The following is a 144179-nucleotide window of genomic DNA, read 5'->3' as shown; positions in this document are numbered from 1 at the left end:
ATTTCTTAGCACATGAGATTATTGTCTTAACCAATAGCACTCTCGGACGGGTATTGCTCAACCCAGAAGCATCAGGATGGCTAGTCAAATGGACGACCGAGCTTGGGGAATATGACATCCAATATCAACCCCGCTCGGCCATCAAGGCACAAGCTCTAGCAAATTTCATCATAGAGGTTCAAGGCCCAGAAGAAGAAGATACCTGGAAAATTTATGTGGATGGCTCTGCAACTAGACAAGGCAGTGGGATTGGTATTCTTCTTATATCCCCAAAAGAAGACTTCAACTCTCCATTAGATTAAATTACAGAGCCACCAACAATGAGGTTGAATATGAATCTCTCATAGCTGGCTTACAAGCTGCTCGGCATGTAGGAGCAGTTCGAGTCCTTATATATTCTGATTCTCAGCTAGCAGCTCAACAATTATCAGGTAATTTTGAAATCAATAATGACAGGCTTAAGTTATATGCAGAGGCATTCGATAAGTTGAAGTCTCAATTTCAAGATGTGAGCATACAAAAAATTCCTCGATCAGATAATCAAGTGGCAGATGAATTAGCTAAGCTAGCCTCTGCTGTAGTACCATGGAGTCTTGATCGACCAGTGGAACAGACCCTGTTAATTTCCTGTATTGAAAGACAGACTGATATAGAAATTCAAGGTGATTGGCGAGCTCAAATTATATTATATTTACAGCAAGGTCTTCTTCCGAGAGATACAGAACAAGCCAGGGTATTTAAGAAACGAGCTGCTCAATATACTATGGTGGGGGAGCAATTATATAAAAGGGCTTTTTCCAGACCTTTGCTCAAGTGTGTAGGCACAGAAGACACACAATTTATTTTATAGGAGGTGCATCAGGGCTCTTGTGGTAGTCATATAGGAGGAAGATCTTTGGCTCGTAAAATCCTCCTAGCGAGATATTTCTAGCCTACTCTACATGAAGATGCCGCTAATTTGGTAAGAACTTGTATTTCTTGTCAAAAGCATCAGAATATATTACATCACCCTACCCAGTTATTAAGAACCTCTATAGTCTCGTGTCCCTTCGATCAATGGGGTATGGACATAGTGGGTCCATTTCCTATGGCCGCTGCACAGAGGAGGTTCTTGCTGGTGGCTGTGGATTATTTCTCTAAATGGGTGGAAGCAGAACCACTTGCTAGAATTACAGAAGACGCGGTCATTAAATTCTTATGGAAAAATATAATCTGTAGGTTTGGCATTCCTCATAAGTTGGTCTCTGATAATGGAAGGCAGTTTCAAGGTGATAGAATCCTAGACTGGTGTCAAAGTTATGGGATTACCCAGACCTTCACCTCTGTAGCTTACCCGCAGAGCAATGGTCAAGCAGAAGTAACTAATAGGGAGATTATTAGAGGACTAAAAACTAAGCTAGATCATGTTGGAGGTAGCTGGGTAGACGAGTTACCCAGTGTTCTCTGGGCATATCGTACTACACCTCGTGAAGCTACAGGAATCACTCCTTTCCAACTAGTCTATGGAGGAGAAGCAGTAATCCCCATTGAGGTAGGAGTAGAGTCTGACAGAAGACAATTGTATGATGAAGATAATAGAGACCGACGACTTATGGAGCTGGACTTAATTGAGGAAATAAGGGATAAAGCTGCTACTCGTCTTATATCATATCGACAAAGGATGAGACAGAATTATAACAAAAGGGTCATCCCCCAGATTCTTCCAAGTAGGGGATTTGGTTTGGAAGCGAGTTAAGCCTGTGGGAGATGTCAGCAAGTTGGCACCGCAATGGGGAGGGCCTTATAAAGTGATAGAAAAGCTCGCGTCAGGCTCATACTATCTCCAAGATGCCGAAGGAAGAATGTTGGAACGCCCTTGGAGCGCTAATCATTTGCAACCCTATCGAGCCTGATTTGATCATATTACTTTAAATATGTTCACAGTTATTGGAATTCCCAGGCAAGTTGAGATACTTACAGTCTATGTACTTTGTTTCTTTGATGAAAGTCAAGCAAGATAAATATTGACACAGGAAATAAATATGGTTCATACAAATTGATAAATATCAGGAGAAGCCTCCTTTCTATTTTCCAAGTAGTAAAATAAGGGGAAATCATAAAGGTCTATTCAGCTCCCCTCAAGGAATTACAGGCCAACACGAGGTTAGCCCAAGTATTATACTTTCGTACAAAGCAAAGTCGATCGAGAAAATCCTATGAAGTAACCCGGTCGGGCATTCATAGGACGACTCGGAGACTATAAACCAAAGTCGATCGGGAAGATTCTATGAAGTAACACGGCAGGCCTTCATAGGAAAAACCGGAGACTATAAACTGAGACAAAGCAAAGTCGATCGAGAAAATCCTATGAAGTAACCCAGTCGGGCATTCATAGGATGACTCGGAGACTATAAACCAAAGTCGATCGGGAAGATTCTATGAAGTAACCCGGCAGGCCTTCATAGGAAAAACCGGAGACTATAAACTGAGACAAAGCAAAGTCGATCGAGAAAATCCTATGAAGTAACCCGGTCAGGTTTTCATAGGAAGACTCGGAGACTATAAACCAAAGTCGATCGAGAAAATCCTATGAAGTAACCCGGTCAGGTTTTCATAGGAAGACTCGGAGACTATAAACCAAAGTCAATTGGGAAGATTCTATGAAGTAATCCGGTCGGGCTTTCATAGGAAGACTCGGAGACTATAAACCAAAGTCGATTGGGAAGATTCTATGAAGTAATCCGGTCGGGCTTTCATAGGAAGACTCGGAGACTATAAACGAAAGTCGATCGGGAAGATTCTATGAAATACATCAGGCAAGATTTCATGGATGAAATCAGAGATTTCAAACTAACGCAAGGTATAATTAATCAGGGAATCTCCAGGCTTCGAAGCCTAATTAAGCAGGAATTGAGAAGGGATTCCATATGGGAGCTCAGATATATGAAAGTCTTTATTCAAAATCCGGTTGGGATATTATACTTAATCTGAAGATCAATAATACAATTCCGGATCCAGTCTCAACTAAGATCATTCATCCTCGGGGAGATACAAAGCATACCGGATATTACTTAAGGAAGAATCCATCAAGATAAGGTTTAATCCTGAAAGATGAACAAGGGATTTTTCCAGTAAATTTTATACTTAGCAATCAAAAGCATGTCAGGAAGGGGTATTCTTGAACTAGCATAAAGGAAAAGCAAGTAAGTGTTAAAGTTTTTCTTACACCTTGCAAGTACTTAATTACTTAGTATCAAATGCACTTTTTCCACTGTCAGTTCTTACTTTACAAGTTTTTATGAATAATTTCCTTAGACATTAGGAAAAGAGCCTTTCAAATCTGAAGGTAGTTCTTCATTAAGCCTGCGGCGATTTATGAAAGATAGGGGAGGTTCTTTGGGTAGATATCCACCCTCTTTTAACTGTCGTAGAACTCCCGATACGGAATGATTTAGCGCACCCACTATCCTGCGAACAAATTCCCGGGCAAATGCCGGGGACTGTAAGTAAACTTGCCGCCATTCTTCCCACCGACCCTTTTCCTGCTCCTTATAATTCTGGAAATCAGCTTGCAGCTTTGTGTTTTGTTCTTTTAAAGCATCTTTCTCTGATCTTAGTTGTTCCAATTCCTTCTGGAGCAGTGATAATTCGTTATCTTGAGCTTTCCTCAGCTCTTGTTCCTGTAGAATAGTGAAATCATGAGAAGCCAGGTCCTGAGCTTGGTCAGAAAGACAGGCATTATGAAGCTTCTCTACTTTCTTTAAGATAAGACTTTTCTGAGAAGCATCTAAGAGAGATTTCTCTTTTAGAGCGATCTCCAAACGAAGACCGGAATGCAGTCGATCCACCTGTAATTCTAAGGTTTTTCTAGCCAGCTCTTTGTCTTTTAATAGTTGTTGGCATTCTTCCAACTCTTGTTTTAGGATCCCCAACTGTTGATCCTGCAAGGCCACCTTCTCCTGCAATTGAGTCGGGTCGCTAGCGGAAGAAAGAGACGCGGCCCTCAATGTTTCCAATTGAGCTTTCAATTTAGTGTTCTCATGATCTTTAGCTGTGAGTAACTGATCGATATGCAGACTTGTGGCTAGAAACTAAATGAAAGGATAATGTCAGTTAGGGATAAAGTTACAAAGCTAATAAACACATAACTGGGAATACTTACAGCCACTGCCTGACGACTATGGCGATCCGATCTATGTGGGAGACTAAGGCCTCGTAATTGTTCATAACCTTGCGACCAAGATTCAGCCAATAAACCTTGCAATTGCAGAGTGCCATAGCCAGGAGGACTAGAAGGTTGTCCCAATTGAGAAGGTAAGCCCGCAGCCACTCTAAATAAAGGAGGGGGTTGAGAGGAGGCCGGATATGGAGAAGAAGAGGAGGCAATCTGAGGAAAAGGGATAGTCAAAGCAGGAGGAACAAAGTGGGAGCTAGAGGGAACAGAAGGTAGTAGCGTAGGAGGGGTTGTTACAATTGTGGAAACACGAGCGGTTGAAGGGCTGACAATGGGAGAAGTTCTCCGGCAAGGTGTTCGTTTCGCTCGAGGCCTATAAGCCAGGGAGGCAAGGCCAATGCCAAGGAGGTAGAAGGCACGGGAGGGATAGTGGCCATCTTAGAAGCAGGAGCAGGAGAAGCTGAAACAGTAGAAGAAGAAGAGATAAGCAGACTAGGCCTCATCATTCGAAGAGCAGGATTGGAGATGATATTGGTGGGAGTCATCGGTGTTTTACCTCTTTCAAAAGAAATAGGCGCCGGAACAAGAGGAGTTTGTACAAAGGTACCAAAGAAATCACCAAAGGGAGAATCCTTGGTAAGATTTGGCTTTTTAACTAAAGTGACAAAAGGCTCTTCTTCTTCCTCTTCCATAAGTGCGACACCCTCTGCTTGTTGTTCTTCTCCGGATAGCAAGCCCAAGGTAGAGGGATTGGGATCAGATTGGCGAGCCAGTAACCATTGTTCTCCAAGATTATTGATAAAGGATTTGGTCATAGCAGAATTCCTGTACATAAGAGCCGGAAGAATAGCGTCGGCTGAAAAACAGAGTATAAACATCATGGTTATAGAGATATACTAATCAGCAAAGGTGAAGTAAAATAATTATACTCACCAAAGGAACTATCCAAAGGAGTATTAATGTTGCCTATCCCAAAGGGAAACATCAAGCCCTCTTCAATTAGATGCGGTAAACTGAATTTCGCTCCCCGCAGTTTAGGCAAGGCAGAGGCCACAGAAGGATCATTGAGAAGACCTTGAGTGTCAGGAAGCGAGGGCAGATCATGTATCCATTGAATAGGAAAAGGAGGGGGAGAAGGTAGATGCATATAGAAAAAAATTTTATACCATTCACCTTGAGGGGGAATACGATTAAATAGAATAGCTTTGGGACGAGATTGAAACTTAAAAATACCAACATCTACCCGACGAGGGATAAAGAAATGATGGAAAAGACGAGGAGACAGTGGGAAATCTAACAGCTTGGATACTCCAATGAAGCCCACTATAATGGAAAAGGATTGGGGAACGAACTGGTTTAACGGGATAGCAAAATAACGGCTAACCTCACAAAAAAAGGAGTGAAGAGGAAATCTGAAACCTTGCAGAACTTGGTCCCTGAAGATGGAGATACAGTCTAAGGGAGGAAGGTGAGGACCCTCATGGGGAGCAGGGCGGACAATGTAAGAGGGAAAACCATAGGTAGCCTGTAAGTCCACTTCTTCTGTATCTGTGAGATCGGAAGAGCAAGAGAGGAACCATGCCGGAGAAGAAACAGCCATGAGGAGAGAAGGTCGAAAGAAGAGGAATTGAGAAGCAAAAAGATGGACGGAGGGAAGCAGAATAAAATTCCGTAAACCCTTGTCCCTTTTCTAGTCCTATGCTAAAACCTCTAAACATAATATACGAAAGGGAAATAAAAGGTGCTCAGAATGTCAAGCATCATAAAAGGTAATAATATCATAGAGTAAAGGGAAAGAGATGAAGTCAAATAAACTACCTCGGAAAAAATGCAAAATTTCCCTAGGAATAATTTTTGAAGAAATTTGATGAGACAAAAACAAAAAATAATAGGTTTAAAGCACGGGTCAAGCCTCGAATATTGATTAATGAAAACAACCTGACTAAATCGAACCGTCTTAATAAATCGACCGATAATTGGGGGTATCTTCGAAATATCGAACGATACCTACCAATGCTTGTACCTAGATCGACCGGGTCAGTAAGGAATGAGGATAATTGGGGGTATCTCTGAAATATCGGACAGTACTTACCAATGTTTATACATATATCGACCGGGTCATTGAAGAATTGGTCATAGGGAAAAATTGGACACTCACAAGCTAAGTAGCATTTAGTACACGTACATGAAACCAACAAATTTTCCAAAAATTTGAATAAGATCAGCAATCAAAAGAGACTATTCAGATTCACAAAAGTTTGTAAAACCTTAATTCCCCTTCTCTACAACCACTGGAGAATGAGTTAGAACTAGTTTGGGGTACAAATCGGGAGGTCTTTCTTCAATGAGTCTGTGACGGTTCAGGAAATTGAGAGGAGGAACACGCGCTAAGTAGCCCTCCTCTTCCAATTGTCGAATCGCTCCTTTGGCCCCTGTCGTAAAAGCAGACAAGATGGATCTCACAATCGGCCGGTTGAACTCAGTAGACTCGATCATGGCGGTGGCTCGTTCCTTATAACGAACGTCCTCGCCCCCTTTGTAGACTACGAGCGCCATCTGAGAGGTTTTTAATGCATCTGTTCTGACAGAAGCCTCGGCTTTAGCCGAATCAAGGGAGGTGGTCAAAGAAGCTACCTCCTCCTCTTTCAGCTGTAAGGCTTTAAGTTTCTCAGCCAATTCTGCTTCATAATTCTCTTTTAGTTCGCCAAGTTTTGAAGTTAGCTCTTGATTGAGGTCTGCAACCAATTTGAATCGGGCTTCAAGGTTCTCAATTTGAATTTCAAATTGCTTCTTGGCGGTAGCAGAAAACTCGGCAAAAGACAATTCAATAACCTGCTGTCGCAACCCCTTGTTCTCTGATTTCAATTACTCGTTCTCAGTGTACAGATTATGCAATAGTCGGGAGAAACCCATGTTTTCTAGCCACCGCTGGGAGCATATTCAAAACCGTAAGACGATACTCCATAAACAGAAAGCAGAAGTATGTAAACATACCTTATTCTCTTTATTAGAAAAACGGTCAATCGCTTCAGGAATGGAAAGCCCCTCAAAGAGGGAACGCACCTCATCCCAAGAACTAGCGAAAGAACCCCCCAGTAATATGGGGAGAACAGGAATGGTAGAAGAGCCAGTTGAGAAGGAAGAAGTAGGGACAGATGGTGGAGCAAAAACCAAGTAAGAAGAAGGCGAAGAGGGTAGAGATCCTGAAGTCGGAATAGACAAAGGAAAAGTAAAAGAAACGTCACCAGAAGTACTAGTTTTATGAAAAGGAAAGGTAGGAAAATTCAAGGAAGGATAAAGTTCTGCTAATGTGGGCTCATCGGAAAGAAGATCAGTTGAGGCAAAATCTTCTGAACCAAGCTCATTAGCAGAAAGGATTAGCCTCCTTTTTGGAGGAGGAGCCCTGGTCAATTTGCGTCCTGGACGCTTGCCCGCAGAAATCTCAGTTAGGGGTTTATCAGAGCTACCAGGGGATGCAAGCTCGATAATAGGAACCGAGGCAGAGGGGGAGACAGTAACAGCTGCAGGAGACGTGATAGCGGGAGCAGGATCAGGGAGGATCTGCGCAGCAGGATCCCTAGAAGAACCTCCTGGAGTCTCATGAAGCCCAGAAGAGCTAGGTATTTCGGCTGAGATAGTCGGCTCTTCAGTTGACAGTGGAGGGGCGATAGCGGCCAGAAATTCGGCCTCCTTGGCACGAAGCAATTCTTCTTCCACGCGTATTTCTTCGTCAATCAAAGCATCATAAAAACTCTCCACTGTATAGGATAAAGAAATAATTTAGGCAGGTATAAACAAAAAGAAAGGAACCAGACGTTACCTAAGGAAATGTGAGTATTGGGTCTGACTGGGCTTAAACCAAACAGGTATAGCAGCTCGACCTTCAACCATTTCGGGATCGAGAGCCGGTGACCTAATAACTTCTCACAATAAATAGGAAAAGTAGGAAGGAGATGAAACTCTCTAACATCGGGTAAGGGAGGCAAGAAAGACTTCCAAGCATGAGACCAAGGGATAGGTCCCGGAAACTTTAAAAAGAAAAAACGAGATTTCCAGGCTTTGAGAGATGATGGCATATCTCCAAAAAGGACCATTTTAGTTCTCGATTGGAATAAGAAGACACCAGGTTCCGAAAGCTTAGGATATGAAAACATGAAGAAATTTTGAGGAGTAGGGGGAATATCTCGTAGACGAAACAACATATAAGCGCCGCATAGATAACGAAAGGCATTTGGAGCAAATTGTTGCAAAGGAATATCAAAATATCGGCTTACTTCAATTAAGAAAGGAGGAATGGGGAACCTTAAGCCCCCTATCAACTGATCCCTGAAAAAAGTCACGCAGTTATCAGGGGGATGATGAGGTCGATCAGTCGGTGCTGGGAGTATGATTTTATATTCCTTAGGAATTTCATATTGACGACGGATGGATAATCTAGCATTCTTGTCAAAGATAGAAGACATATGGACATACCAAGGAGCAATTGCTTCTTCAGCCATGGACAAAGGTATGGGCTAGAGCAATAATGGATTACTTACTGAAGACAAGAAAGGGGATCGTCGTGGAACGGCGAGCACGAGGACTGGTCGAAGACAGCAACATGAAGAGAGCTCTAGAGAAGAAAAAAGGAAGGACGAGGTTTAAAGAGGAGACGAAAGGTTTAGGGTTGGAAAAATGCAAGACGGTCGTCAGATTAGGACGTTGGTAGCTCAGCAGACGTTGAGGATCAAAATAGAAGGATAAAAGGCCTATGTGACGTGGTGATCAGAAAAGGCATGTGTCAGGTCATCATAAAAAAAGGAGGGGCATTTATATCAGATGTGACGAATCGGACCGCGATGGGGGTTGGTAGTGCCTCGAACATCCTCTCACCCGAAGGAGAGCCAATCACCAGTTCAGAAACCTCGAAAGAAAATGCGATCGACTGGGCATAATAAAATAAAAAGGACTAAACTTTTTGACCCTACCCAGGCTAAAGACAAGAATATTTTAAGAGTAAAAGTTTAGAAGAGTGATAAATATTAATCTGTTAGTGCAGAATATGACTTAGTATTTATTGAAAATATTTTTATTAATGAAGGCAAGTATGGTTATGTTGGATAAATATAATATTGACTTCAGTCAATGAGACAACATTAGTTGATATAACATGGGTCATAATATCAAACCATACAAATAGTTAAAATGACCTTAGCTATGATAACTGATATATAGGATACATGAAGAAATGATGAACACAACACCACATTGTAAATGATAGAAGAATTCCATAAAAGCCTTTGATTAGATACAAAATTTGTCTTTACACTTAGAATCTGATCAAATACATAGTGTCACATTTCCTGAGGAACAGCAGACCTCAAATAGATAACAAATATTACAAGCATAAGCTCTTAGGGTACTCAGAAAATTTTAGTCCCACTGGATTCAAACTTACCATGGAGCAGAGAGGGAAATAGCCCACTTCGTCCGAGCTTGTCAAGGCGAATAAGAGGCAATATTTTGCCCGGGACGAAGAAAGCAACAAAAGCCAAAGAGCTCAAGGGCAATGAAAGAGGGGGCATTGATTCATTCCATAATGGAAAAGTAGATAAAGAAACCACTTCCCCTCTCAAGCCATATGAGCTCAGCAAGTGGAGCAACCAATTTTAGCCCAAGGGTAACATGTGTTGTGCCCTTCACACAACACCCCTGGGTCATTTGGCTGCCCCTCTATAAGTAGGAAAAATTTCTCTGAAGTTTCTTGGGTCCTTCAGAGCACCTACATCTTTGGATACAAGATATGAACCGCGAAACTTCATCTCTTAAGACGATCCCTTGAACCCCTGAAGTAGCCAGAGCAAAAATCTCAATAAACTCATATATAGATCTCACCTTGTCCAACAAAAGTTGCTTCCAAAAAGGAGGATCCACGACCATGGCCTTAGCCACAAAAACTGGCAGGGAGGAAAAAGAACTGAGAGGGATTATGGGTGAGGAGAAGGTTGTAGCCCTATTTAAAGGAGAAAAAGGCTTACATTATGTCCACACTTAATCTATTAAGATAGTGGTACACAAAATCTGTGAGGTCATTTCAAAATCTGGAGCAGAGTCACGGGTAGGAAAAAACAAGATCATACTTATGTCTAGTCAGTCGTCTACACCTCCTTCGACTAGACTTGAAGGGAAGGCTAGTGATATGGGTTAGGTTTTGTGGGTCTTCAGATGAGGAAAGAAAAGGAAAAAAGAGTCAAAGGAGGAAAGCCAATAACGACCGATGCACACTCCAGAGCAGAGATAACCTAATATCGGCCAATACATGCCTGCCGAATGAAGGTAGGTCAATATTGGTCGATACACGCCTGTCGAACGAAGGTAGGACAACATCGGTCGATACATGCCTATCTAACGAAGGTAGGCCAACATCGGTCGATACATGCCTATCGAACGAAGGTAGGCCAATATCGGTCGCTACATGCCTGCCGAACGAAGGTAGGCCAATATCGGTCGATACATGCCTATCGAACGAAGGTAGGCCAATATCGGTCGATACATGCCTATCGAACGAAGGAAGGCCAATATCGGTCGCTACATGCTTGCCGAACGAAGGTAGGCCAATATCGGTCAATACATGTCTGCCGAACGAAGGGGGCCCATATCGGTCAATACATGCTTGTCGTATCAGGGTAAGTTAATAACGACTGATACATACTCCAAAGCAAAAGTAGACTAATATCGGCCAAAAGGATTAACGAATGCCTTAGAAACATGTTGAAAAAAATATTATTACAAATAGAAGTCACATGAAGAAGAATCATACATGAATATATCGAATAATTTATGATGGAGAGTATATATTTTTTGGCGGGAAATATGCTTTCAGATTGTCTTACAGGCGCTAAATGACAAAGAAGGTACATCTAGGGTACAGAAAAGATTCCTTAAAAATCATCTTCCTCAAGTACCAGCTGATGTCATAACGAACTCTAACAAACCGGGGTCCACTTCATGACTACGGAGGTTATATGAAGTGGTATAAAAGGGGGAATCCTCTCCGTTGGCTAGGTAAGTTCACATCTCTAATTCTGGGGCTACCGTTCATCTTCTTTCTTCTTCTTTCCTCGGCATCAAGAGAGAGATCCCTAACTTGAGCATCGGAGGGCCTAGCCAGGGATTCCCACCCCGGTCTTAGGTCACTGACGATAGTGTTGATTGGTCTCTTGTGCGCAGGGAGCCTCGGGAGCTTGAAGGTTTTCTTCCGATCCGCTCTGGGTTTCTCGGATCGAGGTTTCACCGTCATTATTCTTCGTCATTACAGTGGGTCTCCTGCTCCCGGATCTCCTTCACGGTCAGCTTCTCAGACAGGATCAGCTATCTTTTGATAGTAATCACCATTAAATAGTTAGACACAAACTTGAAGAAAACACTAAAGTTTATGCAAGTTTTCAAGTTTGTGTCAATATTTGAAAATATGATGTATTTTCATAGAAAATTATTTTTCCATGATAATATACGCTCTAAATAATGTCTACACAAATTTTCACGATTTTTGGAATTTTGTAGAATTTTCTAGGGGTTTCTGAAATTGGCTGAAATTGAATTTCAGCAATTTCAGGCCTTCAATCGATCAGTGGATCGATAGGAGTGCCTCAATCGATCAGCCGATCGATTGAGAAGGCATTTCTCACGAGCAGAAGCTCGCTAGATCGATCAGCCTATCGATCCAAGAAGACTGAATCGATCAGTGGATCGATTCAGCAGGGTTCAATCGATTGGAACCCAACTCCAATCGATCGAAGATGCTGATTTTGGCTGGGAAAGCTTATTTTTAGCATTTTGAACCTATTCTAGTCTAGGTAACCATTCCTAACCTTTCAAAATATATTTGTATACATAAAAAGGGTGTTTTCATGTGGAAAACAAGGATGGATTGGTTAAGGAAGGCCTAGTTGAAGTTTAGGTTGAGGTTTGTTTCAAATTTTGAATATTTGAACCTCAAAACTTCTAAAATTGGGTTTCCTAAAGTTTTAGGGATTCCAAGTCATTGTTGGTGCAATGACAGAAGTTACCACCATGTCTTTAGGGGGAGGGACACTTTAAAGACATGAAAATTATTTTTCATGAACCTTGGAAGGTGGTTAACCTTCCGTTAAGAACATGCTCAAGGTTGAGCGTTTGAACTTTAATGGGGAGTGGATATCCTCATTGTTCAAGTGGTTTCAAGTGGATAATGCTCAAGGATGGGCATTTGCCTACATTGGGGGAGAATGTAGGGTTAAGGATAATGAAGGGTATGAGACCTTCATTATCGTGTTGATCACAACGAGTGAAGTTGTGAACAACGATGAGCAACTCTTCAGGAGGAGAGTTTTCAACAAGTGAATTTGTTGATGTGTGCCCAAAAATGGGGCATGGTTTGATGTGTGCCAATAGGGGGAGAATGAAAGGGAGTAAGTTAGGCTTTCATTACCTAGAGAGAGTTTACCCTCTTAGGGGGAGAATGAAGGGCTTAACTTATGTATTCATTACCTAGTGGCATGAAGAAGGTTTAGGCTATGGGATTAGCCTAACTTACATGGGGTATTGTAAGTGAAAGTATTTTTATGGTATTGTCAAACATCAAAAAGGGGGAGATTGTTAGTGCAACATCTCTCAGGTCAAGGTTGACCAAGCTTGAGTCTTGGTTTGGGTTTCGATTTTGACAATACAAGGTTGATTGAACAAGAGTCAAGTAGGTCAAGGATTGACAAGATACTTGACTGGGAAGTCCTAACTAGGATGTTAGGCAAAATGAAAGTCCTGGTGAGTGAAGCCAGGTAGCGGAGAAATCCTAGTGAGTGAAGCTAGGTGAAAGTCCTGGTGAGTGAAGCCAGGCAGAAGAGAAGTCCTGGTGAGTGAAGCCAGGCAGAAGAGAAGTCCTGGTGAGTGAAGCCAGGCAGAAGGGAAATCCTAGTGAGTGAAGCTAGGTGAAAGTCCTGGTGAGTGAAGCCAGGCAGAAGAGAAGTCCTGGTGAGTGAAGCCAGGCAGAGGAAAGACCTAGTGAGTGAAGCTAGGCAGGTTGAAAGTCCTGGTGAGTGAAGCCAGGTGAAAGTCCTGGTGAGTGAAGCCAAGCAGAGGAAAGTCCTAGTGAGTGAAGCTAGGCAAAATGGAAGTCCTGGTAAGTGAAGCCAGGCACGGGGAAAATCCAGATGGGTCAAGGTTGATCAGACTTCAGGTGAAAGTCCAAGTAGGTCAAGAGAGTGACCGGATACTTGGCATGATGAAGGAAAGTCCAAGTAAGTCAAAGGAATTGACAGGATACTTGGCAAGAGGAGAAAAGTTCAAGTGGGTCAAAGGGATTGACCGGACACTTGGTGAGGGAGTCCTAGCAGGTCAAGGAAGTGACTAGATGCTAGGCATGACGTACCAATAGGTTAAGGTTGACCGAATGTTGGTTTGGGAGGTTTGGGACTTGGTTTTGGGTAAAAACCAAGAGCTGGATCAATCAGTGGATTGATCAGTGGATCGATCAGTGGATCGATCAGTGGATCGATCAGTGGATCGATCCAGGCAGTTTCCCAGCGCACAGAAAGCCTCTGGATCGATCCACTGATCGATCCAGAGGTCACAATCGATCAGTGGATCGATTGGGACGCTGCTGCTTCGCGCGATAAGCGCTGGATCGATCCGTGGATCGATCCAGGTGTTTTTTCCATAGCACAGAGGCGCTCTGGATCGATCCGTGGATCGATCCAAAGCCTCCCCGATCGATTGGGAGCATTCCAATCGATCGAGATTCGACCGTTAGCGTCGATTTAAGCCGCAGGCGTTCATTTCCTTCGGCATTGCTTCCACGACAGAGCTCAGATCTTCACCAGCGACTCCACAGAGCTCTCCACGCCAGTTCTTGAAGTTCTTGGAGGTTCTTCCAAGTCAAGAGGCGGATCTATTGCAAGAGGAAGAAAGCTAGGGTTAGGGTTTTCTTGTACTCATTGTAAGCTTTGTGCTTGTATTTTGTATCCTTTCCCCTTCCTCTTGTAGTGTGAACTTGTAGGGCTTCTCCGCCTTCGGTAGTTACCGAAAAGGAGGGTTTTATTAGTGGAGGGTGCGTGAGTAGGTGTGGATCCTTGGACTAGTCACCTCTTGTGAGGTGGATACCAAGTAAACCAACCTTGTTAGCGTTGTGTGGTTTGTTTCTTGTATTTCCGCTGCACATCTTTGAAGAAACAAGCAACGACGAGCACCTAGCGAGCAACGAGCTATTCTCCCCCCCCCCCCCCTCTAGCTACTTTTCAGTCCTAACAGCTTCTATATCCGGGTCAAGTGAAGAAAATGGTGCAACCTCTATAAGTCAAGAAAAATCAATTGGAGGATCGAGTGTCATCTCTACATGTGAAGGTATAATTAGTTCATTTAAAAATAAAAATCATATTATATGTTTTGAGTGTACGAAACATGAGCATTACAAAAGTAAGTGTCACAAATTGTCCAAGAAGAAGGGCCAAGTAGCATCCAAGGGCAAGGAGAAGCCCAAGAGAGTCAGTCCCATGGAACGCAAGAGCAAAGAACACATTGTGTGTTTCTTGTGCAATCAAAGAGGACATTATCAGAGCCAATGTCCTAAGGGGAAGAAACCGGCCAAAGCCTAAGGAGGAAGCACAAGTCAAGGGAGAGCTTCCAAGGTAAAACCCAAGATATCATTTATTGAGCCTATCCCTTTAAATCATGGTAAAAAGCATGATAGAAATAATTTATATCATTTTTAATGCTATTTATCATAAAAATATGAAGTATGATAGAATTAAGAAAAATCATGTAGCTTATCATGCTAAAACCACTCAACCTAAGGCTAGAAAAATAGATAACAATCTAGGCAAAAATTCTAAGGACTTTAGATATAGGCCTAAGATAAAAAATGTTCATAGGAATCAAGAAAAATCAAAATCTATGGACTTATGGAAAGAAAATCAAGTCTTGAGGTCAAGGCTTGATAAAATGGAAATGACCCTAAAAAGAATAGAAAATATTCTAAAAGGACAAAATGAGCATAACCTAGATTTAGGAACACAAAAGCCATCAAATGACCATAGAGGTTTGGGATACAAACCTAAGACCAAGAAAAATATGGCTTCTTATCATAGGGTTCCATATAGTTATGGAGTCAACCCTAGGTCTAGGGGTTAAGTCAAAGATATAAGGGAAACTATCCTTAGAAGTATTTTTTCCAAGACCAATGTGACTAAGACTTCTAAGAAGTCAATGAAAGTCACCAAAAAGGTCACAAGGGAAGCAATCCCGAGAGTTGACGTAAAGGAAGTGACAAAGGCTTCTAAGAAGCCTAAAAAGATCATTAGGAAGGTATCTAGGGAAGTTATCCCTAGTAAATACCTAGAGCATCCAAGGAACACCAATAGATGGGTTAGAGAGTGTCAACTCTAAATAGGTAAGGGTGGTTAACCCAACCTTGACAAAGTTGACACTTGGAGGTATTTTCAAGGTTTTTGTTAACCTTTGAAAATGAAAAGGATAAATCGATTACTCTTTGAAAGAGTAAAATATATCAAACTTTGAGAAAGTAGACTTAATTCTAATTGGCACAAGTAGGAAAGAGCAAAAGAAATGCCAAGTTGGGTTTTACCATTTTCTTGAAAAAGATAAGGGGCAATCTAGGTTTAATTTTAAGTTTAGCTAAAAATTAAGGATACTTAGATACATTATCTAGGTATATTTTATTTGTGTTAAATTGTCATGCCTTGTTTGCTTATTATATGTCATGACATCATGTTTAGCATTCATGATTATTATGAAAAACACAAAAATATCATGTCATGTTATACATACATCATGTAGCAATAGTATATTTTTTTTTGAAAAAATATTTCTATTTTGATATATGCCATAAAATCATTATGCATTATTTTAATTTCTATTGTAATTAAGGACAATGGTATTTACTAACAAGTGATATCCTAGGTGGATGTTCATAATTCTTAAAATGCCTAGATAGATATGCATGATCCCTAGTTTAGGACAAAACTAAAATCTACATCTCACAAAGACTATAAGTTGACTTGTATATGTTTTAGTACACATTAGATACAAGTGAGATATTAGGATGATAAACAAGACTCAAGATGTTGATTTAGTGCATCTAGTTGAGTTTTGACTTCATCAAAACACATAGTTATATGTACTCCAATCATTGGGAAAGCTAATGTACAAGTCATGTGCATTGAGCCCAAAGAACATGGTTGAAAATTAGTTTTGAAAATAATTTTAAATGTACTTTGGAAAACCTTGGTGAAGGCTATCTTTTGATAGTAATCATCATTGAAAAGTTAGACACAAACTTGGAAGAAACATTGAAGTTTTTGCTAGTTTCCAAGTTTGTGTCAATCTTTGAAATATGAAGTATTTTTTTAGAAAACTATTTTTCCTTGATAGTATATACCCTAAATAATGTCTACAACAAGTTTCATGATTTTTAGAATTTTGTGGAATTTTTAGGGCATTTATGAATTTCACTGAAGTTGAATTTTAGGAAATCAGAGCTCCAATCGATCAGTCGATCAATTGAGATGTGTTTCCCGTGAGCAGTAGCTCACAGAATCGATTAACCGATTGATTCATTCACACTTGGATCGATCGAGCAATCGATTCAGAGGTAGTTTTTTAGAACAGAACGTTGCTGAATCGATCAGTGGATCGATTGAGCGAGTGTCAATTGATTGAACCCCAACCCAATCGATTGAAAAGGTTGATTTCAGCTGGGAAAGTCTGATTTCAGCACTTTAAGCCATTTTTAGCCCCTTTAACCATTCCTAACCCCTTGAAACACATTTTTATACATTTAGGGGGAGTTTTCATGATAAAAATAAGGATGGATTGGTTAAGGAAGACTAGGTTGAGGTTTAGTTTCAATATTGGATATTTGAACCTCAAAACTTCAAATTTTGGGTTTCTTATAGGTTTAGGGATTCCAAGTCATTGTTGGTGCAATGACAGAAGTTTGAAACATGTTTTTAGGGGAAGTTACTCCTTAAAAATATGGAAATATTTTTTTTCAATACTATTGAAGGTGGTATATCCTTCGTTTGGAAAAATATTCAAGGTTGAGCATTGAGGAACAATGGAAGATTGGATATCTTCAATGTAGAAAAGGAGTATGCTCAAGGATGAGAGTTGAATATAATGAAGGGTATGAGACCTTCATTGTAAGTGTGAAGTTGGTTAATGCTCAAGGGTGAGCATTAACGATAATGAAAGGTATGAGACCTTCATTGTGGTGTTGTGAACAACGAGTGAGGTTGTGAACAACGTTGAATAACTCTTCAGGGAGAGAGTTTTTTATGTGTGCCGATAGGGGGAGAATGAAGTTTAAGTTAGGCCTTCATCATCCAACGGGGGAGTTTGCCCTCTTGGAAATGGAGAGAATGAAGGGACCTTCATTGGCATGGAGAAAGAGTTGAGGTTATGGGATTAGCCTAACTTAAGGTATTGTCAAACATAAAAAAGGGGGACATTGTTGGTGCAATATCCCTAAGTCAAGGTTGACTTGGTTGACTAAGCTTGAGTTGACTCAAGTTTGAGTCTTGATGTTTGGGTTTCGATATTTGACAATATATGGAGATTGCAAATGCAATCATCCGATTGGGGAGATTGTTGATACAATTCCCCTCTGGTTAAGGACTAAACAGTTAGATATGAAAAAGAGTCAAGTAGGTCAAAGGGTTGACCGGATACTTGACTGAGAAAGTCTTAACTAGAGGTTAGGCAGGTGAAAGTCATGATGAGTGAAGCTAGGCAGTTGGGAAATCTTGGTGAGTGAAGCCAGGTGAAAAACCTAGTGAGTGAAACTAGGCAGTTAGAAAATCCTGGTGAGTGAAGCTAGGTGAAAGACCTAATGAGTGAAGCTAGGCAGGTGAAAGTCCTGGTGAGTGAATCCGGGCAGTGAAAAAATCCTGGTGAGTGAAGCCAGGTAAAACCCTAGTGAGTGAAGCCAGGTGAAAGTCCTTATGAGTGAAGTTAGGCAGATGGAAAGTCCTGGTGAGTGAAGACAGGCAGATGGAAAGACCTGGTGAGTGAAGCCAGGCACATGGATATCCAGGTGAGTGAAGGTTGACCGGGCACCTGATGTTGGGAAGTCCAAGTAGGTTAAAGGAGTTACGAGATACTTGGCGCAAGGAAATCCAAATGGGTCAAGGGTGGCCGAACATCTGGTGGAAGTCCAAGTGAGTCATGAAGGACCAGACATTTGGCATGAGTCAGTAAGTCTAAGTGGATCATGGAGGGTTGGACACTTGGCATGAGATGGTAAGTCCAAGTGGGCTAAGGTTGACCGAATATTTGGCACGAGGAGAAAAGTCCAAGTGGACCAAAGGGTTGACCAGGCACTTGGTGAAGAAGTCCCAACAGGTCAACATTGACCGGATGCTAGGCATGAGAAGTTCCAACAGGTCACGGTTGACCAGATGTTGGATTTGAGGACCCTAGACTTAGTTTAAGAAAGTCAAAGGAAGGTCAATCGATCAACCAATTGATTGAATTGTACTTCAATCGATCAGTCGATCGATTGAAAGTGTGTTGCGAGTGAAGACTGGCCCAATCGACCAGCCGATAGATTGGGAAGTAAAATCGTAAACATAGAATGCTCCCCAATCGATCGGTCGATCGATTGGGGGTTAGAAATCGCGTGTGACGTGAGAGAGAGCTGAATCGATCGATCTATCGGTTCATGCCATTTTTCAGAGAGCACAGAAGAAAGCTGAATTGATCAGCCGACCGATTCAGCCTCACCAATCGATCAGCCGATCGATTGGGAAACGACCGTTGTGTAGGATAAAGCCGTTGGCGAGCATCTTCCTCCGCAATTCTTCATCTCCACTTCTTGCGATCTCTCTCACAGATTCACGCCAGTTCTTGAAGCTTTCTTGGAGCAAAGTGTTGCTGCACTTCCAAGGTCAAGAGGCGTTCCACAAGAAGAAGAAGCAAATTAGGGTTCATATTGTAAATCTTGTAAGATTTCACTTGTATTTTGCTTTCCTTTCTTCTTATTGTATTGAGAGTTTGTATAAGGCTTCTCCGCCTTCGGTAGTTATTGAGAAGGAGTTTTTTTTACAGTAGAGAGTGTGGCGTGTGTATATCCTTAGATTAGTCACCTCTTCTTGAAGTGGATACCAAGTAAATCCCTTGTGTTAGAGTTGTGAGAGTTGCTTGAGTATTTTTTGCTGCAACAACATCATCAAAGAAAGTAATCGGAGCACGACAAGCTATTCACCCCCCCCCCCCTCTAGCTACAAATCGACCTTAACAGAAGACCGTTATATAGGCCTATTTCGGGTGCCTAGAGTCCCTCCGGGCACGTAAACCACGCCAGTCGGCGTGGCTCGATCAGTCGACGCACTCCAACACAACTCTTGGATGAGTTTTTGGGTCCAAGCACCTGGACTAACTCCGAGCGCCTGGACTACCCAAGTGCCTGCTGCACCTGCTCGGGCGAGCTGGTCCGAGCGCCCGGATTCCTTTCATCACTCAGACTCCTCTTTTTCCAGCCTTCTTCCCTATAAAAAAGAGTTAGTCTTGGGCAGTAAAAATAAGTATATCCTACAAAATAAGTTAACCTAGTTTAGTAAAAAAGTAGTAATTAGATCCTGTCTCTTCGAGACCAGAATCTAATTAAGGTCTCAACTTAGGTTTCCCAAATAGACCTAAGTTGGATCGACGCTTACAGTTCCCTCAATCGGGAACGCGTCTTCACTGGATCTCTCCTCCAGTTGCTTACCTCTACTTACCAACTGCAGTTTCTTGATTTTCCTTTGACCCACCAGGTCTTCCTGCCAGTTATCAGGTCTGTAGACCCAACTGGACTTCGGCCAGTTGTCAGGTCCCACAAATTCAACCAGACTTCCCGCCAGATATCGAGCCCCGCAGACCTATCTGGACTTCGCACCAGCTATCGAGTTCCGCGGACCCAATTGAGTTTCAGCCTGGTGTCAGGTCCTTCAGGCCTATCAACTCTGTACACTCGGTAAAGTTGTTAGATTACAAAACACTCTAACTTTAATTTTCTTGTCATTCATCAAAACGTGAGCTAGATCATTAGTACAAATTGTACCAACACTATGCACACCACAGACAGAGCCAACAAGAATGTTAGAGTGAGAACCAGGGAGGAGGTCGCTGATGTAATCACTCCAACGCTCATGTTAAAACAGTAGCTGGGGGAAAATTGAGAAAAAGATGAATAGTAGAACAATAATATAGATACGTGTGCACACGTACCTGGCCAACGGAGAGGATCCATTTTTATACTATCTCTCATAACCTCCGCAATAATGAGGCGTCATAGAATATCAAATGTCGGTATATGTCCAGTGGTGGAGGATGTGCGACGACCCTCCCATAGGCAGAGGAAGGTTATCGTACAAATATTCTCTGGTGAGTAACCATTATTTCATAATACGTTGTTGCGATTCTCTGACAATGTTATCTCCTAGAGGAGCTTTGATCGGCTCTGGGACCAATAAGGTTTATACTAGGAGTCATGCTCATAATGTAGGACCCTTTGGTAGTAGACTAGAAGGGGCTGAATAGCCTTGCAAAACAAAACGAATCTTCCTCGAACTTTTATAACTTTATCAAAATTAACACTTGCATAAAATATAAAATACTAATTAAAGAAAGGAAGAGGCATAACGGAATTTGCTTGATTACAACCGGGGAGGTTGTTAATCCAAGGAAGTTGAAAGTGCACTGAACTCTCCTTCAGACAGAGAAGTCTTTTTATAGCAGTTAAAGTACTTAAAATGTAAAGCTAGACACAGGAAATTGTTTACAAGTGTTCTATCTAAGCTAGATAAAAACCTGCTCTGGGCGCCTGAACTTCGGGCGCTCGGAATCAGAAAGTCAACATTCTATTGACTTTCTGTCCCGACCTTCCACTCCGATTCCGCTTGGTTTGATTCAGGTCTTCTGCTCCAGCTCTGCTCGCTTGGGTGATCTCGGCCATCCGGAATAGGGCTCACCCGAACCCAACTTTTGGCCTTCGAGCAATCTTTTGCTCCGGCTTCTCGTCCCTTGAAAACATTGCATGCCTCCTTCTCGTCCGCCCGTGTACTCTTTCGTAGCACCTCATCCCTCAGACGCACCGAGCCCGTCGGCTATCTCCCATGTCGTCCTTCTCGCTAGCTGCGTCATTCGCTCGACTTCATGTGCTCCTAAGTTCCTGAACACTTAGACACAGGGTTAAAAACCAACATGACCTAACCTGACTTGGTTGATCACATCAAAACTACTTTGAGGTATTAACAATCTCCCCCTTTTTGATGTGATCAAACCTAAGTTAAGTTAGGGTAAACCATAAAAAAATAACAGTTATAATTTTTACAAAAAATCACAAGTACAAAAATTATGTACAAAAATTAAAATATTAAAATTGTACTACCCTCCCCCTAGACTTAATCTTTACTACTCTCCCTTTTAATCACATTTAAAAGTGGGGTACGTGTAAACATATTTACTTGGAAGGTTTAAAAAGTCTAAGGGAAAATAAAAAAAATATAAAAGTTAAGTTTTAAAAACTTTGAAAAAGAACTCCTTTAACAATAAAAACTTTAACAAGGGTGAACAAAAAACAAATTTCATAGAAAGTTGAATTTTTGGCAAAATAAAAAAAAATTACATTTTGATAACTAGTTCATAAAAAAAATTTTAATGTAAAAAAAAATTAAAAGATTGTTTAGATTAACGTTTCACAAAAAAAATAACTTAAACAAATTTTGATGATTAGACATTTAAATAAATTTTTCTAACAAAAATTTAAAGCATTAATTAAATACTTCACAGTAAATCGATTAAATATTCAATTCAGTAATTGACTTCCAGGTTGTGGCGAGGCACTAGGCTTTCTTGGTTTTTGGAGCATCAACCACTTCTAGACAAAGCCTCCTAAACAATTTAAACATTTAATTTTCTTTCTGAAAGTCCTAAGTCCAGAAATATAGTTAACCTAAATATGATTTTAGAACCCAGTATAGGTTTCTACCTACTTGATTAATCAAGAAATTCTTAGCAATGTATTTTGTGAATTTTTCTAATTTATCCCTTATAATATTTAAAATACCAATTTAATCCATTGTATTTTCTAATATTTGATTATTTGAGCATGTACGATGTTTCAAATTTTTTATTTCTTTATTTATTTTTTTATTTTCTAATTTTAGTTTATCGAGATCTTCTAACCGACAAGAAATAGCTAAAGTTGATTTTAACTTTTTATTTTCTTTTCCAACATGCAGTAATTTTTTTATAATAATTTAACAAGCTAAATAACTTATCAGGAGGAAGAAACTATACCTAACTTACCTTATCGATCCCACAATCTAAAGCTCCCCCTGAAGTGCTACTTTCTTCCGATGTCGCTCCCCCTTCATCGATGCTCTCGATGCTTATTTCGGACGAGTTTGCTTCGTCTTCGTCTTCTTGGTGACTTGCCACTAGCACAAGTCAGACGAGGGCTTCTATCTCTGATTCAGACGACGTTTCGTCCCATGTTGCTTTGAAATTTCTATGCTTATCAGTTTGAGCTGGCTTCTTGTTATTTTCCTTATCTTTACTCCTCAATTTTGGGCAGTTATTGTAGGTGCAGCGGGGACCGGCAAGAGGGGGGTGAATTGCCTGCAAATAAAACTTACCCTCCTCAAAGCTTTTCAACTCTAAAATAAAGCAACACTAAATAGAAAGAGAACTGAAGACAGAATTTAACCTGGTTACAACCAAGAGGGTTGTTAATCCAGGGCGATGGAAAGTGCAGTAAGAAATTCCTTCTTTGAAGGCGAAGAAACCTTTTACACTTTGACAGTACAGTAGTTGCTAAGAGAATGAGATTACAAGAGTTGAGTTTCGCTCGTGATCGTTGTTCTCAATAGCTACTCGAGACCCCCTTTATATAGGGGTTCTAGAGCTTATCAGATAACCTGAACCTTCGAGATCATGTTTGACTCGAGAGGGATCGGTCGATCGATCCCCAGGTTCGGTCGACTGAACCTGTTGTACTTGCCCAGCTTTCCGTCCAGGTGCAGTCTCTGTGGATCGAGCTCAGGTTCGGTCGACCGATCCTTGTGTTTGGTCGACCGATCGGCCAACGGTCTTCCTCTGCGCTGGCTCGATGAAAATGCTCGACTCAGTCTCTGGATAAACTTGGGTTCGGTCGACCGATCATAGGTTCGGTCGACCGATCACTTCACCGCTGGCAGATGTGTTGCTGACGTGTCACCAACGGCTGGCTTAGGTTAATGAAGGGTTCGGTCAACCGATCAATAGGTTCGGTCGACCGAACCGTTGACAAGTCAACTCCCAGTTGACTTGCTCCGGTTCGGCTCCTTGGGTGATTGCGGCCTACCGGAATAGGGCTCACCCGAACCCAATTCCCGGCCTTCTCCTCGAGCAGTCTTCCGTCCGGCTTCTCGTCCCTCGAACGCCGCGCACGTTCTTCTCGCTCCACCGGAGTACTCTTCCGCAGATCTCTCATCCTTCGGACACACCGAGCCCGTCGGCTCCCTTCCCGTGTCGTCCTTCTCGCTAGCTACGTCTTCCGCTCGACTTCCTGCGCTCCTAAGTTCCTGCACACTCAGACACAAGGTTCAGACAAAACGCAGGACCTAACTAACTTGGTTGATCACATCAAAACTACCACGGGGTCCAACAATCTCCCCCTTTTTGATGTGCATCAACCCAAGTTCAAGTTAGGGTAAAACAGACACAAAAAGTAATTTTGAAGAAAAATTACTAAACTAGCATTTTAAGCATAAGATTTGCAATAAATAAAATTGCAACAGTATTTAGAAAAATATTAAAAATTTAAACTTTTAATTTTCTTACTTTTAATTTTCCTAACTCCCCCTAAAAATGTAGTTTTCTCTCCCCCTTTGATCACAGCAAAAACGGGGAAGCAAGTTCTTAAGATAAAAAAAAATTCTAAGTAAAAAACTATTTTCTAAGTTAAAAAAAAATGTTTGTACACTTTCAAAGCATTTTAATTCTACTTTTAATGCTTTTTCGGAAAGTTAATTAAACATTGTGTTTCAATATTTCAGCTTCCAGGTCGTGGCGAGGCACTAGGCCTTCTTGGTTATTGGAGCAACAACCACTTCCTTAGACAAAGCCTTCATAAGGAAAATATTTAATTTTCTCTCTATAAAGCTTTTAATTTAAAGAGCTTAATTTAGCACAGATTTTGAAACCCAATAAAGATTCCTTCCTACAGGATTAGTCAAAAACTTAGGGGGTATATAATTCTTAGAAATTTTCCTAAGTTGACCCTGATGCTTCCTTATATACCAATTTAATTTTCCATAAATTTTAAGTTTTGATTTTGGAAAATTATTTTTAAAACATGCATCAGTTTTCAATTTTTTAATTTCTAATTTTAAAACCTCATTTTCTGATTTCACATATTTATTTTCCTTTTCTACTTTATCTAATTCTTTATAAAGAGCTTTAATAAAACGAAAGGACTGTTTAGGGTTTAGGGCGCGTACCTTACTTACCTCATCTTGCGATGCTCCCCCTTCATCACAGCTTTCTTCTTCTTCTGTTGTTCCTCCCCCTTCATCTATGCTCATTTCTGAGCTAGACGTTTCTTCTAGCTGATGGTTGGCCATCAGTGCTAGTCCCGAGAATTCTTCGACTTCGGATTCGGAGGATGATGAATCATCCCACGTGGCTTTTAGGTTGTATTTGGGTCGAGCTAGCTTCTTACTCTTTTCTTTACTTTTGCTTTTCAGTTTTGGGCAGTCATCTTTGATATGTCCTTCGTTGCAATTGTAGCAACGAACCACCCTTTTCTTTTGCTGATGCCTCTTTGTTTGCGATCTAAATTTATTAAATTTAAAAAATTTATTGAAGCGTCTTACCAATAGTGCCGCTTCTGATCCGTCGATCGAGGCTTCGGAGTCAGAATCGTTTGTTCTTGCATTCAAAGTGATGTTCTGACTAGTCTTTTCTACTCCATTGGGCTCTGCAACTCGAGATTCGTGAAGTTCAAAAGTAGAAAACAAATGTTCTAGAGTACTTACCTCGAAATCCTTAGAGATGTAGTACGCATCTACTAAGGAGGCCCACTCGAGAGTTCTCAGGAAGGCGTTGAGCGCGTACCAGATCGAGTCCCGGTTCGTTACTCTTCTCCAAGATTGGTTAGTTGCGTGATCAGCTCTTTGATTCTTGCTTGGAGTTGCGCTACCTTTTGGCCTTGGTTCATCCGGAGGTTCGTCAATTGGGTCCGAAGGATGTCGCGCCTTGCTAGCTTCGCTTCGGAAGTACCTTCGTGAAGCTCCAGGAATTTTTCCCAGAGATCTTTCGCGGAGTCGTAGCTTCCGATCCGATTTACCTCCTCAGGTGGCAGAACGCTGAGCAAGTGGAACTCAGCCTTTCCGTTGGCCATAAAGTAGGCTTGTTCCTTCTTGCTCCACGTGTTTTCTTCTTTATCTTTCGGCGCTGCATATCCATATTTCATTATTAAAAGTATATCAAATTCAGTTTTAAAGAATACCTCCATTTTTCACTTCCATGTAGCGAAATCTCCGTCGAACTTTGGGGGATGAATGTTCGCGCCGGCCATCGTTCTGATCTTTGTGCTTCAGATGATGGTTAGTCCTTCTGAGACTGTTGGACTCTGATACCACTTGTAGGTTCAGCGGGGACCGGCAAGAGGGGGGTGAATTGCCTGCAAATAAAACTTACCCTCCTCAAAGCTTTTCAACTCTAAACTAAAGCAACACTAAATAGAAAGAGAACTGAAGACAGAATTTTAACCTGGTTACAACCAAGAGGGTTGTTAATCCAGGGCGATGGAAAGCGCAGTAAGAAACTCCTTCTTTGAAGGCGGAGAAGCCTTTTACACTTTGACAGCACAGTAGTTGCTAAGAGAATGAGATTACAAGAGTTGAGTTTCGCTCGTGATCGTTGTTCTCTAAAGCTGCCCGAGACCCTCCTTTATATAGGGGTTCTAGAGCTTATCGGATGACCTGATCTTCGGGATCAGGTTTTGACTCGAGAGGGATCGGTCGACCGATCCCCAGGTTCGGTCGACCGAACCTGCTGTACCTGCCCAGCTTTCCGTCCAGGTGCAGTCTCTGTGGATCGAGCTCAGGTTCGGTTGACCGATCGGCCAACGGTCTTCCTCTGCGCTGGCCCGATGAAAATGCTCGACTCAGTCTCTGGATAAACTTGGGTTCGGTCGACCGATCACTTCACCGCTGGCAGATGTGTTGCTGACGTGTCACCAACGGCTAGCTTCGGTTAATGAAGGGTTCGGTCGACCGAACCGTTGACAAGTCAACTCCCAGTTGACTTGCTCCAGTTCGGCTCCTTGGGTGATTGCGGCCTACCAAATAGGGCTCACCCGAACCCAATTCCCGGCCTTCTCCTCGAGCAGTCTTTCATCCGGCTTCTCATCCCTCGAACGCCGCGCACGTTCTTCTCGCTCCACCGGAATACTCTTCTGCAGCTCTCTCGTCCTTCGGACCCGCCGAGCCCGTCGGTTCCCTTCCCGTGCCGTCCTTCTCGCTAGCTGCGTCTTCCGCTCGACTTCCTGCGCTCCTAAGTTCCTGCACACTCAGACACAGGGTTCAAACAAAACGCAGGACCTAACTAACTTGGTTGATCACATCAAAACTACCACGAGATCCAACAGTTATGTTTTACATGCCTTTCTTCATTGCAGTTGTAGCATCATACCTTCCTTTTGTTCCCATAGTGCTTTCTCGTCTGCGATTTAAATTTATTAGTTTTAATAAATTTATTAAATTTTCTTACTAATAGCGCTGCTTCATTTCATCGATCGATGCTTCTAAGTTCGGATTGTTCGTTCTTGCCTTCAGGGCAATGTTCTGACTAGGCTCCCTTTTCATCTATGCACATCTAGATTTGTGAAGTTCAAAAGTGGAAAAAAGATTTTCTAATGAACTAACTTCTAAGTCTTTAGATATATAAAATGAGTCGACTATAGAGGCCCACTCAGGTGTCCTAGGGAATGCATTTAAAGTATACCTTAATGAATCTCGGTTTGTTACCTTTTCTTCTAGATTTGTGAGTCCCGTGATAAGTTCTTTGATCCTCGAGTGCAGAAGTGCGACTATTTCGCTTTCTTCCATCCAGAGGTTCGTTAGTTGGTTCTGGAGTCGATCCCGTCTCGCGAGCTTTGCTTCGGAAGTTCCTTCGTGTAGTTCTACAAACTTCTCGTAGAGTTCCTTTGTTGATTCATAATTTTTTATCTGATTTACTTCCTGTGGTGGAAGACGCTGAGTAAGTGAAACTCGGCTCGTCTGTTCACTATGAAGTCTGCTTGCTCCTTCTTGCTCCATTGGTACTCTTCCTTGTCATTTCCTTGTTAGTCTTTGGGAGCTACAAAATCATATTTAATTATCAAAAGAATTTCAAAATTAGTTTTAAAAAATACCTCCATGCATTTCTTCTATAATGCGAATTCTCCCTCAAACTTCAGCAGACAGATGTTTGATCCGACCATCGTCTCGATACTTCAGTAGGCGGTTAGTCCTTCTGAGATAAACTTGGCTCTGATACCACTTGTAGGATCCCTTGGCGGCCGGCTAGATGGAGGTGAATAGCCCTGCAAAACAAAGCAAACCTTCCTCAAACTTTTACAGCTTTATCAAAATTAACACTTGTGTAAAATATAAAAGACTAATTAAAGAAAGAAAGAGGTACAATGGAATTTACTTGGTTACAACTGGGAGGTTGTTAATCCAAAGAAGTTGAAACGCACTAAACTCTCCTTCAGGCGAAAAAGCCTCTTTACAGCAGTTAAAGTACTCAAAATGTAAAGCTAGACACAGAAATTTGTTTATAAGTGTTCTGTCTAAGCTTCTGGGACTAGGACTATATTTATAGCTCTGGTTGGGGCACCTGGAGGGGTTTCAAGCGCCTGGGAGGGGATAAACTTTTATTCTCATTGCAATGGAATGCACCACGTTGTGTTCCAAATAAAAACCTACTCTGAGCGCCCGGAAGGGTTCCGAGCGCCCGGAATCAAAAAGTCAACATTTTGTTGACTTTCCGTCCTGACCTTCCACTCTGGTTCCGCTCGGTCTGATTCGAGTCTTCCGCTCTGACTCCGCTCACTTGGATGATCTCGTCCATCCAGAATAGGGCTCACCCGAACCCAGCTTCTGACCTTCGAGCAATTTTTCACTTCGGCTTCTCGTCCCTCGAAAACGTTGCATGCCTCCTTCTCGTCCACCCGTGTACTCTTCCATAGCACCTCGTCCATCGGACGCACTTAGCTTGTCGGCTCTCTCCCATGTTGTCTTTCTCGCTAACTGCGTCTTTTGCTCGACTTCCTGTGCTCCTAAGTTCCTGCACATTTAGACACAGGGTTAAAAATCAAAAGGATCTAACCTGTCTTGGTTGATCATATCAAAACTACCTTGGGGTACTAACACATAAGAAGTGGAAAGTTGAGCCCCCGGAAGTATGTGTTAGGAGCCTTGCCCATGAGAAGTGGGGAGTTGAGTCCGGAGATATGTGTTTGGAGTCTTGCCCATGATAAGTGGGGAGTTGAGCCCCATAGCTTTGGTTGACTATAGAGCCGCCAGAGTTTATATTAGGAGCCTTTCCCATGAGACTACCATCTTATCTTGACTTTGACCATCACATCATCTTCCCTTTGTTTGCCACATCATCTTGATTGTCGACCCCATATTACCTTTGGGACCACTCATAACGCGTCTTATCACAAGCTTCTTCTTCAAGTCTAGTCGAAGGAGGTTCATGACTGATTGACTAGACTCATGTTCTACTATCGTCTGATCATCTGATTGGCTGACGACTCTAGACATCAACCCCCAACATCACTGTTAATGATATCTTTCTCGAAAAGATGCATGTCAAATGTTTGAAATATAAGGTAAGACACCAATGATATGTGTGAAAGTGTATCAACAAAATGATTTGATTGTCTTGTCCATCATAAATGTTGTTTTATGGGCAATTGTCATATGTCCCACCAACTCCCCTTTCTATGATGCGACAACCGACACACGCCTTTTCATACGAATAGTCGATGATTCCCCTCCTCTGATTCGACGGTTGCGACTAATCAGGCTATTTTAATCGTACAGCTAGGCTTTAAAGATATCTTAGGGCCCTTAGTAAAATCCCTCAACGTCGCAAGCAACATTCCATTCGTGCCTTATCCTATTTAGCTTTCTTCTCTAGCGACTCCTATAGACCATGCTCCTTTTCTTGTGATTATAATAGTAAGTGCTCTTTCCAATCTTTCTGCCTCTATTCTTCGTTTACCCATGACCCAAGAAACCTTCACCCCTTGGTACACGTCCACTCGTTCTAATTTTGATAACTACAATCTTGAGATGGTCCATACGCTAGAGATCCCTAAACACCTCTGATTCTCCTTCCCGACCCTTAAGACCATCCTCATCATCCTTCCTCCTGGCTACGTCGCCTTTTTCAAAGATCAGCTTCAGCCTAGTCTATGCTTCTCTATCCCCCACTTTATATCTAAAATAAGCTAATACTTCCATATTCACCTCACTTAACTTGCTCCCAACGCCTTACGATCGATGCATGGAATGATGATCTTATCTACCAGTGTGATATTTCCTTAACCGCTCATACTTTTCACTACTTTTATTACTCAAAAAAATCAAAGCCTGGGATTTTCTTATTCCAATCCCACCCAAGGCAGTTTTCTTCAAGAAACTACTCTCTTCCAATAAGGGATGAAAATCCCATTTCTTTTTTATTCGATTGTCCGACTTTGTGTCATGGTCAATAGGTTGGCAAGCAGATCTTTCTCCCATTCCTGAGTTAGGAGACTACCGTATGAACCTTCCTTTGTTTCTACTTCGGGGAAACTGATCGACCTGTAATTCAATATCCCCCAGCTACTATAGGAGGGCCTCCTCTATATATTCAAACCAAGTCTCGTCTGAGCAATGCTCCCTTCTTTGGGTAAGAATTGGTAATTTAGCTTTTATGTTATCACTAACTAAGGTCCTTTCTATTTTCTGCAGCGAAGACCATGTTTAAAGTTTTGGCTTTCGAATCTCTACGATCAGAAGAGGCCAAATTAGACCGGCTAGGCCAAGCCCTTTTGGTTGAACTAGAAGATCAATCAGTCGACTCCCCTAGAGAGGCTTCTAGTAGCCGAGCGAGTGGCGCTGGCACGATAAGCAGTGCGGAAGGAAGGTTATCTCTCGACCCTCGCATAGCACCGAAGGAAATTCCTTCCCTTGAATCTGAAAAACAATTGATGGTTCAACACAAGAGACACCGCTCTAGCACTACCAAATGATCATCTTTCGAGCGGACGTCTTTGGCTCTGCCCTCCCACAACTCAATCCAAGGGGAGATGGTTTTCCAACCGAGTGGGTCTCCTATGGCCCCGACTCCTCGAGCGCCATCCCCTCTTCTGCCCGTCCTACTTGTGGGGGCTTCCTCCCAACTTAGTTCCTCCCGCTAGTGTTATGAACCGCAAGTGCACGGATTCGTCATCAGTAATAAAGATTATGAATCCCATGAGGACTGGTTATAAACACTAGCAATGGTTCACTTAGGATTAGCTAAACTACCGATGGTTGTAAGTTATCTAAAGAAAAGATATTGGGAAATGGAAATGAGAACTAGTGAAGAGAGAGTAATTAACTTGGTTTATGAAGAGTTCTAGGAGTTCAGTTTCATTGTGGTGGTATTGATGTATCATGTTCTATCCTTTACTCATTATCCATCAACATGCATTCGCTGGAAGCTAAAGTAACTATCCTTAAGTACTAAATAGATAAGATCCCTATGAAATCTTGTTACGGTTAACCCTTGTTACTAGAGCGCCTCGGTAGATCACAAGAATGTAACTCTAATTGGTGTCATTAAGGATAGAAATAAGGGCTTGGTTTGGTCTCTTACTTCCTTGCGGAGAAGTTGTCTCTCCTTTCGAGGAAATACCCTAGATGTCCGTGAACGAGTTACCCCTGTCACTAGGGCCCCTCGGGTATACGATCTAAGATACTCTCTCTACGAGGTTAGCAATTCCTACACAATCAATTAATACGATATGGAAATCTAGCAACAAGTCTCATGCATAGTAGTTGAAACAAAGCAAGTGAAATCATCCAATGAATAAAGGCATAAATATGAGTCTTACATCAAAATCAATCCACAACTACTCCCTAATCCTAGAACAAAGAATCTACTCCATAGACGCCGGAGAAAAACCTGAAGACATAATGTAATCAAGCATACAATCCTCAAACAAGAAGAGAGAAAGAGAAAGGATGCTTATCCAACGACGACGAGTGATCTTCGGATCCAATCCTTTGCTTCTGGAGTTGATGTGGTGATAAAGGATCACTGGACGGAGGTCCTGGACGGCGTGGAACGGTACCAAGGTAATTCTCCCTTTAACGGCTCGCTCCCCCCTGAGGAGAAGGGTAAGAACCCTTTTTATAGGCTAGGGCACGGTGCTGCGGCACGGCCGTGCAGATATGGCATGGTTGTGCCCTCTTTTATCTCTGGTCGCGCTGCACGGCCATGCCAATTGGCACGGCCGTGTGGATCTGGGGCACTGCTCCTGGGACACGGATGTGTAGGATCACAAGACCGTGTATGGCTTGGTTGCTGTCATGGGGGGCACGACCGTACAGGTTTGCACGGCCATACACGGATCCATCTCTGTTTGGTCGCACGACCGTGCAAGAGTTGCACGGTCGTGCACTGTTCTTCCTCTGTTTGGCCACACGGTCGTGCGAGGTTGCACGGTCGTGTTCTCTGCCTCATTCCGGTGAGTCGACAATCACTGTTTTTGCTCCAAAAGTTATCCCTATCAACACAAAACCAAACAAAGAGCATATCTCCGAACAAAAGAGTATTTATGATGAGTATATGATAAAAGAGACGATCATGCAAAGAATATATACGCGTAAAGCAAGTGAATGTGCGTTAAAACATGCATAAACGATCATAATATTTACGCACATCACACCCCCAGACTTGAACCTTTGCTTGTCCTCAAGCAAAACGCTGCAAACTATGTTCATGAGTTCCTGTAGTATTTCATAATCCCTAGTGCATTCGCCTAACTCTATCAACTAATTTCATTGATAAGCAAGATTGTGGAGTAACCTAAGTATGGCCTAAGCATAAGTTCTTTGTGCTCAGTGCAATAAGTAACTCAAACTCTTCAAGTTTCAATTCTCTGTCTTAGTTAAGTCGTCATACAATTGAGTTCCTAATGTTCCCAGTAATAGACACTTACCTGCCACACGCTTGGTTTGTTTTCCTTAAATTACACAAGGTCTCAAAAGATACTACTCGGAATCAAGAGAAACGTAACATTTATTTCCCCAATAATCTAACTCGGTCTCAAAGGGGTAAATTGTTAGTTTCCACTCACGACAATTATTTTTTATCCCTTATTCATTTTTTTTTCTTTTTTTTGGTGCTATAGAGGTGTAGCACTAATCACAAATGCGAGATGCATATGTTGGGATTTAGATTTTTCCAAATGAGCTTCCATGATCCGAGGTCATCTAGTAACCAAAATGTAAATAAGAAATCACCATGGGAACAAAAGTACTAAACAATTTGGATGAATCATAACTATTTTAAGAATATTTCTACTATTCAAGTTTAAGTACTTAAGTGTAGTGAAAATAAGATCCTTTAAGGTTAGGCCAAGACTTATACCAAACTCCATATAATACTTAGCTTATTTCATACTACTAAAAATAGAGAAAGAAGATACACCAAACATACTAACACTATCTTGGCAATACATGAACTAAGAAAATGCTAGTCATTTTGCTATCGAACAAGTTAGCAGAAAAAGTAGAAGGTTTGATGTTCTCAAATATGCCTCAAAACTATTTTTTTATTTTTTTCAAAAAAAACGATGAAGAATTACAAGTAGGAAAGTGCAAATGAGATGCAAATAGAAATATGAAACTAATAAAATGCGAATAAACAAAGTAGACTAACAAAATATGCTGAAAGAAAAGAAAAACTTGACTCGACTCAGGTTGTGCAGACACAACACCCCCCCCCCCCAGACTTAAACTTTTCATCGTCCCGATAAAATCAATACGGTGGCGAGGGTGGGGGATAAGGGGTCCCCGATGTATGCCGGAGGGATATCTAGGCATACCAGGAAGATGATCAATGTGTTGATGATATTGATAAAGGGCATCTACTTGTTGTCTAGTAATATCTATATCATCCATAAAATTCCTCATTCTTTCCTGGTCAACCTCATAGTCCTGAACGAATCCCGACACTTGACTATGGAAATCCCTAATAAACTGAAAATGATCCTGTACCTCCCTAAACTGGTCGTCAGATAACTTGAAACGACCCTCCAACAATTGTTGTTGGGTATTTTACTACTCATGAAGGGAGTCTAAGGAGGTACAGAAGTCAGAAAAATCAAATCTAAAAGATCCTGTACCATAGGCAAAAGAGTGCCTAGGAGGTTCTGGATATCCGAAAGGTTGTGGGAATCCTAATGACGGGGGCTCTTGGTGGTACTCGGTTTCTTCTATAATGGAGGGAATAGTTTCGGGGATTAAGTCAATAATCACCCAGTTTGCGGGGTTGCGCACTGAAGTGCGCTCGGGGCAAGGAAGGGGTAATGGAAAATCATTGTTCCTAGGGAAGGCAAACTCATTCTCATCCCGACAAATCATCTTCATTGCAAGACAAGAATCGATGTCGATCTTGTCATTACCATGAATGACCTCTAACCCATCAAGCTCATAACCCAGATTGAATGCTATTTGGGTGATCAATCCATCAAACACTATCATCCTTGAAGATGTCTTAGCTGCCCTCAACAAATTTTGTAAGAAATGAAATTCGGAATCAAAATCCACTTTATTCAACATCGCCCAAAGAGAATAAAGCTCTACCTTTCTAACCACATCATCACTCTCTCCTCGACCAAAAATCATTTTGCTCATCACTCGGTGAAGGTATCTAAAGGTCGGGTTTTGCATGTGGGATGCCTTAGCTCTAGAGAGTTCGTAAGGGTCCTTTGATCCGGTTATTGATGTCCAAAATTCATTCCATTAATCTCATCATCAAATCTATGGGCACCGCCAATAGGTAAACCAAAACAATTATTAAAATCACTAAATGTCCACCGAACTTCTTTATTCATCAACCTAAAAGTTATGACCCCTACGTAGTCATCCTCAGACGAAAATTTAACATCAATTGAGCTCAAAAATTCAAGGACTAGGCAGGGGTAAGTTGGTGAATGAGCGTACATAATATCATTCCAGTCTAAGGAACTAATCATCCAATCTACGTCATCTCTAATTCCTAGCATATCCAAAGTAGTGAGATCCATATATCTAGTGCATATAATTCTTCTGGCGACAAGGATATCATATCTAGCTTTATGTTCATGATTTCTAAAAGTAATATTAAACTCGTTTTCATTACCTTCATCGCGTGTCACCCTTTTTCCTTTGCCTTCTGAAGAAGAAGTCTTCCCTTTGCCTTTGTCGCCTCCCGGCGCATCTCCTTCACCAGATCCATCGCTTCCTCGACGAAGTCTCTTCAAGATTTGCGACATGATGGGCAAGGTGAACTTTGAGGAATCTCTTGTAGGTGGAGATGGATCTTGAGGATGGAAAAGGAGGAGAAGGAAGAAAAATAGGGGAGTTGCTTCTCTCTTTCCAGATTTGTGGCCCGAAGAAGTGTTAGATCTAGATGTAGATCTAAGTAAAGATGAACTTTAGAGGTAGGGATTGGAACTTGATGAGGTGTAGTGGGGAGGAGAAAACTTTTGGGAGAGAAGAAGATGGGAATTAGGGCTTTTTAGAGGGGTGGGTGGCGCACACGGGTAGGGGCACGGTCGTGTCTTATAGGCACGGCCAGGTAGGTAGGGTTTATGCACGGTCGTGCCAATTGGCATGGCCCCATCTCTTCTCCCCTCGGTCAAAATTGCACGGCCGTGCCAGTTGGCACGGCCCGTACCCTTTTCCTCTCTGCCTTGATCGCACGATCGTGCTAATTGGCACGGCCCGTGTCCTTCTTTTCTCTACACAGGTCACACGGTCGTGCAAGGTTGCACGACCAATGACCTTTGTCCCCCTGTTGGCTTCACACGGCCGTGTGGGGTCACACGGTCGACTCCCTTAAGCGCACGGTGACTAGCCTTTTGCCATTTTGGCTCCTCTGACACCTCCATGCCCATGAAACGCTCACGGCCAGCTCGTGGAGGCTATGCACATCCTGAAAATGAATACCCAAAAAATTAATAGCAATACTCGACTACACTTACTAGAGAAATAAAACGATAAATGGAATAATGAATTAAAATGAAAAACCCTTGGGTTGCCTCCCAAGAAGCGCTTGTTTTAGATTTTTAGCTCAATCCCGTTTCAGTTAGTGTGGACTAAACCCATGGAAGCACGGCTCTCCTCCTAGGGTTAATGCTCCAGTCTGCACCTTTAGTTTCGCTCGTGCAGGACAAATGTACTTCTTATTGCTCGTTGGAGGGGACCTCTCTTGGAAACTGCATTCCTCAACTTTGTATATGTTCATCTTGCTAGAATTTCCCTGAGAAGAGGGGTCACAGTTAGAAGAATCAGATAAATCAAATTCTAACATTTTCTTTGTCGATCTCCAAGGATAACTTGTGACTTTTCACATCAAAGAGGGCTCCAGCGGTGGTAAGGAATGGTCTCCCAAGGATGATTGGTATCTTGGGATCCTCCTCCATATCCAGGACAATAAAATCTGTGGCAATGATGCATCCGCCTACTTCTACTGGCACGTCTTCCACTATTCCCAATGGGTATCTACATGAATGGTCAGCTAATTGCAATGCTATAGTATTCAGTTTAATGTTCTGGAGTCCTAGCTTCTTACATAACGAGTACGGAAGTAGGCTAGCGTTGGCTCCCAAGTCGCAAAAAGCTTTCTGTATGAGTTCAGAACCAATTTTATAAGGTATGAAAAAACTCTCTGGATCCTGAAGTTTCGATGGAATATTTGCCATAAGTAGAGCGCTGCAATTTTCTGTTAATGCTACGGTCTCGAAGTCGCCCTTCTGCCTCCTGTTAGATAAAATACCCTTTAAAAATTTTGTGAACTTCAGCATTTGGTGTAGTGCATCTATCAGTGGTACTTCTACACAAATTTCCTTAATCTTCTTTAGGAATCGATTGAACTCTTCATCCTTTTGGGATGTTATCAGCTTCTGAGAGAAATGAATTGTCTGACTTTGTGGGGGAATTTGAAGAGTTCCTTCAACTTTCTTGGTAATCTCCTCTCTATTCCTGTTCTAGATCTGATTGGGCATTAGGGGAGAGGGCTCTTCCTCTGAGTCAAGTCCTTTTTGAGTAGTGATTTGGGGGTCTCCCAAAGTTCGTCCTCTCCTCAAGTCGATGCGGTTGTAGTGTTTCGCCGGGTTTATAACGGGCTTTCCTGGAAATGTTCCCTGTGCTCTTGAAAAAGACTAGGCTATCTGAGCTATCTGGGATATCTGGCTGTCTTGCATCTTCTGATATTTTTCGGAATTTTCCAGTCTTTGAGTCAATTGCTTGATCTCATTCTTCATCTCTTTTTGCTCTGAGAGAGTTTCTTCGAGCATCTTTTCGATTCTAGACAGTTATGAAGGTTGCTGTTGTTGATAACTCTGTTGCCCAAGTTGATAGCTTTGTTTTGCTGGTCCTTGGTCCTGATTATTCCGGTACAAAAAATTTGGGTGGTTCCTCCATCCAGGGTTGTATGTGTTGGAGTACAGATTGATTTGCTTTTGGTTGTAACTGACTATCACATCGCATTGCTCAAGTTGGTTTATCTGTGCTTGTATTGGCCCTAGGGGGCAAGTATCTTGAGCGTGATCTATACTTCCGTAAGTTTCGCAAACACATACTATTGCATTGGTCGTGTTGTTTCCCATGGCCTCAAGCTTCTTGGTCAGAGCGTCCAGCTTTGCAGACATGAGTGTGACTGCATCTACGTCGAATTTTCCTGACAACTTTATTGGATTCCCTAGGAAAGAACCACCAGATCTTTCGGTTGCCCACTGATGATGGTTCTGCGCCACATTCTCTATGATCTCTTCAGCTTCATCAAGGCTCTTGTTCATTAATGCTCCTCCTGCTGCAGAATCGAGGGATACCTTCGTGTGATAGTTGATTCCATTGTAGAATATGTGTAGAACCAACCATTTCTCAAAGCCATGATGGGGACACTGTCTCAGCATACTTTTGAATCTGTTCCAAGCTTCAAATAATGATTCTGATTCTATCTGTTTTAAGCTTGCGATCAAATTCCTCATGTGGGCAATTTTGCTTGGCGGGTAGAATATGTCCAGAAATTTCTGCTCACACCGCTCCCAAGACGTTATGTTGTTTGCTGGAAGAGAATTTAGTCACTGCTTGGCTCTGTCTTTTAGGGAAAATCCAAAAAAAAATAACCTTACTGATTCTGGAGGGACTCCGTTCACTTTCATAGTACCGCAAATCTCGTAGAAAAGCTCTAAGTGATGGTTTGGATCATCGTGCGGTCCTCCTCCAAATTGATTCTGCTGAACCATGTGGATTACTACAGGCTTGATTTCAAAATTGTTAGCTTCGATTGGCGGTCGAGTGATGCTAGACCGAACCCCTCGTGCATAAGGTGCTGCGTAATCCTTCAATAGTTTGTCAGCCATTTTTGAAGATTCTTGTTCGGCTTAAAATACTTTTTGTAAGTTTCTTCTTCTCAGGAAAGTCTTATCGATCTCTGGATCGAACGGTAGAAGTTGTCTTGAAAGATTAACTCTTCGCATGCAAGAGCAAGATATGGAATATTTCGAGTGTAAAATTAAGCAAAATAAAATAAAATGAAATAAAGTAAAGAAAAGAGTTAAAATATTATTACTATTATATTATATTATTTTTTAAAACATTTTAATAAAAATGCAGAAAATAAAGAAAAAAAATAAAATTATTTATCTCTGAAATGCAGAATATTAGAAAAGGAGAGATAAAGAAAAAAAATAAAGTCTAGTCTAATCTAATATGATTTTCACTAATGTTATAGACGTAGTCCCCGGCAATGACGCCAAAAACTTGTTACCGCAAGTGCACGGATTCATCGTCAGTAATAAAGATTATCGATCCCACGAGAACTGGTTATAAGCACTAGCAATGGTTCACTTAGGATTAGCTAAAATACCGATGGTTGTAAGTTATCTAAAGAAAAGATATTGGAAAGCGGAAACGAGAACTAGTGAAGAGAGAGTAATTAACTTGGTTTATAAAGAGTTCTAGGAGTTCGGTTTCATTATGGTGGTATTAATGTATCACGTTCTATCCTTTACTCATTGTCAATCAAGATGCATTCGCCGGAAGCTAAAGTAACTATCCTTAAGTACTAAATAGAGAAGATCCCTATGAAATCATGTTACGGTTAACCCTTGTCACTAGAGCGCCTCGGTAGATCATAAGAGCGCAACTCTAATTAGTGTCATTAAGGATAGAAATGTTGGATCGTAAAGAATCGATAGAGGGGGGTGAATATCGAAAAAAAAATCTTCGTAAAGAGTTAAGCAGCGGAAAAAGAGTAAGGAAAGGAAGAGCAAGGCTAACACAAGTTCTTTTACTTGGTTCGAAGCCTTTGGCGACTCCTACTCCAAGGCCCGCACACAAGGGTGCTTTCGGTGGGCAATTACTAATAATTCAAAATCAGAGTTACAATGAAATTACAGGAATTATTAGTAAAGAAAATACCGACAATTATGAAAACTAAGACAGGAAGAAATAAAACTTGTCGGTGAGCTTTTGGCAGCGTCGCAGGAGCACTGAAGATCTGATCGTGAGTTGTGTTTTGAGCTCCACCTTTGACCCTCCTTTTATAGGATGCTCGGGGCGCCTGGATCCCTTCCGGGAGCCCTGGTGTGACGTAGCAGTCCCAACCAGCGAGCTTCACGTGTCGACGTCGCGTCTTGGATAAAACTTGCCCCCGGGCGCCCGGACCCCCTTTCTCCAGAAGATCCTTTTCCTGCAAGACAAGGTTAGTCTGAGGCAATGTATATCCTGCAAAACAAAGTGTTAGCACAGTTTATAATTTGGCATAAAGAGTATGACTTAGATTCCGTCTTTCCGAGACCGGAATCTAGTCAAGATCTCGACTTAGAGTTCCGAAATGGTTCTAAGTCGGATTGACGCCTAAGTTCCCTTCCCGGGAATGTGTCCTCACAGTCACTCCCTTCCAATAACTTACCTTTACTCACCTGCCAGACGTCCGGTCAGCCCTTCGACCCATCTGGACTTCTCACCAGCTATCCGGTCAGCCCGTCGACCTAGCTGGACTTCGTGCCAAGCGTTTGGTCAGCCCGTCAACCCGCTTGGACTTCGTGCCAACTATCCGGTCGACCTGTTGACCTAGCTGGGCTTCGTGTCAGACATCCGGTCAGCCCGTCGACCTGTCTGGACTTCGCCTACACACTCAATCAGAGTGTTAAACAACGACAAACCTAACTTAACCTAATTTTTCATTCATCAAAACCTGAGTTAGACCGTTAGTGCTAACCGCACCAACAATCTCCCCATTTTTGATGGAATGACAGCCTAGTTAAGTTAGTGAAAAAAATATGCAAGTAAAAACCAAGAATGATATTTAAGGTTTAAGTTAGTTTTTAAGTTTGACTTTTTGTTGCTCTAACTTAACCACTTATCCCTCCCCCTTTGGCATTCATCAAATAGGAACATAGGTCAAGTACAGAATACAGAAAAAAAATAAAAATTGAGAAATGAAGTCAAGTTAACTCGGGGGAGTTTGAATGACTAAAGGTTTTTGCTTTAAGAAAACCTTTTCAAAATAGCTAAGTTATGAAAGAAGTAGCTAATTTTGTAAAATAATCAAGTTTGAAACAGACTTGTCAAACATAAGTTTTATAAAGATAATTTTATAAAAGTAAGCTTTTCAAAAACTAAGTTAATAAAAATTCATTTTGCAAAATTCATATTTTCAAAACTAAGTACAGTCTAATTTATAACATCACAAGTGAAGTCAACTTGTAAGCTAGATTCAATTCTCAAAATTAAGGAAAACGATTTTGAAAAACTTAGATTGTGAACCTAAACTTAAGTTTTGAAAAATCTAATTTTCAAAGTAATTTTCAAAACTAATTTTTGTAAAATTTAACATTCAACTCAAATTTGTCAAAATTAAGTAAAATCAAATTTTCAAAACTAGATTTTCAAATTTCATTTTCAAAACTAAGTTTTTATTTGCTTAACTTAATTTTCAAACACAAATTTTAAAATATTTTTCATAAAGGGAAAATAAATATTTAACAAATTCCTCCCCCTGAACCTGATATTATTTTAAAGTAAAGCTTTTAAAAATAAGTGCTAAGTAAAAAAAATGATTTAATCCTCCCCCTAAATCTGACATTCAAAATAGCTGTCTAACTAATTAGTGTTGGGACTGAAAAGTAGCTAGAAGGGGGGGGAGGGGGGGTGAATAGCTCTTCGCGTGCTAGGTGCTCGTCGTTGCTTGTTTCTTCGAGAATGCACAGCGGAAATACAAAGAAACAACATACAACGCTAACAGTTGGGATTTTACTTGGTATCCACCTCACAAGAGGTGACTAGTCCAAGGATCCACGCACACACACACACCTCCACTATGAAACACTCCTTTATGGTAACTACCAAAGGCGGAGAAGCCCTACAAGACTCTCAGTACAAGAAGAAAGGAAAGAGAAACAAAATACAAGCACAAAGCTTACAATGAGTACAGAAAACCCTAACCCTAACTTCTCTTCTTGGCTTTGATCCGCCTCTTGACTTGGAAAACCTCCAAGATCCTTCAAGAACTGGCGATCTGAGCTTTGAGAGCGCTGTGGAGGAGCTAGCGAGAGATCTGAAATGAATCGGTGAAGAGATGCTGAAGGAGACGCCCTCCTGCAGCTCAAATACGACGCAACGGTCGGATCGCGATCGATTCGAAAACTCCCAATCGATCGGGGAGGCTTTGGATCGATTCACGGATCGATCCAGAGCGCCTCTGTGCTCTGGAAAAATGCCTGGATCGATCCACGGATGAATCCAGCGCTTATCGCGCGAAGCAGCAGCGTCCCAATCGATCGGCTGATCGATTGGGACCTCTGGATCGATCCACGGATAGATTCAGAGGCTCTCTGTTCGCTAGGAAAGGCCTGGATAGATCCACTGATCGATCCAGCTCTTGGTTTTTGCCCAAAACCAAGTCCCAAGCCTCTCAAACCCATATCCGGTCAACCTTGACCTGTTGGTACATCATACCTAGCATCTGGTCACTCCCTTGACCTGCCAGAACTCCCCACCAAGTGTCCGGTCAATCCCTTTGACCCACTTGGACTTTTCTCTTCGTGCCAAGTATCCGGTCACTCCCTTGACCTACTTAGACTTCTACCAGATGTCTGGTCAACCTTGACCCATCTGGATTTCCTCGTGCCAAGTATCCAATCAATCCTTTGACCTACTTGGACTTCCCAATACCAGATGTCCGATCATCCTTGATCCATCTGGATTTTCCCTTGCCTGGCTTCACTCACCAGGGCTTTCACCTAGCTTCACTCACTAGGGTTTTCCATCTGCCTAGCTTCACTCACTAGGACTTCCTTCTTCCTAGCTTCACTTACTAGGACTTCCTTCTGCCTAGCTTCACTCACTAGGACTTTCACCTGGCTTCACTCACCAGGATTTTCTTCTGCCTAGCTTCACTCACTAGGACTTTCACCTGGCTTCACTCACCAGGATTTCCTTCTGCCTAGCTTCACTCATTAGGACTTTCACTCTGCCTAACCTTCCAGTTAAGACTTCCAAGTCAGGTATCCGGTCACTTTTGACCTACTTGACTCTTCTTCATTCACACTGATCAGTCCCTGATCAGAATCTCCCCATATGAACAAATGCACCTGCATTATCCATATGTCTACATGTATTGTCAAACATCGAAACTATGACCAAGACTCAAGCTTGGTCAAACCAGTCAACCTTGACCTAAAGGATATTGCACCAACAATTAGGTACTTACTAACTATCAGAAGATAGCAGCTTTCACTTGGTTAGTCAAGTTAAGTGTATTTGTCATCAGTTAGTGTTTGACTAAACTGACTAACTTAACTTGATCAATATATGTTTAGTATTTAACGCCCAGACTTATATCGATGCACTGACATAAGCATCTTAAGTCCAGGCAACTGGCCTATGCATCTCACCCCTTTCTATGTTTTTCAATCACAAGCAAGGTAAACCTAGGGTGTTGGTGAGATGCTCAAGTACTAGTCCTAGGGGAACATGAATTCTAGGGGAACTTTTCTAGTCTAAGGCTAAAATTATTTTGAAATTCTAAAAGTAGGAAAGTTTTGAAAAAAATGAAACAATTTTAACCTAGAATTTAAAACACTCATTTTGAAAGCAGTTTCAATTTTAATGATCCTAATCTACTAAATTAGAGCAGAACCAATCAAATCTGAAATGATAATCAATAGATCAAGATATACTACAAGAGTTGTAATAGAGTCATAACAGAACTATATAACAATCACAACTACTGAGATGATGAAGGAGGTGGTCCGGAACCCAAAGAACGAAGTAGTGTCAACAGCTCAGTGTGACGGGTCTGGTCATCCTCTCGTAGGTCTCGTCGCAGGTCGGAGATCTCCTGCTGCACATCTCGTCGTAGATCGGAGACCTCCTATCGTACCTCTTGTCGTAGGTCGGAGACCTCTCGCCGTATGTCTCGGTGAAACTCGGAGGACTCCTGATGGAGGCTCGACATAGCTCTCTCTAGTCCGGATACTCGATCGGTTAGAGTGCGAGGAGCGGGACGTGGTGCTCGAGCTGGTGGTGGGGCAGGAGCGACCTCATCAGGAAACAGTGCGAGAAAGAACTCATCCTACTCTGCCTCCTCCTGCTGGGCATCTGGGTCGGGCTGGTGCTATGGCCTCCTCTGCCAAGACATGATACCCTCATCATCTATATGGACACCAGCTAGTGAAAAGTTCCTAGCTCCTATAACGTCAAACTCGGTCATAGGGCGAATATCACCTCTGGTGACATCAATGCCCAAGTAGGCAATATATGCTGTCAAAATATGATAGTATGACATATGAACTCGTCCACTAGTCACAAATCCGGCCGAGTAGATAATGGTAGAAAAAAAATGTAAACTGATGTCAATATCAAACCTATGACATAAGGCATAAAGAAGAAAAGAGTGGAAAGGACGCATCACCGCGATATCGCGAGTGGTCAATGGTAGAATGCAAAAAACTAAGACCCTATAAAGGGCGTAGTCCTGGAATCGAAGAGCAACTGACCTAAACTGGGTCACAGTGGGTACTCGCTCGCCCCCAAAAAAATACGAATAAATCGTATCAAGAGTAATATGCGAGTAAGGATCTCCAAATGGTAGAACCCTGGGAGGATAGCACTGAAAGAGACAAGTAGACGGTCGTAACTCTAAAAAGTCCTGGATGACACTAGGGGATAGCGTGATATCAGTACCAGCTACCCTAGTAGTATAGGTGAGGTCGTCTACTTTCACTAGGTTGTTATAAAACTCAGCACACAGTCCTATGTTTACTGAACTAGTACAGTAAACTAGTTTCTGCAAGTTATAGTGGCTAATAACCTCTATAACTGGAACGCTAGACTGTAAAAAGAACTCTCTATCTAGACATTTAGTCCTAATAGCCATATAAATGGTCGACTCAAACTTAACCCTAAGTTCGTCAGTAGGAAACCTAGGGTCAATGAAGGCCCAGCACCAGATTTAGAACGTTTCCTAAATTATAAAACAAAATTATACTAATTAAAGAGAACAAACAAAAAAAATTTACACAGAAGACAAGAATTTTATCGAGGAGTCATCACAAAATATATTTAGAAATGACGACCTCGGTTGATTCGCACAGCGTATTAACCGCAGAACGAAGTAAAATTTAGTTTTAATCACTCTTGAAATAAAGCTCGGAAGGAGCCTTAATGAAAGTGAGAATTTTGTGGTGCAAATGGAGGGGACGCCCCTGCCCCCCTATATATAGGGGGCTCCGGGCGCCCGGACCCATTCCGGGCGCCCGGGGTCAAGTAGGGCGGGGCACCCGCCACTGGTTTTTTACTCCGGTTTTTTTTATTATTATTAAAGTTATTTAAGTTAAAAGGAAAAAAAAATTAAGAAAGTTTTTAAGTTTAATAACAATTTTTAAATTAAAAAAACTAATTTTAATTTTAATTTTAATTTGATTTAATTTAATTTAAATTAATTAATTTAATTTATTTTATTTTATTTTTTATTTAATTTTAATTAATTTAATTTAATTTAATTTTAATTTAATTAGTTTTATTTAATTTTTATTTAATTTTAATTAATTTAATTTTAATTAATTTAATTTTAATTAATTTAATTTTAATTAATTTAATTTTAATTAATTTAATTTTAATTAATTTAATTTAATTTTAATTAATTTAATTTAATTTTAATTAATTTAATTTAATTTAATTTAAATTTAATTTAATTTAATTAATTTAAATTAAATTAATTAATTTAATTTAAATTAATTAATTTAAATTAATTTTAATTTAATTAATTAATTTAATTTAATTTAATTATTTAAATTTAATTAAATTAATTTAATTAAATTAATTTAAATTAATTTAATTAATTATTTTAATTTTAATTTAATTAATTTAATTTAAATTTAATTAATTTAATTAATTTAATTTAAATTTAATTAATTTAATTTAAATTTAATTAATTTAATTTAAATTAATTCTATTTCATTTTAGGTTCTTAGTCATCTCACCCGATCTATGTTTTCAATCAAGGAATCCTACAATTTTGTGAGATGAATTAGGTTCAATTTTAGGGTTTGTTTTTAACTTGTGTTAGATTCAGGTTTAGCTTTGGGTTCAACAAATAGGCGTTCTCTGGATAAACTTCTGGGTTATAGTGAGTCACTCGGACATCATTAAAGTAACCATACCTTCGAGGTTTTCCAAATAGTCCTATTCACTGGACTTAGTATAAAACCTTGGTCTAACTGGTTAGGATCCATAAAGGGTAGCTTCGGTCAGTTCCACTTAGCCAAATGCACCAGGTCGAAGTCATATCTTCCTAGACATGCATAGACTAAGCTTCCCTAACGTATTATCATCCAAAACTTCACCAGTACCATTTTTCAAGTTAAACTTGAACCCTTTTTAACTAGTTCTAGTTACCCTGTCGGGTAGGTTGGTTAAGGTTACCCTGTCGGGTAGGTTAGTTTTAAAGGTGCCAGCTATTCTGGAGCCTCCCCCTGAATTATTGGCCGTTAATTTAATTTTTAGTTCTAGGTTTATGTCTATTTCTTTTATAGTTATAATTTACTTGGTGATAGTCTAAGTTTTGGTGAGTTTTAAAATATTTAGATTTTGAATTTTTTGTTTAGGTTTGTATTTTGGTTTTTGATTTTGTTTATACAAATTTATATAATATATTTTTTCTTTAGGTATGTAGTATTGGTTGAGTCCTACTTACGTGGTCAAACACACTTTTGGAACTCAGACTTTACTCGTTGGTTTGTGTTGGGTTATTAATGATTTAAAAGTTTTATTTGAGTTCGACTTATATCCGAGTCCGATTTTATTATAACATGCTTTTTGATTATTTAAAATTAGATCTAAGTTTTTAGATCTTGTTGTAAATTTTTCTAATATTTCTTTTAAATTATTAATTTATGATTTTAGTGATAGATTCTCTTTCTCAAGTGTTAGATCTTGAATTAGATTATTACATACAATTTGTTCCTTGAGGTTTTGATTCTCCTGAAGGAGTACTTTGTTTTCATTTTCTAATTTAATTAAGTTACTATTCAAGCAAGAAATAATTTTTAAAAAAAATCCTATTTAAGGTTAGGTATACCTCTTCGGAACCTTTGGAAACGAGTACGGACTCGTGACTCGATTCGGGTTCGGACCCATCTTCCTATTCATCTTCCGAGTCTGCTTTGCGGGCCATCAGCGCGAGGTGGCTCTAGTGTTTCTGATCTTCGGCCTCCGATTCGTCCGAGGAGGAGTCGTCCCACGTCTCTTTGAGGGCCTTCTTTTTGGTCGGCTTCGTTTTGTCGATCTTCAGTCTTGGAGACTCGTTCTAGTAGTGCCCCTTTTTGTTGCATCCGAAGCATGTTACATTCCTCCAATCGGCTGAAGAACTGACCTTTTATAGATCCTTCTTGCTGAAGCTTCTCTTCCTCCTGGTAAACATCTTCCTTACCAGGTTCACCAGGTGCTCTTCATCTTCAGAGCTCTGGTCAGAGTCTTCTTCGAGTTCAAGCTTTTTCTTCTTAGAGGAACCTGCATATAAAGCAACACCTTTCTCGGCTCCGGCGTTAGTCTACTCATGTAACTCCAATTCACAAAACAATTCATCTAATTTAAGTTTAGTTAAATTCTTAGAAATTTTGTAGGCATCCACGATGGATGCCCACAAACTATTGTGTGGAAACGCGTTTAATGCATACCTGATTAAGTCTCTGTTGTCCATCTGGTGGCCTATCGTGTGGAGCCCGTTGAGGATATCCTTGATCCTCGCGTGCAGCTAACTCATTGTTTCTCCTTCCTATATTTTTATATTAAATATTTTATTTAATAATAAATCCCTTTTGTTACTTAGCGTCGCTAGTTCCTTCGTGCAGCTCGATCAACTTATCCCATAGCTCTTTCGCGTTCTGATGTGGTCCGACCCAGTTCAGCTCTTCCCTTGTCAGTCCGCATTGCAACGTGTTGATAACCCTATTTTCCGTTGACGCTTTCTTCTTTATGTCTGTCGTCCATTGTTTTGGATCAAGCAAATTTTCGGAGTTGTCAACTGGCGGTTTGTAAGCTTTTGTGACGCTAAGCCACTGGCCGAAATCTATCTTGAGATACACCTCCATCCGCTTCTTCCAATACGAGAAATCATCCCCGTTGAACAGGGGAGGTCGCACTGTGTTGAAGCCCTCAAGCTGCGACATTTTAATCTGCACACAGAAGTACACAAAAGAAAGGTTCCAAGACTTGGTCTTGAATTAGTAGTGCGGGAAGAATTAAAAAAGAATAGCTAAATTGGTGTTGCACCAATTTAGATTTAATTACAATGGAAAGAGATTTCCAAAAAGGTAATAATACCAGTTTGGAATTATACAAAAAACTGAAATCCGAAAAAAAACAAAATTTAAAGCAGATCACCCCCTTGTCTGATTGGTGGTTGCACAAAATCAGAGTGGTACCTGCTCTGATACCACTTGATGGATCGTAAAGAATCGATAGAGGGGGGGTGAATATCGAAAAAAAAATTTCGTAAAGAGTTAAGTAGTGGAAAAAGAGTAAGGAAAGGAAGAGCAAGGCTAACACAAGTTCTTTTACTTTGTTCGGAGCCTTTGGCGACTCCTACTCCAAGACCCGCACACAAGGGTGCTTTCGGTGGGCAATTACTAATAATTCAAAATCAGAGTTACAATGAAATTAGAGGAATTATTAGTAAAGAAAATACTGACAATTATGAAAACTAAGACAGGAAGAAATAAAACTTGTCGGTGAGCTTTTGGCAGCGTCGCAGGAGCACTGAAGATCTGATCGTGAGTTGTGCTTTGAGCTCCGCCTTTGACCCTCCTTTTATAAGATGCTCGGGGCGCCTGGATCCCTTCCGGGCGCCCCGGTGTGACGTAGCAGTCCCAACCAGCGAGCTTCACGTGTCGACGCCGCGTCTTGGATAAAATTTACCTCCGGGCGCCCAGACCCCCTTTCTCCAGAAGCTCCTTTTCCTGCAAGACAAGGTTAGTCCGAGACAATGTATATCCTGCAAAACAAAGTGTTAGCACAGTTTATAATTTGACATAAAGAGTATGACTTAGATTCCGTCTTTCCGAGACCGGAATCTAGTCAAGATCTCGACTTAGAGTTCCGAAATGGTTCTAAGTCGGATCGGCGCCTAAGTTCCCTTCTCGGGAATGTGTCCTCACAGTCACTCCCTTCCAGTGATTTACCTTTACTCACCTGCCAGATGTCCGGTCGCCCTTCGACCCGTCTGGACTTCTCGCCAGCTATCCGGTCAGCCCATCAACCTAGCTGGACTTCGTGCCAAGCGTTTGGTCAGCCCGTTGACCCACTTGGACTTCGTGCCAGCTATCCGGTCGGCTCGTTGACCTAGCTGGGCTTCGTGCCAGACATCCGGTCAGTCCGTCGACCTGTCTGGACTTCGCCTGCACACTCGATCAGAGTGTTAGACAATGACAAACCTAACTTAACCTAATTTGTCATTCATCAAAACTTGAGTTAAACCGTTACTGCTAACCGCACCAACAAGAAATAAGGGATTGGTTTGGTCTCTTACATCCTTGCGGAGAAGTTGCCTCTCCTTTCGAGGAAATACCTTAGATGGCCGTGAACGGGTTGCCCCTGTCACTAGGGCCCCTCGGGTATACGTTCTAAAATACTCTCTCTATGATGTTAACAATTCCTACATAATTAATTAATACGATATGGAAATCTAGCAACAAGTTTCACGCATAGTAGTTGAAACAAAGCAAGCGAAATCATCCAATGAATAAAGGCATAAATATGAGTCTTACATCAAAATCAATCCACAACTACTCTCTAATCCTAGAACAAGGAATCTACTCCATAGACGTCGGAGAAAAACCCGAAGACATAATGTAATCAAGCATACAACCCTCAAACAAGAAGAGAGAAAGAGAAAGGATGCTTATCCAACGACGACGAGTGATCTTCGAATCCAATCCTTTGCTTCTGGAGTTGATGTGGTGATGAAGGATCACTGGACGGAGGTCTTGGACAGTGTGGAACGGCACCAAGATAATTCTCCATTTAACGGCCCCCCCCCCCCCCCCCCCCCCCCCGAGGAGAAGGGTTAGAACCCTTTTTATAAGCTAGGGCATGGTGCCGCGGCACGACCGTGCAGATATGGCACGACTGTGCCTTCTTTTGTCTCTGGTCGTGCTGCACGGCCGCCCGTGTGGATCTGGGGCACTGCTCCTGGGACACGGCCGTGCAGGATCGCACGACCGTGTATGGCTTGGCTTCTGTCGTGGGGGGCACGACCGTGCAGGTTTGCACGGCCATGCACGGATCCATCTCTATTTGGTCGCATGGTCAAGCAAGAGTTGCACGGTCGTGCACTGTTCTTCCTCTGTTTGGCCACACGACCGTGAGAGGTTGCACGGTCGTGTTCTTTACCTCATTCTGGTGCGTCGACAATCGCTGTTTTTGCTCCAAAAGTTGTCCCTGTCAACACAAGACCAAACAAAGAGCAGATCTCCGAACAAAAGTTTATTTATGATGAGTATATGATAAAAGAGACGATCACGCAAATAATATATACGCGTAAAGCAAGTGAATGTGCATTAAAATATGCATAAACGATCATAATATTTACGCACATCAGCTAGACGGAGAGCCACTTCAAATTTTCTGCTGCCTTCAATGTGTCATTCGTTCAGGGAGTAGCCTTGTCTTCGGATCTCTCTCCTGCCCGTAGGCAGGTACAACTGAAGGACTTACTCGAATAGGCTTGGGTGAACTCAATGACTCGGACAGACGACCACACTACAATAAGGCTAACAGATGGGTTTGCTTAGGACTTAATCGTGGTATGTTTCAGCTAGCTTATCCTTTTAATTGGAATATCGCTAATACTGCTTTGCTTTAGTTTTGAGGGATTGAGATGAAAGTATCCCAAACCTTGGTGGATTTGGCATGTAAGAACGAGGCATTGAGGGAGCAGATAGCACAATTGGGATCTTCTACGGCTCTCGTCCGGTCCCAAATGAGGATACACACCAGGGAGCTCTAACACAAGCTGATATATTAAGCAAACTAGAAAGGAAAGCGCAAGAAGCTCAGGAGCTGGCCAGCGACGAGGTAATAAAAGCATAGAAACTAGAGGGCGCCTTGAGGACCAATGAAGATAAGCTCCGGTTGGAAAAGACGAGGAGGACCTGAATGATGGCTAACTTAGATGAAAAATCGCTGAAGTTCAAGGTCTCTCCAATAAATTAGAGGAACTGGAAATTGCCTATGCCTCGGAGCTAGCAGCAAAAGATGTTGAGTTGGAGGCCAGGTCTCTACGGGTGTCTGATCAATAGAGGAACATGGACACCCAGGAAGTAGAACTAGGGTCCTTGTGAGCCAAGTTGGAGGTTGTGAGATCCGAACTGATGACCTCTCAAGTTGAGCTAGCGAAGACCACATCCGAACTGACTGCCTCTCGAGCCGAGCTAATCAATTCTCCGTATTCGTGTTGGTAATATTTTCTTAAGTCATTTAAATTACTATATAAAGGAAGTATAGGTTATTATACTTCCTACTTGTTCATTCATGTATTGATTATGATTGATTAGTGGATTACGTATCGAAAATGTCCAAAGGACTTGAGTCTTAAAGTAGGAGTCGTCGAAGGCTCCGAACTAAATAAAATCGCTTGTATTTTATTTTTATTCTTTCTTATATAATTGTATTCTGCTCTGCACTCAGTTTTAAAAAGCTGAAAAAAGAACTAGTTTTAAAATTCACCACCCTCCCCCAACGTACTACGATCCTACACTTACAACCAAGATAAGGCATCCCAAGCTTTTGCCAAATCTAACTCAGAGAGGATAACCAAGTGGCAATGAAATCAGGAGTGGCATCGTTGGAACTGAGATGGAGATGAAGTGTTGATCTGAACGGTGGATGCAAAACTAAAAAGTGATGGAAAATCTTTATCTCCCTTGTAGTTTTGACGATGGCTCCAGCTCAAACCTAGGTAATGACAAACGCCAAAAACGGATGAAGAAGATGGGCAGAGCTCAATGACGGTGCTCAGAGGAAGTAGGGAATCACCTTGCTTCTCTGAGCATTGATGGATGAAGGTGGATGAGATCTGGTGGCCGACTCCGAAGAGGATCGGAGATCTCCTTCTCTCTCACGCGCCTCTACTCTCCAAACTCTCGATCCCATTGCTATTGCTTCTCTTCGGCTTTTGAATCAATCCCAGATCTGAACAGACGACTAACAATTCTTCATATCTGATCCAACAATGGATATCCCTTTAAATCTGATCCAAATGTACTGATCTTCAACATGAGTCCTCATCTACTGTCTCTTAAGTTGGATAGACCGAATCATGATGAATAACTCATATCTTCTCAAATCTTGTATGGACGGTCTGAATTACTCCAGAGCTTAATCTTTTCATTTAAACATAGATTTGAGCTCGATTTGGTCCGATCTGACTTGGACGCATGATCCTTTCGATCACCTACAAGACCAAATTCAAATATTAACATCAAATATCACAAATTAAAGATAAATTATAATTAAGTCCAAAAATAAATATAATTTATAAAATGTGATATAAATATAAAATTAATATATGAAAAGATCAAAAATTATGTATATATATGAGCTAAAATATCGTGATAAAATAATAAATATGCCATTGATCTTTAGGCCTAGTAAAATCAACATGTCCGTAGTTCTGACCTTGTGGGTCATATTTTGGCCTAGTAAGATCGAATCAAGCCGACATTCAGACCCATTAAGTTCGAAGTCAGCTATTTGACTCATTTAGCAAACCTGGGCCAATATTTCCAAATCATATGTAAACCTGGGTCAGTATTTCCAGCCATATAGTAAACCTGGGCCAGTATTTCGACCCATATAGTGAACTTGTGTCAATATGTTGGTAACCGGCAATATTTGCCCTATTAGAATATTGGGTCTGTATAAACTGGCCGACAATCGACCCATTAAGATCAATATGCGAGACAATAGATTGTGCTGTTGATATTCGGCCTATAATTAGGCCTGTTAATATCGAATTGGACCAATATTTTGGCCTATATAACAAACTTGAACTAATATTTTCGGCCCGCTACAAGACTGGAACGGTATAAATGCCCGACAGTTGACCCGTTAACATCAATCTGCGTCAATTCCAGCCATTTTAGAGGATGTTAGAGTGGGCCATACTTACGGCCTTATATTCAGGCCGTTACGGCCTTATATTCAGGCCGTTACGGCCCATTAATATCGAATAGGGCTTTAACCTACACAGCGAAATTGGGCTAGAATTTCAGCCCATTAGATTACTGGAACTGAACTAATGTAGAGGTGTTTCAGCCTAAAAAGCACTTCAACGGGTGATTATGATGCGACTAGGACCCTAAATGAATCAAGCATTCATAAATAAGTTTGATATTCAATTTAATAATAGTTTGTTTATATTCATTCAATATAAATAAGATCAATTAAAGAAATAAGCTTTAACACATATATATTCAGTTCGTTAACGTTTATGAACAATGTTCGTGAAAAATGTTCGTAAACAACGTTCATGAATCATATTCATTAATAAAACTCTTATTAATATGCTAAATAAATAATAAAATAAATAAATAAATAAATAAGTTTAAATTATTAAACTCAATAACCAATCAAACAATAAAAAGCTTCAAACAACTAAAAGTTTCAAACAATCAAACAAATTTGAATTGAGAGCTCGGTAACATCTAAATAAATCAAACTCAAACCAAGCTCAAGCTAAGCTTGAATTGAGAATTTGATAATATCTAAACGAATCAAACTTAAGTCAAGCTTCAAATAAGCTCAAACTCATAAAAAATAAACTAAGTCAATCTTGAACAATTATTTCAAAATTTTGATTCATTTTAAGTTCGAATCGACTCGATTATCTTCCTAAAAAAATTGAATACCCCAAAACTCTACTCATTTACAACCCTAGGTGCGACAAGTTAAAGATTCACCCTATAAAATGCAGCTGGGCTTGAGATAGATCGATAGATCTATTTAATATGCCGGATTGGTCCATTTAAAATGCCTAACTATCTCCCACGATTTTCTTGACCGTTTGACATAACTGATTGAATCTATAAATACTATTAAATGAGTTTCAATTAATTTTACAAAAGTTAACGTAAAAGGAAAACTAACAAAACCCTATTGTTTGAAATTAAGTTGTCTCTTAACTGTCTTTCAAGGTGGGTCTAGTTAAAGTTACCGCAGTCGCCACCTGGTCACTAAATTCAACTTTTATTTATTCGATTGTAAGCCCTTCCACTTGATCAATCCAAACTACGAAGCAATTACCACGCCTAACTAACAATTTTTCTCACAAAAAAAAAGATGTACCTCAAAGAAATGATGGAAGAGGAAAAGCAACCGACATCGTTATTGTCCTTGTGATTACCACAGTTGGCATAGCCAATGCCCAAAATGTCACTTGCTCCTCTTCTTCCTCGATGAATTAACGCCTTCAACACGAGCAACTTCCAGTTCTGAAAAGGTGATGCATAGAACATAGTTATTTTGCATAGCAGAAACCAGAAGCCAAGTTTAGGTTGCCAGAACCAGAGGCGATGCTAGAAAAAACAATAAACAAAAAAACATTTTGACAACCTAAAAAAATCCCAGAGATGCAAGTTGTGTATTATCTACAGTCTGGTGCTCGATCCATATAGTGTCATTTCCATTCTGGTAGAACCAAAAAAAATATATGGTTTTGATGAAGAACTTGGTAGACATGAAGAACATCCTCTGGGATCATCTTCACACAGTCATCACTCATCAACAATGTGAAATAACGCATGTTGCCAATTTATGTGGTTCACTCGAAATGAGATTTAAACAATCTAGGTCAATTTCCAGTAAATTCATGGTAGGCAAACGTACTTCGTGGGCGGTTAACATTGATGAACTTCTAAATTTAATAAATTAGGTCACAATTATCAATGTGCTGAGGAACCAATGTATTAAGATCATCTCCAATCACAAAATCTATTTTGGTGCACTTTCAACACCAATTTGAGCATCAAAAATTTTTTCAACTCCTGCACACCATTTCCTATACTAAAAGGAATATTATGTAGAATATTCTATTTTTCCATCTTATAATTTATTATTCAACATACATATTAATTTGCTAAATATTTTTATTCCAATAATAATTACTATTAAAATTAAAAAATTTATTGTACATGATAACTAATTTTTATGATATTATGTTTTTAGTTACAAGAAAATTAAAATTAGTGTTTTGTAATTTTGTTAGAAATAATTTAATAAACATATTAATATTTAATATTTAAAGATAATATAAAATCATAAACAATTTAGATAATTTTTGTTTAAATATTTTCACAAAACAAATAACACTTCATCAATAATACATCATTATAACCTTAATTATCAGAATTACCAAATTATTCCCACAAATGCTCAATTAATGCATTTCTAAGGGCAAAGTGAAATTTTTTATTTTTGATTCCTTCATATCTAGCAAGAAACTTTTGAAATCGGGTATTGTCATCTACTGCTGTATCAACATCTGCAGCCGACAAGACTTCACCTTAATCAACAATTGAGGTATTCATATCGCGCTCGTCTTCAATTATCATATTATGCATAATAATACATGAAATCATTATATCATGTAAAATATTTTTATGCCAAAAACGTGAAGGTCCTGCAACAATTGCAAAGCGTGATTGGAGCATTCCAAATGCTCGCTCAACATCTTTTCTACATGCCTTTTGTTTCATTGCAAACAACTTATTCTTTGTACCGCGTGGATCTTGAATTGTTTGAACAAGTGTAGACCATTTTGGGTATATACCATCAGCTAAATAGTAACCCATGTTGTACTCTTTTCCTTGAATGACATAACGAGCGGGGGGAGCAATACCTTGAGCAAGGTTAGAAAAAAAAATAAGAAGACTCCAATACATTAATGTCATTGTTAGATCCACGTAAACCGAAATATGCATGTCATATCCAAAGATCATAATCAGCTACAACTTCTAGAATAATTGTTGGTTTTCCACTACGACCAGAATATTGCCCAGCCCATGCTGTTGGACAATTTTCCCATCTCCAATGCATGCAATCTAGACTACCCAACATACCAGGAAAACCACGCTGCTCACCAATATGAAGAAGCCTGGCAACATCATTAGCATTGGGTGATCGTAGGTACTGTCCTCCAAATACTTCAACAACAGCACGACAAAATCTTTTCACACTTTCTATGGCAGTTGATTCTCCTATTTTGATGTACTCATTAGTAGCGTCTGCCGGTACACCATATGCCAATATTCGAAATGCACCTGTCATTTTTTGTAAACCTGACAAACCAAGTTTTCCAACTCCGTCTATTTTCTGCACAAAATAATTATCATGATTATTAACCTCGTTAAAAATACGCATAAATAAATTTCTTCCCATTCGGAATCTTCTTCGAAACATTGCAACATTATATGTAGGATTTTCTGCAAAGTAATCATTGAATAGATTACGATCAGCAGCTTCTCTATTACGATTGATCACTATGTGACCAGGAATAGATCCTTGATGTTTGCCTTTGTTGTTTTCTTCACTCGGATGTTTCAAAATGACCTGATTGTTTCGGTAGATCGCTTGAGTGATAAGCCTTCTGTGTGCTTCAAATATATCATCATCTTCAGAGCTTGAGGATGATAAATTTGATGTGCCTTCATATCTAGCACTCATTTTTTGAGATGAATAATGTGATTGAATTGTTTTCAGTTATGGTATGTATTTATAATGTATACACAACACTATTATTTTTGTAGGTGATGGGACATCACAATGCACACACTATTATAATTATTTCAGAAGATGGGATATTACAATGAACACGCAACACTATTATTTTTTTAGGAGATGGGGCATCACAATACACACACATTATTATTTTTGCAGATGAAGGGACATCACAATGCACGCACCATTATTATTATTTCAAGAGATAGGGCATCACAATGCACACACAATATTATTATTTTTGCAGGCGAGGGGGCATCATAATGCATACACCATGATAATTATTTCAGGAGATGAGACATTACAATGAACACACAACACTATTATTTTTGCAGGTGATGGGACATCACAATGCACACACTATTATAATTATTTCAGAAAGATGGGGCATTACAATGAACACACAACACTATTATTTTTTTAGGAGATGGCACCTCACAATGCACACACAACAATATTATTTTTGCAGATGAAGGGACATCACAATGTACACACAACATTATTATTTTTGCAGGCGACAGGACATCACAATGCACACACCATGATAATTATTTCAGGAGATGGGGCATTACAATGAACACACAACACTATTATTCTTGTAGATGACGGGATATCACAATGCACACTCTATTATAATTATTTCAGAAGATGGGGCATCACAATGCACACACAACACTATTATTTTTACAGGTGACGGGACATCACAATGCACACACAAATTTTATACAATGCATATAATTTTTTCCTATATAATGGCATACTAGACATGGTCATCACAATGCACCTTTACTCTTGGAAAAAATGAGTTCGAATTCTAGTTCATCATCCTACTCAGTTGAAGAAGATAAACATTTATGTCATGTTTATCTTCATATTTCTCAAAATCCAATCATAGGAATCAACCAAAAAAAGGATCAATTTTGGGCAAGAGTTGAGATAGAGTATAATCAAGATCTAAATTTTAAAAATTCAGAGCAACCGAAAAGATCATTACAAAAAAGAATGAATACTATCATTGTTGCTGTTTCCAAATTGAAGGGTTGCATACGACAAATCGAAGAATTGAATCCAAGTGGAACATCAGAGGAAGATATTGTAAGTTGTTTTCATTATTTCTTTTGTAGACTAGCCAAGTTGTTTTCAATATCTAATTTAGTTATTAATTTTGTTTCATAATTGTATTATTTTCTTACAGATGAATCGTGCTCAAATGTTATTAGTACAAGACCCTAATTACTCAAAGGGTCTCAAATTTGGACATGTGTGCAGCATTCTTCAAGGTATTGAGAAATTCAACAGTGACAACGTCAAAGTTGCATCTACAAGAGTGCAACGATAAACTGCTCAAGCTAATTATTCTCAATCATATAATCTCGAGAAAGATGTTTATTCACCTTCATCTCCACATGTCTCTTCGTTTAATCTTAACATCACTGATTCAGACAGTGGTGGTACTTCAACTAAACGACCTATTGGGGTGAAGAAAGCAAAACTGAAGAGAAAGAATGAACAACAATTCAGTAAAATGGTTTCACAGAATGACGAACTTGTTGTTGCGTTGGATTGAAATACCAATGTTGCTATGTTCAAGGAAGAGAATAAAATTTTATTCAAAGATTTGAATACCATTGTTGATCCGATAATGCATGAATTTATTCGCGGTGAACAAGTAAGAATTATGCAAAAGAGGACTGAAAACCAAAAATCTCAATCAATTCCACATCAAGGAAAAGGATCTAGGATTCGTCTCAAGAAGAAGGACAAGGATCTCAAGATCCTTTGAATGGTTCCGGTAAATTTTATGATTATTTCGGTGGTTTATTAGGAGGTGATTTTCTAGAATATTAAACATTGATTTGTTTAGTATTGCAATGTTATTGTAGTTATTTAAATGTATGTTTACTTTAGTGTTTGTGGCATCTTTAAATTGTATGATGGACTATATGTTATGTATTTTGAAATTTTAAATGTTTAATTGTGTGTTTGTTATGAAATTACCAATATTATAAATTTTAATGTATTTATAATCTTAATAATATAACAAATACTTTAAATATTAATTATTTAAGGTAATAACTAATATAAATTTATAATATATAAAATTTACATAATAAATTCAATTAAATTAAATAATATTAATTTATAATATTTAAGAATATTTTAAATATAAATTAAATATTATAATACATTATATTTAAAAAATCCGTACTTGCATCATTTTGGTGCAAGTTTTGGGGTCTTCAGTGGAAGAGATTTGATGTCCCTTTTACATCAAAATGATGTAAAATAGCACCAATTGGAGATGATATAATTAGTAGTTCACTGAGAGAGAGAGAATTATGTCTAGAAACCTTCAAAAGAGAAGGTAGCTCACAAACTGATAATTGTTGGTGCAATATCCCCTAGGTCAAGGTTAACCTAGTTGACCAAGCTTGAGTCTTGGTTTGGGTTTCGATGTTTGACAATGTAGTTGTTCATTTGGGGAGATTGTTTGGTGCAATTCCCCTCTGATCAGGTTTGTTGAAGAAGAGTCAAGTAGGTCAAGGTTGACCAGATACTTGACTGGGAAGTCCTAACTGGTATGTTAGGCAAAAGAAAAGTCCTGGTGAGTGAAGCCAAGCAGAAGGAAATCCTAGTGAGTGAAGCTAGGTGAAAGTCCTGGTGAGTGAAGCCAGGCAGAAGAGAAGTCATAGTGCGTGAAGCTAGGCAGAAGGGAAGTCCTGGTGAGTGAAGCCAGGCACAGAGAAATCCAGATGGGTCAAGGTTGACCAGACATCTGGTGAAAGTCCAAGTAGGTCAAAGGGATTGATCGGATGCTTGGCAAGAGAAGAAAAGTCCAAGTGGGTCAAAGGGATTGACCAGACACTTGGTGAGGGAGTTCTAGCAGGTCAAGGGTGATCAGATGCTAGGCATGATATACCAACAGGTCAAGGTTGACCGGATGTTGGTTTGAGGGGCTTGGGACTTGGTTTTGGGTAAAAACCAGTAGCTGAATCGATCAGTCGATCGATTGGCTGGAGCCCAATCGATCGGTCAATCGATTGGGGAGTCCCCGCGAGAAGCCTTCGTCCCAATCGATCAGTGGATCGATTGGGAGGCAATCGAGAGCTCACAGAAGCCTGCTGGATCGATCAGTGGATCGATCCAGAGGCCCCAATCGATCAGTGGATCAATTGGGAAGTTGCGATTTGTCGCGATAAGCCCTGGATCGATCCGTTGATTGATCCAGGCAAATTCCCATAACACAGAAGTGCTCTGGATCGATCAGTGGATCGATCCAAAGCCTCCTCGATCGATTGGGAGCAATCCAATCGATCGGGATCCGACCGTTGGCGCAAATAAAGGCTGCAGGCGTGCGATTCCTTCGGTAGAACTCTCGGCTATTTCATCCGATCTTCACCAGCGATCACAGAGCTTCTCCACAGAGTTCTCACCGCCAGTTCTTGAAGGTTCTTGGAGGTCTTCCAAGTCAAGAGGCGGATCTACAGCTGAAAAAGAAAGCTAGGGTTAGGGTTTTCAGTTGTAAAACCTGTTAGCTATTGCTTGTATTTGTTTTCCTTTCGTTCTTCTTGTATTGTGAGCTTGTAAGGCTTCTCCGCTTTCGGTAGTTACCGAAAAGGAGTGATTTCTTAGTGGAGGGTGTGTGAGTAGGTGTGGATCCTTGGACTAGTCACCTCTTGTAAGGTGGATACCAAGTAAACCCTCCTTGTTAGCATTGTGTAGTTTGTTTCTTTGTATTTCCGCTGCGTATTTCTGAAGAAACAAGTTGCAACGAGCACCTAGCACGTGACGAGCTATTCACCCCCTCCTCTAGCTACATTTTGGTCCCAACAAGTGGTATCAGAGCGAGGTCGCTCTTCACCGGAATCATCGCCGGAAGGGGCAAACAAAACAAGCAAAGCTAGAGGGTGAAGAAATTGGAGCAAATTCATCAAAGTCAAAGAATTCATGAAGCTCAACTTCAAGATGCAATTCCAAGATGGACTTGGATTTGACACAAGGGTGGCTCCACCGTACACATCTACAAGCTTCGATCTTTGGAAATCAAGGATCGAAAACTTCTTAATGGTGGAGATAGAGCAATGGTTTGCTCTTATGCAAGGCTTCGAAGCTCCAACGAATTCAAAGGGCAAAGTTCTCAAGAAAAGCAAATGGAGCCCGGAGCAAGTCCAAAGGTGCGAAGCAAATGACAATGTAACCAAATTATTGGTTAATTTATTGCTTAGCACAATTCTGTACAAAATTGGAGAATTCAAGGATGCCAAGGACCTTTGGAGCAAGTTGGCAACTATTCATGAGATCCCCTCCACTGTACCAAATCAAGAGGAATCCAAATAGGGTGACTCATTGGTGCAAGACCAAGAGGAGGACTCCGAAGTTGAGAGATGCTCAACTTCCGAAGAAGAAGTCCAAGAAGAAGCTTCATCTTCGAGGGAATGCAATAAAGGGAACAAGGAGGGAGCATACTCCTTGTTCCATGTACAAGAAGATGAAGCCTCCACCTCTAGGATTGAGGGGGAGCAAATTTCGGTGACACCGGATGAAGATCAAGAAGAAGCCTCCACATCCGGGTCAAAAGAAGAAGAGGATGAAGAAGCTTCCACCTCCACAAGTCAAGTCAAATCTAATGGAGAAGCATCACTATCGGATCAAGAGGAAGCCTCTATATCCACATCACATGGAGGACCAAGTGTCATCCCTACATGTGAAGGTATAAACATTTCAATTAAAAATAAAAATCATATTATATGTTTTGAGTGTAGGGAGAATGGGCACTACAAGAGCAAGTGTCCCAAATTGGCCAAAAAGAAGGGCCAAGTGGCACCCAAGGGCAAGGAGAAGGCCAAGGAGACCATCCTCACAACAAAGAAGAGCAAGGAGCACATTGTGTGCTTCTTGTGCCAACAAAGAGGGCATTACCGAAGTCAATGCCCTAAGGGGAAGAAGGTGGTCAAGGCTCAAGGAGGAAGCTCAATTCAAGGGGGAGCTTGCAAGGTAAAAAGAAAGGTAACCTTTATTGAGCCTACCCCTTTAAATTATGGTAAAAAGCATGCTAGTTCTAACTTATATCATTTTAATGCTATTTACCATGAAAATAGGAGGCATGATAAAGTTAAGGAAAATCATGTAGCTTTTCATACTAAAACCTCTCAACCTAGGGCTAGGAATGTAGATAAAAATCTAGGCAAGAACACTAAGATCAATAACTATACACCTAGAAATAAAAACGCTCAAGGATTAAATAGAAAACCAAAATCTAGGGATTTATGGGAAGAAAATCAAGTCTTGAGGTCAAGACTTGATAAAATGGAAAAGACCCTAAAAAGGATGGAAATCCTAATAGGGCAAAATGAGCAAAACCTAGGGCTAGGAGTATCAAAGTCATCCAATGGCCATAAAGGTTTGGGATACAAGCCAAAGACCAAGAAGGATATAACTTCTTACCATAGGGTTCCATATAGCTACGGAATCAACCCTAGGCCTAGTGGGCAAGCCAAAAATACTAGGGAGGTTATCTTTAGGAGTATTTTTGCAACTAAAGTGACTAAGACTTCTAAGAAGTCTAACAAAGTCACTAAAAAGGTCACAAGAGAAGAAATCCCTAGGATTGACCTAGAAAATGTGACCAAGGCTTCTAAGAAGCCAAACAAGGTCACTAGGAAGGTATCTAGGGAAGTTATCCCTAGTGAATACCTAGAGCATCCAAGGAGCACCAATAGGTTTTGAGTTCCTAGGAGTATTTTCTCTACCCCATAGATGGGTTAGAGAGTGTCAACTCTAATAAGAAGGGTAGTTAACCCAACTTTGAAGAAATTGACACTCAAGGAGCATTTTCAAGGTTATTGTTAACCTTTGAAAATGAAATGGATTTATGATTTACTCTTTGAAAAAGTAAAATGTGCCAAATCAGAGAAGTATTGATTTTATTTTAAAATGGCGTAATTTGGGAAAACATAAGAAATACCAAGTTGGGATCTTGGTATTTTCTTAGTGGTACTCTTGTGGAAGAAAAATATGCCAACATTTGAGGAATAAGTTTAATTTCAATTGGCATAAATTAATCAAGAGATTAGAGAAATGTCAAGTTGGGTTTTGGCATTTTCTTGAGGAAATTGGGCAATCTAGGTCTTAAATTTTATTTTAGCTAAGGCTTAAGGATACTTAGGTAGACAACCTAGGTATGTTATTTATTCGATTTTGCCATGCTTTGTTTGCTCATTATATGCCATGATATCATGATTATTTTTGCATTCATACCTTACGATGAAAAACATAAAAATACCATGTCATGACATACATACATACATACATCATACAGTTATAGGAATCCTTCTTTTGAAAGCTATCTCATTTTGATGTATGACATAACATATCATGCATTATTTTTAATTCCTTAAAATTAAGGACAAATGGCATTTATCAACAAGTGACATCCAAGGTGGACGTTCAATATCCATAAAATGCCTAGATAGATATGCATGATCCCTAGATTAGGCAAAACCAAATTTTACATCTCACAAAGACCCATAAGGTGACTTGTATGTGTTTTAGTGCACATAAGATACAAGTGAGATGTTAGGATGATGAACAAAAACTCAAGATGTTGATTTAGTGCATTCTTTTGAGTTTTAAGTTCATCAAAACACATAGTTATGTGATTTCCAATCATTGGGAAAGCTAATGTACAAGTCATGTGCATTGAGCCCAAGGAACATGATTGGATATTGGTTTTGGAAATGTTTTTAAAATGATTTTGGAAAACTTTGGTGAAGGCTATCTTTTGATAGTAATCACCATTGAATAGTAAAATACAAACTTGAAGACAACACTAAAGTTTTTTCAAGTTTTCAAGTTTATGTCGATCTTTGAAAATATGATGTATTTTCATAGAAAACTATTTTTCCATGATAAAGTATACCCTAAATAATGTCTACACAAATTTTCACGATTTTTGAAATTTTATAGAATTTTCTAGGGGTTTCTGAAATTGGCTGAAATTGACTTTCAGGAATTTCAGGTCTCCAATCGATCATCCGATCGATTGGAGTGCCTCAATTGATCAGTCGATCGATTGAGAAGGTCATTCTCGCGAGCAGAAGCTCGCTGGATCGATCAGTCGATCGATCCAGACTGGCTGAATCGATCAGTGGATCGATTCAAGTTGGTTCAATCGATTGGGACCCAACTCCAATCGATTGAGGAAGCTGATTTTGGCTGGGAAAGCTTGATTTTAGAATTCCGAACCTATGTTAGTCTAGGTAATCATTCCTACCCCCTCAAAATACATTTGTATACATAAAAAGGGTGTTTTCATGTTGAAAACAAGGATGGATTGGTTAAAGGAGACTAAATTGAAGTTTGGGTTGAGGTTTGGTTTCATTATTGAATTTATGGACCTCAAACTTCTAAATTTGGGTTTCCTAAAGGTTTAGGGATTCCAAGTCATTGTTGGTGCAATGACAGAAAGTACGACCATGTCTTTAGGGGGAGATACTCTTTAAATACATGAAAACCATTTTTCATGAACCTTGGAAGGTGGTTAACCTTCTTTTAAGAAAATGCTCAAGGTTGGGCATTTGTCTACATTGGGGGAGAATGTAGGGTTAAGGATAAATGAAGGGTATGAGACCTTCATTATCGTGTTGATCACAACGAGTGAAGTTGTGAACAACGATGAGCAACTCTTCAGGAGGAGAGTCTCAAAGGGGAGAGTTTTCGACTAGAAGTGTTTTTCAACATGTGAATTTGTTGATGTGTGCCAATAGGGGGAGAAATGTAGGATTTAAGTTAGGCCTCCATTATCTAAGAGGGAGTCTGCCTTCTTAGAGGGAGAATGAAGGTTGTAACTTACGCCCTCATTACCTAGTGGCATGAGAAAGAAGTTGAGGCTATGAGATTAGCCTAACTTAAATGAGGTATTGTCAAACATCAAAAAGGGGGAGATTGTTGGTGCAATATCCCTCGGGTCAAGGTTGACCTGGTTGACCAAGCTTGAGTCTTGGTTTGGGTTTCGATGTTTGACAATGCAGTTGTTCATTTTGGGAGATTGTTTGGTGCAATTCCCCTTTGATCAGGTTGGTTGAAGAAGAGTCAAGTATGTCAAGGTTGACCAGATACTTGACTGGGAAGTCCTAACTGGGATGTTAGGCAGAAGGAAAGTCCTGGTGAGTGAAGCCAGTCAGAAGGAAATCCTAGTGAGTGAAGCTAGGTGAAAGTCCTGGTGAGTGAAGCTAGGCAGAAGGAAATCCTGGTGAATGAAGCCAGGTGAACATCCTAGTGAGTGAAGCTAGGTGAAAGACCTGGTGAATGAAGCCAGGCAGAAGAGAAGTCCTAGTGAGTGAAGCTAGGCAGAAGGGAAGTCCTGGTGAGTGAAGCCAGGCACAGGGAAATCTAGAAGGGTCAAGGTTGACCAGACATCTGGTGAAAGTCCAAGTAGGTCAAAGGAATTGACCGGATGCTTGGCAAGAGGAGAAAAGTCCAAGTGGTCAAAGGGATTGACCAGACACTTGGTGAGGGAGTCCTAGTAGGTCAAGGGTGACCAGATGCTAGGCATGATGTACCAACAGGTCAAGGTTGACCGGATGTTGGTTTGAGGGGCTTGGGACTTGGTTTTGGGCAAAAACCAACAGCTGGATCGATCAGCCGATCGATTGGCTGGAGCCCAATCGATCGGCCGATCGATTGGGGAGTCCCCGCGAGAAGCCTTCGTCCCAATCGATCAGTGGATCGATTGGGAGGTAATCGCGAGCGCACAAAAGTCCGCTGGATTGATCAGTGGATCGGTCCAGAGGCCCCAATCAATCAGTGGATCGATTGGGAAGCTGCGATTTGTCGCGATAAGCCCTGGATCGATTCGTTGATCGATCCAGGCAAATTACCAGAGCACAGAAGTGCTCTAGATCGATCAGTGGATCGATCCAAAGCCTCCCCGATCGATTGGGAGCAATCCGATCGATTTGGAGCAATCAAATCGATCGGGATCCGACCGTTGGCGCAGATAAAGGCTGCAGGCGTGCGATTCCTTCGGTAGAACTCTCGGCCATTTCTTCCGATCTTCACTAGCGATCACAGAGCTTCTCCACAGAGTTCTCACCGCCAGTTCTTGAAGGTTCTTGGAGGTCTTCCAAGTCAAGAGGCGGATCTACAGCTGAAGAAGAAAGCTAGGGTTAGGGTTTTCAGTTGTAAAACCTATAAGCTATTGCTTGTATTTGTTTTCCTTTCGTTCTTCTTGTACTGTGAGCTTGTAGGGCTTCTCCGCCTTCGGTAGTTACCGAAAAGGAGTGATTTCTTAGTGGAGGGTGCGTGAGTAAGTGTGGATCCTTGGACTAGTCACCTCTTGTGAGGTGGATACCAAATAAATCATCCTTGTTAGCATTGTGTAGTTTGTTTCTTTATATTTCCGCTGCATATTTATGAAGAAACAAGCTTCAACGAGCACCTAGCACGCGGCGAACTATTCACCCCCCCTCTAACTACATTTCGATCCCAACAATAATCACATTAACTTTCTTAAGATTTGCTTTCTAATCCATGCATATTAATATTCCACGGACGAACAGCTTAAGGAACATTAAAACCATAAAAAATAGGAACATGAAAACCTAGTGTCCATGACAATGTAGCTTGGATGTAGCATTTTTTTAAAAAATATATTAGGTAACCAGACCGCTCTGCTGAATTAGTTCTTTGGGAAGCTCAACGTAAAGGCAAGTATAGGAGGGGAGATGTGCTTTTCCCGCTCCTGACATTCTCCCCTTTGGTCCCACTTATTTTTTTACTCTTATATTCCTTCATATTCTCCTCCATGTTTTATTTTATTTTATTTTGTTTTATTGATTTTTGGTTTTTAATCAATTTTTTATCAATTTTATTCTTTTCAATAATTTTTTATTATATATTTATAACCTTTTTTTTTTTTTTAATGATAAATTTTTACATCCTCTGACACACTCCGTTCCCAATCCCTCTATTATTTACGTTTATATCATTTTTCTTATTTCATTTTTTATTTTTTTATTAAATATTTTCTTGGCAAGAATGTTATACTATTTTTTATATTTTTAATATGAGATTGGATCCTCTGTCCTTAATTTTCTATCCTCATGTCTTACTCGTCATCTCTATTGGTGCGGGAAGCATCCGACGATCGAATTCAAGTTTTGATAATGGCAAAGAGATTCAAAGTTAAGTTTAATTATTATCTAATATGTATGATTGAGTGTTTCAGGAAAGTCCTAGCTGCGGTTAGACAAGGGGAAAACCCTAGGGGATGGTAACCCTAGGTCATAGGGGGTAGTAACCCTATGTAGAAAAGTCTTGGCGGGTAGAAGCTTCGAGCAAAAGTCCTAGGGGGCGGTAACCCTAGGTTGAAATCTTGGTGTCGCGAACCGGGTGGAAGACTGGACGGGTCAAGGACCGGATGTCTAGCATGAAGACCGGAAGCATCTAACCGGACGCTGAGCAAAGGTAAACTCTCCTGAGTGGAGTAGGTGAGGACGCGTTCCCCGGAAGAGGGAACAATAGGCGTCGGTTCGACCTAAGGTTTCCGGTTGGAAATCCGAAGTCAAAATCGGATAGTCTGGAGACTGTCAAATTTATTTCTAGATATTATCGTTTGTGTTCTAACTCTATTTTGCAAGAAACTAATATTTTTATGCAGGGTTAGGACTGACCGGGATCGGTCAACCGAACCCCCAAGCCAACAGAACAGATTTCCAGAAGTTGGACCGGGCTCGACCAGGGGATCGGTCGACCGAACCAAGGTTGGGCGTCGACTGGATAAGGCCGGCTGGACTGAGTCAGAGCAGCTGATCGGTTGATCGAACCTCGGATAAAAGTTGATCGGATCGAGGCGGAGCGAGCGGATCAGATGAGATGGAGGTCATCTGATTGGTCGACCGAACTGGTGATCGGTCGACCGATCCTCCTCGGGTCAAACTTGATCCCGAGCCTTGGGGATCTGAATCAGTTTTTCAGAGCTATAAAAGGGAGCCTCGGGGTGTAGTTTTGAAACAGAACTCGAACAGAAGAACTTGTGATCTTGTACGCTGCTCCGAAAGCTTCAACTAGACTCTGCTACTCCGACAATCGACGACCACTTTGTTCATCTTTTGTATTTGTCGGTATAATCTTTTAAAGTCTAATACCTGTACTTATTTACTTGTAAAAGATTTGCGATATTATGGTTGTTGTCCACCGAAAGCGATCAACGATCGCGGGCCTTGGAGTAGGAGTCGCTCTAGGCTTCGAACCAAGTAAATCTTGGAGTCTTCTGTGTGCTTGTTATTTTATCTATTTCCGCTGCTACTTCTTGAGTGTTTTATGAATCCGAAACGAGTGAAAGTCACGAGCGCTATTCACCCCCCTCCTCTAGCGCGTCTCGATCCAACAATTGGTATCAGAGCGGGGTCGCTTCGATTTGGTGTAACCATCAGTCAAACAAATTTTTCGTGGTGTTTTCAAATTTTTCGGAGTCGATTGGAATTAGTATAATTACTATATTCCGATCTAGTTTTTTCGAATTGATTTTTGCTCGAAGTCGGTGCAATACCACTCGAGCTCGCTTTTCTTTTTTAATTCCATACCGCAATGCTAATCCAGGATCAAGTCCTGGGATATTCTGTTTTCGTATTCTCTGTGTGCAAGGTTTAAAATGGCCCTCCAAGAAGGCTTTAGCACAGTCCGTCCGCCACTCTTCTCCGGCAAGGATTTTGCTTATTGGAAGAACCGGATGGGAAACCACCTCAAGACGCAAGTCGAGATGTGGATTATCATCCAGACCGATCTCGAACTTCCACGTGACGACGCGGGAGAACTAGTCTCATGCATCAACTGGGACGCTAGTATAAAGAAGAAGGTTGAAGCCGATGTCAAAGCAACCTGCATGCTACAATGCGGGCTGACAAAGGAGGAACTCAACAGAGTATGACCCTTCTCAAGCGCCAAAGAGCTATGGGAGAAGCTGATCGAATTACACGAGGGCACCTCCAACACTAAGGTAAGTAAGAGGGACTTAATTTTCTATAAATTATATAATATTAAAATGCAGGAAGGTGAGTCGGCCAGCCAGCTTCATGCCCGGATACAAGACCTACTCAACGGTCTACATGCAATCAGACAAAAAGTTGAGAACTGGGACATCGTGAGGTATGCTTTAAACGTCTTCCCTAGGAATACCTTGTGGGGATCCATGGTAGATGCGTACAAGGCATCCAAGGACTTATCTTCAATTAAGTTAGATGAATTATTTGCAAAGTTTGAGTTACACGAACAGGTTAACTCACGTCCGACCGAGAAAGGTGTTGCTCTGATTGCAAGTACCAACAGAACGCGCGAACCGACGTCGAGGCGCAAAACCAAACTCAAGTCCAAAGATGAATCAGACGCAGAAGACGACGAGGAGGTTATTTCCGAACTGGTAAAGCTTGTGCGGAAGATATGCAAATTGAAAAAGGCGACTCAAACAACCAAGGAGGACAAGACTGGAGTCACCTGCTATGGCTATAACCAGAAGGGGCACTACAAGTCAGATTGTCCAAACAAGAAGAAAAGAAGAAAGGTATTGAAGGTAACTTGGTCTGAGTCATCAGATGAATCTGAGACTGACGAAGAAGAATCGATGAGCTTCCTCGCGTTACCAATGCAAGTGAACATTGTCAACACAGAGTCCGAGTTCGAATCCAAAATGGAGAGCGATTCAGAAACCGAGTCCGAGCGAAGCCATGAATCCGTATTCATTTCCGAAGGACCAAACCCCACTGTAAGTACCTTACTTGCCGAAACTCAATTAGATGATTTGCAAAAGTTAATTCCTTACTTGCTTAAGAAATTAGCTAAATCCAATGTTCGGGTCAAGTCACTCCAAAAGGAGGTAATAGCCCTTAAGGAAGCGACTGACTCGAGTTCTTTAATTGAGCCAGTTCAAATTGGAAGTTCAACTCAAGTCCAACAACTTGAGGAAGAAAATTCCAATTTGAAAACTCAAATTAAAGAACTCAAGAACACGTTGGAACGGTTCACCTTGGGTTCCAAGAATCTGGATCTGATTCTTGGAAAACAGCGAGTCATTTACAACAAATCCAGACTTGGATTTAAGACCAAAACAAAGTACAAATCATATCTGTCGTTAGTAAATAGAAATAATAGAAACATAATTCAAGCATGGGTCCCCAAGTCAAACTTGGTTAATCAAGTTAGACTTGGACAATATTGGGTCCCTAAGGATCAGATCCATTACCTTGATAGACCATATCGAGGCTATGATCCAGGGGGAGCCAATAGAAAGACCATCTTTACCAATAGATAAAATTGATTGATACTTATTTATTTATTTTCCTTGCAATATACATGCTTAGACTAGGATAGCTTAAGGATCAAGGCGTAATTTACACTTGCTAGTTAAATCTAGGAGTTTCAAAAAGAAAATTAAATATATATTTCTTAGAGCGATTCTGTCTAAGAAGGGGTGGATAATTCCATACCCAAGAAGGCATAGAGCCTCGCCCTGATCTAGGAATCAATCATAGAAAGACATATTTAATTGACTAATTGAAAAATCTAAGTTTAACTCAAATGTAAATTAATCCTTAGAAATAACCTAAATTAAATATAACCATACCACATAATTACTTAAAATTACCGGATTGATAATTTAGAATCGGGTGAGATGGATTGAGGTTCAAATAAGTTCAAATTGTTCAAAATTTAATCAAAATCAACTATACCCAATCAACCTAAATTCTTTTAAAAAAAATTAATGGAAAAATCATTTTAAAAATTCTTTAAAAATCATTTGAATTTTTTTTAAAAAATAATTTGAAAAATTCCTGAAAAATCATTTTCAAAATCAATAGAAAAATCACTTTTTTAAAAATCATTAGAAAAATTTCTGAAAAATTATTTTAAAAATTCTTTAAAAAATCATTTTAATTTTTTTTTAAAAATCATTTGAAATTTTTTAAAAAAATCATTTGAAAAATCATTTTAAAAATTCTTTAAAAAATTATTTTAAAAATCATTTTAAAAACTCTTTAAAATTTTTTTTTAAAACCATTTGAAAAATTCATGAAAAATCAATTTAAAAATTCTTTAAAAATCATTTGAAATTTTTTTTCAAAATCATTTGAAAAATTCTTGACAAATAATTTTAAAAATCATTTGAAAAATTCTTGAAAAATCATTTTAAAAATTCTTTAAAAAATCATATTAAAACTTCTTTAAAAATCATTTGAAAATTTTTTAAAAAGCATTTAAAAAATTCCTGAAAAATTATTTTAAAATCATTTGAAAAATTCCTGAAAAATCATTTGAAAATTTTTGAAAAATCATTTTAAAAATATTTAAAAATTATTTTTAAAATTCTTTAAAAATCATTTTGAAAATTCTTAAAAAATTCTTGAAAAATCATTTTAAAATTTCTTTAAAAATCATTTGAAAATATTTTAAAAATCATTTGAAAAATTCTGAAAAAACATTTTAAAAATTCTTTAAAAATCATTTTGAAAATACTTAAAATATTCGTGAAAAATTATTTTAAAAATTCTTTAAACATCATTTGAAATATTTTAAAAAAAACATTTGAAAAATTCATTAAAAACATTTTAAAAATCATTTGAAAAATTATTTGAAAAATTCCTTAAAAATCATTTTAAAAATTCTTAAAAAAATTCTCTAAAAATAATTTTGAAAATTCTTTAAAAATTCCAGAAAAATCATTTTAAAAATTCTTTAAAAAATCATTCGAAAAATCATTTTAAAAATCATTTGAAAATTCCTGAAAAACATTTGAAAAATCATTTTAAATTTTTTTTAAAATCATTTGAAAATGTTTTAAAAAATCATTTGAAAACTTCTTAAAAAATTCATTTGAAAAACCATTTTAAAAATTATTTGAAAAATTTCTTAAAAATCATTTAAAAAATTCTTTAAAAAAATTCTTTAAAATTCATTTAAAAAATTCCTGAGAAAATCATTTTAAAAATCATTTTAAAAATTCTTTAAAAAGAATCTTTAAAAATCATTTGAAAAATTCATGAAAAAATCATTTTAAAAATTCTTTAAAAATCATTTGAAAAATTCCTAAAAAATCATTTTAAAAATTCTTTAAAAGTCATTTGAATTTTTTTTTAAAAATAATTTGAAAAATCACTGAAAAATTATTTTAAAAATCCTTTTTAAAAATTCTTTAAAAATCATTTTGAAAATTCTGAAAAAATTCCTGAAAAATCATTTTAAAAATTCTTTAAAAATCATTTTAAAATTTTTTAAGAATCATTTGAAAAATTCCTGAAAAATCCTTTTAAAAATCATTTGAAAAATTCCTGAAAAATTATTTTTTAAAAATCATTTGAAAAATTATTGAAAAATCATTTGAAATTTTTTTAAAAAATTATTTCAAAAATACTTGATTTTTTTTTTAAAAAATCATTTAAAAATTTATTTTAAAAATCATTTGAAAAATTCTTTAAAAAATCATTTGAAAAATTATTTGTAAAATTCCTGAAAAATCATTTAAAAAATTCTTTTAAAAAAAATCATTTGTAAAATCATTAAAAAAATCATTTTAAAAATTATTTTAAAAAATTATTGGAAAAATCATTTTAAAAATTATTTAAAAAATTATTGAAAAATCATTTTAAAAAATTCTTTAAAAAAAATGATTTTAAAAATCATTTAAAAAAATTATTGGAAAAATTATTTTAAAAAATCATTTTAAAAAATGCTTTATAAAATCATTTGAAAAATCATTTAAAAAAATTCTTTAAAAAACCACTTGAAAATTCATTTGAAAAAATATTTTAAAATTATTTTAAAATCCTTTTAAAATCTTTTAAAATCCTTTGAAAATTATTTTAAAATCGTTTGAAAATTATTTCAGAAACTTATTTTAAAAATAAATTATTTCAAAAACTTATTTAAAATTACGTTTAAATCTTTTAAGATGCCTTGAAAAATCTTTTAAAAGCATACTTTGAAAATTATTTGAAATTTTTTTTTAAAAAAAATGATGGTTCCTAACTTATGACAAATTTTCTAACTTTGCTAAACATTTATAAGAAAATTTGTGGAAAAGAGCTAAGTGTTTATATCTATACTAATTTTACTTTTTTATTTATTTTGATATATGGTAAAGGGGGAGAGTATTAAGAAATGCAAAAGAAATTAAAGAAAATTTAAAATAAAAAATTATTTTAAGGGGGAGCTTCTATTAAGGGGGAGCTTTAAAGTACTTATGGTTTATTTATGCTTGTGCTAATTTATGCTGATCTTTATTGTATTTTTGTCTTAATTTTGAATTTCGGTTGTCGTAATCAAAAAGGGGAAGATTGTTGGTGCGGGAAGCATCTGACGATCGAACTCAAGTTTTGATAATGGCAAAGGGATTCAAAGTTAAGTTTAATTGTTATCTAATGTGTATGATTGAGTGTTTCAGGAAAGTCATAGCTGCGGTTAGGCAAGGGGAAAACCCTAGGAGGTGGTAACCCTAGGTCATAGGGGGTAGTTGTTAGGACCAAAAGTAGCTAGAGGGGGGGGGGGGGGGGGGGAATAGCTCGTCGCGTTCGCTCGGTGCTCGGCGTTGCTTGTTTCTTCAAAGATATGGCAGCGGAAAATACACAAACAATCACACAACGCTAACACGGTTTGTTTACTTGGTATCCACCTCACAAGAGGTGACTAATCCAAGGATCCACACCAGCACACACACCCTCCACTAATAAAACTCTCCTTTATGGTAACTACCAAGGGCGGAGAAGCCCTACAAGACTCAATACAAGAAGAGAGGGAAAGGATACAAGAAATACAAGCTTACAAGCTTACAATGAGTATAAACCCTAACCCTAGCTTCTCTTCTTGGCTTTGATCCGCCTCTTGACTTGGAGAACTTCCAAGATCCTTCAAGAACTGGCGATCTGAGCTTTGTAAGTGCTGTGGAGGAGCTGGCGAGAGATCTGGAGTGAATCGGTGAAGAGATACCGAAGGAATCGTGCGCCTGCGGCCTTTATCGACGCCAACGGTCGGATCCCGATCGATCCGAATGTTCCAATCGATCGGAGGCTTTGGATCGATCCACGGATCGATCCGGAGTGCTTTCGAGGACCCTGGATCGATCCATGGATCGATCCGGCCATTCCAGAAGCCCCCCAATCGATTCACCGATCGATTGGGACATCTGATCGATCCACGGATCGATCCAAGCTGTTCCTAGAAAAGGCTGGATCGATCCACCGATCGATTCACTCTGAATCGATCCATCGATCGATCCAACACTTGATTTTTGCCCAAAACCAAGTTCCAAGCCTCTCAAACCAACATCCGGTCAACCTTGACCTGTTGGTACATCATGCCTAGCATCTGGTCACTCCTTTGACCTGCTAGAACTTCCCACCAAGTGTCTGGTCAATCCCTTTGACCCACTTGTATTTCCTCGTGCCAAGTATCCAGTCAATCCTTTGACCTACTTGGACTTCCCAACACCAGATGTCCGATCGTCCTTGATCCATCTGGATTTTCCCTTGCCTGGCTTCACTCACCAGGACTTTCACCTAGCTTCACTCACTAGGGCTTTCACCTGGCTTCACTCACCAGGACTTTCACCTAGCTTCACTCACTAGGGTTTTCAATTTGCCTAGCTTCACTCACTAGGACTTCCCTTCTGCCTGGCTTCACTCACCAGGACTTCCATTCTACCTAATATCCCAGTTAGGACTTCCCAGTCAAGTATCCGGTCAACCTTGACCTATTTGACTCTTCTTCAATCAATTTCTTATTGTCAAACATCTAAACTCAAACCAAGACTCAGCTTGGTCAACCAGGTCAACCTTGACCTGAGGGATGTTGCACCAACAGTAGTAACCCTATGCGGAAAGTCTTGGCGGGTCGAAGCTTCGGGCAAAAGTCCTAGGGGGCGGTAACCCTAGGTTGAAATCCTGGTGTCGCGAACCGGGTGGAAGACTGGACGGGTCAAGGACTTGACATCCAGCATGAAGACCGGAAACATCTGACCGGACGCTGAGAAAAGGTAAACTCTCCTGAGTTGAGTAGGTGAGGACGCATACCCCGGACGAGAGAACAGTAGGCGTCGGTTCGACCTAAGGTTTCCGGTTGAAAATCCGAAGTCAGAACCGGACAGTCTAGAGACTGTCAAATTTATTTCTAGATATTATCGTTTGTGTTCTAACTCTGTTTTGCAGGAAACTAATATTTTTATGCAGGGTTAGGACTGACCGGGATCGGTCGACCGAACCTTGGGATCGGTCGATCGAACCCCCAAGCCAGCAGAACGGATTTCTAGAAGTTGGACCGGGCTCGAACAGGGGATCAGTCGACCGGACCTAGGGATCGGTCGACCGAACCAAGGTTGGGCGTCGACTGGATAAGGTCGGCTGGACTGAGTCAGAGCAGCTAATCGGTTGATCGAACTTGTTTATCGGTCGACCGAACCTCGGATAAAAGTTGACCGGATCGAGGCGGAGCGAGCGGATCAGATGAGGTGGAGGTCATCTGATCGGTCGACCGAACCGGTGATCGGTCAACTGATCCTCCTTGGGTCAAACTTGATCCCAAGCCTTGGGGATCTGGATCAATTTTTTCAGAGCTATAAAAGGGAGCCTTGGGGTGCAGCTTCGAAACAGAACTCAAACAGAAGAACTTGTGATCTTGTACACTGCTCCGAAAGCTTCAACCAAACTCTGCTACTCCAACAATCGACGACCACTTCGTTCATCTTTTGTATTTGTTGGTATAATCTTTTAAAGTCTAATACCTGTACTTATTTGCTTGTAAAATATTTGCGATATTATAGTTGTTGCCCACCGAAAGCGATCAACAATCGCGGACCTTGGAGTAGGAGTCGCCCTAAGCTCTGAACCAAGTAAATCTTGGAGTCTTCTGTGTGCATGTTATTTTATCTATTTCCGCTGCTACTTCTCGAGTGTTTTACGAATCCGAAACGAGTGAAAGCCACGAGCACTATTCACCCCCCCTCTAGCGCGTCTCGATCCAACAATCTCCAGCTCACTATCGGCGCCTTCGATCGTCGTCTCGACCAGAACTATACCCTAGGGGAAAGGTGAACCCAAGGGGTCGCCATCGGCGTGATCGACGTCGAAATTCGACCGAATCTAAGAAGGGACTCAGATCGTCGATGAAGAAAAGTCTGCTCAGATCCGGTCAAATTTCGACGTCGATTGTGTTGATATAGTTTTAATCAGGACGACGACTGAAGGTCACCGGTGGTGGGCGAATGGGACACGGAGACAGATGATATTGGGACAGAGGATTCGATCTCTTGTAATTTTTTTATTTTTTTAATAATAGATTTTAGAGGTTATTATTTGTAAAAAAAATTAAAAGTAAAATATGGATAAAAATAAAAAAATTGATGAAAAACAATAAATAAAATTTATTAGAAAAATAAAATTAAATAAGTGAATAAAATAAAAAAAAATAAAACTAAAGAAGTAAATAAAATTGAAAAAATAAAATAAAATAACTTATTTATTTTTTAACAAAGGGTAAAAAGGTCATTGGGGGGGGGGGGGGTTGGGGGGGGGGGAGTGTCGAAGCTGCAAAATCCTATGGAACCCTAGCAACAATTTATAATTAGGTAAGCGGACCTTTCTGTCTTCGATAGGAAATAGGAGAAGAAAGTGAGGAGCTGAATATTTCTTCAGGTAGCTCAAATTAAAGGCAAGAACAGGAAGCTTTGGTGCTCTATTTCATACGCATGCTTTTATGTGCGGAAGGTATACAACAATCTCTCAGGGCTGATCATCGGATCGGCTAGATTCGTTTAACATAGGAAAACTAATCGATCAATCCTGATGATATTCTCACAAGACAATTTCAAAAATCAGGGGAATCCCGCCGATCAATAGAGATCCTTACCAGAGCGATCAAGAGTGAAAGATCGGTTACCAAAAACAAAAGGGAATTATAGAATCACCAACCTGCAGATGGAGGGAAATCTGCACAACGCGCCTTCTCGCTCTCTCATTGAGATTCAAGACGGCTTCAAAACCTGGGAAATCCCGAAGATCAAGCCAGATCTGTACCAGAACGATGAATGAATGAAGGAATCGGTTACCAAAAACAAAAGGGAACGAGAGAATCACCATCCAGCAGATGGGCAGTCAGCTTCCGTAGCGATGGCGAAGGAAATCCTCAAAAGGCACCGTCGTTACAACCTTCTCTTCGTCTCGTCGAAGAAGCTGAAGAACACTAGGCGCCGGTTCCAGATCGAGCTGAAATTCCAGCTTTTACTAAACCATGTAACTAAGTTTACAAAATACTCATTTCACATAGTGAAATTTTAAAATGATAAAATCACATATCTATTTTTTATTTTATCCTTATCAATGACAGATATTCTGAAGCAATCGAATCAATATGGTTCTGAATCAAAACGTTCTATTTTTAATTAAATCAGTCGAATTAATTTACTTTTTCTTAATAAAAATTGATTTTAATCAAATTAATTGATAGATGAGAAATTAATTCCTATATATTCGTCTATCTCTCTGGATTATATTCATGTCCTCAAATATCAATTTGACGTTTGGTACATTAATTGATTTTACTTAACATCAGTTGATGTACCAAATGATATCATATTGACATCTAGTTCCTATGTGTTCTTTTACCTCTCTTGATTATATCCATGCCCTTAAACGTCAATTTGACTCAGTATATTGAGAACAATGATTTTTTAACATAAATATATTTAAAAAATTTAATTAGTGTTTAAAAAATCATTGTTTTTAATATATTAGGTCAAATTGATATTTGAGATCAACTAGTTTCATTTCAACCCGAGGTCGTTTGATCCATCAACAAATTTTGGGCAAAAATAGCTGATAGACTGAATGACCTCAGATTTACATGAAAAAAGTTCTTATATGTTCGTGTACCTCTTATGATTATATCTACGCCCTTAAACTTCAATTTGATCTCATATATTGAGAGCAATGGTTTTTTTAACACAAATATATTTGAAAATTTAATTCGTGTTCAAAAATAATTGTTCTCAATATATTATGTCAAATTGATCTTTGAGGGCATGGATATAATCAAAAGATCTAGATGAACATATAAGAATTTGTTTCATGTCAATCCAAGGTCATTTGGTCCATCAGCCGATTTTGAATACGAATTGAGTTTTTTAAATATTTTTAAATTTAAAAAATTATTGCTCTCAATATATTGAGTTAAATTGATATTTGAGAATATAGATATAATTAAGGGTGTGTTTGGTTCAAGTTATCAAGGTTATGGGGAATAAAATATAACCAAATATTGTTTGGTTCAACTTAGGTAATGCAACAAAAACTTATTTGTTTGAAGGTTTTAATGAATACCATAGTTTAATATTTTACCGTATTACCCTCAGTTACAAAACCAACTATACATAATAATAATAATAATAATATTATTATTATTATTATTATTATTATTATTTATTTTTTAATGTTTTTTTTACTTTTCTTTTTCCTATATATTTTTTTTTACCTTTTTATGTGTTTTTTTTATTTTTTTAATGTTTTTATATTTTTATATTATTTATATTTATATTTTTTTTACATTTTTTTAATTTTAATTTTTATTTATTTATTTTATTTTTATTTATTTTATTGTAAAATTTTTTAAAATTTTTTTAAAATTTTTTGTTTTTTATTTTAAAAAAAAATTTTAATTTTTGTAAAAAAAATTAATTTAAAAAGAAAATTAATTTTTTATTTTTTTTTTATTTTTAAAATTTATATTTTTAATTTTTTTAGTGTTTTAAAATTATTTATTTTAAAAAAAATAAATTTTAAAAATTTTTAAATATATTTTTTTTTACATTTTTTCTCTTTTTTCATGTTTTTTCTTATCGGAGGGTATTTTTGGTAAAAAAAATTCGTTAACCATGGAATCAAGAAAAACCTTAGCTTTCTGAGATTTTCCGATTCCGGGCTGCATGACCCTTTTGCTGACGTGTCGGGCATGGAACATTACTCGGGAATCATCGAATACCTAAACCAAATAAGGTTTTTGTTGATAACCTTGGATGGATAACCAAGGTTATCAAAAATAACCCCGAACCAAACGCACCCTAAGAGAATTAGTCGAACACATAAAATCTAGTTTCATCTCAATCCAAAGTTATTTAGTCCATCAACCAGTTTTGGGCTAAAACGGCTGATGGATCAAACAATCTAAGATTGACATGAAACTAGTTCCTATGTATTCATCTACCTCTCTTAATTATATCTATGCTCTCAAACTTCAATTTCACCTAATATATTGAGAGTAATAATTTGTTAAACATGAAAATATTTGAAACTAGATGAACACATAGGAATTAGTTTAATGTCAAATCGAGGTCGTTTGATCCATTAGTCATTTTTGCCCAAAATCAGCAGATAGATCAAAATGACCTCGGATTGACATGAAACTAGATTCAATGTGTTCAACTAGTTCTCCTGATTATATTTACGCCCTCAAATACCAATTTAACCCAATATATTGAGAACAATAATTTTTTAAACTTAAAAATATTTTAAAATTTTAATTCGTGTTTAAAACTGGCTGATGAACTAAATGATCTCGAATTGACATAAAACAAGTTCTTATATGTTCGTCTACCTTTCCTGATTATATTCATGCCCTCAAACTTCAACTTGACACAATATATTGAGAGCAATGATTTGTTAAATATGAATTAAATTTTTTAAAATATATTCGTGTTCAAAAAATTATTGCTCTCAATATATTTGGTCAAATTGAAATTTGAGGGCATGGATATAATCAGGATAGATAAACGAACATATAAGAACTTTTTTCATATCAATCCGAGATCATTTAGTTCATCAACCGTTTTTACCCAAAATCAACTGATAGATCAAACGACCTCAGTTGACATAAAACAAGTTCTTATATATTTGTCTACCTCTCCTGATTATATTCATGTTCTCAAATATAATTTGACATAATATATTGAGAGCAATGATTTTTTTAATATGAATTAAATTTTTCAAATATATTCAATATTTGAGGACATAAATATAATAGAACTAATTTCATATCAATCCAAATTCATTTAATTTATCAACCAATTTAATTTAAAGCTGATTTTTGTTAAAAAAAAAACAGTTTGACTGATTTAAAAATCAACATTTAAATAAGTCGACTGATTTATTAAAAATTAAATGTTTTGATATAGAATAAATCAATTTAATTGTTTCAAAATATCAATCTATTGATAAGGATAAAATTAGAAATAAGTATATGATTTTACTACGAGTATTTTATAAACTTATACATGGTTTAGTAAAAAGACGTTGAAATTTAAATCCTCGACCGTGAAGCAGATGAGAATGGATCCGGATCGCAACTAGTTCAGACTTTGGATCCAATAACCCATAATAATAGACTTTGGATCCAATAACCCATAATAATAATTGATAATTCCATGGTTGTCCGATGCCTATTCGACTCATTTTCAACACTATTTGAGCGGCCCGGCTAATGTCGCTGGAATGATTTCACGCGATCAGAGCCGTTGAAGCTGATTCGGTCTGCCTGATCGACGCGAGGAGGGAAACGAAACGGCGGAACCAACAATCTGATTATACAACATAGAGGGGGTCGAATGAAATGTACAAACCGATAAGCGAGTCAAACGGCGGCTGGATGACGTTAACTTGTCGGGCGTTGTCGGTTGGTCTCCCGTTACGGACGTTTCTTTTTTGGTTTTTCTTTGTCACTTCTCTCCGACCTTTATTCTCCGTACGAACGCGCGACCCACTCTTACACCCACCCTTCTCTCTCTCTCACAGACATGAGTTTCGATGGGCTTCAGCCTTCAGAGGCCACGCCACTACCTGCAAAGCTTTTTGCCTACCCCACCAATCTTGCTTTGACCCTCCATTCTCTCTCTATACACACAGAAAATTTCAATTCGAACCCCTTTTTGTAAGTAGAAACTTACTTGCAGGAGAATTTTACTAATTTTGCAATCTTAAAAATATTATAGCTAAACTCATTGTTCATCAAAGCTTATCACTAACTTAATGGACATGTGTCAAGTCCTAGCTGCACCCATTAACTCATTGTTAATGGACATGTGTATATATATATATACACACGCATAAATATATATATAAGCCAATCAGTTATAGCTGCACAGAAACAGGGAGGAGTTGTTAAAGCATGAGGATGGTGGAGGTGAAGAATGCGGCGACGGCGAGCAGCCCGTTCGAACGGGTGGCGAGGATGGCGAGCGGGAATGCGGTGGTGGTGTTCAGTGTTAGCAGCTGCTGCATGTGCCACGTGGTGAAGCGGCTGCTGCTGGGTCTGGGCGTCGGCCCCACCGTGTACGAGCTCGACCAACTCGACAAGGCCGGTAGCTGCGAGATCCAGGCCGTGCTGGAGCACCTTCTCGCCGCCGGGGTCGCCACTGGAGGTGCCGGGTGTTCCAGTACGCCAACGGCCCCCAGCGCCACAGCCGTCGCCGTGCCTGCCGTGTTCGTGGGTGGGAAGCTGCTCGGCGGTGTGGAGAAGGTGATGTCCTGCCATATTAATGGCTCGCTCGTGCCCCTTCTCAAGCAAGCCGGTGCTCTATGGCTTTAAGCTTATACATACCTATATGCAAATAATATGATCTACTGTACACATATCGTGCTAGAATCATAGAAATTTCAAGGCTCATGAAACTAATTAGACGACTGATTCTACTACTGAATAGGTGAATCTGTTAGTGCAATTTTCTGCTCTGATGAAATATTTCATTTCCTACTCGAATGCAAACATAGCATCCAAAAATCAGAATAAGAAGATGCATTTTATTTGCCTGGACACATAATCACATATAATGGATTGAGGGGAAATTCAAAATGAAAATCTTAGAACTATTATCATTTTGGATCTTCAATTTCGAAAACTTTCATTAACTTGACTCTTCAATTTTGCATTCAACTCTCATTAGGGAACAAAACAAACATTATTCTGATTAACGAGCTGCATGGAGATGGTTAACAATGTTGTACCTGGAAAGTGTTGGAGCAGTCCATGACGTTTCATTTCAACCAACAGTAAAACCGACGTTGCAGTGAGCTCTGACGAATACGGCCACTGCCATCACGACCATCTTCCTTTTTTCCCTCTGCCTATAAAATATGGTTAACAAGGACAACAAGCTGTTAAATAATGGAAAAAGTAGTAGACTGATGCCGGGAAAAATTTAAAACCTTTATAAGCTGAAAAAGAAGTTCTCAGTAAAATATGCACCGTATTATATATTATTCACCACAAGGCTGAGGAACGTGACTCGTAAGTAGTCGTAACCAGTTCCCTAGCTTCTAATTTCCATTAGCAAGGTGGGAATAAAGAAACATTCCGCAAAGTCACTTTTGAGAAACAACAATAAATAGCTAGCTTAGGTTGGGTGTGAAAAAAAATACTTAGCCTCTTACAACAACTACTATAACAACAACAACAACAACAATTATTCCGAGGAAGAAATATTTTAACTTATAAACACTCATGACATTTGATCTCATCCGAAAGTGAGGAAGGTGGTACGTTGGTTAGGTGACTCCGATATTGATCGCAAGAAGATGAGGACCCTGATGCCACAAACGAGTGTGCGTGGCAAAAACAAGAACAGGGAGAAGAGAACGTTAATGACAGGGACGGGGAGAGGTATCTGGTGTAGGTACTCCGACGCACAAGTCAGGTAATGAGCTAAAGGAGTCAAGAATAATGATGATGAACAGTGAACTTTGATAGCCTAGCATATCTGCGCCCGTAGATGGAAACTCCTTTATATAGTGTTACTTTTCCTCTCTGCACAAATATCAATGCGTTGCTAAAATAAGACTGACTATTCTGACATTCTGACAATTTTCCTAAAATAGGTCTACAATTTCTGTGTTTTGCAGAGTAGAAGCTTCCACCGTACAACTATCACATAGTATATCCCCTTAATTCCTTGCAACAGTTACACAAGATGTCAAAAAGAAATATTAGGCTATTGAGCTAAATGGCTCACCAAATCCCCTCCAACGGTCGGTCAGACTTTGTACTCAAATGGGGTCGGGTCAACTCAGAAGTATTGACCATTATGAGGACTCGGCCTCCCCAAGCACTCGACGTCCGCTCGGGTAAGTCAACCAAGCCGAGCGGACTTGGCTCGGAATTCCATTGTACTAGAGTTGATCGGACAAGAGGTTCGATTGGTTAGACTGTTCAGCCAAACCGTACGCCCGTGCCGGCCCCGAATGTTGACCCCTACTTAACTTTGACCGTCACATCAACAAGTTTCCTTGTCTTCGGCCTTCAATTCGGGGCCCTACCTTATTCGCCATATCAACATTCTAGACCGATTGTGCAATAAGCCCATGCAGAAGAACCAAAGGCAAGCTCATAGCTTGCATCTTTCAAATAGAAACAGTCCTGCAAGAAATGAAGGCTATGTGTTCAGACATTTTGCCTCTTTATTAAACAATAGCAAAGTCTAAAATTATCTGAAACTGAATTTGCTTCATAGAGAAGACAGCTACATAAACTTTGGGTTTAAGACATAGCAACAATAAGAAGATAGAAAAACAGACCTGAACCTAACAAAGACTTCTCTGCTGTATACATGAAAACACCTATGCAAAGACTTTAAGGGTTCAGGAGCTAAAACAGTGAAGGAGGAAGGAATGAACTTGTAAGAGAATTGTGGCACACTAGCACCCCATGGTTCAGTGTTATGAAGTTGAATACACTTGTTGATGTATCCGGGCATTGTATTTCATGCCAGTCAAGTTAAACATAGTTGCTTCTCTTATAAATTGCTGTTGAAATATCTCAAACATTTCTTGTATGAACAATTAGTTTTCTACACACTGCAGATTATTACAAAGAGCACTGTGATATATAATGCAAGTAAATATTCAGCATCTTCATTTTAATCCCTAAAATTTTTACCTACTTTTTCAAAATGCCTTGCAGAAATTTAAGATGATCAAAAGGCCCTTAAGAGTTTGAAAATTCTTGAGTCTCTGATCATTTTACACTTCAACCACAAACTACCAAGTCACCATTTTGTTTTTATTTAATAGTTTCATTGGTGAAAGAGTAAAATAACAAGACTTTTCATATCCTAGGGTATTTTGAAAATCCTAGAATTATAGCAGGCATTTTTAAAAAGCAATCAAACCTCGATGGTAAAATGAAATTTCCCTTAACATATATAGGGACTTACTGAATCTTTGAACAACCAGATCATTAGCAATGAACCTATAGGTTGAGTAACCTTGCACAAATATTTCAGAAAGGATTGAATAATGATGTCACAGCAGTAATGTTTAATGGCAAGAAGATAACAAAAGCATATATATATATAAAAAGCAGAAAGCTCCTATAACTCACATTTCTTAAATGAACCAGCAAGACAAGTTAGTCTAGATTTCGTATCAGCCTCAGCCAAATGATTTGGTTTATCTTTAGCAATCATCCTAGCATCCCACACGTGTATCATACCATCCGAGGATGCAAAAGCAATCAGATTTGATTCATCAGAAGTCTCGGACATGCTTCTATTTTTCAAAACAACAAGTCCTTTCACCCGAGTTGAATGTGCATTTTCAAAGCTATATGCGATTTCCCCACTTCTCATATCCCCAGAGCACTGAGACAGCGGTCCTCTCCACTAGTAAACAGCACTCCATTCTGATATCATGTGGCATAAGAAAAAACTCATGGGTTATACTAATATGGAACATATCAAAACTTAATCTTAACATGTAAAAGACATTACACCAGTTTCCTCAAATTGAAGAACTATGCGTACTAGAAAATATATTGCAGTGAAAGAACTAATGAATCAGCTTTTATATGGGTGTTATACTTATTAGCATCCTATTATCGAAGACCACATAATATGCTAATCTAGAGAACATTCACCAGAGCAATAATACATCAACCAGAAGTTCAACAAGCCTTCTAAGATTCGTCTTGCAACTTAGTAATTCATCAAAATTTCAAATCGCTAGTACTGTCTTGCAATCAGCAAGCTGCAAAATTTGGTTAACCACATCGAAGTACAAGCACATATTTTAAACAAGCCCACTTCCTGTTCAAGTGAAAATTCACTGGTGTGTTCAAACTTCAAAAATAGCTAATAGGGAAATTGAACCAAATTGCAGTAATTCTGAACTATCAGTAGGGAAACTGAAAAGAGAAGATTGATATCTGATGTACTAACACTTGCTCTTGTTCGATAAATTTCAAAGGAGATATGCCTAAATATAACTCTAGCAAAGGACATGGAAAAGATTCCCTGACAAATATCCTAAAAAGAGGTGAAAATCTTGATCATTAGTATATCTAACTAAATAGTAGCAAAAGGGCGCCATTAAAGAAACAGTAAGGGTACCTCGGCAGGAGCGATGCAAAGTACCCTCTTCTGCCCGTTCAATTCACGGATCATCTTCGCGTCCTCTGAATCATGCACTGTAATCCTTTCCTCTGACACCGTGAAGAACCTTCCCCCGTATCCGCATCCATATCTCACGATCGAGGCCGCACGGTCGAGCCGGCACGAGAAGCTCTTTCGGCCTCTCACCAGATTGATCAACGCGAGGAAAGATTCCCTGCCGACCGTGATCGCAGCGCAGCCAGATGGGTGGACGGAGAGATCCATTACGTCATTTCGGTAGACAGGAATGATCTTTAGGTGAAGGAAAGGATCAGTGTTGAAGATGCACACGGCGCCATCGTCGGAGGCGGAGAGGAGGTTGCGGGGTAGGCCGGCAGTGGAGGAGGGCGGGAAGTAGAAGGCAAGCGAGGTGACGGAGCCATTGTGGTCGAGGAGGAGAGGCCGTAGAGCTTGATGGAGTCGTCGGCGCCGCCAGAAGCAGCGACGGGGCCGGCCGTGGTTACCGACTTGATGGGGGCCGTGTGGGGGAGGTAGGAGAATAGGGACTTTACGGCAAGCATCTCAGGTTGGAAGGCGAAGCCCCAGATGAACTTCTCGTATGAGCCCGCCACCAGCGTCGCCACGGTCGCTTCGCTTCCTTTCTTCCACCTCCCGCCGTAAACCTAACCATTTAAACCGTTCGCTAAACCACGGCCCATTTAAAATTAGTAGACTCAACTCAGGTTTGGTTCAAAATTAAAATGGCGGACCGGGTCGAATTTAAGGTCCAACTCTTAATTTCTTTGTTTTATTTTTTATTGGACCCATTTTGGCTAATTGAAAAAAGACAAATAATTTTTTTTTTTAACAAAAACACAATTCGAATAGATTTATTTATTTGTCGTTTTCATTATCTATTTTTCTATATTTTGATTAGATATATTTTTTTAAGTAAGCATGGATGATGATGACCACATTATGGAAGTGGATAAATTGTCAACTCATGATTTAATAGGATTGACTTCAAGAAGCTTTCTATTTTGATATCCATAAAAAGTATTATTTAGGTCGGCAACTTGCTTACCTTAAAATCGATCTAAATTTGTAGATCTTAACAATAAACTAAAATAATAAATATGAATGAGCATAATTAATTGGAATTATCTTAATCCACATTGGTTTCATAGTATCATTTCAATAATAATATTAATTTTATAAATTTTCTTGAGCCTACTCTAACCAGGGGAGGTCTTTACTAATAATGCAATTAAAAATACCTCAATTATTACAAATTAAAAAATCACCCTAGATAGTCCACTCATTGTAATAATCGACTGAATTATTAGATTGGATATTATTTCTTTATACTTTTCCGTACTCTAATACTATTAAAATTAAAATTAAATAATTAATCATACTAATTCTAATAGAGCTCGTGTCTCTATATTTATTTTCTTACTAATTAAAGTCGCTCTTGCCATTTAACCCTCAATCAATAATGCTATTAAATGACTTGACCAAAGAACAACGTTTGCGTTTTTTTAATTTCGTTTCGAGGGCCATTTGGAAAATAAAATAAATTTCAAAGGTTAAAAATGGATAACTTTCTAATAAAATATAAGCAATTATGGAATAAATGGGCGCTTCATTGAGAGCAGCCGCCGTTACCTTCCTCCTCCGCTCTTCCACTTCCACCAGCGGCTCTTCTCCGAGCTCAGCAACCAAGTCCGCGCGTGCGGAGAGGCGACGAACGCGGCGGAGTCGCAGGTGTGTCGGCGCTTCGGAAACCGGGGAGCTTCACTGGAGCGTGCGAGTGGAGGAGGCGATTCGCGCCGCAGGGAAATCGCAGTCTGTTTGGTGTAGTTGCGGTAGGGCGGACGGAGCCACGGTGAAGCGATGGGCTCGGTGGGACGGACGAGGGTGGGGAAATATGAGCTCGGGCGGACGCTGGGCGAGGGCACCTTCGCAAAGGTCAAGTTCGCCAAGGACGTGGAGACCGGTGAGAGCGTGGCCATCAAGATTTTCGAAAAAGATAAGATCTTGCGGCATAAGATGGTCGGCCAGGTGAACAACAACAATGAGAAATTGAAAGTGTTTGTTTCTCTTATTTGTTCATATATCTCTCGCCTATTTTTTTCTTTCCACGAGCCTATTATAAGCAAGAAGAAAGCAAGCTTACCAACTTGATTTCTCATTTTTTATTTACAGAACCATGCCTTACAATTTAATGCATTTGTACGAATCTCATAATTTAGTAGATGATAAGCTTCCTTCAATGAAACTCTTAAGTTTCTTTGTGATGACGATGGATAATTCTCTGCAGATAAAACGAGAAATCTCGACTATGAAACTGATTAGACATCCGAATGTTATACGGATGTACGAGGTGAGGCACAAGTCTCCATTATTATCTGAACTCAAGGCATTAATATCTATAGTGATGTTCATTATGCCATTTCTTGTATACTGACAGTGATGTACAGTCCATTGGCAATGTGATTCATTAAAAAGATGATCGATATCTTACAGATCGAATTTCTTTTTGTAGGTCATAGCCAGCAAGACGAAGATATACTTGGTTTTAGAATTTATAGATGGTGGCGAACTCTTTGACAAAATTGTAAGATAGATAGTATTAACACTCTGGTCATACCTTTCACATACATATGATACTTTGAAGACTTGTTACTTAGGCTCGGAACGGAAAATTAAAGGAAGATGAAGCTAGAAAGTACTTTCAACAATTGATCAATGCCGTGGATTACTGTCATAGTAGAGGCGTCTTCCACCGCGATCTCAAGGTGGATGATAGTTTTGTGCCATGTTCTGTTAGCAATACATAAATGCTGAATTTGCAATTTTTTTGGTTTTACTTAATTGTTTCTGCTCCGTGGCTTGGAGCTCATAACAGCCTGAGAATCTGTTGCTGGATGCTACTGGTGTTCTTAAGATTTCAGATTTCGGACTTAGTGCACTACCTCAGCAAGTTCGTGTAAGTTCTCGATATGGCATGGATTGTTGATCATGAGGAGTCTCTTGAAATTTGTCTAACTTTATGTTGCAGGAAGATGGAATGCTTTACACTACATGTGGTACTCCGAACTATGTTGCTCCTGAGGTGAAATTTATAGCTTTGAATTTGTAGTCAATTTTCATTCACTTCCTCTAGTGAAGTTTCTTCGAATTTACTAGGTGATCAAGGACAAAGGTTATGATGGGGCTAAAGCAGATCTATGGTCATGTGGCGTGATTCTTTTCGTCCTCATGGCAGGTTATTTGCCGTTCGAAGAAACCAATCTAGTTTCGTTATACAAAAAGGTGACTTATCACAATGCTCACTCAGATATTAGTGATCGAAACAGGGTAACCATGTGAATCTGCCAGTACTGATGCTTATGAATGCATCACAGATCTTCAAAGCAGCCTTCTCCTGTCCAAATTGGTTCTCTACGAGTGCAAAGAAACTTATCAAGCGAATTTTAGATCCAAACCCCCAAACTGTAAGTAGTTTTTGTTCGAAAGCTCAGTCGACTACCAAGAACATTTCGATTGAACAACGAGTCAGAGATTGCTTGTACTCCTTATATAATGCAGCTCCTTTGCAGCGCATCGCGATTCCACAAATCATTGAGAATGAATGGTTTAAGAAGGGATATCAACCACCTCAGTTTGAGACGGCAGATGTCAATCCAGTTGATGTGGATGCGATCTTCGACGAGTCAGAGGTAGAATTTACTCATCCTCAATATTCTACTACCAGCACATGGTTTATCTCTACTACTCTTCAATCTGCAGGAAGCAACAAATCTTGTGGTTGAGCGACGCAAGGAAAAGCCAGACGCAATGAATGCTTTTGATCTCATCTCGACATCTCAGGGCCTCAATCTTGGTACCCTTTTCGAGAAGCAAATGGTGATTATTCAGTAAATCCCAGTAATTGCTCAACTACATCCTTCCAATATTGCTCAAACAAAACTAGTTTCTCTAATCTTTCTTATGTGTATGCATTTGACATCATGTTTTCCAGGGTCTGGTCAAGAGGGAAACAAGGTTTACCTCAAAACTTCCTGCGAATGAGATACTTTCGAAAATCGAAGAAGCCTGTAAACCTATGGGTTTCGATGTGAAAAAACAGAATTATAAGGTACATACATAACTTCCTCTCTTTCTCTGTACAACTGCAAGTTCTTGTAACTTCACTGCTGATTTCTACCTCAGCTGAAGTTGCAAGGAGAAAAATCAGGAAGGAAAGGCCATCTAGCCATTGCAACTGAGGTAAAGACCATGTTAAGTTATTCCACACTCGTATCGAACTCATGGAGGATGAAAATATCTGCCTCTTCTGAAGGTTTTCGAAGTGGCACCATCGTTGCACGTCGTCGAACTCCGCAAGGCCAAAGGCGATACGCTTGAATTTTACAAGGTGAAGCGAATAAACTGCACTTGTAGATATCTTCGTTATACTGTTCAGGAAGGGGAGGTTGATGTATTCTGTTGTTCTTGATGCCAATTTTTTCTCTAGTTCTTCAAGAGTCTCTCGACGGGGCTGAAGGATATCATGTGGAAGCCACTGGAGGGAACCAGTGAATCTGATAAGTCCGGAAGAGAAGATTAGAGATCGCAAGATTTGGTCTGCAATTACAGTATCAACGGCAAAATGAAGCGTGAATCCTTTTTCTTTCCTTTGATCTGTTGGTTAATAAGAGTCTGAACTTCTGGCAACGTGAATAAGACTATCATAAATTTAATTGTGTTAATACGAGAATGAAACAGAAGTAGGACAGCCAGACGGAACACGGATGATGAAGACTGCAATAAATGTTGGGATTGTAGCGGATGGAGACAGCCAATCACAAGTCGACACATCGGCGACCACGAATCGACACAGACCACGTTCAGATTTGACTAAAATCTATCAATTTATTACTTCTCATTTTATCCAAACTTGAATATTAATGTGCAGCCCTGGCCCCTGACATATATCTGAGTCATATTTCTTTGACTACTGACACCCGAACCCATATCCAACCATGGTCGGCCATAAAACGGGGACCCACTCGACCCTACCCAAAAGCAATGTGACGGGTAATATCAGGAGTTTTACTGACTAATTATGAAATAGATTTATATAAACACAAGACAAATAGTGAAAACATTGTTCTTTCCATCCATTCATAACCATGATCTTTCTCATTATTTTTTGAACATTTTTTTATTTCGATATATATAAACGCAAAAAAAATAATAGTGAAAACATTTCTCTTTCCATCCATTTATAACCATGGTCTTTCTCTAATTTTTAAATATTTTTTTTCATTTGAGACTATGTTGCACCGAAAAATATTAAATTATCATTCAAATATTTATGATTCGACATCTAAATATAATATATTTATAGAGATTTTTTCTTTAAATTAGAATGCTGATTTCTGGACTGCTCCATCGCAAATAATTCTCGATTTACCTCTGCGATAGATGAAAAATTTCTATAGAACCAGATAAATCATCAATGGTTCGGTATTAACTAATTCATTATTTTTTCTATAATTTTTTTTCTTTACATAATCTAAATGAATTGTGAAAAATGTATGAAATAAGTATAATCAATTTTTCTTATAAAAGAGAAGATATTTATTTTTATTAAATTACGTATTCAATTTTTCGAATGGATTCATTCTGAAATTGATTAATTATGACTCATATAAAATTTTTGTTGGTGATTAAGATAAAGTAAAAAACGTAATGATGGACGATATAACATTCAAGGTCTCATATGTTTCATCCAATTGAAAAAACATATATTCTACAATACATAATAGTTATGTATTCAACCGACTATTACAATGTAGTCCTTCGATTATAGGATTGATTGCGTTTTGCTATGCAAGAAGAATAAACTATGGCTCTTACTAAAACTGGTTCTCCCTTAAAAAAACTCCTTAAGGGTATTTTAGTAAAGAAGATGGTAAATAGAAAAACAAAGTTCTTATGTAAAGAAAGCAAATAGTGACTTTAGGGAGGGTGAAGTGAAAGTTTTACTGAATAGTTAAATGAGCAACTAAATAAATAAAATAAAATGGCTTCGCGTGTTTCGATCGCAGCACACGCGCTCTGCGGCACGCCGTACGACCCGAGAGCGACATCTCTTGGAGTCGTCACATGCGTCCCCACGCAATCGGACGGCGTAGAATGGCCGGGCTTTCTGATCCGACAGCCCACGTCGGCCCTCCGCTTCCCTCCCCTGAATTCGGTGCCCATACCGGCGTACTTTTCCTGCGCGAAATTGTAATATAAAGTACTCTGGCTTCCTTGATTTTCTACTCGCCCTTTAATTGGACGGACACGCAGGGTCCCTCCCCGCTTCGCCGAGGACATCATCAGGGTAGGTCGTCGCAGTCATCGAATAGGCCGTAGTACGAACAGCGAGGCGTGACGTTGGGATAAAACTTCCACGCGACGCTGTAAATTTTTAAAGCGGTGTGCGAGGACGGCGAGAAGACGCACCAGCTCTAGACAATATGAACCGTTGGATCAGGGGCGGAGCTTGGATGGAAGGACGAGATGAAGAGATGTGTCTGGGTAAATTACGTTGGTTTGCAGTAAGGGTGCGTTATTAATTAATTCATAGTTGTTGGTGGCTCTTTTGGAAAGAGGCGATTCCTCGTACGACGAAAGAGATAAAAGATAGAAAAAATGGATCATGATTTGACGTAATTGCCCCCGAGCCATTTGCGAAATGTATTTTTTTTAATAATTTTTGTTATATATGGAAAGTGAATGATAGATAAGTGCTACAATTTATCTATCGACAAATATTTACAATTAATTTTTTAATTTAAAAAGTGGGATGAAAGGTTATTACGGTCCACATGTGAAAGATAGGATCTCAACTTTTGGAAAAGAAGGGTCGTTTACGTCAATTGTCCGAAATGAAAGGAGTTTTGAATGAAAACGAAGGAAGGAGAATAAAATAATTTCCCCAAGTTTCCGAGAGTATCACCATCGCATATAAAAACTCGGAAAAAGATATAAAAAAGCTTCGAAAAAAGGAGAAAAAAAATAATGGCGGTCTTCTACTGAGTGATTAGATGGAAGAAGAGACGGACAGTGAGCCACTGAGAAGAGCTCTCTGCATCTCCTCCCCATCTCGCCAATTTTTTCCCTCCGTGCGGTCAGGTTTTTGGGCAGTTTAAGAGTGATCGGCGACGCCTTTTGCGGGATTGCCTTGGAAAATGCTCGTGTTTGGGGTTTTGGGAAGGGGATCTGGAGCTTACGACACCCGAAACGGGGTTTTTTGGACAAGAGAGCTCGTTGATTAGGTTTTGCAAGTTCCAGAATCTGATATTTGAGATAGCGGCTGCTTTATGGAGTTCGGAATGGGGATTTGGAGCGACGGGAGGAGGAAAGGTGGGATCTTTTGAAGGTTGGAACTCGCTTTTAGTACTCACCGAAGGATCTTTTGCGGTTTCCAGTGGCAGCAGAAGTTCCCGAGGAGAGATCTGTAGTGCTTTATTTTCTCCTTGCTAGTTTTGTTCGAGTGAGTCGGTTTTCGTGCAACCTTTAGCTAATTTGTGTGAGGTTCAAGTTCTAAAGATTGATTCCTACTGTGGAGCTTTGTAGCTTGATTTGTTTTGCCGAATTGCATAATTGAAAGCTTGGACATTGGGAATAGACACTTGCCTCAGTGGGAGCAATATCTCACAGTATTACTTAGTTGGTTCTAAGTTGAAACTTTGTGGATTTTTGAGGTGTGAGGACGCTTTTGAAGTTTGCAAGCTACAGAACCTGATGAGTGTTGAAGCGAGTATCTCGTGGTTTGCAGTGAAACTGGCTTTGCTGTATACCAGTGGAGTTTAGTGTAACCTAGTGGATCTTCAGTACTATTTCCTTTTTGAGCCCCCGGCTTTTTTCCCCGTTGGTAGAGGATTTGATGCCACTCTTTCTACTGAACAAACTTGCCGCACGGAAGCAAAGTTAATCATATATGCAGCGTTGCAGTTGTTTGTGCAACATAGGGTGCGATTGAACTTCCAGGATTGTTTCATCTTGAATTCAGTCTGTCCAAAAATTCAGGATGAGGCTTACACCCGATGGGCTTCCTCAGCCAACGCAAGAAGGTAAACTTTATGCATGATTTAATCAATTAACTCCTCTATGTAAACATAATGCTCCATATCTTTTCAATGTGGAACTTTAATTGTATCTTCAACAGTATGGTCCGGGCTTTTTTACGAGCATCCGATCACTCTTTATCTGCTCCAAGTCTCCCGCAATTTCGTTCAAGGTCACCCCATATGACATGATATTGTCCACTTTGGGCTAAACCCTCATGACTTTATTTTTGGGCTCTACCCAAAAAGCTTCATGGAAATGAAGATATCTTACATCCTTTTAAATTCACGATCTTTTTCATGTCTTGCTAACGTGGGACTTTGATTGTATCCCAAACATTAAAAATGTCTTATATATTTTGCATGACTGATTCTAGTGAGCCTGTAATGATATCGTACTCTGCAGTGTTTGTTCAGGGTATTTCTCTAATCCATAACGTAAAAAAATTAATTTCTCTTGCATATAGTTTTGCCAATGGCCTGAATTTTCTCTTGCATATGAATTGTTTTATGTTGCAAAATAATAATTTAATTTCGGAACATGTTTTGTTGCTTGGACGTTGAAGAATAACTAATGCATATCCTTGATAAAATGTCTTTGTTTGCTCGGTATGTCTAATTGTATTGACTATTTTGTGAAATATGCTAACTAACATATTTACATTGAATTGTTGCTGCATATGCTAAGGTTAAGAGCGATCAAATCCTTTTGAGAGGATTCATTTTTTAATATTACTTATTAATATATATGTTTTTAAAATTTATGTTACTCTTGTGTGTATACATCTATTTTCTAGTGCACTTGATATTTAATACAACATCACAGGCGAGCACAAGAATCTGAATTCAGAGTTGTGGCATGCTTGTGCTGGACCCCTGGTTTGCTTACCTGCTATTGGAAGTCGTGTGGTGTATTTTCCCCAGGGACATAGCGAGCAGGTAAGTTTATTACATTCATACCTTGATGATATAGTCTTGTTAGAATTCAGTATCTTCTACACTTCCCAATTCTGCCACAAGTATTTGGTGCAGGGGAGAGAAATAATCAATCAAACAAGTTCTGTAGGTGAGCTTGGTCATGCTGGAGCAATATTACCGCTTGGCATGACCTCTTAGACCCAGTATTGATCTTGGTGAAGTAATTTGTTATGATAATTCTAGCTAATGCCATGTGAGCTTCATTCTTTAGCATATTATATTTCGTGAAGACGAATGCAATACTTATCTTTTTAATCAATATTTATCAAGCAAGTCCTAGTCACAAATGATTCCCTTTAGTCGTCTTCGTCCTTTGCTAAAATTGAGCGGGGGACTCCAATAAGGGAGAGTTTGATGTAGTAGAAGGGGTTGCACAGTTGTCATGGGGATAGATGTGATTTGCAAGCAGGAAATGGGGACTTGGACATGGGTGGAAGTGAATGTAACATCGTTTGTATTTATATTTTGTGTGTCTGTGCTGGGGAGGGGGTGGGTATGGTTTATTTAAGAATTACTAGATCAACATATATGTCAAAATTATTTATACATTCATTCTAAAGAGAGAAATGTTTAAGATTTGCTCCATGGACATATATGTCAACTATACATTATATATATTTTCCTCCTAATGATTTTGGTCCAACTTCCACAAGCTTAATTTGCATTACTGTTGGACTGTTCTAGTAAAAGTGAATCCAGTATAAAACAAATCAACTCCAATACCTTGATCAATGGTGGATCACTTTAATTGTCATCATCATCAAGCCTTATTTGACCTAAGTTTTGAGTTGGGCACATCATCGGGGTGTCATTATCTGGGGTTAGCGTCCCGGCCATGCGCTTTTAGCTGTGTACCTGTATTTACCTCTCTTCATATCCGTAGGACCGGCTCTAGGGGGTCGTTGATGTGGCAGTTCCACATTTTTTTCCATAAACTCTAAGAAAGATTATATTATTACTTGTTTTCAAATTAATTAAATTATTTTTATAATATTGTTAATATTTTTTTTGGTTTTCTTATATCCTTTACACCTTCCACTTTGAACAATTCAATTATCTTTATTATTAAATTGATTGATTGCCTTTAACTATGTTCATATCATCTTAATCTATTAATTTGTTTTTTTTTTTATCATTTTAGGAGTTTTTGGAGCTATGGATAATATATTTTTTTTTATCCTTTTTGTTAACTCCATGCATGCTTGTTCCCATCCTCATCTCGTCGTAAGTTTTTGGAGCTAGCTTAACTATACACATTCATATTAATATTAATTACAATCGTAATAGCATCATAAGTAATATCATGACTTGGTAGAATTATTGCCCCCAGAGTTATGGTGCATCGGTTTGGCCCTCTAAGCAGTTAATCAGACATCTAAAGTTCGAATCATAGTCGCGGCACATTGTAGGGATTTTCCTCCCACAACGACAAACCTAAGAATGTTGGTTTCTTGGATGGATCACTATGAGCTCTTTCCGATTTACTTTGTGGCCGGTAGGAAATTTTCATGGGGACTGCCGGTCAACTCTAGGATTAGTCGGTTCGAAGAGTTGGATACCTGGATTTCTATAAAAAAAGACTTAGTAGAATTATTTGTCAATGTAGGATCCCATACATCAACTTATCTGGTCTATGAATTCTCATTCTTTATGATGATATTACAGTTGTGTCCCCAACTTAATTTGGTTATCCATTTAGCTAGTTTATAAGATTTGACAGCTCATAGGCCTTGCAGGTTTCTGCTTCTACTAATAAGGAAATTGATGCTCATATCCCAAATTACCCAAACTTACCTCCTCAACTGATCTGTCAGCTTCATAATGTGACAATGCATGTAAGTTCGCCATGGGAAATAAATATTTTGAGATAAACAGCTAATATGATTAATTTCTATTTTACAATACACCCTCCAATTAACATTTCAGGCAGATGCTGAGACTGATGAAGTATATGCCCAGATGACACTACAACCATTAGGCGCTGTAATTGCAATCTCTATACTACATTTGACACAAAGGCATTCATGTTTCTTTCCTTTCCTTTTACTATATAAGCTGACATGCCCCTTGCTGTAGGAAGAACAAAAGTATCCTTATCTTCCTGCTGAACTGGGTACTCCAAGCAAACAGCCAACCAACTACTTCTGCAAAACATTAACTGCAAGTGACACCAGCACTCATGGTGGTTTCTCTGTACCTCGGCGGGCAGCCGAAAAAGTCTTTCCACCATTGGTGGGTTTTATCCTCAAGTCTCATCCCAACCTGATTAATCTGCTTATTCTCTACAAATTTTCTAAGCAATTGAGTTTTCTTTACATTGTTTCTACAGGATTATTCCCTGCAGCCTCCTGTGCAAGAGTTGATTGCAAAGGACCTTCATGACAATGAATGGAAGTTCCGTCACATATTTCGTGGTAAGTTTCTTATTTTTCAGTGAAGTTTGTGGTGTGTTTTCTGTTTCAATGACTGTGCATGCCATGTGGGTGAAACTCAAATCAATTTGCAACTCCTCCAATTGGTAGCTTTAAGATAACAAGTAAGAAGGTAGGTGTGCTCGTTAATTTGTTAACATAAACAAGAGAATATGCTAATTAATACTCCAAAAAAGTTTAATGGTGTGGATAAAAGGGGATTGTGCTATTCTTATGGTATGTGAAGGAACATATGGAATCAGCAATGAACATCAACGATAGATGAAATTTGTGCAACAATTGATATTGATATTAATAATCAATAGTTATTGGTTTTTCATTCATTGAATTTGGCTGGCGATGGATTGATTATGTTGGAATTGGTTTAGTACCAATTGGTTTTCCTGTTCAATATTCCTTGTAATGAGATTGTAATCTAAGATTGCTTGTTTGAGGCTGTAAGTAAATATTGTTTCATCCTAACCTATAAACTCAATCATATTCTAAGTCATGTAAATCATTTTCATTTTTTTTCTCCTAATTTAAAGTGCCTTGTTTCTCTTTATATTTCACATTTCTTGATACTGTCTTTGTAAAAGGGGTCTTTATTTCCATGCAGTCCATGGAGCAGAAATGTCACACAATCATGTATTATTAGTTCTTCACAAAATCTACACAGCCAGCTAGAAAATAATATTGTTTAATTTTTGCCACTGTTCTTCATAGTCTGTTCAGGATAAACAGGATCATGGTCAGATTCTTTGCAGACCAAAAGATCATATTTTACCTGATGATCTTTCTTAAGAGCACTGTTGTGCAGGTCAACCCAAGAGGCACCTTCTAACAACTGGATGGAGTGTGTTTGTAAGTGCCAAAAGACTAGTTGCTGGAGATTCAGTACTCTTTATCTGGTATGATGGTACTATGTGTTGCTTCTTTCCAGCTTAATACACAAATCAAAATCCTCACTCTTTTCTATTGCATATATTTTACCAGGAATGAGAACAACCAGTTGCTCATTGGTATTCGGCGTGCTAATCGACCACAAACAGTCATGCCATCGTCTGTATTATCAAGTGACAGCATGCATATTGGTCTTCTTGCTGCAGCAGCTCATGCTGCTGCAACAAACAGTCGCTTTACCATATTCTACAACCCTAGGTAGGATTTATAATATTTTACCTCTCTTTAACTATTTTATTGTTGTGGGAGCTATAACTCTGAGCATAATCTTTGCTATCAGGGCAAGCCCTTCAGAGTTTGTCATCCCTCTAGATAAGTATGTCAAAGCAGTATATCACACCCGTGTTTCCATCGGCATGCGTTTTAGAATGCTATTTGAAACTGAGGAGTCTAGTGTGCGCAGGTTAGTACTGTAGCCTTTCTCATTCCTGAGTTGCATTTTTCTTTTTGCTGTTGGAACATCCATTAGCTATCTGATGTGCAATTGAGTATTGTTTTCCCCTATTTATATTAAAAGCATCTATATTAGTTTGTCACAGGCTTTTTAATGCACAGTAGCTTCTAATTGCCTTGTCCTTTTATTATTAGATATATGGGCACTGTCACAGGGATAAGTGATCTAGATCCTGTCCGATGGCCAAATTCATATTGGCGCTCTGTGAAGGTATATATACTGAAGTTTTCTGACTTTCCTCTTCTGAAAACCTGCCATGTGATAACCGTTTTCTGACTTTTATAGTAACATGTAAAAGTGTTGCAATCCATTAATGTTTCTTGAATGCCACCGCTAAGTTCTTAATTTGCCACTTCCTCTTTAAACTGAATCTGGCTTTTCTTGTAGGTTGGCTGGGATGAGTCAACTTCTGGAGAGAGGCAGCCAAGAGTCTCTCTTTGGGAGATCGAGCCTTTAACAACGTTTCCAATGTATCCATCTTCCTTTCCACTTAGGCTCAAGCGCCCTTGGCCTTCTGACTTGCCCTCACTACATGGTACTTATCATGTTTGCTTGCTGAATCTTAACTAAACAGGTATGAACTCCTTGTTACTGCCATCTCACTTCTGTCACCTATATGTTTAGGTGGGAGAGATGATCTTATGTGGCTTCGAGATGGAGACAGAGGAATCCAGTCTTTGAATTTCCAGGGATTCTGTAATGGGATGGCCGCTTGGATGCATCCAAGATTTAATCCATCCATGCTCGGTGTACAGCCTGATATGTACCAGGCTATGGCTTCAGCAGCACTACAGGAGATGAGGGCAGCTGATTATTCCAAACAGGCAACGTCAGCAGTTTTGCCATTTCAGCAGGCCCAAAACTTATCTGGCGCATCAGGTCCTCCTTTAGCAAGTCATATTTTGCAGCAAATTCAATCTCAATCTCAACCTCAACAAGCCCTCCATAATTATCAAGAAACCCATAGAATCCATTCTCCGTATCAGCTTATCCAGCACCAGTCACAACATGGAAGCTCATTCAATGACGATGAACATGGGCAGATATCAGCACTGCAGCAGCAGGAGCAGAAACCTCAAGTACAACAGATACAAAAGCTGCAGTCGCCTAACCTCCAAATTTCTAATGTAATGCCAACAGTTCCCCAGTTCACCAATTATCAGCCTCAGACTTCACCCATGCAAACAATGGCATCGTTTTGCCAGCAGCAGAGCTTACCTGACAGCAATATTAACAGTTTATCGGGATCCAGTATCTCCCCTCTGCAGGGTGTTATGGATCCATTTACTCCTGAAGAATCATCAAGCCTTCTTAGTTTGCGGAAAACAAACCCGGTACTTGATACAGGTGCATGGTCGTCCAAGCGACATGCAGTTGAATCTGTTCCTTCTGCAATACAATCTGTGCAATCACAACCAAAACAGTTGAGTCAACAAATCAGTCTCTCTCAGCATGTCGTTACTTTACCACCATTTCCAGAAAGAGATTGCTCTCTCATCCAGGAAAGTGGAGGTAATTCCAGAATGAATATAGAAACATCATCACTGTTAGTTCAAAATGGCATGGCAAACGACACTGTTTCAGCATTGATGCCATTTCTGAGCAGCGCTGGAACTGATTTTGCATTGCATCAAGCACTGACTGGTTCGACTTGTGTGGAGGATTCAGAACTCTTTCAGACTCCTAGTAATGTGGGAAGTGTCAACCCACAAAATGGAACCTTTGTCAAGGTAAATAATCTCCAGTTTGCTTAGATTTTTTGGCGCATCACTTGCAATCTAGACGTTTCATCTTGCAATAATGAATATGATTGATGTCCTCCATTATGTTCCTTTTGGCTGTCATACCTTGTTTTCGCATCTCTATATTGTATGTATATGTCAACCTTGTTGCGTTGGAATGAGATTTTCATGGAAAAAACTTGCCAGTTTCTTGTGGTATTTCTTTGACATTGTAATATTTCACTGGCAGGTTTACAAATCAGGGTCCTTCGGAAGGTCATTGGACATTACCAAATTTAACAGTTACCTCGAGTTGCGCATGGAGCTCGGGCGTCTATTTGGCCTAGAAGGTCTATTGGAGGACCCCCTAAGATCAGGCTGGCAGCTTGTATTCGTCGACCGGGAAAATGATGTTCTTCTCGTAGGCGATGACCCATGGCTGTAAGTCCTCTTTGTGCTCATTGTATCTTAAAATTTCAAGTGACAACATCCTTTTATGATAGTACTCACAAAAGATAGGTTTTGTGTCAATCATAACTGAATATTTTGGAAACATCAATAGTAAATAGCAGAACAAATCAAGGAACAAAGTCATTATCCGCTGTGACAGTATTCAGTTGTGTGCAAAAACTTTTCAAGTACCATTTGTAACATGGCATACTCGCAAAAAGGTTGGTGATCCAAATCGATTCGCAGGATGCAAATTCATTTCTACGCCTTAAAAGACTGCAAGTGCTACTAGCATCTTGAAATGACTGCATTTCACATCGAGCAACTGCACCCTGCAGTGCCATTTGCATTTACCTATATCTGCTGCTGGCCTGTCTGTTTTACAATTCGCTACCGATCAAATTTATCACTATTTTGTATTTTTCTTAAACATTTAAGAACCCATGAACCGACATGAGTAGCCCATCTTCTCTACAAATAGGACATGTTCTTTAAGCAAGTTATAGTTTCTAACTTCATGCAGCTTCTCTGCTTTCAGAGAGTTCGTGAACAGCGTATCATGCATAAAGATCCTATCGCCGCAAGAAGTGCAGCAGATGGGCAAAGATGGTGTTGATCTCTTAAATGGAGCTCCTAACAGGAGAATCCAATCCCGCACATCCGGCGATTATCTAAGCAATGGCATGGCTCCATCAGTGGGTTCACTAGATTATTGAGAAGAATTTGAACGGTCGAAGTTGAACGTTGGGATCTAGTTTCGACTTTTGTTTGACACTATTCATCTGAATTTAGCATGATGTATGTAGTATGTACCTCGTTGCGATATCGTTTACGAACGAACCTTTAGAACCTTTTGGTTGAATTTTTGCACCGCTACTGCTAGCTTGAACCAAGATGTTATTTTGATGTGCAACTCGTGACCTCGACTATACGATATCATCACGAGAATAATGCACATGAACAACGCAAGTATCGCAAGAAGTTATATTGTATAAATAATTTTTCACACATGAATTGGTTTTGTTCTTGTTGCATTTACGTTTACTTTCTGCACTTCTACTAATGCTTGCTTGTGCTTTTCTTTAGAGCTGCGCTTTGTTTCTTTTGGTAAACTTTTTGTCTTCCTCTCCTCAGTCATCAGCCTCCTACCTCTCCTTCCAAGTAATCAGGGTGGGTCTTGTTTTATAATATTCTGTTAACAGTTTCAAAGTTTGCGGGGGGAAAGTGGAAAAGTCAACAGGCAACGCCCGTTGACTCACGCTGCTGATGACGGAGGTCAAATTTTCAGAAAGCCTCTGCTTGGTTTGATTTTACAAAATCGACACCCTCGTCTTTGTTCTTTTACATAATAGCCAGTTATTCTTTTTTGTCATTTTAATGCCGACACATCCAGTAATAACAGGCTGCTTTGACTAGTTTCTAAGGAATCGAAATTTTTGTTGATATGGTATCGCGGTAGGGTATTCAAGTTATTACTAAGATATACGCGGTTGGAACTCCAACTATGATATATTTATAAGATTTTTTCTTCTAAATAGGGGGCGTAATTAAAGGATACTGAGCTTTTGGATTAATCACCATGTGTGCTTTTCGATTTATTTTGATGATTGATGAAAAATTTTCGTGGGGTCGAATCGGTCATCAGATAGTCAATGGTCATCAGATAGTCAATGAAGGTAATTAGGATTATTATTATTATTTTTAGGAATCGAAAATTTAATTATTAGCTGATTTTTTATAAAGCGAAAAATAGGCGGCTTAATCATAAAATTCGCCAGCACCAAAGAATCAGTTTGTAATTTATTCAGAGACGAGGGGGTTTCCGTAAATGATTCTCAGTGCATTTCACCGAGTTTTTAAAAGCGCTGGGTAAGGGTTGCTCGCCTGCTCGCCCATTCTCCTTCCCAAAACTTTCGGAGATCTCCACAAATCTCGTGATGATGGCGCACGCTCTAGGATCTATGGTATGCGATCTTCTCCGTGGTGTTGTTTTTTCATCCCTCGAATCTTAGGCTTTGATCTCCTTCAAGTTGTTTACTGTGTTGTTTACATGCTATTCTGAGAATTTGGCTTACTGCCTGATGGTTTGAGTCTTTGGTAGGCACCCGTCTCTGCATCAATCATGCCAGATGCATCGTTGAGGAAGACCGGATTGAAGGTGAAGCGCGATGCCATGGAGTTTAATGTTCCTTAAGTGTTTTTTTCTCCCCTTTTTACTGGTTTGTTAGTTTTTTTTTGTCCGTCGCTGAGTTGGATAACTAGAGTACCTGAATCTACCTTTCAAACGTGATATGGACGGCGTGAGACAATTTTTTCAAGATAGTAACTTGGTTTAGTCCTTGTTGAGAAAAAGGCTGGCTCATTATCTTTTAATTGGTTGCTAGGAATTGGGTTTGGTTGGTTGGACTATGATTGAAGCTTTATTGGAAATTTTTAGTATTTCACTTTTCCATCAAGTTTTATGGGTATTGTTGAAAGGGGGGCTTCTTGCTTGTAGTTGGGTAACTGGCACTTCTCATCTTTATTTGTTCAATTGATTGCTAAGCCCCATTCCTGTCTTATCATTCTCTTAGCAGATGTTTTAAGGATAATATTATGGTGGGTTAGCTTCTTGAAAATTTTCAGTCATCCAATTTGAATGACCCACATTCAAATTGCTGCTTCTTGGTCATTCATAGCTTAAAATAAAGAGAATTCTTTTGTGATTCTATTTATATCGAGTAATAGGTAACTTGTGTCTTGGTATGATTCAATTTCTTTCGAGTAGCTTATATTTTTTTTCATCAAGAGAGAGTTGAATTGACATTTTCTAAGAAATAACTATTCATTTGTTGGGTAGAGAGCAATTGGCTATAAAATTGCAAGGATATAAATTGAATCTTTCTCATCTTCGTGCAAGTCATCTAATACACAAAAAGTCAATAGGTAGTTGAACTGACTGTTTTAGTCTGAAGATGGTACTGGTAAAAGTAACTTTGAGGGATTTATAGTGGAACGAGATAATCTTGATCAGTTTCTGTTACTGAAATGCTAACAGTTGGTGACATGATTCCCATAGCTACATTTGGTGCCTTGATCTTTTCAGCGTTAGCTATGGATATCTATGCAAAATCCTGCTGCTATGTTTGACGGTTTACAACATAATTCTTAAATTTATATTTTTCGTTTTTTATATCTGCTTTCACAATTGATGATTGCTATCTTATGTATGCAAATCCTGTTACTATGTCAGGTAGTTGAATAATGTACATTTTGCTTCTTATAAGTAGTAAGTTCTGCCGTAGCCCGCAGCTACAAAAAAAACCCTAGAAAACTTGGTTGCTTTTTTTTTTGCCATTTGTTTTCAACTCATGGTGTGATACCAATTTAACATGGAACTCTGACGTCTTAGATATTTAATGATTTAACCTTATATTTTGAAGTTCAGCTGATTTTGCCTCTTCAACTAAACTGACTTGTTTTATCTATTCAGGTTCAAAATAGGCTTTCCTTTGACAATAAATTATGGATGCCATTACCATCAGTAAACTTGAAAAGGCGACAAACACCCACGCAATATCAGTGCAAAGTTGTAGCTATGTCTGTCCAACAAACTGCCAAAAACAAAGTTCCAGTTCAGCCCTTGGAACTTGATAATGCTAAAGAGCCGCCTCTTAATTTATACAAGCCCAAGGAACCATATACAGCAACAATTGTCTCAGTTGAGAGGCTGGTGGGTTCAAATGCACCTGGCGAGACATGCCATATTGTGATTGATCATGGAGGCAACGTGCCTTATTGGGAAGGTCAAAGCTATGGTGTTATTCCTCCTGTACGTGTTATTTTTGGTACTGAGATTCATGAGACTGTATATAAATATGCCTTCTATTTTTAGGGTTTATTTTCTAAAGACCTGAAAGTAAAATTCAATTCACAATAGATATTTGTCTTCCTCACTATTTTCTTCTGTTTCTCTCTTTCTGCTTGATTTTCCCATTGTTAAGCATTCATTAACTATGTTGTTGATTTCAAATATAATTGTTCGGTGAATATTTGACCCATCATCTAAGACACAAGATACCTCTTGATGTAGTGATTCATATTCATGGATTTGATTTTTTTTGGATCCCTCCTTCGGATAGTAAACAAAACAGAAAATTAACAACAACTTTGGGAGGTATCACCATAGTGCTCCATTGCTAGGATTTTAGCCAACCAGCTTGTTTAACTAAATTATGCTTTTTTCCTTTATAGGCATAAAGCTCTTGAACTTCTGTAGCTGTTCACTGTTATCTAGTTCTCTTATTTGGTCTATTCATCTCTTTAGGGTGAGAACCCAAAGAAGCCAGGGAATCCCAACAATGTCCGTCTCTACTCAATTGCATCAACTAGATATGGTGACTCATTTGATGGAAAGACAGCCAGTTTATGTGTCAGACGTGCTGTCTATTATGATCCTGAGACTGGAAAGGAGGACCCTTCAAAGAAGGGTGTCTGCAGCAATTTTCTCTGTGACTCAAAGCCAGGTGACAAGATTCAGCTAACAGGTATGATGTGATTGCGTGCTTCTATACATCTTACTTAACTTCGACATGTGCAACTTCGTGTAAACGTTGGAGAATAATTCTGCAAACACAAGATTGGCAGAAAGCTCACCAGTTTCATGTCGAAAACTATAGGATCTACATTGAACTTGTCACTCCTAGTAGATTATTTCCATTGGGATCTATACTAGCCGAGTTGTGTAGTATGGTAGTTTAACCTGGTTAAGTTTTCAGGATGAGTCAATGCAGGATTCTTTCTATCCTTTCTCCTCATTCAACATTTTTTTGTGAACAAATTGCAGGTCCCTCTGGTAAAATCATGCTGCTGCCAGAAGATAACCCAAATGCAACTCATATCATGATTGCCACCGGGACTGGAATTGCTCCATTCCGTGGATACCTTCGCCGCATGTTCATGGAGGATGTGACTTCCTCATATAAGTTTGGCGGTCTCTCATGGCTTTTCTTAGGGGTTGCGAACACAGACAGCCTTCTCTATGATGACGAGTTCAACAACTATCTAAAAAACTACCCCGATAACTTCAGGTAGCTAGACTATCCTTTGAATCATATCATTTTTGAATTCTTTATGGCTCCTTAATCATTGGTACTTGAATTTTGTTAGATATGACAAAGCACTCAGCAGGGAGCAGAAGAACAAGAGCGGCGGAAAGATGTATGTTCAAGACAAGATCGAGGAATATAGTGATGAAATCTTCAAGCTTTTAGACGAAGGCGCACACATCTACTTCTGTGGCTTGAAAGGAATGATGCCTGGGATTCAAGATACTCTAAAGAGAGTTGCCGAGCAGAGGGGAGAGAGCTGGGATGCCAAGCTCTCCCAGCTGAAGAAGAACAAACAATGGCACGTTGAGGTCTACTAGGCAAAGTTAAATAAATTCTCATTGTCGCTGATAAAATACATCGTCTTTAGGAGCGTAGTTTCTTTATTGTGTTTTTCTCGTTCGCTATCTGTCAAATGTTGTGTTTCTGTCACTAAATAGGAACACAAATTCATCTATTAGCAGATTATTACTATTTTTTTTTTCAGATTTATGAGAGAAACTCTGATGTGGAAAGAAATAAGATCTAAAAGTTGCTAAACAAACATTGTGTCCTCAAATGTTATTTGGTGGATCAGATTGTACTTAAATCTTTTAGTGAATTCTTGTATTCTGATTAATCAGAGACACTAAATTTGTCAATTGGCAAGCAATGTCTCCTATCTCATTCTTGCTTTCCTTTTTCTAATCAATTGTGCAGGTATTTTTTTTTAGTTGACAAGTATTCATTTTATGTCTATTAATTTAAGAGGATGGTTTAGTCCCGTAAAAATTTTCTATCAGTCAGTAGGGTAAATTGGGAAGCGCTTGTAACGGATGACTCATATCACATAAATATGCTATCAGTTATATCGATAATGAGTCTCCCTTGACTTATTTCAGGCCATCTCACACACATTCGGTTACTCATGATCTTACTTTGGACCTTCCCGCAAGCATCCAGTCACTCTTGACATGTTCCGGGTCTCCCCGCAAGTATTTGATCACTCTTGACTTGCTGCAGCTCTTCCAGTAAGCATCTATCCTTCGTTGAAGAGAGAATTGCTGGGAATACAATCAAAGTCCTACATTGGAAAAATATAGAAAATATCATGGATTTAAAAGGATGAAGATATCTTCATTGGTATGAGGTCTTTTGGTAAGAGTTCAAAAATAAAATCATAAGTGCTTACGTCCAAAGTGGACAATATCATACAATTATGGAGATATGCAAATTCTCTTGGTCCCAAAAAATGGTATCAGAGTCATGGTCCATACTGAATGTCATGTGGGGTGACCTTGAACGAAGTTAAGGGGAGGTCCAGAGTAGGTCAAGAGTGACTGAATACTTACAGAGAGATCCGGAACAGGTCAAAAGTGATCAGATGCTTACGAGAATGTCTATACCATGAGAGTAATGGCGGTCCTTCCTTTGAGGGGAGAATTGTTGGGAATATAATCAAAGTCCCATATTGAAAAGACATGGAAAAGATTACGAGTTGTAAAGGGATGAAAATATCTACATAGGTATGAGACATTTTGGGTGAAGCTAAAAATAAAACTACGAAGGCTTAGGCCCAAAGCGTATAATATTATACTATTGTGGAGATATCTATGTTGGTTGGTCCTAGGAAGATCGTACCAGTTCCACTGTACAAAAATTTTGTACAAGTGTCGAACATTTCCTAACAACCTATTGTGTTATTTAGAAATTAAATTTGGAATCGCAAACGGAACTTAACATTATTGATTCCAAATTTAACTTATATATTCTTAATGGTTTAGACTTGGATCGCAAGCGGAACTTAACACTATTGATCCAAATCCACCTATGTTATAAATTCTATTAAATATTAATTTCGGAAATTGGCTCCCAGGTCAAACATGGCGAGGCACATGACCTTCTTGGGTATGGGAGCATCCACCACTGCCTCGACAAAGTCTCTTAACGAAATTCAATATTTAATTCCCTAAAATAACATTAGGTTTAACCAAAAAGAACAATCGAATTACAAATTCGAAAAATAAAAAAAAACAAACTCGAATAAAAAATTCGAAAATCTAGAATCATATGTCTCTTGTGTTTGGAATTTATACAAAGAAAAAGCTAGTATTGTTAAGTATAAGAAAAAAAAACCCACTAACACACCCATACCTGCCCACGTGCACCCCCACCTCCTCCTTTTCCCCCTTTCTTTTCTCCTCTTCCCCCACGACTTCTCTTTTTCTCTCATTCCCTCTTCTCTGCTCTGTTTCTCTTCAACGGCAGAAGAGCAATCGCAGCAGCTCACTCCTCTTCTCCAGCACGAGACCTCCTTCTCCTTCATCCTCACCAACCAGCAAGAGGGACACGAGCAGCAGCCCTCCCTTCCCTCTCTTCTTCCTTGTTCTCCTGCATCTGGGCAGCACCACCGGAGCTCCGCCGGAGCTAGCTGTGGTCACGCCGAACTTGTCGAGGTCACTGGTAAAGAGAGAAAGATCATCCATTTTCGTGCTCTTTTGTTTTCAGCCTTCTCTTCTTCTCTAATAGCTTCAACGACAGTACCTTGCCTTTCCTTTTCCTAGCAAATACCTACTCTTGTTGTCCTTGCTTCTTGGCAGCAACCATCGGAGCTCGCCGCAACTTGCTGGAGTTGCCAACAAAGAGGGGAAGAGAACCCTAATTGCTGCCCTCATTTCCAGCAGCCACACAAAACCCTTAGAAGGTATATTTTAGGTTGCTTTTGGTTAAATTGATGTGTAGTTAGAAGGGTTATCTAGATTAGAACAAATATTGTATTTAGGAATGCGAAGTGGTACGAGGTATCGAGATCAAAATAATTTACTGATTTTGAATCAGAGATAATGTGTAGATTTTAGGTCATTATTATTATTAGATAGTATTTTGATTATTTAAGTTATGTTTGATATTGCGTTTGTAGATCCGAGCTCGAGTGGAGCACGGTGACCTGCCGATACTCGGAGATTTTGCTGTATATAAGGTGGATACATCTACTCTTGTCTATTTCCTTGTGCATGAATAAATATATAAATTAGAATATGTATATGTTGTATTATTGTTTTCAAAATGGGGATTAAACTGATATTATAAATAGCGAAATGGGTTAAAATATTAAAATTATTGGAGGGTAAATAATTAATATTATTTCTTGTTCACATGTGGGTTCATATTGGGATTGATATGGGAAGGGTTGTTTTTTTTTTTAAATTAAAGAAATATTCTGAATTACTCTTCTGTTGATACCTTGTCTCTTTTGACTTGCTTGACCTTTCATACTTCATGCTTTTGATATTCTATCTGTTGATACTTGTAGTTTTTTTTATCTATGGACCCTATAATGATAACTTAATAGATTTGATACGAAAACATTACCTTTATTGACCATTCAATATGAAAAGAGAATAATCATGATAAATGGATGAATATAATCATAACGGTGAATTAATAAAGATAGTAAATGAAGAATTAAAAAGTGAAGACTATGAGCCTAGCTTTATACCAGAGCTCTATATTAGAGTACTGGATCGCCCACATGTTATTGTGGTAGCACGGTGGCCACGGTCCAGAGTGTTGAAGCAATCTAGATGCCCTAGGTTTTGATGTTTGGGCAAAGGTTTAAGTTAGGTTTATTGTTGTATTTGATATGCATTGTGAGTGTGCAGGATACAGGTACAACAAGGAAAGTCCAAGGGTAAGTCTTGGAGGTGTAAGTCCAAGCATGTAGTCTTGGCAACGTAAGTCCTAGTGTGATCTTGGCAAAGGAGGAAAGTCCAAGGATGAGTCTTGGCGGTGTAAGTCCAAGCATGTAGTCTTGGCAACGTAAGTCCAAGTGTGACTTGGCAATGGATGAAGTCCCGGAGGCGCGACCTCTTGGCAAAGGAAGACCCGACAACAATGACAAGGCTGATGGAAGCTCCAGAAGACAAGACGTGAAGGATGGGGAGGCATCCGAGGGACGCAAGGCTGATGGAGGAGGCTAGAAGGCTAGGTCTAGGTTGGTCGGACAAGAACGAGTGCTGAGTGAATGTACTCGAGGTAAAATCATAAAATTAGGGTTTACTGTAGCAGTACTGCAGCGTTACTATAGCGTTATTGTAGCAGCACTGTAGCAGTCGACTGATGACTGTAGCAGTCGACTGGTGCACTGTAGAGAGCCGTTGAGAGAGCCATTGGGATGACACCAGTCGACTGGTGCAAGGACCAGTCGACTGGTAACGGGCAAATCAGCTTACTGATTTGTTCCAAGCTCTATAAGAAGGAGCTTGGGATGGCCGGCCAAGGTGACGAAATTAGACTTGGTTAAAGCCTAATTAGTAGTCACCAAAGTGCTCAAGGATCTCTTGTGTCCAAGTGTTCTTGGTTGAGGTTGTAGTGAGGTTTCTCCACCCACAAGGAGCGATTTGAGCTAGCCGGAGTTTCCGGGGACTAATCCACCGACGGATTGAGGGATCGTCCACCTTACGGACAGCCGTAGAGTAGGAGCATCATCTCCGAACCACGTTACATCGACGTGCATTGATTTGCTTGTTCTTTTCTTTATCTTTAGCTTTCGTATTCGTAATTTGTATTGTATTATTCCACTTGCGCACTAACGAATACGTAGGAAGCCATCGATTTGAGGTGAGACGCTATTCACCCTCCCCTCTAGCGGGCACATCGGTCCCAACAAGTGGTATCAGAGCGAGGTCGCTCTTCTACGGACTAACCGCCAAGAGAGCAAGAAGCTAGAGGAAGAAGAAGATGGAGTCCGAAGGACCGCTCGAATGGGATATCCGAATTCCACCTCCGTACGACAAAGAAGACTTCAATTATTGGAGGAAGCGGTTGGAGACATGGTTCCAAATGGATTGGAACCAATGGGTTGTCTTGAGTGACCCATTTGAAGCTCCTACGGACAAGAAGGATAAACGCCTCCGACCTCGGCATTGGACCGAAGAGCAACGAGAGCAATCGGAGGCGGACAAGGAGGTAACGAGAATTTTGCATAATTTACTACCTTCTAATATTTTGTTGAGTGTAGGTGAAACCACAAATGCAAGTGATCTTTGGAAAAAGATCATTGCCTATCATGAAGACCCTATAAAAATCCAAGGAGTGGAAGAGCCCAAGGAAAATGACTCATTGGTCCAAGAAGAGAAGGAGCAATCCGATGTTGACAAGAGCTCAACATTCGAGGAGGAAAAGGAAGAGGAGGAAGAGAAAGAGAAGGAAGAGGTGGAAGAGGAGAGATCTTCCACATCCTCAAGAGATGAAGAAGTGGAAGAGTCCACATCTTCAAGTGAAGAGGAAGAAGAGAAATCCGAGGAAGAGGAGATCTTGGAAGCTCAACCCTCTACTTCAACTACCAAGAAGAGCATAAAGGACCACATCAAATGTTTTGAGTGTGGTAAGATGGGGCACTACAAGAGTAGGTGTCCTTCGCTCAAGAAGGTAAAGAAGGTAAACCCTAAACTCACTAAAGTTAATTTAGAAACTAATGTGAGTTGTAGGAAGAAGAAGAAGGAGAAGAAGCACATTAGGTGCTTTACATGTGGTGAGTGGGGTCACTACCACACAAAGTGCCCAAGGAGAGGAGAGCTCAAGAAATTGGCGCACTTGAAGAAGTGGGAGAAGAAGGGAGCTTCCAAGGTAAAAACCAAGGTATCATTTAATGAATCCATTCCGTTGACATATGATAAAAAGCATGCTAGAAATAACTCTTATCATCTTAATGCTATTTATCATGAGAATAGGAGGCATGATAACCTTCAGGATAAATATATTCCTCCTTATGCTAGATTTATCACACCTAAGGTTAGGAAGGTAAATAACAACTTAGGCAATAACACCAAGGATTTTAGATATAAGCCTAAAAATAGAAATGCTCAAAGATTAAATGAAAACCCAAAATCTAGGGATTTATGGAGTGAAAATCAAGTCTTGAGGACAAGACTTGATAATTTAGGAAGGACCTTAGCAAGAATGGAAAACATGCTTAGGGGTCAAAATGAGCATAACCTAGGAAAAGTTAGACAAGAGTCATCCAATGGCGATAGGGGTTTGGGATACAAACCTAAAGCCAAGGAGGATGTGACTTCTTTTCATAGGGTTCCATATAACTATGGGGTCAACCTTAGGTGTAGAGGTCAAGTCAAAGATACTAGGGAAGGAATCCCTAAGAGTACTTTTGACAAGACAAATGTGACTAAGACTTCTAAGAAGTCTAATAAAGTCACAAAGAAGGTCGCAAGGGAGGCCATCCCTAAAGTTGATCTAGTAAAGGTGACTAAGGCTCCAAAAAGGCCTAATAAAGTCACAAAGAAGGTTACAAGGGAAGTTATTCCTAGAAGTGACCTAGTAGAGGTGACCAAGGCTTCTAAAAAGCCTAGAAAGGTCCTTAGGAAGGTATCTAGGGAAGTCATCCCTAGTGAGTACCTAGAACATCCAAGGAGCACCAATAGGTTGTGGGTTCCTAGGAGCATATTCTCTACACCCTAGATAGGTTTAGAGAGTGTCAACTCCAATTGGAAGGGTATTTAACCCAAACTTGTTAAAGTTGACACTTGAGAGCATTTTCAAGGTTATTGTTAACCTTTGAAAATGAAAAGGATTGTAGGGTTACTCTTTGAAAGAGTAATATATGTGTCAAAATTTGAGGAGTTAAATATAATTTAAATTGACACACTAGAGAGATGCAAAAGTAATGCCAAATTTGGAATTTGACATTTTCTTATGGAATTAAGGGAAATGCAAACCTTAATCCAAATTGTCACTCTTGGAAAGAGTAACATGTGTCAAATCTTAAGGAATTATGTTTGAATTAAATTGGCACAATGTGGAAAAACATAAGAAATACCAAATTGGGGTTTTGGTATATTCTTAGGGTAATTAAAGGAAAATCTAGGTCCTAATGTAAGATGTTTACTCTTTAGAAGAGTAAAATGTGTCAAACTTTGAGGTTTTGAACTTAATTTAAATTGACACATTTAGAAAAGGATAAGAAATGTCAAGTTGGAGTTTTGACATTTTCTTAGAAGGTTAAAGGCGAATCTAAGTTTTAATTTGATTTCATTTACTCTTGGAAAGAGTAAAATGTGTCATACTTTGAGGAATTTGTTTAACTTAAAATGACACAAATTTAGAAAGAAATTAAAGAAATGTCAAATAGGGGTTTGACATTTTCTTGATAAAATTAGGCAATCTAGGGTTAAATTTTGAGTTAGCTAGGGTTAAGAATACTTAGATAGGTAATCTAGGTAAATTTTATTTATGCTAACTTGCCATGATTGTTTGCCCATCATATGTCATGACATCATATTTAACATTCACATTTTATTATGAAAAATACAAAAATATCATGTCATGTCATACATACATCATGTAGCTATAACATGCTTTGCTTTTGAAAATTGCTTATTTTGATGTATGTTATTAATCATCATGCAGTATGTCAATTTCCTTGTAATTAATGACAAAAGACATTTATTATGTATGTAAATGTTCCAACAAGAGGGATAATATCAAGTGACATCCTAGATGGATGATCATGATTTTTACAATGCCTAGATAGAGATGCATGATCCCTTAGTTTAGGGCAAGACCAAATATACATCTCACAAAGAACTATAAGGTGACTTGTATGTGTTTTAATACACGTTAGATACAAGTGAGATGTTGAGATGGTGAACAAAACTCAAGATGTTGATCTAGTGCATCTTGTTGAGTTTTAGGTTCATCAAAACACATAGTTATGTGTCTTCCAATCATTGGGAAAGCTAATGTACAAGTCATGTGCATTGAGCCCAAAGAACGTGGTTGGATATTGGTTTTGAAAATGATTTCAAAATACTTTTGAAAAACCTTGGTGAAGACTATCTTTTGATAGTAATCATCATTGAAAAGTTAGATACAAATTAGGAGAAAACATTGAAGTTTTCAAGAGTTTTCAAATTTGTGTCAATCTTTGAAAATAGGAAGTAGTTTCATATAAAACTATTTTTCCATGATAAAGTATACCCTAAATATTGTTTCCATGAGTTTTTATGATGAAAACAAGTATGGATTGGTTAATAAAAACTAAAGTGAAGTTTCGGTTGAGGTTTAGTTTCATTATTGAATTTTGAACCTCAAAACTTTGAGTTTTAGTTTTCCTAATTATTTAGGAACCCCAAGTCATTGTTGGTGCAATGATGAAAGTTTAACCATATTTTTAGGGGGAGTTACGCTTTGGAAACATAAAAATCTTTTCCAAGACCAAAAGGAGGTCAAGTGTTAAGGTAGCACATGACATTGGTATGAGAGGTGTTACCAAGGACAAGGGAGAGTCATCCAAGGCCAATAAGAAGGAATATGCTAGGGTAGCATATAATTATAGCAAGGATGAGGTGTCCAAGATTAAGGACAAGAAGAAATTAATCAAAGACAAGGCGTCTAAGGTTAAGAAGGTGAGTCTTGTAGGCCAAGTGTCACCTGAGGTGCACCAAAATGGCCTAGTCATAGTAAATGAGTCACCTAGGGAGGTGGATAAGATTAAGAGCTCAAGGGGGAGCTCAAAGAGTCTTTGGGACATATGGTAAATGATCTTAAGTGAACCAAGATGTGCCAAAGGGATTAGAGATAGATTTGAGTCTCTACTATACTTAGTTGGCACAATTGAGTTAAGTTTTATGCATGGAAATATGAATTGGGTTCATATTACATGAAAATTAGTTTTTGATGTATAGATGCCATATAAACCCATGCTAGGAAAGTATTGTGATTTAGTATGGGCAGATACATCAAGAGGAAGCCAAAACTAGGACTTTAGGTCAAGGTTGAATTGAACAATTTAGCTAGTTTTGAATTTTGTGTCAATCTTAGGATCTGTGATAAATATTTTATATATATATATATATATATTTTTCCCAAGTAGACAAGGTTAAAATAGACCTCTCCACAAAATTTGAGAGTTTTTGGAGGTCTGTAGAATTTCTGGTGCATTTCTGAAGTTGATCAGAAAAGGTTAATTTTTTCATAAATAGGGTGCCAGTCGACTGGTGCAGATACCAGTCGACTGGTAACAGTGTTTTTGAGCACAGAATGTCTCTGTAAGCTCATTTTTATGAGATCAGTCGACTGGTGCCAAGACCATTCGACTGGTAACAGTAGATTTCGACTACAGAATGTTTCTGTAAGGTTCTGTCGAAGGGGCAGTCGACTGGCACTTAGGGCAGTCGACTGATACCAGCCTAAACGTGTTTTTCAACGTTGTTCTTGACCATGTCAACTCGTTTAAATGTATGAGATCCATGGGAGATAAATACATGAGTTTAGGGTCAATTTGGATGACATGTTTTCAACAATTGGGATATTGTTGGAGCTCTTTTTGATGTATGGCAAAGGGGGAGAATTTTAGGTTTAAGTGGAAAACCTATACACCTTTGCAAGAAATCCTAACTCGAGGGGGAGCATAGGTGAAGGGGGAGCGATTGTTTAGGCAAAGGGGGAGAAGTTTACCTTTGCGGGAAATCCTAGCTCGAGGGAGAGCTTAGGTGAAGGGGGAGCCTAGGGATTTAGGTTCCATTATTTATGCATGAGTTGATTTGCATATTTATTTGCATATGTATTACATTTATGTTTCCCTAACTTAAACAGGTTGCCAAACATCAAAAAGGGGGAGATTGTTGAAGCAATCTAGATGCCCTAGGTTTTGATGTTTGGGCAAAGGTTTAAGTTAGGTTTATTGCTGTATTTGATATGCATTGTGAGTGTGCAGGATACAGGTACAACAAGGAAAGTCCAAGGGTGAGTCTTGGCGGTGTAAGTCCAAGCATGTAGTCTTGGCAACGTAAGTCCAAGTGTGATCTTGGCAAAGGAGGAAAGTCCAAGGATGAGTCTTGACGGTGTAAGTCCAAGCATGTAGTCTTGGCAACGTAAGTCCAAGTGTGACTTGGCAATGGATGAAGTCCCGGAGGCGCGACCTCTTAGCAAAGGAAGACCCGACAACAATGACAAGGCCGATGGAAGCTCCAGAAGACAAGACGTGAAGGATGGGGAGGCATCCGAGGGACGCAAGGCTGATGGAGGAGGCTAGAAGGCTAGGTCTAGGTTGGTCGGACAAGAACGAGTGCTGAGTGAATGTACTCGAGGTAAAATCATAAAATTAGGGTTTACTGTAGCAGTACTGTAGCGTTACTGTAGCAGTCGACTGATGACTGTAGCAGTCGACTGGTGCACTGTAGAGAGCCGTTGAGAGAGCCGTTGGGATGACACCAGTCGACTGGTGCAAGGACCAGTCGACTGGTAACGGGCAAATCATCTTACTGATTTGTTCCAAGCTCTATAAGAAGGAGCTTGGGATGGCCGGCCAAGGTGACGAAATTAGACTTGGTTAAAGCCTAATTAGTAGTCACCAAAGTGCTCAAGGATCTCTTGTGTCCAAGTGTTCTTGGTTGAAGTTGTAGTGAGGTTTCTCCACCCACAAGGAGCGGTTTGAGCTAGCCGGAGTTTCCGGGGATTAATCCACCGAAGGATTGAGGGATCGTCCACCTTACGGACAACCGTGGAGTAGGAGCATCATCTCCGAACCACGTTACATCGACGTGCATTGGTTTGCTTGTTCTTTTCTTTATCTTTAGCTTTCGTATTCATAATTTGTATTGTATTATTCCGCTTGCGCACTAACGAATACGTAGGAAGCCATCGATTTGAGGTGAGACGCTATTCACCCCCCCTCTAGCGGGCACATCGGTCCCAACACAGAGTACCTGACCGTACACCCGAGGCGTGTTGGCGTGATGTAGCCCTCGGTCAATATTTATTATGTCTTCCACCGGTGAGGGCTGATAGCCCGTACGTCAGATGACGTATGCGACAGTTTATACTCTTAGGAGGCTTTTAGCCTATCCATATGATATTTCACTCTGATGATATTGGCTCCAGTGATTCACTTTTTAGTTGATTTATCAGATTCAGACTATTGATATATAGGTTGATCTTACCATGATAACTTATAATTGAGTGATTAAATAATAAGATTGAAGAATTGATTTTATTAATGATGACAAGTGATGATAAGGTGAAGATCCCAAACTCTATCTAAAAATTTTACCTGATTATAGATAATGAGAAGATGATTATACATATATATGTATAAATGTAGAACTTTAAGAATAATCCTAAAGTTGTAACAAAAGATGATGATTTATTCTACTTCCTTGACTTCTTCAATAAGATTAAATTCATGCACATCTTTCTTGAGTATCCACTTAGCCATTTGGCTAACTTGCTACATTCCTTGGTCTCCAGTTTTGCAGACACAGGGATCCTTTTGATATTATAGTTGATTTTGGACTTTCATAGAGTTGCTCAGAGACCTCGACGTGCTGATTTTCTGGTTTGTTTTACTTTTGTTTCGCTGTATTTACATTTTGCAACTTTGTTATAGATGTCGTTTATCTGTATAGTAATTGTAGTTTATGAAAACTATAACATATACATATAGTTGATACATTTCGTGGTTATGTTGTTTCTATTTTATGTATGTTCCAGCCGTGTGGGCTGATGAATCTGTTGTTTATGTTTATATATTGTGATGTATGTATGTATGCTTCATATTGTCACCGGTACAGGGGAGATGCTGCCGGATTTTTATCTGGCAGGGACTCTTCTGGGGGCGTGACAAGTATGATGCGGAAAATAATTACTAGTTATACCTTTCTTTCTATGCAACGACCTCTTGATCTTCTACCGTATTCCTCTTCTTATCTCGGACGTTGTGTGGGCAATGATCTACCGAGATGAGAACCACCCAAGCCCTTCTTCTTCCTCACCAAGTTTCGACCACCAAGACTCCTCTAAGGATGTAGAGGTTCTGCCACCACCACCAAGCTCCAAGGGATGCAAGAAACAAAAACTCCTTTCTCTCCTTCTTCTCCTAGCTTGAACCGGCCACCAACAAGAGCTCCAAGAGAGGGATGAAACCTGCCACTAAAGAAGAAGAGAAGAGGAGGAGAAGAAGCTCTAGGGCCGGCCACCACCAAGGAAGAGAGGGAGGAAAATAAAAATAGAGTTATCACCCATGAAGATACCTTTACTCCCTCTTTTATAATCTTTGGTCTTGGCAAATAAGGAAATTTAAATAAAAACTTCCTTAATTCCTTTGCTATGAAAAGTAAATTTTAATTAATTAAAACCAAATTCCTTTTCTTAAATCATATGGCCGACCACCTTAAGAGTTTCCAAAATAGGCAAGTTTTAAATAAAAATTAAAACTTCCTTATTTGTTTCTGAAAATTTTAAAAATAAAATTTCTCTAATAATTTATCCCTTCATGGTTGTTTATAAAAGGAAATTTCTTTAAATTAAAATCTCTCTTTTAAAACATGTGGATGATTTCCAAAAAGGAAAGTTATCTCTAAAATTAAAATCTCCTTTCAATCTACAAATAAGGAAAGATATCAAATCTTTTCTTAATCTTTTGTAAAACTTGTAAAAGGAAATATTTAATTTTAAAACTCTCTTTTTAAATCATGAACATGGTTAAAAAAAAGGAAAGTTTTATCAAAATTAAAATCTTCCTATCAATCTATAAATAAGGAAAGATATCAAATCTTTTCTTAATCTTTTGTAGAAAGCTATAAAAGGAAAGATTTAAATTTTAAACTTTCTTTTAAAACCATGGAATCCACATAGGAAAAATTTTAAAATAAAAATCCTTTTATTTTGCTTAGGGCCGGCCACACCATGCTTGGGCTCCAAGCATTGGTCGACCCCTCAATTTGGCTCATCCTTTTTTACTTTGGCCGACCCAAGCTTGGGTTCCAAGCTTGCTTGGCCAGTCCCATTAGGATGGGTAAGAAGGTGGGTAAGGGTGTGTATAATACTTTATAAATAAGAGGTCACGATAGAGACCGAGAGGAGGAATTAGTTTTGGTCTCCTGATGAAATTAAGCTTCCCGTGTTCACCCCGAACACCCAACTTAATTTCATCAATAATAATTCATACCACTAAAGAATTATTACTGAACTACCACACCAATCCCAAATTACATTTTGGGCTCCTTCTTATTATGAGTGTGTTAGTCTCTCTGTGTTTAAGATGTCGGATGTCTACTAATTAATTGAGTTATTGACAACTCATTTTAATTAATGTCTTAGTCCAAGAGTAGTACCACTCAACCTTATCGTCATGTCAGACTAAGTCCACCTGCAGAGTTTAACATGACAATCCTTATGAGCTCCTCTTGGGAACATTATCAACCTAGATTACTAGGACACAGTTTCCTTCTATAATCAACAACACACACGATAAGTAATATCATTTACCAACTTATCAGGCCTATTGATTTATCGAGTTAAATCTCACCCTTTGATAAGTCAAAGAAATAAATACTAAATATATATACTTGCTATTATATTAGGATTAAGAGCACACACTTCCATAATAACTAAGGTCTTGTTCTTTTATTAAGTCAGTATAAAAAGAACTTACCTTAAATGGTCCTACTCAAATACACTTAGAGTGTACTAGTGTAATTTATTAGTCAAGATAAACTAATGCCTAATTACACTACGACTATTCCAACGGTTTGTTCCTTTCCATCTTAGTCGTAAGCAACTGCTTATAATTTATAAAGAATTGATAACATGATCTTCTGTGAGTGACACCACTTATCATGTTATCTACAATATAAATTAATTGAACAACTACACTTAGCAAATAAATGTAGACATTTGACCAATGTGATTCTTTTATTTCAAAATAGATGTTTACAAAAAGCTAGACTTTTAGTATACACTCTAACAATCTAAATTTCTTTTGTCCTAATAATTGGTATTAGAGCTCAGACTGTTAGAAGGTCTACCTGTCGACTGTGCATAAGAGCTATGATCTAATTAAGATATGTGAGTAGAATATTAACTTCAAACAAAGGAAGTGAGTGCTCCTGTGTCCGGATCAAGAGGACCAGACACCAGCAGGTAGTCCTAGTGGGCAACCAGGCAGAGAAGCCCTAGTTGCATCTAGACAAGAAAGTCCTACTAAGTCGGATGGACCGATGGACAGGAAGACCTAGTAGGTTGATTGAAACAAGGGGTAGGAAGACCTGGTGGATCAAGGATTGGACATCAAACATATAGACTTTTCACTTTAGGGGGGTTCTGTGGTCCTTCATTTGAGGAGTGGGGGGATTGTTAGGGTTATAAGGTTGTAAACAAAATTCCATATTGAAAACACATAAAAAAGATCATGGGTTTAAAATGATGAAAATATCTTCATTGGTATAAGACCTCCCCGCAAGCATCTGGTCAATCTTGACCTGCTCTGGGCCTCCATGCAAGCATCTAATATAGGATCAAAAAGAATTTAGATATCTCCACAATGACATGATATTGTCCACTTTGGGCCTAAGCCCTCATGATTTTGTTCTTGGACTCTATCCAAAATGCCTCATGCTAATGGGGATATCTTTCTCTTATAAATCAATGATTTTTCCCATGTGTTTTCAATGTGGGACTGTGTTTGCAACCTTGCAACCCCAACAATTGCCCCCTCAAACAAAGGACCACATGCTCCCTAACGTCCGATCCTTGACCCACTAGGACTTCTTGCCCCTCGGTCCACCCGACCTACTAGGACTTCCTTGCCTAGCCGCAACTAGGACTTCCTACCCCTCGATCCATCCGACCTACTAGGACTTCTTTGCCTAGCCGCAACTAGGACTTCTTGCCTAGTGTCTGGTTCTCTTGATCCGGACACATGAGCTCTCACTTCTTCGTTCGAGGTCAATATTCCACCCACATGGTTCGATTGGACCATGACTCTTGTGCACAGTCGACGGTTAGTCCTTCTGGCAGTCTGGACTCTGATATCACTCGTTGGATCGATGAGTTTCGCTAGAGGGGGTGAATAGCGATTTAAAACTTTAAACGAGTAAGCAGCAGAAAAGTGAAAACAACAACAACGCTAACAAGGATCGATTTACTTGGTTCGGAGCCTTCGGCGACTCCTACTCCAAGGTCCGCACTCGTTGAGTGCTTTCATTGGGCAATCACTAATAATTCGAACAGTTTTTACAAATTAAGTACAGGAATTATTTAGAGAAAACAAAACCGACAATGAGAAAAGAAAGACAGAAAAAGAAATAGCACTTGTCGGAGAGTTTTCGCAGCGTCGCAGGAGCACATGAGAGCAGATCGTCAGTTGTTACTTTGCTTCAACCTTCACCCTCCTTATATAGGAGGTTTGGGGCGCTCGTATCCCTTCAGGGCGCCTTGAATGTGACGTAGCAGAGCCAGTCAGCGAACTCCATGTGGCGAGGCGACGATAGGGATAAAACTTGCCTCTGGGCGCCTGAACCCTTGTTTTCCAGCAATCTCCTTCCTGCAGGAAAACGTTAGTCTGAGGCAAGTATAAATTATATCCTGCAAAACATAATGCTAGCACAATTTATAGATAAGGGGAATAGTAATTAGATTCTATCTCACCGAGACCTGAATCTAGTCAAGATCTCAACTTAGAGTTCCGAAATGGTTCTAAGTTGGATCAGCACCTAAGTTCCCTTCTCGGGAACACGTCCTCACAGCCAATCCCCTCCAGTGACTTACCCTCACTTACCTGCCAGACGTCCGGTCAGCCCGTCGACCCGTCTGGACTTCGTGTCAGCTATTTGGTCATCCCATCGACCTAGCTGGACTTTGTGCCAAACATCCGATCAGCTCGTCGACCCGTTTGGACTTCGTGCCAACTATCCGGTCGACCCGTCGACCTAGCTGGGCTTCGTGCTAGACATCCGGTCAGCCCGTCGACCTGTCTGGACTTCTCCTGCACACTTGATCAAAAGTATTTAGAACACAAATGAAACTAATTTAACCTACTTTGTCATTCATCAAAACTTGAGTTAGACCGTTAGTGCTAACCGCACCAACATCTAATCACTCTTGACTTGTTCTGGGTCTACTCTCAACTTCGTTTAAGGTCACTCCACCTGGTCGAATCATGACTCTAATATCATTTGTTGCAATAAAAAAATTTATATATCTCCATAATGGTATGATATTATCTACTTGAGCTCTAAGTCCTCATAGTTTTATTTTTAGACGCTATCCAAAAGGCCTCATACTAATATAGATATCTTCATCTTTTTTAAACTCATTATCTTTTCAATGTGAGATTTTGATTGCATTCCCAACAATCCTTCCCTCAAACATGCACATCCAACTGGAGCACTCAGTAGACTTATCCCCATTTGCTTCCTTCGCAGTAATTTTAAACACTCTTTGACTCTCTTTTCAAAGCCCTTTTCATCTTTTCTTAGTGGTACTTGTTCGCTATCGGTCTCTCGCCGATATTTAGCTTGAGATGAAATTTACCGTTCAACTAGGGCTGCATTTTCAATGTGGTTGACTAGGATTTGAGAGAAACTTTGCTCACCATGTTAACTGTTTGAAAATGCTAACTGCATTTTCAATGTAGTTGACTAGGATTTGAATGAAAGTTAACTCATTTACCTCACCGTTAACAGAGAGTTATCCAACCTAAAGATTAACCTATCTTTAGTATACCACACAACTTATCAAAGGAAATTTAATTCGCCCTTCTTACTGTTAACAACAACCTCGATGAATCCCAAAATCCATAATTAGCCTTAAATTCTAGCTTCTACTCGGAAATATGACCAATTTGAAGAAAATTTAGGTAAAGCAGAAAGATTACCCTTGGTTTCCTCTTTGGTAGTGGCTATTTGTGGCCGACAGAGGCAACAGATCTTAGTGGCTTGGGATTATTGGCGACGTCTCAACCTCTGGCAACCTCCACCCTGACCCTACTATCTGGATGTGAACGACTGGACGTGGCGATGAGGCGTCGCCGGTGTTGGTCACGGGGCTGCAGGGAGAAGGGCGGTGGAGTAAGGCACAACGTCTAACAAAAGTGCATAAGGTTGTGAGAAGTCAGCCTCTGCAGGCGCGACGTCTGCGAGTTAGGCCGGCATAAGCTTCGCAGGCTTGGTGTAAGGGAGAAGAGTAGGAGGTTATGGGGGTGTCAACCTCCATAGGCGCATCGACGAGGTAGGCCAGTGTCAGCTTCGCAGGCGCTGCGTCAGGCGGAGGTGCGATGTCGGGTGAAAATCGCAAGGGAAGGGGGGAGGGGGCGGCAACGACGAATGAAGCTAGGACAAGGAATAATACTTAGATCTTGATTTAATTGATCAACTCCCTTTTAAATAAGTAAATCAAATAGACCTTTTCCTTTCTTAATATATCCCCCAATAAATTATTCCAAACTTTGTTAAAAAAATCCAAAAAATTTCCAATAAATCTGTAAAAATTCCAACAACTTATATATAATCAGGGGTGGACCGAAAGAGGGGGCTAAAAGCCCCCCCCCCAAGTTCGTCGGAACCGCCTAGTATGGTGGCTCCTGACTGTGGGGCTGCTTTTGTAGCCCCCAATCTTCTTCTCCGGCAGACTTTTATGCAGGAGGTGATGAAGCAGGTGGTGTTGGTGGAGAAATGGAGTCAACCTGAGCTCTAGGCCTGCCAACTTCCGTCTCCTCCCCATCCTTCTTCTCACCCAAAAGGACACGTTGAAGCGCGTCTGCGCATGCGATCGGTGGCGGCAGTGACGGATAGCCTGTGTAGGGTGGATTCAGCCCCCCTTAAAAAATTTTCTAGTTCCGCCTCTATATATAATATATATATCTTTATTATTTATCAAACTATTATTATTATTATTATTATTATTATTATTATTATTATTATTATTATCCCCTTAACAAATTCACTTATGTTAAGTTTTAAATTATTTCATAGTTAGTCATCCTACCTTATATGTATAATATTTATTTATATGTAATCTAACATTTTTGGTGGAGATGCCCTTAAAGCAACTAGAGGCACCCTCGTGCCTTTCTAGTGGAGGCACCCTCAATACATCCGAAGGCGCCCTCACGCCTCAAATGGAGAAGACCGTTGTCACTGTGACTGTTGCGAGGAGGATAAAGCTTTATCTGTTTAGAGTGCCTTGGATCCCTCTAGAGGCATCTTCGAGTAATGTAAACCAACGATTACATCATCCCAGGAGACTATAAAAAATCCCTAGTGCAAGGAATAAATCAATAGCTTTTGTATTCATTTTCCTAATTTTTCCTAAGTATTTAAGAGGTTACTCCGCCTGCATGAAGGAGATTTTTCTTAGTGAAATTTTTAACTATTTTGGATTAAAAACCACCTAAATTATAACCAAGTAAATCCTTATCTCTTCTTACTTTATTTTTGTAATTACCTTTTATGTTTTGTACTTAATTAATTTGACTATCCTTGCTAAGCAAAAGTAAGAGATTTGGTAACTTATTTTTCAGGGCTATTCATCACTCCTATATGGATCAACACCTACAATTGTAGTCCCTATCAACTTGTAGATGTTTCTTGCTAACTTTTGTCATTTCATTACCGTTAAAACTCCCTTGCTGACCTTTATCACCCTGCTCATTGATTTGTAACTACAACCAATATCATCAGTGTATCTCATGAGATCAAGCTCTGATATATGTTTTACATCAAATATGCTTCTGATCACACCATTAAACATATTGATTCTGACGTTCCCTATGCTAATAAATCTACATGACACATTGTTTTCCATCAACATTGAACCCAAATTCACTGTCTTATAGGCGTCAAATCACTCTGTGTTTAGAATCATGTGATATGAACATGCAGAGTCAAAAATTCATGCATCCATCAGTTGCTCCGAACTCGATATAACTAATAGCATATCTCTATCATCGATTTGGCCCCATGGAAATTTCATATCAATCAATAGGGTAAATGAGGAAATGCTCATAATGGGCGATCTATTATGTCAATGTTTTAGGTTAACTATTTATTAAAGAAAATTTATTCATTAATTACTGAAATTGAGATTCGATTCTTATATCTAAAAATTAAAGAGGCATCCGATTACACTATTCTCCCGAGATCAGATCCTCTATCCCAAAATTTGCGTGTCTCTGTGTTCCTTTGTCGATTGGATGGGCTAGATCATATCTCAAAGATACAGTGCACATCACGAGAATATTATGACCATCTAATCGACGAGGAGATACGGGGACACGAGAATATTAGGACAAAGGATCTGATTTATCTGATTTCCATTACCCCAGGCAAAGTTAAAATATTTGATCTATTTAATGTGAATACTCGATTATACTCTATTAATCGGTTCTGAGATTAGTTTGTATTTACTTGAAATTATTTAAATTTTCACTTTAGATAATAAACGGACATTATTTATATTATAGATTAATGCTAATTATTTGTGATTGATCTCCTTTTCTTCTTATTATTTTCATTTAAATTATGCATAATTCATATGTTATATATATATATATATATATATACAGAATTACTATGCTGCGGACAAAGCAGTGCGGACCGCTGCGGACATGCCTTCCTGATCGGTCACCAGTCCGATCAGGGAACCTCCTGATCGGTCTCTGGACCGATCAGGGACTCCTGATCATTTTCTGATCGGTCTACAGACCGATCAGGAGGGTCCCTGATCGGTCCAGAGACCGATCAGGAGTCCCTGATCGGTCCAGAGACTGATCAGGAGGTTCCCTGATCGGACTGGTGACCGATCAGGAAGGCATGTCCGCAGCGGTCCGCACTGCTTTGTCCGCAGCATAGCAATTCTGATATATATATATATATAAAGAGAGAGAGAGAGAGAGAGAGAGAGAAATGCTATGCTCGGTGACGCTTTGTGCGCGACCGTGAGCGACGCGCAGACGTGGCACCGCCAGCACGGTTTCACTACAAATAAAATAATCCATGGAAGTTACTCTCTCCCTTTCTCGCCTTAATTTGTTCAAAATTTCGGCGGTGCTTATTACCAAAAATAAAATCTCCATCGCCGCTCTCTCTCTCTCCCTCCCTGCTCTCTCTCCCTCGCTCCAGGTCCCCTCCGGCGTCCGTCCTCTGGGCGACCTGACGTTCCCCCGGAAAGTTCAATATTTTTGGTCTGGCTCGCCGCTCCCCCCCTTCCCTCGATCCCTCTGTCGAAACTCGTCCCTCGCGCTCCCAGCCGGAAAGTTGCTCCGGCGTCTTCAATCGCAGGTCTACTGTGAAATCTCCCTCGCCGCTCTCTCTCTCTCCTTCCCACTCCCTCCCCGCTGTCTCTCCCTCGCTCCCGGTCCCCTCCGACGTCCGTCCTCCGGGCAACCTGACGCTTCCCCAAAAAGTTCAATATTTTTGGTCTGGCTCGCCGCTCCGCCCCCCCTTCCCTCGATCCCTCCGTCGAAACTCGTCCCTCGCGCTCCCGGTCGGAAAGTTGATCCGACGTCTTCAATCGCAGGTCTACTGTGAGATCCTACCACCTCACTCCAATTTAATTTCTTAATCCACACCATTATTACCTTGTGAAATCGGTAAAGATGCACGGCGGCTTTGCTCTCATTTCTAACCGTTGCATCAACTACTACGACTGATGAAACCGTGCTTGTAGGATATGACTTGGATTGGTCGTGGTAGAAGGTCGGAAGGACTTTTTCTACGACCTGGATGGTCGACGGCTCCAACAACCGCCTGCTCTCCGGTGGACTTTCATTTGCTGCTACAAGGTGTAGCAGCTTTATGGGGAGGAAGCTGCTACAACGTGTAGCAGTTAACTGTGCATGAAGCTGCCACACCTTGTAGCAGCTACCTTGTCATTTTCTAGCAGAGATTAATGTACTCGGTACCCATAGTTTTCATATTGTCTATATCAACCCTATTCAAAAATTATTTTTTAAAAATTTTTTCACTGCTTCAGCGCCTTTCCTGCTACAGATTGATTGGAATTCTCTCTCCTTCGCTCCCTCCGTCTCCCTCGTCTTCGTCGAAGGTCGTCCGGCTGACCACTTGGGCCCCTGCCAAGAAAGTGAAAGGTCGGCTGCACCAACCGCCTGCTATCCAGTGGACTTTGATTTACAGCTACAAGGTGTTGAGCTTCATGGAGATGAAGCTGCTACAACGTGTAGCAGTTAAATCTGCGTGAATTTGCCACACCTTGTAGCAGCTAACTTGGTTAGTCGGATTTCTAGCCCCTCTATTTTCTAGCATAGATTAACACTACTATCAAATTAACCCTCTATTTGCAGCTACAATGTTGGTTTGTCGGTCTTCTAGCAGGCCTATTTTCTAGCAGAGATTAACCCAGTAGCAGAGTTTTCATCTTGCTAAAAAAAAAAGTGAAAATGTAATATGCGATGTTGCACCGGCTTTGCCTTGTTTTTGTGTCACGCGTTGAAGCAGTTACTTCGACTAATAAGCACTACACATTGTAGTAGTTACCTCAACATGTAGCTGCCACAACTTGTTGCAGCTAATGCGGTAAGGCCCATTTTTAGTAGCAGTATTTTTGTAAAAAGATTAACCCTAAAAATATTTACTAGTCATGTCTTTAATTAAAATTGCTTAATAATTGATTTAAAAATATTTTAGATGCTTCAGCGCCTTTGATTTTATTTGCTTTGCTGCGACGCGGTGTAGCAGCTACCTCGGCTAATAACTGCAACACCTTGTAGCAGCTACATCTACATGTAGCTGGCAAAACATGTGCCAGCTAAATTCGTAAGTCCTATTGTTGGTAGCCATGATTTTCTTATTGTACACAGATTATCAACATGAAAAAAAAAGTTTTTAAAATTATCTCCTCTGCCTGAGCTGCTTCGGTTAGTTTTTCAATTATTGTGATAATATATATTTATAATGTTCAAATACGTTTTTACCCTCATAGATCAAAGTTTTTAACCCTAAACTCGCAGTGTGACAAATATTTCGAAGGAATTTCTTCGATAGTTGTTCGGTGGCCCACGGAGTCTTCATCAATCAACCTCTCTGCTCTGCGACGTTCTTTTTGTCATTCGAAGCTTCGCCTTCATTGTAAGTAATATGTTAGGGTTTATGTTCCAAAGCTTCGGCTACTTGGATATTTTGAATATTTAGGGTTGAGAACCGTCTCCTAGCTGCTAGGGGTTTAATGTTTTTAGGTCGCTCACCAAAGATGGTTTACTTTGAGGGAACAATGAGTTTAAAACAAAAATATATATCTTTCGTGGTGCAGCTCTTGTCATTGAACTGCTACAAAATGAAACAACTCGCTTAAACACTACAGTCTCCATTATCTTCTTACAAATGTTGCAGTTACTTGACACTAACTGCTACAACGTGTAGAGTACTCATGTTAAGCACAACTAGTCACATTGTTATATATAGGAGAGATTATAGAACTTGTAATGTATTAGATTATGGTTACTTATAACAGTCTCAAGTTTCATATTATGGTTGATAATATAGAGATTATAGACATGATAATGTATTAGGGTCTGGTTACTACTTACTAATAACAGTATCGGGGTTTATATTATGGTTTATAATATAGAGATTACACATAAGGGAAGTGAGTAACATTATGAGCTTATGTTTGTGTTTGACAAAACTAAATGGCGAGCCAGAGAACTGCAGCTTCCCGTGCATATCGCAAGAAAGTGCACTGGAAAAGTAACTACCCTCACTTCAAGGGGTTTATATCATCACTCCACATAACCGACCGACAGCTGGAGATGATCAATGGAAGCCCATTTGCTTGGGCATTAGCCATGCCTGAAATTGCAAATATTCGTAGTCTTATTCAAAATATATTTGACAAATGAGACGTGCAAGCCAGATGCTTCATCTTGTTGGTTGATACTCGGAAAAGCTATAGGTTCCACTGTACAAAAATTTTGTACAAAGGTCTGAACATTTTCCTAGCTACCATGTGTTCTTTTAAATTAAATTTTGGATCGCTTTTGGAACTTAACACGTTTGATCCAAAACTTAATCTATTTGTTCTTTTAGGTTCTGACTTGGATCTCCTGCGGAACTTAACACGTTCGACCCAAGTCTCCTTAAGTTATTAATTCCATTAAATATTAATTTCCATAATTGGTTCCCAGTACTGACGTGGCGAGGCACATGACCTTCTTGGATATGAGAGCAACCACCACCGACTAGACAAAACCTTTTATAGAAATCTAATATTTAATTTCCTAAAATAACTTTAGGTTAACCAAAGAGAACAATCAAATCACAAGGAAAAGAAAAAACAAAAGAACACAACATCGAAAAACATATTCGAAATTCTAGAACGTAAGCCTCTTGTATTTGATATTATTTCCATAAATAACTAGCATGATGCGGAAAGAAAAATTACTAGTTATACCTTGTAGAAAAACCTCTTTATCTTCTACCGTATTCCTCTTCTAACCTCGGACGTTGTGTGGGCAACGATCTTCCGAGATGAGAAACCACCAACCACCTTCTTCTCCTCCTAGGTAGGTTCGGCCACAAAGAAAGAAGCTTCACCAAGGAAGAAAATCAAAATACTAACCAAGCTCCAAGAGATGCTAGCTTCCTCTCCTTCTTCTTCTTCTTCTCCAAGTAGTATCCGGCCACCACAAGAGCTCCAAGCCTTTGAGAGAGGTTCGGCCACTATAAGAGGAAGAGAGGGAGATGATGATGATGGCCGGCCACACCAAGGAACAAAAGAGGGAGAGAAAATAATAGAGGCTGTGTCTCATGAAGGCACCCCTACTCCTTCTTTTATATTCCTTGGCCTAGGTAAATTAGGAAATTTAATTACAATAAAATTTTCTTAATTTCCTTGACATGATTTAATTGAGAAAAATAAAATAAAATTTTCCAAATTAAAACCAATGGCCGGCCACATCAATGAAGGAAAAAATTAGACAAGTTTTAATCAACAATTAAAACTTCCTAATTTGTTTCCGGAAATTTTAAAAATAAAATTTCTCTTTAAAAATCTCTTCATGGTTGATAAAAGGAAATTTCTATAATTTTAATTTTATCAACATGTGAATAATTTTAAAGAGAAAATAAAATATCTCACCAATCTACAAATAAGGAAAGAGATCTAATCTCTTTCTTTAATCTTTTGTAGATCTTTACAAGAGAGATATTTTAATTTTAATTCTCTTTAATAAATTATTTCTTCCACATAATAAAAATTAAAATTAAAATCCCTTTTTAATTTAATTTGGCTGGGTTCAAGCTAGGGTCGGCCACCCAATATTATACCTAGGCCGGCCCTAGCTTGGTTCCCAAGCTAGCTTGGCCCTTATGTGGGTATAGAAGGTGGGTATAGGTGGGTATAGTACTCTATAAATAAGAGGCTACGATAGGGACTGAGAGGAGGAATTGGTTTTGGTCTCTCGATAAAATTAAGCATCCCGTGTTCGCCCCGAACACACAACTTAATTTTATCAATAATAATTCATTCCACTAGAGAACTATTATTGAACTACCGCACCAATCCCAAATTACATTTTTGGGCTCCTTCTTATTATGAGCGTGTTAGTCTCCCTGTGTTTAAGATATCGAATGTCCACTAATTAAGTGAGTTACTGACAACTCATTTAATCAATATCTAAGTCCAAGAGTAGTACCACTCAACCTTATCGTCATGTCGGACTAAGTCCACCTGCAGAGTTTAACATGACAATCCTTATGAGCTCCTCTTGGGGACATTATCAACCTAGTATCTCTAGGACACAGTTTCCTTCTATAATCAACAACACACACTATAAGTGATATCATTTCCCAACTTATCGGGCTTATTGATTCATCGAACTAAATCTCACCCATTGATAAATTAAAGAAATAAATATCAAATATATAAGTTTGTTATTATATTAGGATTAAGAGCACACACTTCCATAATAACTGAGGTTTTTGTTCCTTTATAAAGTCAGTATAAAAGAAACAACCTCAAATGGTCCTACTCAATACACTCTAAGTGTACTAGTGTAATTATACAGTCAAGATAAATTGATACCTAATTACACTACGACCTTCTAATGATTTGTTCCTTTCCATTTTGGTCGTGAGCTACTATTTATAATTTATAAGGTACTGATAACATTATCTTCTGCATGTGACACCACATGCTATGTTATCTACAATATAAATTAATTGAACAACTACAAACAAATGTAGATAATTTGACCAAATGTGATTCTTTATTCAAAACAAATGTTTACAAAAGGTTAGGCTTTCAGTATACACTCTAACACATCTTTCATAACAAGGAGATTAGCTTCACCAGGAAAGACGTCTCATTGATACTTGGACTTCCAGACCACGGCGCTGAAGTTATTTTGCAACAGCATGCAGCTACCACCCCACTATTTCTACAACACTTCCATAATGTGGAGTGTACACAGAAGGAGCTAGAGAAGAAGATGATAAACCTCAGCAACCAACCTCCCTCTGCTGAAACCGATACTCTGTTTTGTCAATTATTAATATTGTATTTCTTTGTTAGTGTTTTATTTACTATTACTAGCAGCATATCTAGATTACCAGTACAATCATTAATAGACTGCGTAGATGATTTTGCCAATTTAGGTAGGTATAATTGGTGTAAGGTTGTATATGACTATATCAGCCCATAGTTAGGGGACATTAGTTCGATGCTTTCATTGAGGGTGAAACCCGAGGGCCTTGCGGGAAAGCAGGCTCCCATGCTCAGAGGGTTCGTATATCTCCTTGCTGTAAGTCTCTAAATATAATGATAGTCTCATAAGATAAATCCAGAATGTCTCAAATTTTGATAGTTTTTATTGTATTGCAGGTCTGGATGTGTGAGCATGTCAGAATAATGGATCCTTACAGATAGCATGCCCTTCCAAGAATATGCAGATGGAAGTGGTCAGGATCCCGCGTGGAGACAATAAAGTCGAGGGTCGCTGAATTACCTCCTGCACAAATAATTGTTGATTTGCAACCTTCGGACCTAGAGACACACCTGCTCTCAAACGATCCCCTAGAAGATATTGTAGAGCATATTGATCAACAAATTGCAGAGGGGTTTTTACAATTAGCTTGGGAGGGCAATGCTGATCAAATTCCTGAGCAATCTAATGAAGAGGCAGTCGATGCTCAGGGTATTCCCCACCAAGTTCCTGTACAGGCAGCAGAATGTATGGAAAAGCCGTATCGAGGTCCAAAGCCATTTTCTGTAGAATATATGTTGAGGAAAAAGAGGCTTGTACAAAATGTCAAGCCTGGGAGGCAGAAAAATCTCGACTGGAGTCTGTGGTTGAGGGCAAGGACCAGGTCATTGCCCAAATGGAGCGCATAATAAGTGAGCTAAATCAGGAGAAATTTTTTTTTGCCAATGATGCAGAAAAATCATTAGCTTCCAAGGATAAAATAATAGATGAGAAGGACAGAAGTATAAAGGTAAAAGAGCAAAATATAGCAGAACAAGAGAGGAAAATCAAAGAGCTTGAAAGTCAATTGCTTGCCAAGGTTATTCACCCATTACCTGCCACGTGGCCAGTACCCAGGACAAAGACTTGTGCTACAAAGAGAAGGAAACCCCCAACTGGCAAAGAGATTAAGGGATTGCACTTGGCCAAAAGGAGTAAAAGAGTAATTTTTGAAGATGAGCATGAGGTAGAGAAGGCCAAGGGCAAAGGAGAGGCAGTTGGGGAGGCTCCTGTTAAAGTACAAGAAGGCCATGTACCATCTACTGATGTAGCTGCCACATCTTCATCGAATGAAAATTTGTCTACCCTTACCCAACTTAAATCCAAAATACTTAAGGTACGGGTTAGGTTGATTAAATGTGTCTTCTATTACTCTTAATTCACATTTGAATACTCACGTTGAAACCTTGCCTATATATTTTGTTGGTTGCTACTCGGAAAACCTAGAGGTTCCACTGTACAAAAATTTTGTACAAAGGTCTGAACCTTTTCCTAGCTACCATGTGTTCTTTTAAATTAAATTTTGGATCGCCTGCGGAACTTAACACGTTTGATCCAAAACTTAATCTATTTGTTCTTTTAGGTTTTGACTTGGATCTCCTGCGGAACTTAACACGTTCGACCCAAATCTCCTTAAGTTATTAATTCCATTAAATATTAATTTCCATAATTGGTTCCCAGTACTGACGTGGCGAGGCACATGGCCTTCTTGGATATGGGAGCAACCACCACCGACTAGACAAAACCTTTTATGGAAAGATAATATTTAATTTCCTAAAATAACTTTAGGTTAATCGAAAAGAACAATCAAATCACAAGGGAAAGAAAAACAAAAGAACACTATATCGAAAACAAATTCGAAACTCTAGAATCATATGCCTCTTGTATTTAGTATTATTTCCAAAAATAACTAGTATGATGCGGAAAGAAAAATACTAGTTATACCTTTTAGAAAAACCTCTTGATCTTCTACCGTATTCCTCTTCTAACCTCGGACGTTGTGTGGGCAACGATCTTCCGAGATGAGAAACCACCAATCACCTTCTTCTTCCTTGCAAGTTTCGGCCATCAAAACATCTTCTAGGATGAAGAGGTTCGGCCACCACCACCATGCTCCAAGGGATGCTAGAAACGAGGCTTGCTTTCTCTCCTTCTTCTCCTTCCTTGATCCGGCCACTAACAAAAGCTCCACCAAGAGGTAAGTTTCGGCCAACAAGAGGAGAGGAGAGAAATAGGGTCGGCCACACCCAAGGAGAAAAGAGAGGAAAAATAGAATAGAGTCGTTCTTTTTGAAGCCTTCTCTACCCCCTCTTTTATAATCCTTGATCCTGGCGAATAAGGAAAATTTAATAAAAATTTCCTTAATTCTTTTTCCATTGAAAAGGAAAAATTATTTAATTAAAAACAATTTTCTTTCTCAATTTTATTTGGCCGGCCACACCAAAGCTACAAACAAGGAGAGTTTTAATTAATTAAAACTTCCTAATTTATCTCCAGAAATTTATAAAATTTCTCCAATAATTTAATCCCTTCATGATTGGTTTATAAAAAGGAAATTTAATAAATTAAAATCTTTCTTTTAAACATGTGGATAAAAAGAAAGTTATCTCTAAAAATTAAAATCTCTTTTAATCTACAAATAAGGAAAGATATCAAATCTTTTCTCAATTTTTTTTTTTGTAGAAACTAATAAAAGAGAATTATTAATTTTTAAACTTTCTTTTAAATCATGAACATGGTTAAAAAGGAAAGTTTTCTTAAAATTTAAAATCCTCCTTTAATCAACAAATAAGGAAAGATTTCAAATTTTAAACTCTCTTTTAAACATGTAGATTATTTACAAATAAGGAAAGTTTTTATCAAAAATTAAAACCATCCTTTTAAACTACAAATAAGGAAAGAGATTAATCTCTTCTCTTAATCTTTTGTAGAAAGCTATAAAAGGAAATTTTTAATTTTTAAACTCTCTTTTAAAATCATGATATCCACATACGAAATAATTTTAATAAAAATCCTTTTAAATATTCTAGTGGCCGGCCACCTAAGCTTGTGACCCAAGCTTTGGCCGGCCACCTACATGGCTCATCCACTTGGTCTTGGCCGGCCCTAGCTTGGGTTCCAAGCTAGCTTGGCCGGCCCCATTGGATGGGTAAGAAGGTGGGTATGCGGTGGGTATAAATCTCTATATACTAGAGGCTACGATAGGGACCGAGAGGAGGAATTGGTTTTGGTCTCCCGATGAAATTAAGCATCCCGTGTTCGCCCCGAACACACAACTTAATTTCATCAATAATAATTCATTCCACTAAAGAACTATTATTGAACTACCGCACCAATCCCAAATTACATTCTGGGCTCCTTCTTATTATGAGTGTGTTAGTCTCCCTGTGTTTAAGATAACAAATGTCCACTAATTAAGTAAGTTATTGACAACTCACTTAATTAATATCTAGCTCCAAGAGTAGTACCACTCAACTTCATCGTCATGTCGGACTAAGTCCACCTGCAGGGTTTAACATGACAATCCTTATGAGCTCCTCTTGGGGACATTCTCAACCTAGATCACTAGGACACAGTTTCCTTCTATAATCAACAACACACACTATAAGTGATATCATTTCTCAACTTATCGGGCTTATTGATTTATCGAACTAAATCTCACTCATTGATAAATTAAAGAAATAAATATCAAATATATGTGCTTGTTATTATATTAGGATTAAGAGCACACACTTCCATAATAACTGAGGTCTTTGTTCCTTCATAAAGTCAGTACAAAAGGAACGACCTCAAATGGTCCTACTCAATACACTCTAAGTGTACTAGTGTAATTATATAGTTAAGATAAACTAATACCTAATTACACTACGACCTTCCAATGGTTTGTTCCTTTCCATCTTGGTCGTGAGCTACTGTTTATAATTTATAAGGTACTGATAACATGATCTTCTATGTGTGACACCACACACCATGTTATCTACAATATAAATTAATTGAACAACTACATTTATCATAAATGTAGACATTTGACCAATGTGATTCTTATAAATGTTTATACCAAAAGCTAGGCTTTTAGTATACACTCTAACATATTTTGTTTCAGCAATCGAAGTCATATTTTAAGAAAAATAAATATGCTGTTGTGGCAGAGACGTTGTTGAAACTGAGGCATCTAACGTGAGTTGGAAGTTTCTTGAGTTATATACCATTTGATTGTGAACACAAGGTTATTTATCTTGGAAGTGGTTTTGCTTAATTAATAGTGAATCAAACATTTCATTGTGTTTAAGCAAATCTACTCCTGCACCTGATATTAAAGTTTATATAACACATATAATTTAGGCAATTGCTTTAAGTGTAGCAGCTATTGGGAGGGGTGACGTAAACAAAATTAATGTAAAGGTTTTTTTTTATTATTTTTTGTAGGGTTACGACAAAACCAATATGGTCCAATAGAACTATATCATTGGGTTTGGCATCTTTCATGGGTATCTTTGATTGGACTGGCTAGAGAGATGGTGATTGCATAAATGCATATTTTACAGTAATTGCAGAGGAAGCCAAAACTTCCGGCATCCCTTATTGACCATCTATATTTTGTCCTGTTGGTTTTGATGTAAGGATGACAACAACTACTCATATCTAGTTTTTATTTTCAATATATGCCTCCAACAATGTTTGTCTGCATACACAGGATTTGTTTGCAATGATATCATATGAGGCATTTGGCCTAGCAGCAAGCACTGACACCGACAAACCACTCAGGTATATATTTTGTCCATTAAATAATGCAGATGACCACTGGCACCTACTGATCATAGACCTCCAAGAAGCTCAATATTTGCATTACAACTCACTTGGATCCTCACAACTATACACATCTAAGTTTCGAAAGTTTGTAAGTAACTTCCATGTTGAGTAAATCATATTGTAATGGATGTATGTGTGCATTGGTTACAAACTTCAAACTCGTGCAGGTTGATTTTTTAAAAATATTGACCTACCTTACTACGAAATGTGGTATCCAGGGCTAAATTCCTTAATGTCAAGAAAATTTGAGGTTTCTACGATCCCGGGGCCAACACAAGTTAAATCATAAGTAGATATGCTTAATCATAAATTTGATAAATGCTCAATCCTCTGTTACTAATTATGTTATTGATAGTGTGATATTAACTCTATCTTGCAGGCTAGATTATGCAATTTTTGTGATGCGATACGCTGAGAGTTTAATGTATCGAAGGCCAACAAATTTTGGACAAGATGGAATGAGAGAATTTAGTTTTCATGTTGGTCATAAAATTTTTAATAGCAAACACTGGATTAATGACAAGGTGGGGGTGTAAAGGTATTGATAATCTGATTGTAAACGCATTGTGAAACTGATTAGAGTCAAAAAATTAGGCTTCGTGGTGTTAATTTATTTGTAATACTGCTGTCAATGCCTTGCAAAGATAATACATTGTATAGCAGCTAAAGATTATGTATATTAAATGTGGCAAAAGACAATTGTATATTTTTTTTGATAGGAAGTAGATACTATAACTTGTTGCTGCTAATCGTGAGAAGCTTAAAAATTGTGAAGATGCTTACCCGCAAGAACTGCTACAGAGTGTTGCATCTACTAATGAGATGCTGCTGTAATTTGTAGGAGATAACTTTAAAAATGTAGCGTGATAAATTATACTAAATTTTTACCACCCCATCAGGTTGCCATTAATGCGGTTTATGAAATGGAGGAGAAAAAACTACTACAATGTTGGTATGTATAATAAGTTGAAAAAAAAAATGTGAAATACTTCTACTCAGCAGTTGCTATGACAACGTTTTGGCATGCAATGCACTAGTGGCCGCGCGTGGTAGTAGATACATCATAAAGTATAACACTAGCATAACTACTACACGTTGTAGCAGATAATCCTAGGTAGCTGCTCCAAAGTGCAGCAGCTACAGTTAAGCTATATTGCTATAAGCTGTAGCAGTTGATCCGCACTAACTGCTAATGAGATGCTACTATAATTTGTAGGGGATAACTTTAAAAATGTAGCGTGATAAATTATACTAAATTTTTACCACCCCATCAGGTTGCCATTAATGCGGTTTATGGAATGGAGGAGAAAAAACTGCTACAATGTTGGTATGTATAATAAGTTGAAAAAAAATGTGAAATACTTCTACTCAGCAGTTGCTACGACAACGTTTTGGCATGCAATGCACTAGTGGCCGCACGTGGTAGTAGATACATCATAAAGTATAACACTAGCATAACTGCTACACGTTGTAGCAGATAATCCTAGGTAGCTGCTACAAAGTGCAGCAGCTACAGTTAAGCTATATTGCTATAAGCTGTAGCAGCTGATCCACACTAATTGCTACTTAGTGTAGCAGCTAATCTTGATAAACTACTGAAATTTGTATCACTTTACACCTGTTTATTGATAAAAGTATTATTTTACATGACCGACCCCTTCGGTTGCAATTAATGTGTAATATGGAAATGAAGGTTCAACTACAAGTGCAAAACTATGGTTATCTGGTGTCTATAATCATCTTGCAGTAGATGCTACATAATGTAGTATCTACTCAGTACTAGGATAACAAGATATAGCACCAATACGATACGTGACTACATTAAACCTATAAATTAGGTTACGTGAGTAATTATAGGCAAACCCAGCGCATGTTATTGACGAGTCAAAAGATCGACTCTTTTCGAGGGCTTGTTGCACAAAAGCTGCTACACCATGTATTGAATTCCTGCCTGCAATTAATGTACAAAAGCTACTACACCATGTTGCAGCTTAAATTGTTTATAACTTATATTTTATTACACCTGGGAAAAGGGGATGATGCAAATCCAGATAGAAGTAAACAAATACTAGCTGCTACAAAGTGTGGCAGTTGACTATCGGTAAGCTGCTACAATATACAGCATCAAATTACAAGAGAATCTTGTTTGTGTTGCGTTATTAGCTTTATTTACAATATTAAATTTATTACATGAACAATATCAACTCCTTGTGAATATTACCATATCACAGACCCCACCCGTTGCTACTTTGGTGTAGCAGCTATAATATTGTAGCTGCTACAACGTGCACTAGATTTACCAATACCATGTTCCTAGTTATTGACAATGATATAGAATAATGAATCCATTTTATTTTACCGATTAAACATATCCCCACATGCCAATGAAATATAATTGGACTAATATATTAATTAGTAGCTGCTACTGATATTCCATAGTAACTGTAAACTCGCCGACGCCATAATGTATTTGTAAATCAAAGAGAATTCCTGAGGGAATGACTGAGGCTCTGTGGTGCACAAACGGAAGATTGTACAAAAGTCAGACCACTCCCTTACAGGCCATAACATAGGAACGAACGGTGATCCTTTGATAGTGGTGTTCGCAAAACTAAAATTCCTTGTTGGTGGGAGACGTGGGAGAAGTTCGTGGAGGCACGATTCGTAGGGTTACTCCATTATTATTTCCTCAGTGAACTCTAAGGGTCTTCATTGTGAACACAAGAGTGTTGGGTGATGATAGACCGCCTTAGCTTATCCACGTGATTTGGTCAAGGTTGGGAGAAGTTCGTCGTCACAAGAATCATATGGAGCCTCGTTACTGCATGAAAGAAACACTTGAATATGTTGCCTAGTTGCAATGAAAGAAAAGAGGACGGTGGTGTCGTGAAAATGGCGTAAATCCAAGTTGAACTACTCATCTTGGAATCAGATGGTCATGTAAGCAGTCTCCCTATCGGTGTTATATAGAAAATCAGAGTCACTTTCTATTCGGTATGGGAATAGTTGCCTTGCCATGATGCGACCACAACTGTGCTTCTGACAAGCCCGATTTTGTGAGTCTTCATTAGTTAAGATTTATGACAGTTATGAGTTGTCATAGCTTTCATAAAAACATCTATGAGTGGTCATTCCATGGACGTGACGGATGAATGGACCTTGATGTGGTATGTTACAATTATTTTTTGGTGTGTCTCTATAAATTTATTACTTTCACAAAAGTAGCGTCTTTGATTCACTGTGCCTCTATAATTGTAGTTAAATTAAATGGGATGTAACAATTTAAGTTTTAAATGTCTTGTGAAGCTGTCTAGTCCAACTTGTAGCACCACATCTACAGCTGATAAAAATATTAATACTAGGTTATTTTTAAATGGAAAAAAATGTGAAAAAAATTTAATCACCCCTAGCTAGTACATTTGTGGTCCTAGTTATTGCAGTAGTTGCTAGATGTTGTAGCAGCTAGATCATAAAGTATAAAAATAGAGTCAATGCTAAACGGTGTGGCAGTTAATCCAAATAATCTGCAACCCCGTGTAGCAGCTTATCGCCATTAACTGCTACATGTTAAATTGCTATCCTTTTGTTGTGTTATCTGTCCTTGTAGCATAAAATTCTGAACATTGGCGCAGCTAGATAATGGGTACGGAACGTATGTCTAATTAATTGTATGATTTAAATATTTTTATGTTGGTTGCTACTCAGAAAACCTAATGGTTCCACTGTACAAAAATTTTGTACAAAGGTCTGAACCTTTTCCTAGCTACCATGTGTTCTTTTAAATTAAACTCGGATCGTCTGCGGAACTTAACACGTTTGATCCAAAGTTTAATCTATTTGTTCTTTTAGGTTTTGACTTAGATCTCCTGCGGAACTTAACACGTTTGATCCAAATCACCTAGGTTATTAATTTCGTTAAATATTAGTTTCCAAAATTGACTCCGAGTACTGACGTGGCGAGGCACATGACCTTCTTGGATATGGGAACAACCACCACCGACTAGACAAAGCCTTTTAAGGAAAGTTAATATTTAATTTCCTTAAATAACTTTAGGTCAACCGAAAAGAACAATCAAATCACAAGGAAAAGAAAAACAACAAAAAGAACACAACATCGAAAACAAATTCTAAATACTAGAATCGTATGCCTCTTGTATTTAGTATTATTTCCTAAAATAACTAGTATGATGCGGAAAGGAAAAATACTAGTTATATCTTTTAGAAAGACCTCTTGATCTTCTACCGTATTCCTCTTCTAACCTCGGACGTTGTGTGGGCAACGATCTTCCGAGATGAGAAACCACCAAAGCACCTTCTTCTCCTTTCTTCAAGTTTCGGCCAAGCACAATGCTTCCAAAAGATGAAGATCTTTTTCCACCAACCAAGCTCCATGGGATGTAAGCTTTCTCTCCTTCTTCTCCAAGCTAAAATCCGGCCACCACTTGATCTCCAAGGAGGAAGAGAGGTTCGGCCACAAGGATGGAGAGAAGAGAAGGGGAAGGGCCAGCCACACCAAGGAAGAAAAGATGGAGAAAAATAATAGAGTCGTTCACCCATGAAGGCACCTCTACCCCCTCTTTTATAATCCTTGGTCTTGGCAAATAAGGAAATTTAAATAAAAACTTCCTTAATTCTTTTGCCATGAAAAGGAAATATTTATTTAATTAAAAATAATTTTTCTCTTCTCAATTTACAATGGCCGGCCATATACAAATCTCCAAGCAAATAAAATTTTAAACACAAATTAAAACTTCCTTATTTGCTTCCGGAAATTTATAAAAATTTTCAATAATTTTTATCCCTTCATGATTGGTTAATAAAAAGAAAATTTTATAAATTAAAATCTTTTTTTAAACATGTGGATAATTTTCCAAAAAGGAAAGTTATCTCTAAAAATTAAAATCTCTTTTCAATCTACAAATAAGGAAAGATATCAAATCTTTTCTTAATCTTTTGTAGAAACTAATAAAAGAGAATTTTTAATTTTTAAACTTTCTTTTAAATCATGAACATGATTAAAAAGGAAAGTTTTTACCAAAATTAAAATCAACCTTTTAATCTACAAATAAGGAAAGAGATTTAGCTCTTCTCTTAATCTTTTGTAGAATCTTATAAAAGGAAAGATTTAAAATTTTAAACTCTCTTTTAAATCATGTTATCCACATAAGAAAAATTTTTAAAAATAAAAATCCTTTTATTTTAATTTGGGCCGGCCACACCAAGCTTAAACCCAAGCTAGGGCCGGCCACCTTGAAGCACCCATGGCCGGCCCTAGCTTGGTCTCCAAGCTAGCTTGGCCGGCCCCTATGGGATGGGTAAGAAGGTGAGTATAGGTGGGTATAGTACTCTATAATTAAGAGGCTATGATAGGAACCGAGAGGAGGAATTGGTTTTGGTCTCCCGATGAAATTAAGCATCCCGTGTTCGCCCCGAACACACAACTTAATTTCATCAATAATAATTCATTCCACTAAAGAACTATTATTAAACTACCGCACCAATCCCAAATTACATTTTGGGATCCTTCTTATTATGAGTGTGTTAGTCTCCCTGTGTTTAAGATAACAAATGTCCACTAATTAAGTAAGTTACTGACAACTCACTTAATTAATATCTTAGTCCAAGAGTAGTACCACTCAACCTTATCGTCATGTCGGACTAAGTCCACCTGCAGGGTTTAACATGACAATCCTTATGAGCTCCTCTTGAGGACATTCTCAACCTAGATCATTAGGACACAGTTTCCTTTTATAATCAACAACACACACTATAAGTGATATCATTTCCTAACTTATCGGGCTTATTGATTTATCGAACTAAATCTCACCCATTGATAAATTAAAGAAATAAATATCAAATATATTTGCTTGTTATTATATTGGGATTAAGAGCACACACTTCCATAATAACTGAGGTCTTTGTTCCTTTATAAAGTCAGTATAAAAGAAATGACATCTAATGGTCCTACTCAATACACTCTAAGTGTACTAGTGTAATTATATAGTTAAGATAAACTAATACCTAATTACACTATGACCTTCCAATGATTTGTTCCTTTCCATCTTGGTCGTGAGCTACTGTTTATAATTTATAAGGTACTGATAACATGATCTTCTGTGTGTGACACCACACACCATGTTATCTACAATATAAATTAATTGAACAACTACATTTATCATAAATGTAGACATTTGACCAATGTGATTCTTATTTCTAGATAAATGTTTATACCAAAAGCTAGGCTTTTAGTATACATTCTAACAATCTCCCACTTATACTAAAAGACTAAGCTGGCATAACTGCTACCATACATCTGATTCCCAAACCGTCAACATGCCCATCAAAAGCTCTTGCCTTAAGGGCTTTAGTGAAAGGATCTTCTAGGTTATCACTTGATGCAATCTAGGCAGCAACAACTTCTTCTCGTTTATACGATTTCTCGTATTGGGTGGTACTTGCGCTCTATTGCGTTTACTTGCCTTATAGACTTATGGTTTCTTCAAGTTTGCTACTGCACCACTATTATTACAATAAATTGTAATAATCTATGGACAAACCAGAAATCATATCTAAGTCCATCTTGAGGTTATTGAGTCATTTAGCTTTTATGGCTATCTCAGAGGCTTACCATATACTCAGCTTCTATGGTGGAGTCCAGAAAAACACCTATGCTTATCACTCTTCCATAGTTATGACTTTTCCTCCTAAAGTAAACACAAAACCCCCAGGTTGACTTATTATTGTCCCTATCTGATTGGAAGTCAAAATTCGTGCAACCCACAGGGACCAAATTAACTGCCTTATAAGCTAGCATATAATCTCTAGTGCCTATAAGGTACTTTAATATATGCTTTACTGTAGTCCAATGTCCTTGTCTAGGGTTACTTTGATATCTGTTAACTATGCCCTTGGCAAAACAGATTTCTGATCTCGTGTATAGCATACATTAGGCTGTCTAACTTTCGAAGCATAAAGAACTGCCTATATGTCCTCAATCTCCTTTGATGTCATCGGAGACATCTCTTTAGATAAAGACACTCCATGCTTAAAAGGTAGAAAACCTTTCTTGGAGTTTTGCATACTAAAACGAGCTTATTATATAAAGCTTGAGATAAGCACAGCATTCTTTTCTTGCGAACCTTGTTCCCAAGAATATGTGCTTATTTTCCTAAGTCCTTTATAACGAATTGCTTGGACAACCATACCCTTACTTCCAATAACACCTTGATATTGTTTTCAACTATCAAAAATGTAATCTACGTATAGTACAAGAAATACCACCACGTTTCCATCACACCTTTTGTATACACAAGACTTATCCGGTTACTAAATAAATCCATAGGTCTGGATAACTTTGATAAACCGGATGTTCCAAGACCTTTGAAGCTTTGTCTCAGTCCATAGACTGATTGAGCTTGCACACAAGATGCTCTTAGCCCTTTGCAATGAACCCTTCTGTTGCTTTATATGGATGCTTTCTTCAAGACTTCCATTAAGAAATGTTGTCTTGACATCCACTTGCCAAATAGATAAAAGAATCCAGATAGATTTAAGCATGGCTACCAATGAAAAAGTTTCCTTTTTCATCAAGCCTTGCTTTGAAAGTTTCTACCTTCCTGTCTATCCCTCTTTTCCTATTATAGACCTTTTTATACCCAAAGTCTTTTACACCATTTGGTGGTTCTACAAGCTTCCAGATTTTATTAGAGTACATATATTCTAATTCTGTTATTCATTACTCTTTTGCCAAGATGCTGCATCTTTATCTTGGAGTGTTTCGTCATATGTCCGGAGATCAGGTTCATGTCCTCCAGGGATCGAGTCCAAAAACTCTCCTAAAACATGAATCTTTTTAGGTTGCATAATAACACTTCCACTACGACGAGACACTTTATGCAATTGTGTATCATTTGTGATATGTGTTGCAGTTTCTTGTGATATTTCATCTTGTACAGTTGGTACTAGATTAGACATGTCCTTTATAATTTCTTTAAGAATAAATTTACTTATGGGCTTGTGGTTTATTACATAGTCCTTTTCTAAAAATCGATCATTGATGCTAACAATGACCTTCTGATTTTTAAGACTATAAACCTACTTTCATTTCTCTAGGATAACTTACAAACAAGTGAATTCCTGTCCAACTTATCATTGTCTCTCTTCATCATATGTGCTGGACTACCCGAATCCGAATATGCTTCAAAATAGACTTATGCCTATTTAGCAATTCTATATGAGTAGAGAGTTCTGACTTTGGAAGGTACTATATTCTGTTTCCAGAGTATATACTTAAAATGAATTTGGTAATTTTCAAATAACTCATCATTAATCTACTTATTTCCATAAGAGTCCTATACCTTCCTTTTTCTACACCATTCTGTAGGGGTGTACCAGGTGCAGTTAGTTTGGATTGAATCCCTACTTTTGATAAGTGACTCCTAAATTCTCCCAAGAGGTACTTGCCACTACGATCTCACCGTATTGTCTTGATACTTTTACTTTGACGTTTCTCCGCATCAGCCTTGTACTCTTTGAACTAATCAAAGTACTTAGTCTTGCGGCACATTAAGTAAATGTTTTTGTATCTTGAATAGTTATCTATAAAATAGATGAAATATTCGATACTACCTCTTGCCTGGATAGTCATAGGATCACACAAATCAGAATGAACCAATTCCAACATATCTTTGGCTCCATACCCCTTAGACTTAAAAACTTCTTGGTTATTTTTCCTTCCAAGTAAGACTCGCAGGTTGGAAAGATTTCCACTACTAATGAACCCAAAAGTTCATCAGCTACCAATGAATCCTACTTAAGTTAATATAACCTAGCTTTAGATGCCAAAGATATAATTGGTTCATTTCCGAAGGTTGCTTTCTCTTAAAGTTAGAAGATGTGTTACTAATTTCCATTTGTTGCATCGTGGGAGTTATTGGATTTATAAATTGCCAACCAACGTACCAGAATAGATAACTTCCCTCTTTTTCTTAATAACAACTTTGTTATTTAAAAGAGGCAGAATATCAAGTTCTTTGAATATATAGAAACTGAAAACTAGTTCTTTCTAAACTTGGTACGTAAAGACATTTACTCAAAATTCATGTTTTATTCTTATCAAAAGATAAACATCTCCCACTGCAACAGCTGCCACTTTTATAGCAGTGCCCATGTGGACGGTGTTTTTATTTTCATTTAGTTGTCGGGTTTCCTGGAACCCTGCAATGAATTGCGTACATGATTAATGACATCTGTATCTACACTCCAGGTTCTGTTAGATAACACCACTAAACATGTTTCAACTAATGAATTAAATACACCTATATTGTTCTTAGTTCTAAGAAGACAGTCAACCTTAATGTCCAAGTCCTATTTCCAATCATTACAATTGGGACTACTAAGTCTTTTCTATAGTATAACAACTAGGGGATTGACAAACATTTTAAATCCTAAGAATCACAAAAATATTTGGTCAAGATCAATTATTTAAAAATCCCCATGAATTTTGTATGCCACGATAGTGTGGACGTATACAAAATCAAAGAGGAGATTTTATCCATTAATTTTATTATCTCGTCAACTTTACTTTATGACGAATAAAATTAATAGTTGATCTATCTTTGATCAAATATTTGGTCAAAACTTTTGAATTTAAAATAACATTGATTCCTCAAACAATATTATTTAAATTCTCCAACACCTCAAATACCGTGAATTTTGCATGCCACGATAGTGTAGACGTATACAAAATTAAACATTTGTAAGAGGAGAGGTTTACCCATTAATTATCTTGTCAATAAATCTTTATGACAAATAAAATTATCTCAA

At 38.9% G+C, this 144179-nt stretch overlaps 6 protein-coding genes, 1 non-coding gene and 1 pseudogene across 13 annotated transcripts; 6 read left to right on the top strand and 2 right to left on the bottom strand.

Annotated features, from left to right (window-relative positions):
* The first annotated feature begins 37332 nt into the window (after positions 1-37332).
* On the top strand, positions 37333-37438 carry LOC121988189. The gene has a single exon (XR_006113928.1). It is a non-coding gene; the product is annotated as a small nucleolar RNA R71 (small nucleolar RNA).
* An 11655-nt stretch (positions 37439-49093) lies between these two features.
* LOC121984871 lies at positions 49094-76115 on the bottom strand. 3 transcript variants are annotated; one of them, XM_042538027.1, is made up of 3 exons: positions 75681-76115; positions 53302-53447; positions 49094-51409 (listed from the first exon to the last, which is right to left on the bottom strand). In XM_042538027.1, exons 1-3 carry the CDS (start codon positions 75846-75848, stop codon positions 51406-51408), a joined length of 318 nt encoding a protein of 105 aa, XP_042393961.1. In that variant the 5' UTR covers positions 75849-76115; the 3' UTR covers positions 49094-51405. The 3 variants fall into 3 exon arrangements, 1 of the variants encoding a protein (XP_042393961.1); XR_006113017.1 differs by lacking the exon at positions 49094-51409 and having other exon boundaries at positions 53184-53447; positions 75681-75751; positions 75846-76115; XR_006113016.1 differs by lacking the exon at positions 49094-51409 and having other exon boundaries at positions 53184-53447; positions 75681-75779; positions 75846-76108.
* A 3598-nt stretch (positions 76116-79713) lies between these two features.
* On the top strand, positions 79714-80343 carry LOC121984870 (glutaredoxin-C9-like). The gene has a single exon (XM_042538026.1). The coding sequence runs from the start codon at positions 79924-79926 to the stop codon at positions 80341-80343; it is 420 nt and encodes a 139-aa protein (XP_042393960.1). The 5' UTR covers positions 79714-79923.
* Positions 80344-80713: 370 nt separating this feature from the next.
* LOC121986818 lies at positions 80714-84946 on the bottom strand (annotated as a pseudogene).
* Positions 84947-85762: 816 nt separating this feature from the next.
* LOC121984869 (CBL-interacting protein kinase 23-like) lies at positions 85763-88877 on the top strand. Of its 4 annotated transcripts, XM_042538023.1 has the most exons (14): positions 85763-86182; positions 86442-86504; positions 86667-86738; positions 86812-86919; positions 87030-87110; positions 87183-87236; positions 87311-87436; positions 87529-87618; positions 87724-87843; positions 87914-88030; positions 88146-88262; positions 88337-88393; positions 88467-88541; positions 88641-88877. In XM_042538023.1, exons 1-14 carry the CDS (start codon positions 86015-86017, stop codon positions 88731-88733), a joined length of 1341 nt encoding a protein of 446 aa, XP_042393957.1. In that variant the 5' UTR covers positions 85763-86014; the 3' UTR covers positions 88734-88877. The 4 variants fall into 4 exon arrangements, 2 of the variants coding, with proteins under 2 accessions (XP_042393957.1, XP_042393958.1); XR_006113014.1 differs by lacking the exons at positions 88337-88393; positions 88467-88541; positions 88641-88877 and having other exon boundaries at positions 87713-87843; positions 88146-88236; XR_006113015.1 differs by lacking the exons at positions 88337-88393; positions 88467-88541; positions 88641-88877 and having other exon boundaries at positions 87713-87843; positions 87914-88051; positions 88146-88236.
* A 2261-nt stretch (positions 88878-91138) lies between these two features.
* On the top strand, positions 91139-100216 carry LOC121984868 (auxin response factor 17-like). 2 transcript variants are annotated; one of them, XM_042538022.1, is made up of 14 exons: positions 91139-92235; positions 93056-93168; positions 94944-95042; positions 95134-95190; positions 95284-95439; positions 95537-95621; positions 96439-96529; positions 96615-96779; positions 96862-96984; positions 97170-97245; positions 97423-97570; positions 97660-98765; positions 99007-99197; positions 99745-100216. In XM_042538022.1, the coding sequence occupies exons 1-14, from the start codon at positions 92193-92195 to the stop codon at positions 99920-99922; spliced, it is 2631 nt and encodes an 876-aa protein (XP_042393956.1). In that variant the 5' UTR covers positions 91139-92192; the 3' UTR covers positions 99923-100216. The 2 variants fall into 2 exon arrangements, with proteins under 2 accessions (XP_042393956.1, XP_042393955.1); XM_042538021.1 differs by having other exon boundaries at positions 96424-96529.
* An 826-nt stretch (positions 100217-101042) lies between these two features.
* On the top strand, positions 101043-104941 carry LOC121984867 (ferredoxin--NADP reductase, embryo isozyme, chloroplastic-like). Its single transcript, XM_042538020.1, has 6 exons — positions 101043-101170; positions 101308-101364; positions 102679-103017; positions 103513-103732; positions 104032-104275; positions 104355-104941. Exons 1-6 carry the CDS (start codon positions 101144-101146, stop codon positions 104611-104613), a joined length of 1146 nt encoding a protein of 381 aa, XP_042393954.1. The 5' UTR covers positions 101043-101143; the 3' UTR covers positions 104614-104941.
* A 747-nt stretch (positions 104942-105688) lies between these two features.
* Positions 105689-115741, top strand: LOC121986817. Its single transcript, XM_042540755.1, has 5 exons — positions 105689-105694; positions 106373-106735; positions 106873-106976; positions 107193-107252; positions 115538-115741. The coding sequence occupies exons 1-5, from the start codon at positions 105689-105691 to the stop codon at positions 115569-115571; spliced, it is 567 nt and encodes a 188-aa protein (XP_042396689.1). The 3' UTR covers positions 115572-115741.
* Positions 115742-144179: the final 28438 nt, after the last annotated feature.

The sequence above is a fragment of the Zingiber officinale genome, chromosome 5B (genome assembly GCF_018446385.1).
Source record: "Zingiber officinale cultivar Zhangliang chromosome 5B, Zo_v1.1, whole genome shotgun sequence".
NCBI lineage: Eukaryota > Viridiplantae > Streptophyta > Magnoliopsida > Zingiberales > Zingiberaceae > Zingiber > Zingiber officinale.
This window is presented reverse-complemented; position numbering and strand designations above follow the sequence as displayed.

Coding starts and splice junctions, on each gene's coding strand:
- LOC121984871 (XM_042538027.1), bottom strand. CDS start 75,848: ATGGTGATTCTCTCGTTCCCTTTTGTTTTTGGTAACCGATTCCTTCAT. Junction 53,448..75,680: donor AGATTTCCCTCCATCTGCAG/GTTGGTGATTCT, acceptor TCACCTTTTCAG/AACTGGAAGTTGCTCGTGTT.
- LOC121984870 (XM_042538026.1), top strand. CDS start 79,924: ATGAGGATGGTGGAGGTGAAGAATGCGGCGACGGCGAGCAGCCCGTTC.
- LOC121984869 (XM_042538023.1), top strand. CDS start 86,015: ATGGGCTCGGTGGGACGGACGAGGGTGGGGAAATATGAGCTCGGGCGG. Junction 86,183..86,441: donor GGCATAAGATGGTCGGCCAG/GTGAACAACAAC, acceptor AATTCTCTGCAG/ATAAAACGAGAAATCTCGAC. Junction 87,237..87,310: donor CGAACTATGTTGCTCCTGAG/GTGAAATTTATA, acceptor CGAATTTACTAG/GTGATCAAGGACAAAGGTTA.
- LOC121984868 (XM_042538021.1), top strand. CDS start 92,193: ATGAGGCTTACACCCGATGGGCTTCCTCAGCCAACGCAAGAAG. Junction 95,043..95,133: donor TTCATAATGTGACAATGCAT/GTAAGTTCGCCA, acceptor TTAACATTTCAG/GCAGATGCTGAGACTGATGA. Junction 96,985..97,169: donor GAGGAGTCTAGTGTGCGCAG/GTTAGTACTGTA, acceptor TTTTATTATTAG/ATATATGGGCACTGTCACAG.
- LOC121984867 (XM_042538020.1), top strand. CDS start 101,144: ATGATGGCGCACGCTCTAGGATCTATG. Junction 101,365..102,678: donor TGAGGAAGACCGGATTGAAG/GTGAAGCGCGAT, acceptor TTATCTATTCAG/GTTCAAAATAGGCTTTCCTT. Junction 103,018..103,512: donor GCTATGGTGTTATTCCTCCT/GTACGTGTTATT, acceptor TCATCTCTTTAG/GGTGAGAACCCAAAGAAGCC.
- LOC121986817 (XM_042540755.1), top strand. Junction 106,977..107,192: donor CCACACAAAACCCTTAGAAG/GTATATTTTAGG, acceptor TTGCGTTTGTAG/ATCCGAGCTCGAGTGGAGCA. Junction 107,253..115,537: donor GAGATTTTGCTGTATATAAG/GTGGATACATCT, acceptor CTTGGTCTCCAG/TTTTGCAGACACAGGGATCC.